The 144179-nt window shown below is 36.3% G+C and overlaps 1 protein-coding gene and 1 long non-coding RNA gene across 3 annotated transcripts; both read right to left on the reverse strand.

Annotated features, from left to right (window-relative positions):
- Positions 1-20374: 20374 nt before the first annotated feature.
- On the reverse strand, positions 20375-78655 carry LOC115348565 (heparan sulfate glucosamine 3-O-sulfotransferase 1-like). 2 transcript variants are annotated; one of them, XM_030031456.2, is made up of 4 exons: positions 78267-78655; positions 77641-78018; positions 51205-51253; positions 20375-21917 (listed from the first exon to the last, which is right to left on the reverse strand). In XM_030031456.2, the coding sequence occupies exon 4, from the start codon at positions 21796-21798 to the stop codon at positions 20869-20871; it is 930 nt and encodes a 309-aa protein (XP_029887316.1). In that variant the 5' UTR covers positions 21799-21917; positions 51205-51253; positions 77641-78018; positions 78267-78655; the 3' UTR covers positions 20375-20868. The 2 variants fall into 2 exon arrangements, with proteins under 2 accessions (XP_029887316.1, XP_029887315.1); XM_030031455.2 differs by lacking the exons at positions 51205-51253; positions 77641-78018.
- A 9867-nt stretch (positions 78656-88522) lies between these two features.
- Positions 88523-105777, reverse strand: LOC115348304. Its single transcript, XR_003925791.1, has 3 exons — positions 105273-105777; positions 99155-99259; positions 88523-88969 (listed from the first exon to the last, which is right to left on the reverse strand). It is a non-coding gene; the product is annotated as an uncharacterized LOC115348304 (long non-coding RNA).
- Positions 105778-144179: the final 38402 nt, after the last annotated feature.

Genomic DNA, 144179 nt, shown 5'->3' on the forward strand with positions numbered 1-144179 from the left:
CAAACATGTTGAGTTATTGTTAAAAAGGAATCCCAGTAGAGATTCTTAAATAGCTATGTTTTTTTGTTGTGAGATTGTTTCCATCATTATAGCTCAAGCCCATGGGAAATGACTTACAGCAGTTTTTGTGCATATATGTGCTCTCTCTCTCTTCTTGTGCTTGCTCATGCTTTCTCTCTGACACTCACATATTATTAGCCTTAATTTATAGAAAAAAAATGAAAGCTTTGAAAAATAAATTATGGAAACTGGAACATGCACAATAAGAACAGGTTTCCTAATTGAGTGTATCTGTCCTTTATTAAGAAATAAGATGTCCTGTCTGTTTTCTAGGTTTTGTGGTGTGACTATTTAATGTTTATAGCTATTTATCAAATATTATTTGAAGTATATACACTTTGTGTATAAAATGCTTTAGATGAGTGCCTCATGTTTCCATTCTCTGGCGATGTTCTACAGCCAATGACTTAATGATATCAGTTGGTTAGTGCTTAACTCTGAATTCTTTATTTTCAGTCTATGACTGCAATAGGGGCATGATTTCTTATCTGTGCATCATGACAATCAAATACACTTTCAAAACTTACAGTTCACTCTCTTGTTTGTCCTAAAAGTGAAAGGCCAAAAATATTCTGAACAAAGAAAAGCAAAGAAGTCATGAACGAACATCCTTTTGATCTTGCAGCAAGGAAAGAAAATTAATTGGTAGAGCTACCAAAGGTGGACATAAAAAGGGAATACCACTAGAAAAAGCCAACTGAACTACTTCAGCTAAACACTTGGCCGGTTACTTGTATGACTAAGCTGCTAGCAATAGTTTGAAGTCTTCAGAGGGATAATGGCCTGAACTTCACAGATGCTTGAATTTGCAGTGTTTTACCAGAAGTAAATATTCTAAAAATCCAAAAACAAAGTATTAAAAATGTTAGGACCACAAGTCTATTCTTGTTAAAACTCATGTATTTTGCCATGACTTTCAGTGAAAACAATCAAGCGTTTGTTGCCTCTGGTGATTATTATGTTGCTACTACTGTAACACTGGTTAAATTAATCCTGATAATGCCTACAACCCTAGTGCTTATGTTGTTCTAAAACTACTTTCAATATGAATAAATGATTGGAGCAAAAAATTGCATAGATATTTAGAGGACAAATACTTTTAAAAATGTGTATTACACTCAGTACCATAAAATCACATTAAATGCAGCAGGTTTTCTGTCTGTCATCTAAAAGAAGTTTATTAGTTCCAGAGTCTGCCATGACTAAGAGCTGTCATTCCTCATCAAGTCAAGCTCTGAAACCCCAAAGCTCAGACAAGACAAGGTGACTGTTGTGTCAGAAAAGTCCCTGGGGGCGTTGGGGTGATTATCAGACTCTGAAGGGCAGCCTAGTTCTTCTAGACAACTAGCTTCCTTAAGGCCTGTTTTTCTAGGAATTAGCACAGATCTGCTTACTGTGGGTTTCATAGCAGATTAAAACATCTTTCCAAGAGTCAATCAGAGCTTTTAAATAAAAACATGACAACATAACTTAGAGGAACTCTTGGCAGAACTCGACAGCTTGGTGTCATTTGAGTATTTGAATGAAGATATTAGTTGACGTGCAAGCAGAGTAAAAACTGCTGCCAAGACAAGGTTTGGACAAAAATCCTGCAGGTACATTTTGCAAGGCATCTTCAGAGTGGGTAATCTTTTCAAGTGCATTTATACTGGGGGGAAAAGGAAAGAACAAAAGGAATGTGGAAGACTTAGCCTTCAGTAAATTCATATAGGACATTGGAAGAGCAAGAGAACAGACACCTTGAAAATTGATATATGTTTAGGGCAATAGTTAGTGGGGGGTTGGGGATTTTAAATTTTTTTAAAATTTTTGTTACTAACTCCTTGAGGAGACAAGGCTTACTTCGTAATGCTGTCTCTGTTTCTTTCCATCTGGTCATTGCACTCATAAGAACATTTGAAATGATAGCTACTTTCAAGCAAATTTGAAATATACTTAAATTCCTATGAGATCTGTGGAAACTGGCACTTAGATGCAGGAGAATTATTCAAAATAACGTCCCACTAAAGGAAAAGCAGGCAGAATACACCTGGTTCTTTGGAATAAGGGTAAGGTTCTTGTAGTGTTAATGCTTGGTAAGGGGACCAAAGGATACAAATTCATAGGAAGGCTCCATTACTTCTGCTATTTATGATTTTTTTTTTTTCTTTGAGAATACTTTCTTAAATTCTGTGCAACAGCTAGGAAGGAAACATGTAAACTTTTAAGATCACATTCTTCATGTTGGAAAAAGATTGTCTTATAAATACTCTTAGATATTTTGTTGTCTGCAAATTCAGTTTTGGACTGTACTCCTTACTGCCATGTTTAAAGATGGACATTTCATGGAATAAAATTTTGAGAAATACAAACTGTAGTGAATCATATTATTAATAAAGTCAAAAGGTGCTTGAAATGTTTATCCATTAACTAGTTCTAAACTGGTGATCATATTTTTATAGCCTTAATACAGGCTTATCAGAAGTTACAGCTGTTATTTGTCTAGAATATAGAATCATAGAACAGCCCAGGTTGGAAGGGACCTTGAAAGATCATCTGGTCCAACCTTTCATGGGAAAGGGAGCCTAGATGAGATTATCTAGCACACTGTCCAACCGCATCTTGAAAACCTCCAGTGATGGGGACTCTATGATGTTGCTGGGGGGGGGTTGTTCCAGTGAATGAAATGGTCTCACTGTATTAAGCTGTGAAATTTCTTTCAACTATTAATAATCTGCCTTATACACCAAGAAGATATTTCAAGGAATTAGATTAATTTCTTTCCCTGTAGTTAAAGTCTGACTAGCTAAGCCTAATTATTCCAGTTATTACAAAGTTTAATAAACCTGTTAAATGCAAAGAAATCTGTATTTCCCATTTCCTGAATTGAAAGGTATTAGATGAAAAAAAGATTTATTTCATGAGTTGGAAGGTTTCTAGGTTTGTTATTTCTGGAGTGAGGCTTGAGGAAAGCACAGAGGACTTGAAATTAAGACATGCAAAAATTGAATTTAAAATAGAGGCAGTTGTTGGTAATACAATTATGTTTACACAGTAGGAATAGCTTATTAAGGAGATGTCATAATGACCGCTTCCAGCAAGTGTGGAGTAATTGGCTTGAGTAGCCACTTGATGTCATCCTGGTGCTACAAAATTTGTCTAAAAACCTTTGATTCAAGGAGAATGATTGTTTCAGTGAACTTGGCTCATCTATATTCCTAAAGTTTTTTTCAGTTCTCTGCAAACCTTTGCTTCCCCCCCCCGCCACGGTCATGCAGAATCTGTTTAAAAGCTTTCTGATGGAATGCTCAGTCTCTTCTTTTTTCTTTGACTTGAAATAGCTGCAAATTTTTCAAGAAAATGTGACTCTCACTTATCCCTCATGTAACTAGGTTGATATCAATAGTTATGTTAATTCGGCCCAAGTAATCTATCAATGCTATATGAAAAATGCGTAGGAAATCTTTCAAGAGTTTGAGTGATGGTTTTACTTCCAAGATCATTCAGCTGTGTTATGCCACCCCTGTCCCTTTTTCTGACCAACAATAGAACTTTACATAGACAGTTAAATTGTCCAAGAAAAGTTGTTCTTTAATGTTTTCTCCTTGGCATCCAACTTGATATAAAGGAGTAAAAGATCTTATTTGATCATTGTGCATTTCTTTGTTAGGGAGGGGAGAGGGCAGAAAGGATGTCTGTCTCTTAGATAAACTTAATAGGATTCAGAACAAAATTTTATATGGGCTTTGTGGGAATTAATTTTCTCTGACACTTTTGCCAGAGTAAAATGTCCCTGATCTCTTGAAGTATCTTTCTCCTACCACTCTTCCTCCTTCTACCTAGGCAGATTCCCTAGATCAAGTAATTTTATACTGGGTTTTTTTTATTTCCTATGACTTGTTCTTTTCTCTTAACTCATTCTGTTCTTTATATTGGTTCTCGGTTCAGTTGCAAAATACTTGCTTTGCGAGACTGCCACTTTGTTTTCATGACTACGTTATATTTACAAGAGATTACAAATTTGTGTTGTCATTTGAAACTTTCACAAATTCTATCTCATTGTGTAATCTAGAAGATCATTTACAGTCTATAAACTGATACAAGAGCATCTTGGTTTTTAAGTTCAAGGAATGAACAAGTGCGTGCACAGGCTTACTGGTAATCTGAGAAAGCCTATGTAAGAAACTGGTACTTGTATTTCTGTACATGTTTGTGATCCCAGTGCCTTCTCTGACAGTTGCCTAAGAAAGATAAAGCTGAGACTGAAGGAGTCCAGATAGGTGTTAAGAAAGTGATTAAAGGTATGGTAGTACTTCTATAGGAACAAAGAGAGACTGAAAATAACCAGGATAATTCAGTGTGAATAAGGTGAATAACAGAGATTTGATTGAGATGAGAAGATTAGTAAGAAATGACTACTGTATTCTTTTTAGCTCTGTCTCAAAGTATGAAGTAGGGAAATAAAGTGAAATTAAAGGACAAAGGCACTTTTTTCCTAGAGTATAATCATTCATTGGCATTCGCTGTTTCAGGAGGTCATTAAGACAAGTCAGGAGCTGATTGTAGCTGCCTTTTAAGGGTTCATTAACAGAAATTAGTAGAAATTTTTTCCTTTGAGTACTTTGCAGAACACTACTGAATAAATTGGATACAGGTTCAAAAACAAGGACCTAGAGCACAATGGCATATAAAAAATAGGAGTTATATGAATTAAAGAGAATACCTCTACTTGAACTCCCACAATTATGGCCACAACAACTGTTTTGGTTGCCGGAGTGGGGATGAATATGGTTCTTTTCATCCAAGTTTATAGAAAAAACTTCATTTGTTCTTCTCATTGACAACAATTTGGGCAAGATTCATCTGTTCAAACTTGAACACTTCCAGTGTAAATATTTGCAAATGTTAACTCTTTTGAAGATTTCAGTGAATGGAAATAGATACTTTTAGGGCATAATTTGTATTATCTTGCATAGATCTCTAAAATAGGTCAGATGAACTGTGTTCTAGAAATGAATGTTTTTTCCCCTGCTGCATATTACTACTTATTGAACAAATCTAGACAATAAACTTATATGCAGGTAGCTACAATGTAAGCATCTAAAGTTAGGTGAGATGAATCTCATATTGATCATTGCTCACAGTTGCTCACACTTGTCTTTTATAGTTGCAGTCTTGCAAAATGTTAAGAGAGATTATCTACAGCCTCTTCTGCTTCTACTTGGTGCCTCCATTCCATAAATTCTTCTATATTCACTCCTGCAAAAGTGCTATTACAAAATCATATAGCTTTTATTATACTTGGTGATGGGTTTCATCAGATGTTTATGGAATCAGTCCTCTGTTTATATTAAAAGTTTTAAAATGGGACTGTTTGGGGTCTGCTAAAACCATTGTGCACAAGAGTTGGCTTTTTTGTGTTTTTCAAAATTCAGACAATAATATGCTTAACTGACATAAAGTCTTAGTGAATTTCCAGTTGTTGCTAATCCACGTGGAGTTCTCATCTATCTAATGATAGTCTGCATACTGTAACTGCATTTTGTAAAATATACCTCTGTTCCTGCAGATCGGGTGTCTTAAGATTGAATCTCATTTTTGCAGTAGCTCTTTTCTGTCATCCTAGCCATCAGGAGAAACTCAGAAAGGTGTAGATGCAATTTGATATGATGTATTTCACCTGAATGTAAGTGCAGATGAGAACCTGGCTTCTAATGGAGGCAGATGGCCAGCCACCAAAAGCATTTTTAGTATCACTTTGATCATATTAGTTCAGACATGCATGGTTACTTCTCTGTCTACTTTAGGTTTTGCGTGTGTCTGATTGCCTTATAATCTTGAATGATTCATCTTCACTATGCTTCCATGAAACAGGAACGCTGCATTTCCTAAGTGGGGGCAACCTGTAGTTGTTCCATAGCGCCTTATATATGCTAGAAGGAGAGTGTTTACTTAGGGCACTATTCCATTCTTCTGATTGATGTCCTACAGAAAACCTCTGGGATTCAGGGAGGCTTAAGTGACTTGTCCAAGACAGCACAGAAAACAGAAGTCTTGCTGTATCAACACCTTAAATAGTGTGAGAGCTAAATGTTCCTAGCTGTGTGTAGATGGTTATTAATCTGTTACTGCAAGATTTTGTCATTACTGATGAATCTTAACCTTTTCTATACTTCAGTAGTTTAGAATATTTTTCATCTATTGAGCAAAAACAGTTTAAAAATTTGGCATATGTAAACTTAGATAATTTAAGCATTTAGATGACTTTAAATAGTTAAAATTTATATGTCCTGGATTAATAGAAATCTGAAATGAGATAAGATTTTCCTAGTTCATACAAAGGAGAATGAAAGCAGAGAAATGACAAATTGATGTATGAGAAGCAATATATAAGATGTGGCTGATAAATTATCTTCTGATATGTTAATGAATTTCAGATAGAGAAGTTGGCAATATGATGATTTATTGAGATTTTAATAAAGTAAATTAAAAATTGAAAGGTGATCTGGGTGAAAGAATCCCCAGGAATCTTTTGAAAAAATAATTAGGAGTTTGAACATTTAAAGAGGCTTTTTATAGACATAGACCCTGATATTCACATATACACACACATTTGCATTTTAAATAGATGCATCTGAAAAATCTACTGAGCCTACAGTCAGTACCAGTTCTCCTTATACTTACATAGAAATTACAAATTTTAAAATACTTATTTAGAAATATGTACTGCAGTCTTGTATGCGGTAAAAAAATCCATATTTAGTGCTAGACTCTTTTCAGCCACGCAGAAAATCCTGCATGCCTGTTTGACACTGATGAGTAAAGATAATACAGAGACACACGCAAAAATACTTGAACAAATTGGATATTTGTGATTAAAACTTAGCTTTAGTAAAAAGGAAACAGGTAGGACTTCTTCAAGGAAAACTAATTGTGAAGTGCTATTTTTTCTGTTTTGCTTTCTGACAAGAAACATAAGCAACTACCTGTAGAAAAAATAAGAAACTATTGCTGTGGCAGGAAAAAAAGTAATTGTAGCTGTCAGCTCAGACTACTAGTCATTCTACTTAACTGGGTGAAACTTGCACAGCTAAGATATATCTTTAAAATCTAAGAACAGCCACCATGGCTTTAGTTTGTCTGAAATATGTTCTTATTGGCTCAGCATCTGATTCAACATATTTCATTGTTAATGTTCATATCGTCATTTTCTATCATTAGAAGCATATTCTGTAATATAAGTTTGAGACATAATTCTTATAATACAAAATATTTCTAAAACCATCAGTATTCTATTTACACTACAGTGAGTATTCAAACAATATGGATTAATCTTGAGGAAAAAATCATCTGATATATCTAAAAATAACAATATAATGGATTAGATTCAATGCACTCAAATAATATATTTACATAAAATACATGAGCAACACTACCCCATTTAATCTATCTAATGTTCTCCTTATATGATACATCAATTTTTTTCTTTACTCTTTACCTCATTATTTCTTTTTTAAAATAAAGATCTATTTAGCATTTGTTGATCCCCACCCCAGCATCTAAGTAAATCTGCATATTAACACAACAAATTTTAACTTTTTCCACAAGAAATATGGGCACTGTTTTATATGCCCCATGTCTGACAGGAATGCTTTTAATGTTGACTTCTGCTGTGGGGTTTGAAATTTGTCTCAGTACAGAAGCTCTGTTGAATGACTGCTTTTGCAGTAAATGAATGTATGTCTTTTCCTCTCTCCCTTCTCTAGATGTTCCCAGTAGTTTGATTCTACCACCCCCACCTCTTATTGAAAGACATGGATCCATTGCATTTAAGAAATTCAGAAGAGAATTTATTTTCTGTTCCATTTTTCTTTGTCAAGGTTTATCAGTAGATCAGACTGATAAAACAGCACTGATATGCCACTTCAGAGAACAGGCTACCTGCCCCTGGGGACGTTTTGCCCATAGCAGAGGTATAGGCACAGTACGGCTGTGTTCTGTCTGCACAGTTCAGGGAGCTGCTTAGGGAATAACACAGTCTTTGTGACTATGTATTGATTGGTGCAGAATTACGTACGTAAAGGATGCTAACAACGGTTCACATCAATAGAGGTATTGTCTGCAAAGGGAGTGTAGCTTTCTTATTTTTACTCAAAATTCTATAGCATCAGGTAAAGAAATTGTTCCAACAGCACTTGCCTTTCTGTTTTGCAAAATTTTCCTGGTTAAACATGCATCCAATTTAACTATTGCTGAAGGAAGTCACAGTAAATTAACAGCTGGCCGGTAAGCCTGGAGCTTTGAAGAGAAAACTGCTCCTTCCTTTTTACAAAAAGCTTTGAAACAATTTAGTTTCTCTTTAGTTATTTGGTCACAGTGATTGAGGTATGGATAAATTGAAATAGATGTGAATTGGATGGAGGAGAGATTACGATCTACCAGCATACACTGCTGGCTTCCAAAGACTAGAAGGAAATTTCACATTGTAATTTTTTACAAAGTGCCAGAGTACAAGTATTTGGTTGAGGATAAACTAAAAGATTATTGTGAAATTGTTGCTTCCCAGAACTTTAAAAAAATTTGATCTTTCATTTGGTAATAGGTTTATAAATGCAAACTCGATGTCATTCCCATCTGTAACAGACTTGCTAACTTCTAGGTGGTATTCATCAAGAAAATACAACCATATTGACTATCAAATCAGACATTTATTAAACTATGTAATTTATACTTCATTCTTGTAGGCAGAATGCCTGACAGTATTGCAGCATGAATATAGCTCTAATCTGATTTAACTCCTTTCTTGCATAAACATAAAAGAAAGCTTCATGACCGAGTAATAGCAAAATCCACATGAAATGTGGATTATCCAAGTAATCTAAAGAATGCTGTAGGGCAGAGATTGAAAATTTGGAATTTCTGTTTAAAACATGTTGCACAAATCTTTTTAAAGAATAGGACGTCTCATTATAAGGGAAAAAAGAATGTAAAGAATATGTATTACTGGTTATTATCAACAAAAGAATATATCCCCTAGATTAAAAAACCTGGGTGTTCATAGAGTTTGATCTAAATGTTCCAAGTTCCTACCATGAGCCAAATTCAAATTAAATTAGCAGGAGACTTTGGCTTTGAATTATGCCATTTAGCATAAAATTAAATGAGGATCTGATGAGTAGAGGTTGGCCCCTGTGATTTATAACTGTTCACCTTACGACCTTTTTGTATCATCTCTCTGATACTGCAGATCCAGATAGTTCTCCAGCTAATTAGCTAGAAAGAGGAAGTGTGTGATGAATCTCTCTCCAACTTTGCCAGCTTCCATGTTTGAAGTTCAAGTGTCAAGGTAATTGTTCTTTTTTCCTCAAAAGTTTCAGCTATTGGAAATTTGGGAATATATTAGTGTAAGTGTCTTGGCTTATTATTTTTTAATTAAAGAAAATGCCTATGTTTTCTGGTTGTAGAGAAAGAAAGCATGGATATATGACACTAGAACACCCTTAAAGCTTAAAAATGGAAAGTAAAAACTGAAGAGTATAAAGAAACCTGTGATTTTTCTTTCCGTCTCCTATTTCTTTGGGACTGGCTTATTTTTCTAAGCCACCTGTGATGGCAGATGGTGGCAGCATACTTTTGAACTCTGTTATCTTCTTGCCTGTTTTTGCCTAGCATCGCACCTCACAAGGGTCTGGTTTGGTTACTATACTTAGGTGTAAAGCACGGTCTGGCTTACCAAGCGTTTGAGAGCAAGATGGCCTGAGTTATCATTAGCATAATCTATATCTAGTTGCAACTAAAGAAGACATGCAATTGTTTTCCATTCATATGACTGAAGTACGTGATAAAAAGACGAGATTAGCTAAGACAGAATCCCTACAGATTTAACTTCTCATGATTGGTTCAGGCAGGAGGTCTGAGGAAAGTGTTATTTCCCTAGGCCTTTTGCATGGTGATGAGGTACCATTCCTGCAGGTCAGCAGGTTATGCAGTCTAGGTGCTGTTATTGACCAGAGGCTGCAATTCAAGGACGTGAAGCCACTGTTAACTTCATTGCAATGAAAATGAGATCAAGCTCTGTTTGAATTCCCTGATGGTAGTCATGATGCATATCTTTGTGAAATGGCAGACAGATTAAAGAAATACATGCAGTACATTGGGCAACTTGCATAAATGATCCACTGCCTGCAGCTGGTTCACTACGTAGTTGTGTGTTATTGTTGCAAGCAGAGATTAGCAGAAGGGAGCATGACTCTTCACAATGTTTTGCTATCTGTCTCAGCTGCCTGGTAGCCCAAGGTTTAAGATTTTTCATGTCAATATTTAAAGTCCCAAGAGGATTGCATCCCAAGTGCATTTTTGAGCTTCTGATGCTCTGTATTCCATTTCAGTCTTGACGGTTAGGAGAGAGAGATTTTGGGCCTGAGGGCTTTCTGAAATGGAATAAGCTGAGAGTGTACAGTATCTTTTCCTCTGGAGTACTGGGTGTGTGGATTGTTTTCCCTCCAGAGCTCAAATGTGTCACAAATTTAGTATATTTAAAAATACGCTTTCCACCTATAACCAGAAAGCTTTGTGCAACAATACTTTTAGTTGTAATTATTTCACTGTTAGTAGTTATGATTTAAAGTAACAGACTAAGGAAGACAGACTGCAGAAATGTTCTAATCTTATTAAAGAGTCATCACTCTTTGCCTTGGACATTGCTTATGAAAAATTATTAATTTGAATTTTTCAGCTTACTTCCTAGTGTTTTTGAGAATTTTTGAGAGGCTATTATGCTTGCTTATTTTAAATCATAAAATATTAAATACTTGAGACAAGATTTTTATGCTCTTCAGTTGTAAAATGCACAAAGGGCAAGCTACTAAAGAGGCTGAGGCTCTTTTGCTAATGGTATCTTTATTACTCTATCTGTATTTCATCTGCCTGTCATGACTACAAGACGAGTAAATCTGAATTCATCCTTGCATCCAGTGAAATTCTGACACGTTTACTTATCTTGAGTAGGATATAACTGTATCTGAGGTCCTGCTGAAGACACAGGTAGTGTGAATAAAATATCAGAATACAGCACATTCAAATCAATGGTCCAGATCTGCAGTCTTAGCTCAAGTGTTGTGTCTGTTACAGGTAGGAGTTCTTTCTGGTCAAAGGCTACAGAATCAGTCTTCCATTTGCTTTGCTTATTTTGATCTTCCTATCAATAAGGTACTGTAAATGCTAAAATGTTTATTCAGACTTTTCTATTGCTCTTACTTTTGGCATTGTATTATGCTATGTATAAATTGGTTAGATATAATCTTATAAAATTTTTCAACCACTACTACACTTAAGTCAATTGTGTAAAGTATGGCAGTTGTTCTTGCCCAGCCTTTTACCACTTAAAAAAAATACTGCTGCACTGTCATTCCTCGATATTCAAAAAGATATAAATGATCACCAGTGAACAACAAAGAAATGGTCAGTGAACACAACTTTTAATCAGCAGCAATAAAAAAAATCTTTTGGTAGTTCAGATAAAATGCTTTCAGAAGTAAAACAAAACTATTTAAAATAGTTGTGTTACTGTTAGTGTTGAAAATACTGTATTTATATTTATTTTATGAACTGGTGGTTTAATCAGCACTGAAGGCATATTGGAAAGTGTTAGAATATATTCTGTCATTTGGCTCAGCTTTAGGCAATTATACATGTAAACATAATTACTATGGTACTCTTTTTTTTTAAGCATATTGGTCTCAAGTTGGTGATGACTGAATCTGCAATGTGTTTTCCTGACATTTTTTTGAATTGAATTAATCCAATATTAATTTATTTTAGATGTGCCAGAAGCATCATCCTATTACTAATAAGTTGAAACAGACAGCAGGAAATGCAGGTCCCTTCCTAGCATTGCCAGAATGCATCTCTGTGTGTATCCAGCAATCTGGGTGATATGTTGACAGAATGAGGCCAGCAATGCAAATAAAGGAATTCCCCCCCCACCTCCTTGCAGTTTATTGCTTGCCATCGACTAACTCACTGACTAGAATTTCTACAGAAAAATCAAATTAAGAGAGAAATAGCTTCTATATTAGCAGTACTATCAAGTGTTCAATTTGTGTATTAAGGGATAAGAGTATTATGTTTCAGAAACTACAGTTATTTCATTTGGCTTAGCCACTTAAGACTAAAGTAGTATTCTTTATGTATATACATTTTGGGCTAGATCCATAGCTACAAATTAGAGTAGTTTTACTGCAGTCACTGTAGCTAACTGAAGTCAGTGCCACTTTACATTAGAGGAGCACATGAATCCGAATGCTTATGTTAAATATCAAATTAGTACTTCTTTTTTAAAATGGAAGGTGATTTTTCTTTTTTCCTATCCTCCAAAAAATATCCTCAATCATTATGCCTGCTATGTGTGTTAGGATTAGCTATTTTGTCTTAATTGCTTGACACTATGTAATCTTATTATCTGACATACTAACACAGCACAGAGACAAAATTTATTTATTTTTGAAAGCCATAGTATATGTTTCAGCTTTTACTTTTCTCAGATCAGGAAAGCTCAATTTAAGATCAAAATTATATGTTCCATGAAAAAGAAAAGCCAGAATTCATTAATAAATGAAAAACACCACAGAGAAGAAATTATAGATAGAGAAGAAAATCAAAGATAGTGGGTGACTGGCAGTGAAGTTGCGTTTATGTGAAATAAATATCCTGGGCTTTAGTATTAACATGAGGTAACATAATCCTGTTCCCTTTGATCATAATACACAGATGATCAGGATAGGGAGTCATACAAGCATATATAACTGTACCCAATACTTATTTGATAAAAAGGAGTCACAGACAAAGGACCCTAACAAGATAACAAGCTTCTGTATTTTCTGGCTCATTGTATCTAGTAGCTATGGAAAGCTGGATTAGTATATTTTATTCATACTTTTCTGGGTGGCTGTTTTTGTCTAGAATAATTACCATCTGTGACAACTTGGTTTTTGGACAAAAATAACGGAGGACCCAGTAGCTAGTGAAAGAAATTAAATGGGGCTTCCAAAATTAGTTTGCTGTTACCAATGGAATACATACTGCAATTTGGCAAAAATCTGTCTTGTGGGTAATTTGAGGGGAAAAAAGGCACCTAACCACTCATTTCTACGCAAGCACCCTAAGAACTGGAAAAAAGATTTTTCTCAGATTGAAGTCTGAATGTCTGTTTGATGGAAGGGGGAAACCACTTTTCCCAAACTCACAAAAGATGTTGCAAGCTGTCATTTGGATAGCTGAAGCAGCCCTGATCTCTCTCTATATAATCTGGGGCGTACAATACTCAGTGTGATTCAGCAGGTACCCATTTTAAGTGACTATAGTTTTATTTCATATGCCATTTTTTCCACTCGTGGAAATGTAAGACTTAGCTATCACCCTACCCAATCTTTGTATTTTTAATGCAAGTGGTTAATATTGTGAACTCTGCCTATATAAAATTGAAATCAGCTGGCAAAAAATGGTATTTGTTATGAAAATACTTTTTCAAGGGAGAGGTGGGAGGGTGCAACACAAGGTATAAAAGAACTAAAAAGAAAGTGAACAGTTTTCTAATGCTGCTAAAAATGTAGTAACTTTTGAATGGTAATTTCTTATTTAAGTCACTGAAACCACAGTATTTTTAACTTCTCAGATGAATTTGAATTTTAAAATTCCAAGTTTCTTATTAAACAACATAGGGGAGGCTTCCTCCCCCGCCTAAATTAAAGGAAGTGAAAACACACAAAAAGTTTATTTTTGGAAAGTATGAAAGGTAGTTTACTTGAACCCTGTTCTGCTGTGCTTACTGTACATAAACTAGGCCCTAAGTATATGACCCATTAGCCATTTTCTTCCCAGAGAATCTGTTAATCTGTTTTATTCATTTTGTTGTATGTACACTTGACAAAAGACTTCAATCACGTAAACATGGGTTGTCTGGCAAACACATAATGGATGAAGCTTACTTTGAATCTGAGAATACAATACCCATTGTCTGCAAGGTGAAAATATTAAGAGCAGTATATAGTGCTAGCTCACAGAAGATGCCTAGTGCATGGCCTAAACAGACTTCAGTTTATTAATACAACAAATAAGAAGTCACAGATAGCTCATACTGGAACGGTTGCCCCTGGTTCAATATGCTTTCAACACAATCACTTTAGTGCACAGCTGTAGATTCTGCTTGGTTTTGGTTTAGACTGAGTGTATTTTGCAAGCTGTCTATGATGCGTGAGTGCGTGTGTAACTATAGCGTATGTTGTTATGAGCCTTTAATCTTCACTCAAGGCAGCAATGCACCCCCTGCAGTTTACAGTGTTCCATCTGTGTTACTTGTCTTGAGTTGGATTTGTGTCTTGGCAGAGTATAGAAAAGGTATCTTCAATCTTCTCATGACAGTTGCGCGGCATTTTTCTAGGCTGACAGTCCTTGTCAAATCAACAACAAAACTGCTGCATCTAGTGCTGGTAATTTTCCATAAGGAATTTAAAAATGCCCAACACTTAGTGTACAGATTTGTTACTTCCCATCCAGTGCTTAGTAGCACTGCAGCATTTCACCCAAGGATAGACATAATATATTCAGACTGTCCTACAGTATTGTAGTATTCTCTAAGATGAAATACAGTGTTTTGAAAATGTATATTCATGTATGTCCCTAATAGCCTAATGATCACAAAATTAATTCAGGCATGTAGAATACTTAGATAAATCCCTGGAGTAGCATGTTACTTAGTCCTGTGCATCATCTTATCAGGCCAGTCATAATTTTCATTTGTAACTGTGCCATATTATGTCAACAAATATTTAGCAGAAAAGAGCCTTCAGCTCAGGTTTTATTGCATTATAGTTGTCCTTGCCTTATTTTTTCCTATTGCAATTTTGGCTGATACATTCCTAATAGAAAGTTTATGATGGAGCAAAGTACTCACATCAAAAGAGTTAAAAAAAAAAAAAAATCTTAGCCAGTCTGAGTGGCAAAGGGAATGGATTCTTAATTACCTGTGCTTTCCTTGTATTACTGCCATCTGATTTAGATCTGTAAGTCAGTGCTTCAGAGTAACAATGTATGAGTTTAGACTAACATCCTTCAGAACAGGAAAAACTATAACATAGTTGTATTATCTAACGAAGAGAGAGAAAATGCAAAGAAATTGTTAAACTATTATCAGTTCCTACATAAAAATGTTATTCACTGAGAACTGTAATAAACAGAAGTAATAGTCTTAATTCTGGTATGATAACTCTCTACTTTTATTGCAGTGTGACTCAAACCACCTTTTTATCTCAAAGGAAACAATACAAAACCAGAGAAATGTCCTTTGAGAGAAGAACTGTACCACTGGTAAAGAGTTTATATTAAGATGTTTTTCTTTAAAGGCTGAGAGGTTTTTGTAATGGAACTAAAAGGACATACAACGTAAAAGTGTAAGACCATTTTGCATCAGAAAGTAGACTTCATAGTGCTTGTTACATGGGCTAATACATGAGATACTGTAAATTTTACATCACATCTATTTTACCAGGGAAGTATGATTTATGTCAGTCTGGTTTTAATCTGTTATATTTTCCCTAAGTAGCAGATTCAACTTCAAGTACTAATTTAGACTTTGCAGTTCTGTTAGTATCTTGGCTTCCAATAATTTTTGAGGAATTGTGGTAAGCTTATGTCACTGTTAATTATCCTTAAAGACATGACAATTCCTTTATATTCCTTTACAATCACAGAATGATACTGCAGAGTCTTTTTATCCACTGTTGGTTCTAACTTTTAAATTTGTTTTATAAAATAGCAAAACAACTTAGTCACATTGAAACTTGAAATAATCAAAATGGAAATTACTTGGCCAGTAACTAAATATTGGCCATTAACTGCTAGTAATGATTAATGTGCTAGGCAAATTATTACCAATTTTAATTCTAATGTATCCGTTCATTTCTATGATAAAATTCAAGCTTTTGAAGGAAATGAGGGATCAAATAGGGATCAAATCCACAAGCATAGAAAATAATGATCTACAGGTGTATAATCTTTTAATTAAATAATTTAAATGTTCCTGTCTCTGCAAGGAAATTGCAAGGAAATGTTATTGTGGGCATTGTCATTGTGCAACTCTTACTATGAATCAAGGTATTGGGGGTGGGGGTGTGTCTTTTTTTTTTTTTTTTTTTTTAAACTGTGCTCCTATAAAGCAAAGTAATAACCTGTATTTTTGGTTTTGACCACACAGATTAAACAAGAAATTATAGGGATTATGACAGTATTAAAATTTTTGTCCAACTCATGAAAGCATCTGAATTGATAAAGGCAATAAGCAGTCAAACTTGCTGGAAGCAACCCAGTTTTTAAATTTCTTTTTGATGTGCTCTTGAAATGTGCATGAAGACTGAAAACTCTGTATGCAGATGCGCTTCCCTGCAGTAGTCAATCTAATCTTTCTTCAATGCATTTTATAGTATTACCTATTGGCTTTGTATCAAAAGGATGCTGAAGGACTTGACGTGTAGCAGCATACAATGATGTGCACCAAGTGTATGCCCTCTGTAAAGTTCTCCACAATATTGCCTATGGATATTAAAAAAATGTCTCTGCTTTAACAGGTATTCTTTAAGAGGAACTGTTGCTCTATCACGGCTGAGTTGTGAAAGAAAAGACCAGAAGTCACCCCAAGGCCTTTGAGGAGCTAGATACAGAGGATACAATGCAAAAACCCAACCCTCTTCTAGTAAAATAATGGGGGTGAGTGCAATAGAGCAACCTCTTTGTTTTCTTCCTATTAGTTAACTACTAGGAGCTTTTTGGGGCAAAACCCTAGCTCTTAAGTTTCCCAATGCTTTTTCTTTATGTACTAGAGGTAACATATATAGCCTGTATATAAAAAAACCCCAAACCTAATATTAGACTCATCTAAGTATTGAGTGTGCTGCTTATTGAGGCAAAGGCTAAACTGATCCAGTTACAGCTGCAGTTGCTTGATACTGCTAATTCCCAGTGATATTAGATCAAAGCAACTATAACTATGGCATTTTAACTAAAAAAGGAAAGCAACAGTATTTAAAGTGAAAGCTTAATGTTTGTGGAATGCAAAACAACATCAAAGAGCTGCTCAAAGCATCATAAATTCTGCAGTAGTCTTACACATGTGACTGTACCGCCTGTTTCAGATGCTCCCAGCAACCTTTGAAAAAAAACCTGCATGATCTCTTTAAACAACCTTCCCACATGAAATTTTTTTTCTGCAAACACCTCTTGAGTATCAGATAATGACATAAAAGTCCTTTGACCAATTTGGAGTAGAATAGTTTATGGTTTGCTATCAATTGCGGAAATTCATAAAAGATATTTGTAATTTCTTAAATTGAGAACTGTCTTGTTAATACATCTTCAAACTGATTCTCAGCCTCCAGTTCTTTCCAAAATTTGAGTAGTTTTGAATTCAAAGTGCCCAAAAATAAGTACTTTTTATTTCAGTGTTACGTGGATCTTCTACTGACCCCCCTCCTGAGGATGATGGAAGGAGTGTTATCTTTTGAATGGAGAAGGTTAGGGCTGCATAAGATACTATTTTTCAGACCACAAAATGAGAAACTGATTGAAACGGTTTGTAATGTTAAAATATAGTCTACTGTATTTATTGAATTCTGTTATGCAGAGGTTAAGTTGCATCGTTGTAGACCATTTACCAAAACAAAACTTCAGATGAGAATCTTGACTTATGTAACACCAAACCAAAACAACCCCTCACCCAAATTATACTATGCATAATATATTTCTTCTGGTATTAGTAAACTCTAAAATGATACATTGAATTAATTTTATCAACTCTGTTCTTCCCAAAAATGCTGAGCAGGAATGAAGAGTGCTAACAAATCAAGTAGATATATGCATCACTAATCCATACAGATCAGCTCTCCTTGAAATGTAAATTCCAGAAAAGGACCTGCATTTTCAAAGATGCATACAGCTTCTGCCAACGGGTGTTCCCACATTCAACTCCTTTAAAGATTAGCTGTAAACTTCAGAGAAGAAAGAGAAAGACTTGATGCCTGCAAGCATATAGAAAGACATTAGATTTTTTTATTTCATTTTTTTTCTTGGAAGCCTGTGAAATTGAATGTGACAAATAGACATGTGAAAAATAGACATGTGAACTCTTAAATTACTGGCGACTACCTGAAACCTTTGTTGAAGTATACATTGCTTTCAAATTAGTTTCTTGCCAAAAAAAAAAAAAAAAAAGAAAAAAGAAAAAAAAAGAAAAGAAAACAATCTTATTGAATACTATTAAACAGAATCATCATTGAAAAGAAGCAAAAGAAGAAGAATATGGAAAGTTTTGGAATGTATAAGAAACAGAAAGCAATGCTGAAAGAAAAACTACAATCTATGGTAAGCTGCTGATAAGTTGCTACCTTCAATACTGTATTTCTGAAATTAGTGGACTGGAATGAGTTTCGTTCATCACTGAGATTGCATTGGTCAGAAAGAACAGGCTATGTTAAATACTATAGGGAATCTGGATTTGGGACTGCTGTTATCAGATAAAAATGTAGTGCCCACAAAATACAAAGTGTTGGTCCAATATGAAATCACCCTGCTGATTCAGAGATCAGAATTTTTCTGGGTTAACTTTTTACTTGACAAATGACAAAGAACGTATTGTTAGGCTACACAACTGTAATTATTACAGTTTGCCTATCCAATGTCCTTGTAAAGATGGTGCGTAGACCAGCATAAACATCCTATTCTTTGGCTAATTTGAAAGAAATGCATTTGTATTTCCATACCTGATACAGATCAACCTTGTACTTCTGAGTAGTGGCCAGATCTAATCAATATTAATGATTAAGAAGACACAATCTCAGAAAATGTGGGAGAAGTAAATAACGATTTGGGCCATCTGTAGAAATCAGAGCTGTAGTAAATAATCATACTTCAGAAAGATAACTTCAGAGGTTATTTATATGCTAATGACAAATAAATATACTTTTCTCTCGTACATATACATACAAGTAGCAGAAGAGATAAAGAGTAAGATTTATTATATTATTTTTAACATTCTACATTTATTGAGGGGAGTATTTGATGAAGGCTATTTCCACCTAATCTGGCTGGGTCTGATTCTGTCCAGCTTCAGTGTTAATACTGCTACCTGTCTAACATCTAAGCAGCCCCCTCATAAAGTATTAGAAGCCTAAAAATTAGTGCTGCAATACATACCTTTTAGCCTGTGAAGTGGAAGACTGAATCCCATGTTAGGAACATAATACTCCTCTAGGCTGCACAGTAGCTTAGACAGGACACAGATTCAGGATTCTCACCAAGGTTAGGTGGAGCTTGACACTGCGATGCTCAGAGTGGGCCCACACAACCATAGCTCACCAGTGTCCCGAGAAGCTTGAAGAGGAATGCACCTAATGAATGCTTCTACTAGGGCATGCACCAGAGTTTCTGGATTGCAAGGTACAATTTCAAACGAGCACATCTGCAGCTGTAGTTGTATCTGGCACCACATTTAACATTTCAAGTTGACTTTCTTCTTTGGTATTGATATATCATAAAATGTTTACATGAAAAAGGAGAACAGACCAGCACAATAGTGTGAAACAAAATAAATATTAAAAATAAAACAATTCCTAATGCAGGGGTAGAGGTGGGTGTGGTTTTTATATATAATCTGAGTATGTCATACTTAGCATATTGAACACTGTGTCTGAGATATACAGTATAACAAAATGTTATTTTAACTTTGAGAACATCCCATGATGTGCATTAGAAATGACAAAATAAAAATTTCATGCTTTGGAGGGCAAGCAAATAATTTTTTTTTTTTTTTTTGGACAAGAATCCATGTGCTATGCCAATGGAGATATGTAAACTAAAGCCAGGAGAGTAGTAGAATAACTAGTCACAGAATACAGACATGATTAATATGGTAGTACTAATGAAGAGCTTTTCCATTCAAGAGGAAAGTGACATAATTTATATAATCAAATAGTTGTACAGTTGCCGATATTAATAATTTTTTTGCATTAATTTTTTTTAAGTGCGTAGAATAACAGTGTAAATTGAGGTTGCCTGCGATATTTTAATGTCTTTACATTCAGAACTCTCACTTAAAGCTTCTTCAAACAGTTCATATTCTTAGTTTGTTTGGAAATAATTTTTTTTTTTTTTTTTTTTTTTGCAAACCCAGGATACTAAGAGTGTGGTTTAATACTAATGATATACAGACAGGGATCTTCTAGTTCACCTATTCAAAATCATAGATGAAATAGATTCCTTTTATTATTAATTGATTAAGCACTTCAGCATATTAACAGAGGATGAATTATTTATTGGAGCCACTATGTATGCCCCTGTTTAACATACAATTTAACTTATTGTATGAAAAATTCTAGAAATCAACACCACTATCATTGTGTGTGATATAAAAAATACTAACAACAAAAAATACAGAACAGTTAGAATAATACCATTTCAAATATTTACATTTTTTACACTGTTAGAAGCAGTCATTTTTTCCAAAACAGCACAAATCTTGTAACAGGTAAGTATCTGAAATAAGTCCGCTGAAGTTAATGTATTTGCATGGTGAGAGAAAGATCAGGATATGACTCACAGTAATCATACAAATACGTGAAACTTATCTTTCCCAACGTAAAGGGTACCATTTCAGTGAGTTAACACATGTGTTATTCCAATGAAGCATATAACCAGTTCTCATAGTACCAATCTCTACAGTTTAGAAAGATATGTTTGAAAGACTTTGTTTCAGGCCCTTTTTAAGAAACATTGATTCCAAATGCATTAATGCCAGTCAAAGGAATGATTAACCATTCTGTAAAATTTTGCATTGTGCTCTCTGAAGTAAGAATACAGTTGCTCTAAAACAGTGTTGTTCACAAGGGGATGGGGGCGGCCTTTGGATTCATGTAAACATCTCTCCCTTCCATCACTTCTAATGCAGTAGAATCCCTTGGTTTGATTAAAATAAAAATTAGAAGACATAATCCGGGAAGGAAGATTTAGAAATCTTTCAACTTTTTGTAATTCAGGAAGAGGGTCCTTGATTAAAGTATTGCCATCCACTATGTGAATCTGATCCAAACTGAAATGCTTAAGCCACTTTTCCATATGAACATCATATAGACTTCTCTGAATAGCTTTGTATTTGGTATTAAGTGCTCCATTCTTAATAACAATATCTTCAAAAAGCTGAACAGGCTTGTGGCTTTCTACTCTGTTGTAATATACTTGGGTATAGTCAGATATAACTCTCTCAGTGGGATCTCTTAGAATGAGCAGCAGTTTAATAGAGCTATTCATGTCATGAATTCTTCCTGGAGCCTGTGGTGATGTAAAATAGCCTGGTGTTTTCTCAATTGTAATTTGATTTCCATAAGAAAATGGCATCAGACTTCTATACCAGTCTATTCCTTTCACATAATTTTCATCCCAGTCAAAGAAATGGACTTCTGTAGCTGCAACCACAATATTAGGATGAATATCCAACATTTCCAGCAAAGCCCTTGTCCCTCCTTTACGAACTCCTATGATGATTGTCTGAGGTATTTGTCGGCTTGTGCCAGGAGGTCTCACCTGTGCTGAATAGTGTTCACTTTTATTGCTGAATAATCCTACTTGTGACTTCAGTGTTTCCAACAGTGCCCCATGTTCAGCAGGAGCACCCTGAGCATGAGTCAGCAGAAGATAAGCTGACACTAGTAGGAAGGCCATGTGGAGAGGAATAATTAGTTCAAGATAATGTTATGCTTGACTAATGAAAGAATAGGGAAGTCCCCTCTCCAGTTGGTTGGCAGAACCCGTGGCAAACACACAGCAAGTTTCTGAAGCATCTACAAAATAAAATAAGACAAGTCAGTATTTCTAAACCCATCACCAATTGGAAATTCAACTCACAATTCAATTCACAAGTCTAATCTGTGATCACGACAGAAAATTTATACTGAAGTTATTCACTTTCCCTGACTTTATTTCAGAAGAACAAAAAACCCCAGTGTTTCTTTTCCTTAGCCATAGGTGACCAATGATGGATACTAACCCTTCAACAGCTTTTATCTCCTCTAAGCAGAACATTAGAATTATTTACCTGATTTTAAATTCGTGGCCATTATTTGCTTGCTTTGATTTCCCTAGTTCTCTTCTATATATACCATATACTTCTCTTGCCATATATACCACACCCAATGTTAATAGCAATACCAAAGCATTTTGGAATGTCAATACCTTTCCCCAAATTCCCTGCTAGAACAGTATACCCTCATCTAAATAATAGCACTTGATGGTGGTGCATCCATTTGGTTTCCAGTGAGCTATGGATCATACAAAAAAGGTTCTGTTTACTTAGACACAGAAAACAAAGCACAGATTACAGGCAAAATTTTGGAATTTGAGCCCTTAGTGCAGAAAACTAACAGTGTGGTAAAACAAGAGTGAAGTGTCTGACTTGGATCGGGGGAGGGGGGAGAGACAGGCTGGATTCTTTGCAACTATCCAGGTATTGTGACATGTAGTCACTTAAGTGTTGGGAAAATCTTACCAAAATCAAATCTTCAGATAATATTCTGCAGTTCTTCCAAAGCTCTGTATAAGAGATACCTAGATGCTTTCTGGGCACCTAAAAACTTTGCAGGGAAGCAAGTCTGGTTGGAGCTGGATACCTTCATTTTCTCAATCCACATAGCATATGATCATTTTAAGGAAGGGGTGAATGTTAAATCTCTTAAAAATATGAAAAAAGCTTTACGCTTGCATGTATGTGGACATGCACGTGTAAGTGAAAGAAAATGTCACTGTAGCTGTGTTACTAACATTTGAAATCTCTTGGGTAACTCTTGTACATGTTATTTGAAACAGATCGCTAATAGATCTGCCATCATAATAGCAGTGATAAAAAATTCAGATCAATGCAACACCAGTACTGGCACCACTATGCTTGGATTGCCTGTTTCTATGTCTGAAAATCTTACAGGACAAATCCTCATGGAGAGGATTCTTGGACTTCATCCCACTTCTGAGCAATTTTAACAATTTAAGATATGTAGGATAGATCTATATCCTTAACTTGTTTTGCTTTCAGTATACACTGTGGAAACAAGCTATTTCATACAGTGAAGCAGCAGTCATTTTAAAAACAATAACTATTTTTGGAATCTATTTGAGTCATGGCTCATATTTTAAAAAGTAGTCTCAGAAATAGTACTACTTCAGCTCCTTCGCAGTTCCACTGTCACTTAGTCTCTTTCTTTTTCTGAATATATTGGTCATGGTACTTCGCCTCTTAGAAGTGACCTTAGAAAACACAGCCAATTCCCGTTTGTCATGGCTCTGAGGAGCACTCAGTATTTCTATTTAAAAATTGTTTACTTTGAGGCTTACTTTACAGACTTAAACATTTAACATAAGAACATTTTTGATAATAACAGTCTAGGTAATGTAGCAGATTCATTAAATCTATTTTCTAAGTCTTATTAAAACCTACTCCAGCTTCTTGGATATCTAGGGAATGACTCCTTAGCCTGAATGAGCTCTAAACACACAGATAGTGAATATTAACCCTAAAATTGCCATTTAAAAAATAAACTATGACCTTTAGTGAGTAAATCCATGGAGACCATTCCCTGTTACATCCAAGCAAATCCTAAAGGGCAACTGCTTCTTCAAGAAGAGCACAGCTTCAACCAGGTAAAGTGTATGTGAGCATACACTTATTAAACACTGGAACAGTCCAAGTACAAATTGGCTTTGTTATCAGAGACTGGAGAAAATACTGTTCTCCTTTACAAACCTGAAAGGAAGTTTCATTTTAAAGGTCACAAGTTTTTTTACTAAGAACTTCACATGGAAGTTCTATGTACAGTTCTCAAGAGCAGGGAATGCAAGCGTTTCTGTGGCAATTACAGGACAGAAGAACGGAATACATTTATACCAAAACCATCCGTAGTTAACGTTTTTCAGAATGACTGCTCTTGGATGGCAAGTTTGGGAAAGGGTAAACATGCTATTTAGTGCTAAGGAATCAAAATGCATTCTGCTATAATGGCCGCTAATGTTGGTTTCGAAAAGCTCTCACAGAATGTACAACACTGACCATGCAATTTGAGGCATCACACCCCAGATGACTCCTGAAATACTGGCCTTCAAGTATTAAGCGTGTTTGTAGGCAGTGACTCTGCTTTAATGATTTCAAGCCAAATTTCTGGTGATTCACAATATTCCTAAACAATCCATTCTGAGTAAGGATAGAGCTATGCGTAAGATGGTTTTGAAAACACTTCCTCTCTTCTCTGAAGTAGGACTATATGGCAGTACAGCGGCTTTCCAGACCTGTGATGCCAGTAGGCTGGGATTTGGGAGATGGGGCAAGGGAGCAGGGAGCAGTTAATCTTTCTTTTAACCTGTTCTGAAATGCTGGTATTAATTTACTTTCTATTAATCTTCTTTTTTAAATTAAAATTCTTTCAGGAAGTTTGAAGAATTGTTTTTGTAAATACCTTACAGTTTTTTTTCAATTTACCGTTACACCTTATAATGTGTATACACCTGTATACATTAGATTACAAGCACTTTGAAACTAAGGCAAGACCAGCCTGACTGTCTGCCAAGCAAGAAATACCTCACAAATACCAAGGTAGAGACATATAGTTCATTATCTAATTTAAATTCCAGAATTATCCCATCTTGAAACAGTTTTATGAACTGATTCTCAACAGATATTTTAGGCAACTTTATTTAACCAGAAAGAAAATTATTTTTAGAGATTTTGAGAAGTGTTCTTGAGACTAACGAGGTTAATATCTTAAAAAATAGATGGGGAGAGAAGAAAGAAGGAATTTCTCTGAAATAAACGAAAACCAGTGTAAAAAAAGATAGAAAAGTATTTGAGACTGGGGACTCTGCAGTAATATAGACAGAGGTATGTTCTTCCTGGATCTTCCTGGATAGATGAATAAATAGATGAAAAAATGCTCAAATTCACTTTTTTATTTTATTTAAACACCCCCCCCCCCCCAACATACTAATATTGTTTTATTCCTAATTAACGGATAGTTATCTGGTTTGATGCACCTCAGAATCAGGTGCAAATACTGTCATACGAAGCCTGGAAACTGAGTGAGAACTTCATACTTATAACTAAGGAAAGATTGGTCTTCCAAAATATTCTCAGGTTCACATGTGATGTAAGTGAGAGTCTGTTTAAATTACCTTCTGAAATCAGCAGTTCTCTATAAAACACACTTAGAAAGCAAGTAACAGAAGAGATTCTGCATGTTCTATGGACCAAAGTATTAGTAGCATTTTTGAAAACGATGTTACTTTAACCAGTTTGCAATTAATTAGTTGTTTTATATAGTGGAAATTTCTTAGAGTCATCGCTAGAACAAAACCTTACCCAGGAAATACTACCAGAAATAATCAAATTCAGAATGTGCTGTAAAACTGGTGCCTAAAGAGATCAAAACTGCCTTTGGGAGCAATTCCATCAGAACAACATTCCAGCTGCAGCCTAAGATATTTGATTGATTTTGATGAAGCTCGAAGATGTTAGATCCTGTGGTTAGGTTATAATTGCTACATAAATGTAAAGGTTTTAAAGATGATTTATCAAATATAATTGGAATGTTATTTGAATAATTTTTGTGTTGCTTTTCTGCCTTTATGCAATTAAATGCACATTTTTAGAAGATATGAACTTCTTTTTATAATGAAAACAATATATTTTACATTGCTGCACTGCACACTCTTTGAATCTCAGAGTATTCCTAAGAAATTAACCCCATGATACATGATCAGAATTATAGTGCCTTATTATATGTTTTTTTTCTTATTATTTGGTAGTGTTGGTGTTGCTTAGTAACATAAGGAACATCAACAGATATGATACATATTAAAACAGAAATGAAGTTCAGAAAGAAATTCATGCTGCAGAGAGGACTAATTAAGTAAATAATACCTTGGGCTTTTGTTTGTTTTACTTTTTTAAAACCTTAGACTAGACTGAAGATGCTAATACGCTGCCTGAAAAATCATTTTAATATTGCAAAAATGTTCTAAAGACCCTTAACTGCTGCACTCTATTGTAAAAAAAAAACCTTCTAAGTGCCTTATGATTTATCTTGCTTCAGGGTGAAGTACAACATCATAGGGTAAACCTAACTACGTTATTATTACTAATTTATAATATTATTAATTCCTAATAATAGTTTCCACTGGCTGTAATGGTTTTCATTGGAGAATTTCACAGCACTTTGTGTTAATGAACTGTCTGCACCCTGTTAAGGCACCATTCTCATGTTACAGGAAACAGCAACTGACCAACCTATAGATCCAGTTCAGGAGTGCAAATGCCTTGGAAAGTCAGGGTTAATGTGACCTGCTCAAGGTCATCTAAGAGGTTTATAGTCCAACCAAGAATAAAAACCCCAGGGCTTCCAATTCCCCTTCCAATTCCAACTTTGTGCCATTTCATGGCAGCCTCTCACACCTCTTATGGTAACTTAGACTTGGGTTACCTGCTGAACTGAAAAGCAAAGATTCTTCAGTGCTTCAGCATAAGATCTGAGTATTTTGTGGAATATGGCAGTTTCTTCCCACTTGCTCCCCCCCCCCCCAGATTGAAACAAAGTACAAACTCGGGATTTCAAGGTATTTGTGCAGAAATACTCGTGGTTGCTACTGAAGACTACAAGAAGAGGAGGTGGTCAGAACAAGTATAACAGAGCACCAATTTTTGTCTTGATTTTTAAAAATATATTTCGATTTTAAAAAGTGTACTGCTTTTCCTGTTTATTCCTATTAGATATCAACTCATCCCAACACAGAGATCAGCCACTGAGAAGAGTAGAATTCAAACATTTTAAGGCGTACTGGCACACGGATTTGTAACAGCTCAATTACATCTCTATAATTAAGAACAATATAAAAAAAGCTATAGCAGCCTAACTGTATTCACAACCAAAGGTCATGTAAGGTCAACTGTTTTAGGAATTTTTTAAAAGAAAACCATACTGTGATGACAGTTATGCCGGTGTAAAGTATCCATATACAGACTGGCTTTTATTCTAAATAACAACAACAATAATACAATTCTAAAAGTTTTCAAGTATCTGAAATTAGGCTGTTTTTTTTCCTTTGGTAAAAGTAGGGCTAGTTAAATAGCAATAATAAATGCAAATCTGCTCTCAGTATGGCTTATACATTTTTGAAAAAACAGGCAAATGAATAATCCAGCGCATATGGGATACATTGCTTAATACAACCCAGTATCAATTTATTCAAATCCAATAAAGCAATGACTAATTCTATTAAATCTAAGCACTAAAAGTTAGACGTAATACAACCATCAAAAGTCCTCTTCATAATACCTTAATTCTGGTTTATAGAATAGTTTGTGAAATAAAAGTACATTTAAAAATACTTCACACATGTCCAATGGTTGAACAAAAAAAGTATCCTCTTTATTATGAAGTGAAAAGAAACAAAATTCAGTTACTTCTATCCACACAGGTCAGATATGCCCAGACTGAGTTCAGGAGACAATGAGAGCACATTTCTGAGTGTGAAAAATATTTAAAATTTTGAAAAAGTTTCCTACGTAGAAACAATTGTGAGCAGACCTTAATTTTATTACAAGCAGTGCAATTACTTTAGGTTTATGTTAGAATGAGATCAATGAGAAATAGTTGCAACTGAACATGTTTAGAGCTGTATCCTCTAAGTTTCAGTGAGATCTGATTCAGAAGAATCCCAATTTAACTATGCCATGAAACTAAAGACTATGTATGAAAGGACACTTATCCCAGTGCATGATAACCCTTTATCTTCAGATAGGGCATGAAACTATTCTGCTACACTTTCACTCTATACTCCGTTGCCAGATTAAGTGTAATAACTAAATAACATTCCCATGATGTCATTACTGGGCTTTATCAAAATCTGTTAGGAGAGGTTAGTCAGTTTCCATGAATATACACCAACTGGACATGAAGAATACCTCCCACCTGTAATCATGGAAAATGTCTGATGCAAACTGGAGAAAGCAAGAAAGGTTGAGCATGAGTAAAATATGACATTGGAGTTTTGTAACAGAGCTTCAAGTTGAGCTCCAGTGGTCTCTGGTTATACAAGGAGTAGAGGACTAAGTACAAAAAGGACCACAGATCCCAGAGTCAAACAAACATTGCAGCAGTTCATATTGATGATAAAGAACGTTAATTCTTGTATGCACTTAAGAATTTTGTTCGCTTTTGTTTTACTCAAACTATGGACACATTTTTAATAGAGAGATGTACTAAGAATTCTTAAATGAGGCACTACCTAAAAAAACGATCCCACAGACTTGTCCCAAAGTGCTGTCAGCTCTCCTAATAACTCTTCTGGAAATGAAAGAGTCTAGAGGTGTCTCTTTAAGCGTCAATATAAAAACTTATGTTATCCCAAAGAAAAACAATGACATTAACATTTTAAAGTCCTAATATCAGCAGTGAATTTATTTGAATGAAACTTTTCTAATGAGATTGCAGTTTTATAACAGCCAACAGTTACTACCTTACAGGAATAAAAAAAGGAATAAAAAAGAAAATAGCTATTTGGTGAGTAAAGATAGGAGCTGCAAAGTAACAGCAATTGGCTGGAGGCTTCCCTTCTACCAGGTACACAGACTATAATGGATAAAAAGGAAAGCTAAGAAAGGTTAGCATAAACTATAAACACATTAAATCATTGGCAGGTGATATTAGCAGATAGGAGTTTTGAAAAAAGTTTGCTTCCCTAAGGCTAGTATTATATTTTCTAATTCCCTTTCCTGATAACTTGAGACAGAAAATTGTCTGACGATAATATGACTGCAAATATATAGCAGTACCTTATATGCGGTAATACATACAGTATAAATACACTAATATATTTCTGAGCTAAATAAACCTTCTACAGCTATAGCCTACATGTTTATATTTTATGGTATCTTTGAAAAATATCATACTCAAACCATCCACATAAAAGTTACTGAATTACAATTTCATAAAGGCCCTTAGTATGTTTAGTCCATAAAGCTAGATACGTTCTAAGCATACCTCTAAAGAGACATAAAAAAAAAAAAAAATCTGTTCCTATTAAAATGTAAACCATAGATAGTGGTCAGATTAATACAGATGACAAGGCCAATTTTATATGTCTAATCACTCTACATATCACATTGGCATATTTCAAATGGACCGCATTATCATTTTCTTGAATTAAACTTACACCTCTAATTGGTAATTATGCATCAGGACTAATATAAATTGAAGTAACAAAGATGCCATGCCAGGTTCTTCAGCCAAATAAGCAGTAACTGTGTAATTATAAAGGTATAAGCTGTAACAATGTATGGCTGATAACTAGCTTTTGTGTTCATTTCTACAGATCTTACTAAGGTAAAACTTCAACTTTTCTACCTCTGGTATAATTAATGAATGTTATTCATTTGCCCACACTCATTGTCACAAAGAACGCCTTAATACTCACCGATGTTTAGGAATTAAAATTAGAATTTGCTGCAGAGGATTTAGGAGAGACCTGTCTTTCAAAGGAAAAAGATTCCTCAGAGGGTCAGAGAGGGCAACAGAAGCATTCAATAGGGATGAGGACAGGTTAGCTCTCTGTTGTACAAACCAGCAAATTCCTACAGGACATCCATGTCACATAGGTGATCCTAGAACCTGTTATGCTCTCTTGTAAAGAGCACAGCTTCCTGGTATTAAAAAAAAACAACAACCAAACCACAAAAATAAACCCCTGCTGATCTGAACTGGTGGGGAATCTAAAGCACTACAACTTCAAGGACTCCAAAAAGGGAAGACTTTTTCTCACAGGAGAGTTTTTCTGGGCAGAACTTGTCAATATTATACCTTAGTTTTCAGCACTGCCCCAATGCAGGGCGAGAGCACTCCAGGCATCATCGCTCATCAGATATTGGCATGGGGAGTGACCTAAGACAGCCACGAGTGACATGTGAGGAGCTGGCCAGGGAGAGAAGCCACAAAGTAAAAGTCTTGCAGGCAAGGAGGCTCCTTTGTCCCCACCTTGAATGCTCTCCTACAGTTAAGCACTTCAGCCAAGTCTGCTGAGCGTAGGTCAGTATCTTACCTTCTATTCATAATACCTTTTCGAAGAACTTTTCCAAGGTTCTGGTATTAGTCTCTGGGAAGTAGTTATATGATGCTGACTGATAAGAATTGCTGTATGGGGTCCTGTATAATTCCCGTATTATCCCCATTATACAAGGCATGAAATAAACTGATCCTTCCCTTGGTAATAAGTGCTACTATCCAACAATCAGCAGATTGGAGACCTTCTAATGTAAAATTCAGACACTAAGAGAAGGAGCCAACTTCTTGGCTCAGGAATATACCGAAAAGCACAGGCATAAAGTGAGCTGAGAATTCACCCATAATAAAACAAAGCAGCTGAAAGACCCGTCAGAGTTGAAATGATTTGGCCTTGTAAAGGATGACTGAACAAAGTTTAAGTAGTAAGTACTTCATTACTGCGTGCAACCAAAGGACATATTTTTTTTTCTGACTACAGCTACTTCTTATGTACTTGATATTTTTAGTAGTTTTTAGTTAACTCTGGATTGTGAAAAATAACGCAGAGAAAAACAAAAAACAGCTCAGCAGCAATTTATTTTTTTTAAAAGAGTGACTATAAAACAGAGGATGTGAGGGAATATAGAGAAGCTGAAAACATAATTCATCTAGACAAGTAATTTAAGGCTGAAAATCTAATTTTGAAATTTTGGGTACTGGCATAGGCCCTGGTAAGAGACAAGATAAAGATAAAGATCAGACACAAAAGGCCTGAGTGAGTATGAATGTTTAATGAAATAATAGGATTTGCAAAACTAAGAAGTATACCCAGTCCACACTGAGTTTACACATGGTGAGAGACTTTGGGTGTCAAAGAATACAAAATTATACAAAAAAAGGCTCAGAGTCTACCTTTGCTCAAAGTAAATAAACATGCAGAACTTATAGTCAGAGACCACAGATAGCAACTGCCTAGCAATTCTTAAAACTGATTAATACAGAAAGTAGTAGAAAGGCAAAACTCTGTCTTGCACTGGTAAGCAAATCCTTGCTAACAAAGAAGGTAAATATAATACTATAATACAGAACAGGCAAACACATTAGAAAAGAAACAAGTAGATAATACTCTTCTTGAATAAAAACTCAATTAATGTCTTCAACACATATCCGTTATTGAGTTACATGCATGTTCAACCCAGCAGGCAGCTGCAGAGACAGAGGAATGAAAGCAATTGAGGAAACATTTGAAAATGCCTAATAACCAGAGTACAATACAGAAAATAGACATTAATAAAATGGAGTTTGATAGTGCTGAATGTAAGACTAGAGAATCTTAATTCCCTGCATAAATGGTGGTGTAATCTTTAAAGATGTTGAGCATCTGAAGCTTTTGTATCTCTAGGATGGCTGAGAACCCCACTGAAGGTTGCCTGTTCTCAGACACTGATACAACCGTTTTCCAACTCAGCAAGATGGAAGAAGCATACTCAAGTATGTGTAATGATTCTCTGGCAAACATTTGCAGACTACCTATTTGCAGGTGATGACATATGTCCAAACCTTGCACCGTTTCAGAAGAACTTTAAATTTTTAAGAAAACTCAAACACACAGTAATTCAGAAAGATTAACATGAAATTTAGTTAGGGAAAGAGGATCTCTGCTGAAATCCCAGAATTACTTATCAAAACCTATCCGTCCTCCTACTCTCAGCTACTCTCATCCTACTCAGGATCTCACTGTTTGGTCATTGATACATAAAGTGGTTTGCAAAGCATAGTCATAGTACTATATCCCTCCAGTCCAGTTTGTGAAAAACGTACACTTCTATTTAAAGCAACATCATGTTTAATTTTGTGGCAATAAAGGATTTTTTCTGCCTTCTGATTATGAATGTTCAGTCCTCTTAACTTAAATATGTGCCCATAGGGGAAAATAAATCTGGATTTTAAATTTAATTTGTAACTATAAAATATGGAATAGTTATTTCTGTTTATAGCATGCTAAAAAAGGTAATGCAAGTAAGCAGTGTAAGCCACTGGTTATTGATGCCAGCTCTGTTTTAAAGCAATTGTAATAGCTTTTCCTCTCAAGGGAGGACAGTATTTCTTCTAGAAACTATAAATTGTATATATTATTTTACATTTTTAATGCTGAATTTTTATCTTACATTTGTAGTTTGACATTTCTTAGCTAAAACATTTTCACACTCATGTCCCACTTATTCTTTACAGCATCTATCAATTTAAATACATTTCAAGTAAAAAGAACATTAATATTAAGAGCAGGTTAAATTTCTTCCAGAACCTTTCTGTCCGGGGGGGAAAGTCTGACATGGATGTACTTGGAAAGCTGTCATACTTACTGATGCCTTAAAGGGAATTATAGTCAAAATAAAAAGTCACTTACTCTGAGCTTATAGATAATAAACAGTTCAGAGTAAAGTTTTGAGATCAGGATCAAGCTGTTACAATCAAACAACACTGAAGTGTCAGTGTGTGAGAAATAAAAGGTTCAATTATTGAATGTGAATGAGTCAATTCCTATACTATGGAGCTTACCAAAATTATATAAGAAATTAGAGAGTAGCACGTCAAAAACATTCATAAAGTGAAGCTATTTTCCCTGACATTAAAAAAAATAAAAAGACTGATATAATTATCATTCACAGACTGAGAATGTTTCAGAAACAAAATTTCAGTCAAATTTAAAAGTAGCAGGAGAAATAAATCAACAAGTCCAACCTATTTCATAAAACATTACGGATCTGCTGTGTTCTTAAGTATGCAAGAGAAATTGAATGTGAAGTATTTTAAATTATAACATGTAACCAACTACTACTAAAAGCACCACAAAGCTGGTAGTGAAAGAGGAAAGGAGTGGAGAAAGCAATGGAAGTTACAAAAAGCAAAAAATTAAGCATCTGTAGGCAAAACCATGTTATTAATCATTTTAATGAACACAGGTTCTGTATTTGTGCAAATACACACACACATATATAGCACACAGAGAAATAAAGAACAGGCAGTAATAGAAAATAATGTAGGCAGATTCAAGAATTTAAATTACTTGGGTTCATGAGCAATGCAGCTTGATGCTGATAAATGTAGATTATAAAAGTTTACTGCAAACAGATAAATGTGTAAACACTGGAAACATGAACAGAGGTTCAAGCACAGAAGAACTTAAATTTGTTACAACATATCTAACCTTAGGAAAATTTAGATTCTACTACAGTGCAGGTATGTAGGAAGGCAAAAGTGGTAAGGATGGTATCATGGTTGTGATTGGAGTGGAGACTGAATGAATCTGAGTTCAATTTCCACATTTTCCTGTGGGGGCTGGAGCACAAATACCTTGGACAGTGATGCCATAACAAAGTGAGACAGGGTTTGAATCTACAGTTGATTACATGCTCTCCAAGTAGAGCAACCTCCTCAAACTCTGAGATTATTCACATGGGGAGTTAGAGCTCAGCAGCTAATGTGTTTTAAAATTTAAACCTCAGCTTTCTTACAAGTAATTTCCCCTTGAAGACAAGCCTTGAGAGTGAGATTTTTCAGAGGCATTTACACTGGTCTAATTTTAGTCTCATGGAAGTCAGCCATAGAATAATTTACTTAGTAGCAAAGTTATGACAGTCATGAAAGTTTTGAAATATTCCCCTCTCTTCCTCACCTTGTGCTCTTCAGAATTGTGTTTCTCAACTTGCAGTCATATTACAAAGGCAAATCCAACTACCTTGAATGTCCAGGTGATAGAAAGGTGAAGGCAACTATAAAATGGATTCCTTAAGATTGTAATGGTGAGTTGGATTGCTACAGCTGAACAGTAAAGGAAATGTTGTCACCATGCATGTTTAGAAATACATCCGGGTGTTCTGGAGGGATTTTTAAATGACAGAGTTGACAAACTATCAAGCAATATCAGCCCCCATGTTGAAAGATAACAATTTTAAAGCTATAAACAACACTAAAAATAAGTCATGGTCGTTGATATAAATTGGGAGAAATGACATTGAAAAAATTAAGAAAAAGGAAGGGAACCATAATATCTAAAATTAAATTCTCCCATATAATTCAACACATATCCCTTTTTGCTGAGAAAAATTTTTACATGGCTTTTAGATTCCATTGACCATGCAAACTACATAGCATGGGGAAAAGAACAGGTTGACGTAGTTTTCTTGACTTTTTGACAAAGTACTTGACTATTAGTTTCCGGGTAAAAGGCAAAGATTCAATGTGGATTAAAAAAATAGCTCAGAAACCAAAGTGTAGGAATGCACAGGAAATCTTCAGCATCCGGTTAATTCAGAACCTCGCACCATGCATCTCTTTAGAAAAAGATACAGGCTGAGAGTTTCAAAGGAGCCTAAGGGAGCTTCAGTTACTAATTCATTTGAAATTTGAATTTCAAATTAGAGATGGACACCTAGATCCCTCAGACTTGCTATAAAGCCCTACCCTTAGGATTCTTTGTGAAACACTCAAAAATCTCAATGAAAACTTCAGCTTGATGCACAGTAGTGGACAAAGGCAAGCACACTATTAGTATGCAAAGCAGCGAGAGAAAATGCCAATACAATTTTAATGCATTTTGGTAAACTAATGGTTCAGAGTGACTAGAACAGTGTGTTTCGTTCTGGTCAATCTCTCTCAAAAGAGAAAGGGAGTTCAGAAGTGGTTGTCAACAGAGGATTGCAAGCATAAATAATTTGTTAATATAAGGAGAAAAATACACACATCTTTTGACTTTCTTTCTCAGGAGTTTGTACTTTGACTGCTACATTAGATAAATGAACTAGGATAACCCTTGCTCATCCCCTTGCAAGTTCAGGAAAAACATGTTTCAGTGAAACAAAAAGGCAACAAAATTAAAACTGACAAAGCTATATGCTCTGAACAATGGACAATTAATCTAGGAGTGTCATTGCCACTAAATATTACTGAAGACCTACGTAATGCAAACAAAAAAAAAGAAACACCAGCCTACAAAGAAAAAGGACATTTTAAAGCTGTATTTAAAAATACAGTGTTTAGTGTCTTAAATAAGCAATCTATTATAAAATAGATTTTACAAGAGCTCAAGGGGAAACAGAATTCAGTTTGAGAAATCTGCACTTCTAGGATCATAATGACTAGGGCATAGATCATATAAAATATATAACTACTTACGTATTTTAATATATTTTCCAAAGAAATTTCATATAAATAAAGACTAAATAATTTTTAATAGGTTTGGATGCATCTGTTTACTTTATTGACTTCTGTGGAAAGAGGGGCAGAGAAAAATCTCTCTTTCTGACTAAATAACCATAGTTTCCACTGTCATAGCTCAAAGCACAGCTTTTTATGTTTCACTAACTTTAGTGAAGACCAGGAACTATACAATTAGAGCATACAGTTCAACATTGATATTGGAAATACAAGCAAAGTTGGATGACTTACAGAAGACAAGAAAAAGGACAGCAGCATGACAGACTAGAGTCACATGCCAGAGAAGAGGCTGTAAATATAAAAAATGAAATAAGCTAACAGAGAAAGTTAGGAACTCCTTTTACATATTACAGATGTCAGGGCACAAAGTAACATGATTAAGTGATGAATCCTAAACAATTGTCTTGTAACAGTCTTTAATGAATTTGACGATGTTACACTCTGCAAAGAAAAAACCTAAAAGGGTACGTGGTAACAGTCAGTTCATTTAATTGTGGCTTGTGAGTCATGTTTTCTAGACTTCTGACCATTCTCACTGATCTCTGGACTCTGTTGCTTCATATCCACATCGATCATAACACTGAATCCTAGGCCTGTTTCCTCAGGTAAGACCTCACTCACACAGAGAACAACCAACCACCCCACTTGGCTTCCAGACTATGGCCCACGTAAATAATCCTTACATTCTTTTTTGCTTGGATGGCATTAATTCTTGGGCAGTTTCTAATCCATCAAATCACATGAAATTCTTCAGTGCAGCACTCTTAGCTAGTCAATAACTCCACACCTGGGGTTTGTACAGTTAAACATTTCTGTTTGTTTCTACTTGTGCTTGTCCCTATTAAACTGCAGCCTATTTTATTCAAACCCTTTCTTCAATGTAGCAACAACATTTTGACACCCAGTCCTCTCCTCCAGTGTGCTTCCGCCCTTCCTCGCTTAGTGTCACCTATGTCTCCTCCATCATCCAGGTCATTAATAAAAGATGCTGCATATTGTTTTTCTGATGCTTAAAAATTGTGTAGTCCAATGTAGCTTTCTGCCAATAAACACTGAACTCTAGAGCGCAACTCTCATTCAAGATGTATCGAAAAGAAAGTATAGGAATTAGATACAAGGCAACAGTTGATATGTGATTAAATGCAGAAAAAAAGATATGAATATATGCAGTGAGTAAATTAAAATATAATTAGCCATGAAAGGAACATACTTTCATGTAACAATAACAACAAAGACCTAGAAATGCTATGCCATTCATCTCAATGGAGATGTTAATTTCAGATTAAGTCAAATTAAAACAAACACACAAAAGAAACAAAGCCAGCTCTCCATCTCTGAAGCTACATGCAAATTGAAGCATGCTTGCATCTTGGCAGCTGTTTTAACTGAAACATTTTTAATCTTAATCTAAGAAAGGCTATACTGGATTGGACCAAGCATTTCACTTGACCTGTATCCCCGCTCTAGCAGTGACCCGTCATGGACATGTAAGGGAGTGTACAAACCCAACGCAGACATACAGTGATTTTTTCCAAGCATAATTCCCAGCCTCCAGTGAGTCTGAGTTTCAGTGGCTCTCTGAGACAGAGTTATTAGCTTTATAGTCCTTAACAGATAATAGTAGTAACCAGTCTTATTACTTTTCAAATCAATGTAAACTCGGCTTGCGGCAAAGAGTTCCACAGCATAAGTATATGAAACATGAAAAAATACTTCCTTTTGTTTAACTTAAACATACCACCTACTAGTTTCATCTAATGCCCAATGTCCTTGCAGTAGAACAGTCAGTGAACAATCACTCATAGTCTATTTACTTGCCACTCATGAGTTGATAAACTTGTCATAGCCTCCTTCAATTTTCTTCTTCCCAGACTGAAAACTTGTAGTTCTGCTTGTTCCTTGTTTGAAAGATTTAATCATCCTTTACTCATCCTACTCATTCTTCTCTTTACCTTTTCAAGGTGTAGGTGCACCACTGTGACACTGCTTGTAACCATGATGTTCTCTACTTTGTTCTATTTCTTTCTAAAAATTTCTAGTATTAAGTTTGCTTTTTTTTGACTGCTACTATTTTCATAGCTCACAGTGAATACACATCTCTGAATATATAATCTCACAGTGAAGTTCTCGAACAGTAATTGTCAGTCTGAAGTCCATTCTTGGGCACAAAAAGGTTTTTTGGTTTGTTTGGGTTTTTTTTTACCCTTTGAGAACTACTTTACATTTATTTACCATGAATTTTACTTGTCACTTTATCACTCAGTATCACTGAGGTGCTTCTTTGCAGTTGGCTTTTATTTATCCTATTCTGAATAACTTAATATCACCTGCAAATTTTGCTGTATAAAGACAGGCTTCCTGTTCCTGGTGCATTTGAAATAATGCTAGTCTTATGTCTTTAACAAATTGTTTTGTAAGCTCTTTTTTAGTCTACATTATTGTGGGTTTTATGTTTCCATTATCCTTGAATAATGGAATAACAGGCATGTCTTCATTTCTTACTGATTTGTTGGTGTGTCCTTGTAAGAAGGTTTAGCCAAAATCTCAATTTTCAAACAGTCTAAACATACACCTGTTAGAGATGTATCAAAAGTAGCTGAATAGAGCCATTTAAGATATAGTCAAATGAATTAGAATAATTCAATGGAACCTTTTTGCATTGTAGAGGATTTTAATTTGGTACTTAAGTCCAAGAGCAAAGACAAGCAGATGGTTCAAGATGCCAATACACTGCTTTGGAAGTGGTCTAGATGAAATCATTCTGCAGTTCACTCATTGAGATTTGATGATGTTTTTGCAGTAAACATCCTCTACAATAAGTGTAGGATACAAATCCCACCTGCCAGTAAGAATTATTTGCATTGAATTCAATAGCTTTGGAACAGTTCATAAGAATGGGTAAAATAATGTTAATAAACCCATAATATCTTTACTCCTGGCATTTTATTGTTTGGTTAAGACTATGCAACTTCTCTGAAATCAAGCTATGACTCTACCCACTGTTCATTCCAAAACACTTAAGCACACACCTGTTTACAGTAAAATGACACCCATCATCTACCTTTATCCAACTATTGTATGCTCTCCATGATCTTTATCTCTCCTATTTAACTTGTTCTGCACTCTCAGCATTTACCTTCATGGCTTCACCTTTCTCCTTTTGTTCCTGCACTTTATTCCTCCCACCTTCTTTTTCAGTTCTCCCCTTCCCTAGTCCCACCTATCTTTGCCTTTTTAATTACTGTTAGAATGACTTACACCAATGCTGCTCAACACAGTTTATTAGCAAATACAGTTTTCAGTTGCATGCAAATTTGCCAAAAAACTGTCAGCTAAAATTCTCCACACTTGGATGCCTGCCCAAGGTGATTTTTTTTTTTTTTCTTGAAAATGGCAACTTATTGAGCTGAGCTGCTTCCAAGAATAAAGCTGGGGAAAAATCACATTATTTGTTCAAGTTATAAAAAAAAAATATACAGCAGCTTGCTCTTTGAGAAGCTTTAGTGTTGTTTTGTTAAACAGGGCTTTGTAATATAACAATTGTCAGCATTTTACTGAGCCCATGAAAATTTCCCTCAAATTTAGCCAAGTTACAGAGTTTCTATTAATTTCTGTTTATACACATACAACATCTTTTTTAAAACCTGGTTGCCAAAACTCTCTGAATCACCCACTGCACACAGCCTGCTCCACCTTCCCATGGCTTTTTTTACCCCAGACCTGCCCCACCACTCTGCACAGCAGCTGCCAGGCCCAGCAGGAAACCCCCGTCATGGGCTCCGTGCTCCCTGCCTGGCATCCAGGCTGTGAGCCAGCAGGCACACTCAAGTGCACTGCAATGAAAGACTGCGCAGCACAAGGGAGCATAAAAGCCACAAGGGTGCTGAAGAAGCCAAAAGGAACAGACAGAAAGGGACGAGACACTTGGAAAGGAAGACCAGATGTGTTTCAATACTACCAGGACCAAACAGGAGCTGGAGGCTTAGGTGTTTGTAACCACCAACAGCGCACTCCCTACAGACTCCAAAAAGTGAACCCAAGAGAGGGAAAACCCTTTCTACAACTAAGAGAGGTTTCAAGCTTTTTAATTTTAAGAGGTTATACCCACATTTCCCCCTATTTTATTTTTAAACAATTCTTAGATATAGTTGAAATAGGTTAATTTTGAGAAACATTCAGCTTGAGCCAGATGATTCACCTGGAACAGTTTCGTCTAATAGCTGATAATTGGAGCATTATGAAAAACTGGAAATACGATGCTATTAATATGTGGAATGAAATACAGGCACAATTTCTAGCTTCCTCTATAGGACAGGCAATTGCATATAAACATTTACAGACCTGTCCGTGCTAACACCTTGTTTGATCACTTCTCTGAGTCTTCTATAGGCTTTTGAGTGAATCTACAACCTTGACCAGTCCACTGATGTCTGCAAATCCTGAATCAACAGCTTCCTCTGCTGTGCATGAAGAAAACAATTATCATGAGCATGAGCAATAATTCATATACACATCTAAATTCACTGCACATAGGATGCCCACACACTGTGTTGTTGGAAAATCCCTAACAATAATGTGTGAACTTCTGAATTTTGCATTCCAAATATTGACCAATGTCTTGCTATTTAGAGGCATTATTAAGACACAGCTAAGATGTCTAAATTGTATCCTGATTTATTTTTGTCATCCTGAGCTTTCCTTCTCTATCTCTACTTCCACTGGTTGCCTCCATCATATATGGCATTGTGGTTATATTTTAGACTGCCAGGTTTGTGGCTGTATCATCACATTTAAAGCTTCACCCCCCCCCCCCCAACAATTTGCATCAAACAAGTACTACTAAGCACAACAGAAGAACTGAAAGAGAGCAAAAGGACTAATAGTCTGAGGTATTCCTACATCATTCAACAAAACAAAATAACAAATGACAAAATGCAATTTAGTCTTTCATTTCTGCTAACCAACTGTGAGATTTTAAGATTGCACCCAAATTATAGGTAACTGCTGCATTTATGGGTTTAGCATTTCTTTAAATGATTGCATAGACAGCGGCATCCCCACATTCCCTTAACTACCTGTGTAAAAGTAATATACATGTACTTAAAGGTTATTAGCAGTCTGTAGAAAAAAAGTACATTACTGTCCAAAACAGTTCTGTTTTACAGAAGAATCAAGAAAGGAAGAAACTATGCTTCAGAGAATTAGTTAATATATGTCACAAGAACTCAATTGAGGGTGGAGCACACCTATATGAGAGAGATATATACCCCCAACAATGGTGAGAAAACTAACAAAATGCTTGTTGTATCTGCCCATGCAACAAAATTCATACTGTATGAATTTAGAACATAAGTATATCCTAAAAAGAGAAAAGTTGAACAATTATTTCTTGGTGGTAGTCTTGTGTAGCAAGAGTAGTTCCAAGATCTCTCTTATCCATAAGCTACTTCAAAGATATGACTACATGGAAACTCCATTTTAAACATAAAAAGTCTTCAGCTGTCTCTTTAGGATCTGATGCCCAGTGAACCTTTTCATTTTCTCACAGTCCTTCTGCAGTTCTGAAGAAAGAAGACATTTAATCCAACTTTGAATATTCTTAAACCTGCTCAACTTTACTGCCATTTCTACCTTGAAATGCAAGATTTCAAGGATTTGTTTCTATTCCCATTCTAACAAAACCTGCCCAAACCAAATTTGTGTAAACTGATTCTTCTTTATATTGCAAATAAAATTACACCTGCACTGAACCTTTCTTCCCCAAAACCCCTGAAGCTTGTTTGCCATAACTAAGGACTTTACTATTTCTTTAACAAAGCTCTTATTTTTTTCTATGCAATGTAACTTCTTTTTTTTTTTAAATCTAATTGGTGGTACATTAGTAATTTGCTCCACTAGCAAATTTCACTGAATATTCCAAATAAAATATATGAACTAGAACAACTGCAATCAGTGAAATAAGCTGATTGGTATACTGGTCATATGTAAAGTTTGCTTAAAATGGTCACGTATAAAATTTAAGTAGATTAATGCATACAGATTCAAGGTTCTTCAGAAAGTAAGGAAGTTAATAAAAATCACTGACTTTTTGTTTCTCATTTCTTAAACCAGAAGAAAATAGTTTTTGATGCTATTAAAATGTTAGCAGTTTATGCCTTTGTCAAGAGTATTGCAATGTATTTAGGGTTCCAGAGTGTTTAAAAAAGCATTAACATAATACTGACTTTAAAAAAAGAAAGAGTGCTTACCTGTTGACACATAACATTTTAAATGTGTACAGCTGTAACCCTTTTCAGCATGAGAAGGTAAACATGAAAAGTCTCTAATGTAATACACATCTGAAGCAGAATCCACAAAAGACCATTTGGTAATTCACAACTTAGTTCTTGAAGATCAGTTGTCAATACCTCAACTAACTTTTAGAACTACATTTTCACTTTTTCTCTCTATTCAAGACGTGACTGAAGAGAGATATCCAATAAAGCTCTTTCTTAGCCATGTTCTTGAATTTAAGCACACATTAGAATTCCTTGAGGTAAAAAAGTCATACTTAAGTTTGCTTACATTATTTTGTTGTCCAAAGTTTCACCCCCTAACAAAGACAACCAAGCAGAATATGTATATAATTATTTCCATATCACGCTGCGATTTCAGCAACATCTTCTTCAGTTGACATATCTTCCACATCAAGTACTGGAATATTTTAACTAGATTGTTGTATCTGGCACTTGGACTTCACTTCAGCAAGTATAAACCTTTAGGCACATGTTAATAGCTCACTTTCAAAACCCATCAGAATTGCTCACACATTCTTATTCAATACTTGATTAACTGTGACGAATGAACACCCAGAACCAAAAAGGCTCAAACTAGTCATGTTCTATAAAAATTAGATTCAGAAATATATACACAACAACATTTCAGGACTCCATAGAGATGGAAACATAGGGCAACTTTTTCAGAAACTTCCAGTATATTTTAATGTTTCAGTTCTAAATAGACAACCTTTAATATGAAAATCCAAGTTTTCACAAATGCAAGACTTCTACAAATACAGCCCATATTAACAAGAGCAGCCAGGTACACATCACCTGATAATAACTATGCCAAACAGCTAAGAACAGAGGCATATAAAATGAGTAAGTACTTTTAACAATATGTGTTTAATATTTTTCAAGGCAATAGAAAATATTTTCTCATATTATTTTCTTTGAAAGTGAATATTTGCTTACGTGCTTACCATTATCAGCACTTATTATTTTAATATGTCTATCAGAATAAGGAAGTTAATCATGCATGTAGATCTGAGGTAACAAACAGCTTATGTTACCTACATGTTACCAGTTTTTAGATCTGAGGTAACAAACAGCTTATGTTACCTACATGTTACCAGTTTTTAATCTTACTGATGGTATGTAGTATGACAAATAAAAGGAAATGCTTTAGTCCCATGCTGCAGGGACTTTCACTGACCTCTTAACTATTCCTGTACTAAATTGCTACTTCCTTTTTAATGAGCGTTCTATAAATGTAGTTGTTTGTATTCTGAATCTGCAAATATTGCAAAAATTTTGAACAATGGGTCAGTTGCAAAAACTAAATACTTTCAGTCCATTGTTATACAGTAGTATTTAAAGAGCATTCTCAACAACTAATGTTTAATAGTAGACATGTATTTTCATGACAGAAATATTAAATAATAATATCAAATACTATTAACTTAAAAAAATCAGAACTCAGTAATATTCTGGGGGAGTCCCATCACCCAAAATAATAGATGTCTTCAACTGACCAAAACCCAACAAACACTGACATGCATATGCACAGATACAAACTGTTAGTAGGCTTGAAAGATGACTTACGGTTAAGGCACACTTCAAGAGTCAAGACAGCAGAATTCTGTTCTACCAGTGAAAATACTGCTGTACTTTCATAAGAGGTTTAATTTCAGTTAACTCTAGCAAGCTTAGCCTAGTTTGGATGAAAGAAGCCACACTGTGTTTCTCATACCAACTAAGTTATGTTAATTGTAGTGACAACATATACTGGAGATCACTACTGCAAAGCCATATAAATGCCAAAGTTTTCAAATTGATGTTCCTTCTGCAGAAAACCAAAATGGAAACATTTCAATGTTTAACAAAAATGGTATTTCATTAAAATATGTTTGATAGGCCTCAGTTAGGACACTAATATGGGCTCTGAGAGAACAGTCAAGTATCTGATTTGTCTGATTGAGAACTAATTTTCCATCATTAGATGTCACGTCCCAATTTCTCAGGACGATGACTCAGGTTTGCTGATTCCCAGGTCAGGATTAAGGTGAAATGACACCATGGATCCTTTGACTCACAAAACTCAATTTTTATTTGCTCACAAGAATTGATTGGTATGCTCACAACAGAAACTGGCATGAAACCATCGTCAGTAAACTGTAATGTGCTAACAATGCATCACCAAACATATACTACAGGCCTTGCTTATCTGGGAATCAGTTCAGGGCAGACAGTAAGGTGAGCCCTGCCGTTGGGTCAGGAGGTTCAGAGCAGACCCCCTTGCTTTCTAGACTCCTTCTCAGAGAGGAGCCTGGGGGCGGCTGAATCCACTCTTAGTCCCAGACTTGGTCAACGGTTTATGTCTAAAGGGATGGGGTGTAGGGATTATGGAAAAGGAAAAGGGAGAGAGAGAGAGAGAAGAGAAAAGAAAGATTTTGCCGGTCCTGGGTCCAGCGTTGGTTCAGTCAGCCGAGGGGTCCGGTTCCGGTGGGCTTGCGCGCCCGGGACTTCAGTTTGTGTCCTTTTATCATCCTTGCCCCTCCTTCGGGCGGGCATTTGGCTAATTGGGTGTCATGAGCGGTTTGTGAGCCTTTGGGCTTGGGGGTCGTTTGGGGAGTAACTTCCCCTTCCCTGCATGGTGAGCTGTCCCGCTCAGCACATCAGAACTGGACATCAGAGCAGGGAGCTGTGCACCCTCCAGCACACCCTCCCCCTCCTGTTGCTGATGGGTGCTGATCGGCTTCTCTTCATCTGTGGTTCCTTGCTAGGCAGAGTTCCTTGTTATGCAGAGCTTGTCGTTAAGCAGAACTTGCCCCACCACAATGTTTGAGACATTAACTCCTTCAGTCTCTCACATTAGACCACAACACTTCAGGAATAATGCTTATATTTTCTCCTCCTTATCCACCAGCTTTTCTGTCCTTTTCTCAAAGAGAAACATCTTAAAGAACAGCATACCTTTTCAACTCCGGTTTAATTACCACCTGCATTGGGTTTTCAGTTTTTGAGCTTGGGAAGTTGATAATAAACTGCAGACATAGCTGCATAGGCATAAATATTGTTGCTGCCATCTGCTGCCATCTATAGTTTTGAAGAGTCCTAAAGGTAACTGCACCACTCACTCCATCAACAGGACAAGGCATACAGTAACAGGCTGCAAACATACGTTTTTAGGAACTTCAGAGAAGAAGTCTGAACAAGCATGTTACTTTTATCACCAATTAGTAAAGGCTAACAACTCTGCCAAATGTACCATCATTGTCTGGAAGAAATAAAAGCAATGATGTTCTTCAATAAATGTTATTCCTTTAAGCAGCGTACCTTTAGAATTCTAGCTCTTTCATCCACAGTTATAAATGCACAAATGGAAAATCTGCAGCACAAGACAATCCACTGTGTAAAGCAGTACTTGTCATTGCAACTCTTTTACACTCCTTAAGATCATGCTGAACTTAATAGGACTTGTGAATCCTCAGCACCCTGCATAGTTAGGAATTCGCACTAATCTCACCTCTCCACGGTCAGTTCTAACATTCAAGTCTCCTCTCGGGCAATGCCACTCTTTCCTCCTCATAAATTTGTCATAAGAATACTTTGTCCTGTCTTTACGGATGCATTCTATTTAAAGCATATTTTAATAAGAAAGGTTGATTTGGCAAACTTTCAAGTCTTGATCTATGCTGCCTTGCTTTTGTCTCTTCCTTGCACTCTGTTCTTTATCAGTCTCAAGGTAGATCTTAAAATGCAGCATCCAATTAAATGGTATTTCAAGTTTCTGTAATTAGTTAGGAACCATTCTCCTTTCCTTCCTACTTATACACATAAATCCCCCAAGCTTAAGAAACAGAGTGGGATAAAATAGTACAAATAAATTTTCATAACTGAGTAACATTTATATGCATATATACAATATGTGGCATCACAATGCCACAGAATCACAGAAAACTGAGGTGGAAGGCACCTCAAAAGGTCACTTAGTCTGCCTGTCTGCCCCAAGGCAAGATCAACTATACTGAATCTATTCTTGACAGATGTTTGTATAACCTGATCTTAAAAAATTTCCAGTGATGGAAATTCCACAGCTTTCTTAGGCAATCTACAAAAATACAGTTACAAATTGCACCTATATTCAATGTAGCAAAATGTTCTTACTGACACTGGTCTGCAGGGTTAATCTTTTGCCAGTTTTAATGCACAATATGGCACTCTTGAATTCATACACATAGTAAGAATGCACACATATCTCTGTGACTAGGCATACAAAATATATGTTGGTTTTCAGTTTTATAAAAAGAGAAATTCTGCATAACTGATCATGAGTGCTCTTAAATTAGTAAGACTTCATAATTAATCAAGGTACAAATACACTGCATTCTCCAATACAGTGTAATCTGTATGCTAAATAAAATTATGTATCTCACTTTCATATTATTTTTGTACAGAAGGATTGAGATGCATTCATGTACACACATATATGTATACACACAAACCCCCCATGGGTGGGCTGTGATTTAATACAAATGTATAATGAAAGTATTCCCAGGGGCCTACGTCCCTTGAAGCCAAAGGATCCAATGATAAACAAATTAGCACCTTCACAAATGAGAATTCTATGGTCAAGCCAGCTGGCTCTTGACACTTGTCTGCATTCTGACTTGCACTGAAGGGTCAATATAGCAGTTTATTCACGAGCATGATCTGGGAATCCCAGTTGCTCGTAATTAGGATGTAAACTTAATTCTCTACTAACAACATAACAAACAGCAGGATTATATTTGCAAAGGCATCAGTTCTTTCCAGAATTTAATACAGATTAACTAAGGCTTCTAACTTTTTTCCTTTTTTTTTTTTTCTGCTTTATGAGAATAATTTTACTAGACTGATTAAAATTTTCATGGTGGTAGAGAGTGAAAGATCTTGCTGTTAGAAGAAAAGGACTGCTTTAAGGCTTTAGTCCTGATACCTGGAAGAAAAAGGTACCAAAATTAGATCCAAAACTATTTTGAAAAGTGGAAAAATGAACAATCTCTTTTTTGCTTTTATATCCCCTAGAAAAAAGTTTTGAACTTGCTGAGTTAAATATTGACAACACTCTACCAATAAGTGTGTGTGGGCTTTTTCAAACAGCTGGAACATTACCTATAGATTTTTGCAGGTTCACAAGCCCTGGGCTCACATTTCCAGTAAAAGCTGCTGTCTAATATACAAAGCTAAATGCCCCAGGGACATTGAAGTGAACATATTTTTCTGCTGTTTTAAGCACACCAGCAGTCATTTGTAGAGTTTACATGACTTTCTTGTCAATACCTGCTGGTCACAGTTGGTGAAGAAGCAGTCTCTCTTATGATCTGCTTGCTAATTAAGCATGGCAGTAGCCATTCAGAGTGAAATTTTCAACAACCTGACACACAAAAGGAAAGAATCACATGTATTCTCAGAAGGCCTCAATCTTTAAATCATTTGGATTCTGTAGTTACTGCAACTTAAAGATAACAGAAAATACTATGCCAGATTAGCATGCAATTTTTCTGCTAAACTATAACATACTGCATATAGGACAGATGCTTTAACCCTAATGTTGCACAACATAATTCTTTAAAAGAAGAAAAGTTAAATGGATTTGAAGCTATCACAATATAGGCCAAAAACCTGCATTGTCTACTGCTTCTCCTCATTTTCTTCTGTGCTTCATAATCTACCCTTGTCTGTTGCCATCTTTCATTTCTCTTCAACCAACTGTACCTTATTTCTGTTGTTAGATCCTCTACTTGCAGGAGGATTGCAGTTTTCTCTTTTGATGCTTTTCTGCACACATAACATCCTAGAAAGTATCAGCAAAGCTATTTCATTGCCCTATTTTAAATTCTTTTTGTTTTCTTGGCCTTCAAAAGCCAGTTGCTCCTTTGCTGAATGACTACCTTCTAACATCTCCTTGTTTCCTCATGTTACTCCTCCTTCTTGGTTTGTATCCATGTTGTCTCTTAGTTCATGCTTAGATTATAAACTCTTGTAGGCAGAAGTCTTTGGCATTTGTACAGCCCCACCCAGTGGTCGTAGGCTTGAATTCCAAGACACATTGTAATACAGTAAAAAAATAAACCCACTACTTTTCCTCCAACAGTTGAGATTTCACTATTTTGTTAAGCCCTTTCTGTGCAGGGAGGACAAACCTGGAGTGGCTGTTAACCAAATCATATTACTAATTAAGAACAGGGTGTTTAATCTGAGTAGGTAATTAAATAGAATACATCAGTAAAGTGAATCTTTTTTGAGAGAAATCTTCAGATGGCAAAGGCATTAGTAGAACTACCAGAGGTGACTAAAAGGCCTCTTCCCCCTCAGAGCAAAAACCCACTCCACAAGGAACAGTATCACATCCAAGCATGTTTTTGATCATTTACAAGCCCAAATTCTTTAAATAAAATATAATAAATGTTTCTTTGTATCTAGTTTGTGGTTGCAACTTTTAAGTTCTTGTCCACCTATGCCTTATATTCATCTTCTCCTCTGAAAATGGACATTTGACATAATTGTAAAAAAAATGTACCTTTTGCAATTTTGGACAAGAAATATAGCAATGAAATACAATTTTCAAAATACCCTAAGGACAAGAATGCAATAGAAGATGCTGCTTGTAAAGGCAACTGGCACTAAAAAAGCTTAGAGAGTCTAGTACTTTAAAAAATCTGAAAAGTGGAGGACTTTCCCACATGTCTGGTAATAGAAATTAGACCTGAAACAGTAAGCTTCTAGTAGGTACTGAATTGCCTTATCTACCTTAGTAAGGTAATAAAAGGATCCACAGTTGCTATTGGCAACAATGGGTCATGTTCCAAAAGGAGAGTGTTAGTGGGTGACAAGTCAAGGCACACAGAGAAGACCTCAGTCCACCACAGCAGACTGTTTTTAAGAAATAACTGGTGTGCCCCTTCCCACTATAAATAGTCTTGATTTTACTTTGGATATCGCAGGAGGTGAGGCAGCTCTCCTGCCCAGACACTGCCTAGTGCTATTAATGCATAAGTTCTATAATATACTTCTGCTGGGAAAATGATCTGATATTGATATTGTAAATCTGATTTTGAAGAAAATAATACTTTAAAAACTACATAGACTTTATTTTGAAGCCTAAGTAATTTTTTTTTTCCCCATTAGTGACAAACTAAAGATCCCCTAACAGATAATAGAATAAAAAGACTTCAGGAAAAAATATTTAAGACTTCATTTTAAAGACTGGTATTCTTTCCCTACCCTTTGGCCATTTTTTTTAGTTTCTTAATAGTAAATGAGGTTGAGCTACTAAGCTGCCTGGAGAGAATACACAGTAGAGTTAAATAAAGAATCAAAATCCAGATACAGTGAAAAATACAATTAAAAAAAAAATCTAGGAAAACTTTTTAATTAAAGTCTTCCAAAGAGTTAGAAAGCCTTTAAATTTCAATTTGATGAAGTTGTACTAAATGAGATCTCCCCCTGGTTCTGATAATTTTATTTCGCTTTTCCACTGTAAACTTTTTTCTTTTTTTTTTAAATACCTTGTCATTTCATTGTTATTTATTCTTTGAAATAAGAATTTCCTCTTGCACCTCTTGACTGAAATTTTTGTTGCACCTATAATGAAATATTTTCTGCTGTGGAATACTTGCAGCATGCTGCCAGTGATCACCCACGCTGAGAGCCAATCTTCCAAGTTTTCACCTGCCTGCAAGTAAAATGACTTGAAATGTCCACAGACAAGTTTCCTTGCTACTCCTTTCCCCCAAATATTTGCCACCTCAAAGGAAAACATGAGCAGAGAAATGAATGTTGGGGTAGGTGATCCAGAAGAGATCCAGAAATTGTCTTTTAAGATTAAAGAAATCGAAATCAAATTCAAATAAACTGTCAGAGGGTAAATGGTCCTTTAAGAGGCTTACTTGAGGAGAATTACTTTTCAGAACTCGTCTGATACAAATTAATTTGTGTTAGAAGCCTGATATTCATCTCCATGAAATTTCTTCCTCTCTGTTCAAATCAGACTCTTATTAAACCCACTGAATAGCACAGTAAATGCAATAGTCTAATGAAATCTCTGGGACTTTCCTTATCCTGTAGCCCAGCTCTCAGAAATCAGAAGAATTTTATCTGGCCAGATGAGAACAGTAAAGGCCATGGTCCCTTTTAAGACATGTGTCATTCAGCTCCCCTCCTCCCATTGAGCATTTCCTCCTCTTGTGATCTTGGGATTCCACAGCAATTATCAAGAGATGAAGCTGAAGAAAATCTATTGCCTCCATGCATTTAAGACAGTGAGTCTCTCTGCCAGGACATGTGAGAGGGAAGGAGTAAGCTGCACAACAAAAGCAAGGGGATTATCAGCTTCGTCCCCTTGTGTTTAAAGCGCTGTCTGCTCTCTGTTTGAATGGTAGCAAGACTGCCACAAAGACCCTATCAACTTGTAGTATTTATATGTGTATTTTTAATAAGCATTTGTAATAAATGGAAAATGGTTAAGTTCGACTAACAATTGCATTACAAGAGTTTCTAGTATAATGTGATTTCTGTTGTGATTATAAAGCTGGTACATATAGCACGTCACATATGGTCAGTTAATTAGTTTCTGAAGTAAAGCATGACTAACCAACATCAAATGGCATGTAAAATTATAACTATGCCATTTACTCTCCAAGAAGTATTTAGCTAATTTTATGCCCCATTTTTGGCTTAAAAATTTTTCTTAAATTAGGGTACTTTGTTGATTGTAACTGTTGTCCTCTGTGAAATATATGTTGAAACAGGTAAACATAAAATGACACAAAAATAAGCCAATTTCCATAAACCAAAGTATTCTGGCTGCATCCTGCTGAAAGGTTTAAAGATCCACCTAAACTACACCACAGACAAAAGTAAGATAGGAAATGTTACAGCAAGCAGTGCTGTCAAACAGTAGCCTCACACATGAAATCCTCCATCAGAGAACAAAGAACAAAAAAGCCTTTGAGCTCCTTGCAACATCAACTGCCACTTACTAAATATCAGTATATTACTAACCATGTTTTTAAAAAATATGTAAATAAAAAAAGGTCACAAGAAAGCCACCAGGTAAATTTAACTTTTTTTTTTTCTGTCTGAGACTGTTGCACAAAGGAATGTTGTCTCTGTGCAAAAATCCAACACCTTTTTATGAGGATGTAAGAAGCACACAGTGTTTTGCGTAAAGCTAGTTTTGCCCTGAGTAAGAACTTTCTGGCATAAAACTAAATTAAAAAGAACAGATGGTTGCAGGAACATAGTAAAAAAAAAAAAAAAAAAAGAAGAAAAAAGAAACAGATATCAAAGCATCACCTTCTCTTTCCCTAAATTTTCCCTGAAAGAAGTAGAACAGGAAGCTTTAAGAAGTTTAGATCATCTAATCCCCGTAAGATTCAATCAAAAAAATAATATACCAAACACTTTATTTATAAAGAAGTGCCAGATGCTCAACATGGGCTAATCTGGACACTGCTAAATGGTCTAAAAAGTCTTTACTGGAAGTTATTACTTAACATAGAATTCATCAAACACAGTTTGGTTGTAAGTCTTACCTTGTTCTCTACCTGCCCTGAAGACATGGCATTACTGGTTTTCATTTACCTATGGAACATTTCCAAAAAAATGGAAAAAAATACTGGTAGGTAAACACCAAGAAGTATTAATAGTGTGCATAAAAGGAAATGTATTTTTAAAAAAATATAAAATTCCTCACTTTCAGTCATTTCAGTTGTTTTTGTATAGCTCTCAGACATCATTATCTCTGGAGAGAGCATGGGATTACACTTCCAGTCTGCATCTGGGCTTGTTGAAAACTGACATCTTCTACTAGCATAAAATATAGTTTATAAACAAAACAGCCCCCTAAGACTTAATGTAAGAGATACAATCATAGCAACATTAGCAGATATACATGAAGTTGCCATGTATGCTCACATCAAGCTGCAAAGTGCACCAACAACAGCTTTAATGCACCCTACATTAGAGCTACTACACATGTGAACTCATTATTGCACGCACAGGAAGTCTGCTCCCTTGGGGGAGCGAAATGTATTTACATCTTTATAATCTATATTAAAGCTTAATGACTTCTGTAGCCTACGTTTGGACACAGGGATTTACTTGATTTGACCTCAGTCCAGGATGAGATGAGGTATACCTATCCATGGATACTGTGAATATTTCCCATTAAAACTGACACATTTGGAAATATAGCATGGAAAAGTCATCAAATGTCAAGACATTTGAGCAAACAGATAAGCTTAAGGAAAGAAGTTAGGTCTGGCTTGAATCTTTTATGTGTATTTAAATGTGTGCAGATTCTTTTCTGCAGTTAAATAATGATTTTTTTCATATGCACAGTCTGATCATGAAAGTTATGCTTAGTATTCTGCAGTAAAACAACATTTTAAGGAAGTTACAAGAATATCAATTTCATTCTAGTCTTTGATGCTCTTAGAAACAATTATAAAGCAGCAAGAATTTTAGAAAACAACTGTTAGTATTTAATTTTAATCAGAGATCAAAGTTACGAGAAGTGTTGAAAGCATCAGAAGTTTCTCAGAACAGCTCAAAACCCTTTTCATCTGACTAATTAAAAGTACAGTTACCTATAATTTTAACAATGTAAAATATGGATAACTCCAGTAATAATGACTATAACATATAATCTATTCTGTGGCACATCTTCAGGGCTTCAAAATAACAAACGAGTTACAGCTGTGAGTTAGGATGCTATTAAAAATATTGACCCGTGTTAATTTTAGAATCTATAGTAACTATTAAGAGCTTTTTTGTGCTACAGCAGTATCTGTACAGGTCACCATAGATGGGAGGAAACTAAAAAAAAAAGAAAACTTGAAGATTGGGATTGAAGAATGTGCAATTAAAGCATACTCGGTATAATTTCATGTCTCAAATATGTAATCTTCTAGCTAGCCCTGCACTCAGCCATTGCAAAATACTTGAGTCTGTAGTAAAAGTGATATATTCATCACGATTCATCAACTATATTTTAATTTGAAAGTTGGTAAGTGAAGGTATATATATATAAATACAAATAAAAGATTATTGTGGCGTATCTGGAGGGTAGCCTTGTTTATTGAAACAATAAGCACTGTTCTTTACCACTGCTGATACTACTAAATCACTTTAGCAGTAAAGTTTCTATTCAGAATTAGTTACTTGCCTGAAGTTATAAACCATTGCCTTTGTGTATGTATCATGTTTCAAAACAAATCACTAAGTGAAGCAGCTCAGAATACTCTGATGTGCTTGTAACACCTTTAATGTAGCTCATTTTTCTGAATGTGTTAAGGAAGAAAAATAAAAATTTCAATAACATCACATCATTTTTTATCTATATTTATTAGACAAGGAAAAAGAGCCTAACTACATTACATTTAGGCTATTAAAAGGTGCATAACAGGAAGTTTATGTATTTATTTACTTGTAGAACTGGTAGGGATCACTGTCTGTCACAATTACAGCCACAGCACTTCATTCCCAACTAGACTTTACCAGTGTCTGTTAACCCACAGCATGGACTGTGGGATTCATTCTTATCAAACTGATGAATCTCATTGTGCCATGTCAGTTTTCAGTACCACCAACTGCTCAAGCACATAAACATCAGCAACTAGCAGGGGCTCTGTAATACTGTATGCTATAATGCAGATCTGTGCCCTACACTGTCCTTCCTGATTTTCATTTTATGAAATGCATTTTCAGTTTCATTGCTGTGTTACCTATTAGCGAATGCTAAAAAGGTGCTGCCTGAAGCCGTATCCAGTGTCCCAAAAGGATAAGCTGAGGAAAAGAGGGGCAAACTAAAACCAAGTCAATATAAAATGTAAAAACAATTTTTTTACAACCTATTAGAAACAGAAGGCAATCTGGTAAAATTTTAGACAATGACAACAGGAAGTAGCATATATTGTAATATTATTGTATATTTTGCTCCAATTTTCCTGAAAACAAATCCTAAAATTTAAAAATAAATTATGACATCTGGAGAGAGTTTAAATGGGTTATTTTTAAAGTGATAGATGAGATAGGATTAAAGCGTTCTTTAAAACAGAGTTGCAGGTATAATAGTAATTAATCAGGATAGTAAGAGACAGGGAAAACTGTGAATTAATGATTTTTCAACTCGGGAAATTTTTGTTGTTGTTTCTAAAAATATTTTTACAAAACAAAATTGAAAGATGTGAATGGTGCTTCTATGACAGTGGCTTTGAGGGCAGAGACAGTATCTTTTTCTCCTCTCTTTGAAGAAACAATTAGAATAATCACATTCCAAAAAACACTTTAGAAACCTAAAAATTCAAGTTTAGGTTAAAGACTTTTCCTCAAGAACATCTACCTCTCTATACACCTATCTCTAAACCTCAGTACATGGGTTTGCATTTGCAGTTAATTTTCTGGGAAATGCATCAAAACCAAAAAGCCTGAATAAAACCTCATTTACATTTACATTTAATGGCCAGGATATCAAAGCTTTAAAACTTAATAAATGAAATGGTCAGCAAGTGATTTCCTAGAAAAGCTTATCAATACAGGAAAACACCTTACCTAACACAGAGTCATCATAGATAAATAATAAGAGAACAACAATGAAAATTCACTTTCACCTAAAAATACGTTTCTAAAATCCAAAGGCAATCTTCTTCTATCTCAGAGCACTATTATCTCTTTCATGGCTAAAAGAGGAAACTTGACAGTACCAGAAATGCTTCTGAGCCAGATTTGTTCTTATTCAAAGATGGTTTATACTTTTTTTTTTTTGCAAAAACACCTTATCAAATCACTCCACTACAGATACAGATTCTGATGCCTCTGTAAGTGACTAAACCCCCAAAGTTAGACCCTTCTAACCATGAGTTTCATACCTGAAATATAATCTAGGCTGTTGATACGTATAACATCTCATTTTGAGAAGTTCCAGTAAAACTGAAGGGTATTATTACAGAGATAGTTTCTCTAAGCAGTTGACTTAGCTTTGTGCACAATTGTAAAAAAAATTGATTTTGGAAGATGTCGCTTACTCCCAGTCAAGACAATGTGAAGTTGACCCAGATATCCTTGGGTACTAAACATATACAGGAGTTCATCTCAAAAAACCCCACACCAAAAAAACCTAAAGAATATTATGGCTACTGAGAGGTTTTGAATCTATGTAAAAGATTCGGCAAAACAGTCTACTGCCATGGGAGCTGTCAACATTACTACTTTGGCAGGGGAGGGATATATGACAAGCATACTAAATTATTTGGGTTTTGTTACCCAAGGAGAAAATGAAAACCATAACAGAGATACAATTCTTAATGGTACCAGTAGATTAACTGTCACTTTTCTAGCCAAGTAATCAAGGATTAGAGGTTTAGCTTCTGAAGGAAAGTTTTTGTTTCTAGTTTTCACTATTCCCACAAAATAAATTCCTCATAAAACCCTGCCATCCAATCTACTGGAGACATATTTCCTAATGTGAAAGCAGAAGCCTGACAATCTTTGTGTGAAAACTTACATGGCAGACATGCTATGATAGGAAAATCTCAGTGTAAGGTTTTCTCTCTGCTGACTCTGCATTTATATTGATTTGCTTAGTTTCCCTAGGATTACTTCACAGGTGGGGAAGTGATCTCCAGGCAGAGAAAGGCTGGTCTCAAAAAGTATTTCTTACACAGAGCTTTGCCTTAGGACGTGTCACTAGTGACATGCAACATATTTTTTATATATGGTTAAAAAAAAAAGAAGAATAAAAAAAGTATTCACACTGATTCTCTCCTTCCATTTTCATCCGTTAAAACATTTTAGACTTGTTAGATGATAATAGCTAAGATCACCTCTTTGGGTGGCACAGGGTTGAAAAATTTTCAATCTCATACTCAAAAGTTCTATCTACTAGGATAAGAGGCAGGAACACTTGACCCGTCTTCAACCAAGTCTGTGAGAGGGAAAAAAAAGACATTTAAAAAAAAAAAAACAAAACCCAAACACCAAAACCAGAAGCACCATCTATTGAAAACTGCTTTCCTTCCCAGGTTCTGGGAGGGCAGAGAGCTTCTTTGTAAGGAGGAGACAGGTATAGATGGGGATAGAAGGAATGTTCTCTTCTCCCTAGTTCCATAATTTAATTGAAGAGTTGTTCTTTAGGTATTTAAGTTTGCATGAAATGAGGATCTTCTGTGTAATCAATGCAGATGGTGTTCCTATCTTATTTGAATCAGTCTCTGAAGCCACCACTGCCTATGGAGAGCCTAGACCCCTAATTTCAGCTTTATTAGGTGCCAAAGTTGTAGGGCACAAAGAGGGATGTTTGTGTAATCACATGATGGAACAAATTATCTCTGACTAGTTGGCTTCGGCATTCTGAATTCTAATGGATCAGCATTACCTAAATATGGCCCTTTGCATCATCAGCTCCAAATGATTCTAGCATGAGATACAACTCCCCAAGATTACTTTCCCAAATAAGCTTTGAGACATACAGAAACAACCCATACCTAAACAGTCGTCAGTTCACCTCTGAGGTACTGAAGGATTTCTAGGAGCCCAGAAAGTGAACTGTACCAGCAGGCTAAGGAAGGTGATTCCCCCCTCTACTCTGCTCTGGTGAGACCCCACCTGGAGTATTGTGACCTGCTCTGGAGTCCTCAGTACAGGAGAGACATGGACCTGTTGGAGCGGGTCCAGAGGAGGGCCACAAAAATGATCAGAGGGATGGAACACCTCTTCTGTGAGGAAAGGCTGAAAGATTTGGGGTTGCTCAGCCTGGAGAAAAGAAGGCTCTGCAGAGACCTTATTGCAGCCTTTCAGTACTTAAAGGGGGCTTATAAGAAAGATGGGGACAGACTGTTTAGTAGGGCCTGTTGCGGTAGGACAAGGGGTAATGGTTTTAAACGAAAAGAGGGTAGATTTAGACTAGATATAAGGAAGAAATTTTTTACAATGAGGGTGGTGAAACACTGGAACAGGTTGCCCAGGTGGTAGAAGTCCCATCCCTGGAAACATTCAAGGTCAGTCTGGACAGGGCTCTAATCAACATGAACTAGTTGAAGATGTCCCTGCTCATTGCAGGGGGGTTGGACTAAATGACCTTTAAAGGTTCCTTCCAACCCAAACTACTCTATGATTCTATGATTTAAGATACCAGTCCTATTTCATTAAGGCAGCAAAAAGTTGATTATTCTTCTGAATCCTACCTTGGGCCCAGAAATCCCAGCCTACTGTGGTTGCTGCCAAGACTTCCTAGTGTTGCCTGCATCTCAGGCAACTATTTGTGTCTCTTGCAACATCACTGTGTTTCCCACTCTGAAAAGCACTACTTCATTTTCATCAATTATTATCACTCTCCTGTATCACAGGACATTTTCTTCCTAAGCTTCTGAGTGAGTTCCTTAGGTTGACAAGATCATTAGGATTTGTGCCAATGGTGAATTTTGGGTCTGCTAGTAATGTCAGGATTTTGCCCAAGACCCTAATCTCAATCTATGATCTGACCAAAGACTCTCTTAGCAATGGCAAAATAGGCTTTTCCAATTGACGTAAGCAACAAACTCTTCTTTTTTGAGTGCAAGCAACACTGGACATGAATAATAAAGCACAAGTTGATTAAATTTCTGTATAAGATGTCCACAATGAATTCTGATGATCGAGTGAATTAAGAAACAACTAAAATCAGCAAATGCAGTAGAAACAATTTTTTGGGAAAAAAAGACTAATATCTGTACACCTTACTTCCTGCAGGCATCTACTGCTTGTGTAGAGTGAAACAGTACAAACATCTTCCCTGTGGTCAGAAGTTTTAATTCTGATACTTACTTTTACACTGTAGTTTATTTCCTTTACATCTCATGCTTTGTGTTGTGCAGGAATCTAACACAGGTGACAGATTCTGTGCTTGAGTTCTGGCTGATCAAGGTAGCATGGAAGGATGGTGTATGCACAACAAAAGCACTGGCTCCAGTCAGACCATCTTCCAGAAATTTTCCTTCTAGATGAATTAGTGCATTAGTGCTGAATCACAGTAGTAATAGCAGCACAGAATGTTGATACTTCAGGATACACACTTGTCTGCAAATAAAGGACTTAAAACACCATCTTAGAAATGTTTGGCAATCCCTCAATATATACTACTTTTGCAATTTTTTAAATTAATCTGTAATTCTGAATATCTTCAGTTACAAGCCTTAAATCTTAGAACACTTCTAAAAATCTGAATGCATTTTCAAATTACTTTATTCTGTGGAAAATTTAGCTCAGGCTGAAATTGAATAGTTATCTTAAAAAAAGAAAAGTCTGTTTTGATTTGTACACCTAACAGAATAAACTTCTACTTGCCTTATTTTCCTTATAAAATCTGACAGACATGTAATCAAAAAACAAGAATAATTTTTGGTTATATGATGACTCAGAATACTTTACCTTTTTTCCTATTGGAACAATAGGAACTCATTGGAGACATAACCCACAGGTTTTACTGAAATGCTTAACTTTACTGAAGTAATTAGACCTAGTGCATTCACCGAAGGAAACAAGAATATCAAGATCTTTTACTCTCATTTCAACAGATACATGCTTCAAAATAAAAGGCAATTAATTAAGAACATATGGTTTAAAAAATTTTCTTCCAACAGTATTTTAGCTATTGTTCAGTTGGCTTCCATTAACTTGCTTCTCATCTCTATCATCATGTAAAACCTACTTATCTATATGAGATTTGAGATATTTCCAAATAATAAAAAAACCAAACCCAACCCCAAAACCTCCCACTCTAGACCTCCCTCACAGTAAAAAACTGTTTTCTTTTGTTCAGATGGAATTCATGTGTTTCAGTTTATGCCCATTGTCTCTTATTCTGCCACTGGGCACCACTGAGAAGAGTATGGGTTCATCTTTGCACTCTCCAATGAGGTATTTATGAATACTGATAAGGTCTCCCTGAGCCTTCTGTTCAAGCACCCACATCTATGACAGAGAAGATTAGACACACAGGATGAATTGCCTCCAGTACCTTTTTGGTATCAGAACCACAAAAAAGGAAGCCAATCTTCTAAGTGAGACAGAGTACTTAAACATCTATAATGTTACTATTAACAACAAAGGAGCTTGCCTACAAGGAGGTCATCACAACAGTGGAGCCAGGCTCTTCATAGCGTTGCATGGTGGGAGGACACAAGACAACAGATGTAAGCTGAAACATGAGAGATTCTGACTGCATATAAGGAAAAGTCTTTTTACAATGAGGACAGTCAGACATTGGAACAGGTTGCCCCAAGAGGTAGTACAGTCTCTATCCTCAGACATTTTCAAGACCAGACTGGGAAAACCCTGAGTACCCTGGCCTGACTTCAACACTGACCCTGTTTTGAGCAGAGGGCTGGACCAAGATAACCTCCTGAGGTCTCTTCCAACCTGAATTATTGTACGAGCCTATAATCTATGACAGAAGTATTCACAATTTATTTTTAAGGAACTGAATAAGATCTGAGCTAGCTCTACTGCTATTAAACCAAAAAAAATCCAACCAGAACACCCAGTATCTATGTTATGGAAATACACACAATATGACCACAACACACTCCTGTAAGAACTGTATGGGAATAGGAAAAAGGGTCTTACAGTAGAGGTAAGTAAGATAAATAGATGTTAAATGCTAATTCTGTAATAAGTTCCAAGTGCCCACACATACAGTAAGAGTCAAAATGGTACAGGAAACAACATTTTTAGTAGATGCACATTGTTATCTTGCACATTACCTATGCTGTAGATTACAGACTTTAATATTTTTAAGCCAGCCTAGATAAAAGATCATATTACCCACAGCTTCAAAATTATCTATGTTTATAGAACAACATAAAAAAACAAACATCCCATTCTGGAAGAATTAATCTCTTCCCAGTTTCAACATGACTAAGATTTTTTTTTTTTTTGACAACATAGTTCTTGTTACTGAGCAGTTGTGTAACAAGTCATATGCAAGAGGCACATTCAGTCCTTTCCCATCCAATACCTAGGCTGGCTTCTCTGACATTTCAATGGAAGCAGGTGCAAGTCTTTCAAAAGTGAGTTAGAGTGCACTCTGCAGATTTAATAACTGCTTCCCCAATGGACTAAAGTGCTCCTGGTGCTCTAAAAAAATAAATGAGAAAACTGAAGTTCTCTAGAGATCCCTTGGGACAATTACTCAGATCAGAGATGGAATGCTTCAAAGCATGATGAACTTGTTTTTACCATTCTTATCTTGATTATTTCAGCAGGAAAAGAGTTGGTTCTTGCTAAAAGTGGGATCAGCTCGACTACAGCTGACCTAAACAGCTACATAAAATTACAGTGTTCTCAAGGTTTCTTCTGATTAAGGAAAGAAACAGATGATAGAACTTGGTGTCTGATGCAATCTTGCTTATTTACAGAGAGTGTTTAAGTTCCACTTTTCTTAGCATGACAAATCACAAGTAGGCAATTGTTTTCTCTTCCTTACTACTCATCTTCATCTACCATTCCATCTAAAGAGCTCTCACAAAGCAGTGTCTGAATTCACACTTTTCGTTTACGCCAAGTCATTTATGCAAGGTCATGAGCATTTGGCTCATTTTCACCTTTGTGTCATTTCCTCATTTCTCCTAAGAATTATTCAGCAAAACCCCTCAGCAAAACCCCTCAGCTACATCTACTGTTACTTTACTGAGTGACATACCTTTGGTTTTGTGCTTCTTAAATGAAAGGCAGTGGCTCACCAGCCTCAGTTAGCATTGTTACAAATAGAGTTTAAATTAGTCTGTCATCCTACCTAAGTGTGAAAAATAGTGACCCCATGCTTCTTCAGGGAAGAATTCAAACAGTATACACCCTTAAATACTAAAGTGCTTTTACTATTTTCCTGATTGTCCACTTATGCAGCTACTCTCAACTACTGTGATTGTAGTACCCAAGAATTGCACTAAATTACTGGATCCGTTTCTGCTTTTTACTCTAAAGGTGCAAGCAACGAAAACTATAACCACTCTTCTGTGACACTTCTGTTATATGGAATTGTTCCTTTGTTAGCTTTCCAAAGAGATAATTTTTTCCTTCAGTGGGAGCCTACTCTTACTGTCAACAAATTCAAACAAAACATACAATAAAGGAATAGGGGTCCTTTCTAGAGAGACAAGAACTAGCTAATACAATCCTGTGCTGTGCTATGCTAATACTCTACTCTCACATTAATCTTTCTGACAAATAGAGAGGAAAGACAGCATATACACCAAGATGATATATAAAAACCTAAAAAACCAAAGGTTTCAATTTAAGACTTAGAATGTCAGGGTGACGTTTAGGGTGTGCAGTCTGTCTTCCATGAAAAAAACATTCACCATTGTTGTCACCAAGAAAAAAACAAAAAGAGGGGGAGGGATAAAAGGGAAATGGCTATTTTATTTAAAAGCAAATAGCAAGAATTTCAAGCTGAACAGATGTTACTTCCTTATACTAGCCTCAGAAATGACTGAACACAGAATTCATTTAAGATGACCACAAATGAAGAGCAGGGAAAAAGATGAGCATCTGCCACAGCCACCCCCCCCCCCCCCCCCCACTTTCTAATGTGAAAGAACTGACTATGGGGGGCACGCAAGATTAACTTCACAAAGTTAATTTTGGGTGTCTCGGATTTTATAATGCCAGAGTTAAAATTGCTCCTTTGCACCATGGACATTTTACAATTTCTTTTTTTCACCCTACACTATCCTCAAAGTAAGACAGTCAGGGTAGGCAGACAGCATATATTTAAACTAGAATTTGACCAAGGTTCTGGGACTAAAACCTTGGCTTAAGGCTCTGTCCTTCCTCCTGACTTCTAACACTGGTTCAACATCAGCACTATAGCATTATCACATTCTTACAGCATCTATGTTTTTCTCCAGGAATTGGCTATCACTGCTAGAGACTGTTAATTTCTAACCTCAGCTATCTGTCGACACATGGCTGCAGATGGATTTCAGACACCAATTATATGGATGATAAAACACTAGCTTTCCACAACAAGACTCTACAGTTGAGCCCTTCCACACACAGCTGCTGGCCAACTGTTGATTATTCACTGCAGAAAGCTCAGCTTTTTCACTGACAGCAAATCTGAGCCCCATCTTTTTGATTCACGAATAATATCAAGCCCAGTAGATGCAAAACAGACTCTCAGTTCTTGTGTTTTGGGCGCCAAATACGGAATCTGGTGAAGGGCAAAGGCGGCCATACTTAGAAATGGAGTGCAATGTACAATCACTTTTTGGTCTGTAAGAAAGAGAGGCGGGCAGGAAAATGGATGCTACTGGGCTCTGTAGGCAAAGACAGTCTTCTTTTATATTGGTGTCATATGGAGAAACTGGATTACCACATAATAACAAGTCCAATGAGCACAGTCTATGAGAGTAGGATAGAACCTAATTCATCACTGGATTAATCCCAGACATTTCTCTTACCTAGACTCCATTAAAACATGGACATCTATCTTTCCACCCTATTGTTCAACATGTTTCATACTTTTTGCTCCCCCCAGAAAGAACAGTACATCAAATTTTTTATTGTATTCCATTTACTCTCTACTATTCTCTTCAAAATACCAGTTTCACATGCAGCAGGGTAAGTCTGCTATTTGGCAAGAAGGTACAACAGTATTTTTAACCTGTCTGCATTTTCACTGGGAGATAATGTGAATCTATGACGAGCACACAAAGTAACTATTCTCAGACAAATGCACACAGATAGGATCTGAGGTCACATCAATATAAGAAAACTCAGGAATATTAAACCAAATGAAATGCAAAATATATTGATCCATGTGTACACATATTTCTTAAGAAATAAAATGGCCATTCAGTGAATACACTGAATGGAGACAAGGAAGAAGTGTTATGTACCTATTGACTTAATATGATTTAAATAAAAATGTTTAGTTCAGTTTAACTTTGAATGCTCCCATGTATATACGAGTTAACAAACTTCTATGACTTCAACTTATTTATGCATATAACTCTCACTTTTCTTTTTCCCCAGCTACAGTACAGCTGTACTGAAACAGTGCTTTATACAGCAGGTATTCTTCTAACAGGTCCTTCTATCCCTCTGCTGATCAGCACACTCCAAGATTTTTCCATTCAGTAGATACCCTCCATTTTAATCTTGCCCCAGAGTAATATTACATATCTGCATTTAACTACATCTGACAGTCATTTGCCTGAATACTTTTAACTAATCTAAGTTCTTTTGTACAAAATGTGACTGTATTGTTTCTCCCAATTTAGCATAATTTGCAAAGTAGGAAGCTTTTCTTTCAATACCACAATCCAAATATCACCTAAAAGTAATTAACAGTTTTCCCTATGCCAGCTCCCTAAAACATTCTTAAACTGAAAAAAATACATTTCAATATATCGCCTTTCTTCTGCTGAGGTCCTTTTCAAAATTTGATATGCCATGGGCTTTTTTTAAAAAAATGTTTGTCTCACTTAACTATTAATTGAATATACGGAATGTACTCCAATATTAAACAAACACCACTCTCAAAAGTACACAATGCAAGCTCAACTTAAGCAACTGTAACTTCACCCACATACAGCTCTATGGATTTCAGCAGAACTAATGTTATGTCTGCAAGTACTCGTGTTAAGGTATCTGGTGAAATCTGACAAAAACCACTGTGTTTCAATTACTAATGTAAAGAAGGTCTATTACCTGACTTTGGTGAAAAACAAGAGGAAAAACATCATTAAAGTAATTTATTCTGTTTACTTATAAGCAAGTCTATGAAAAAGCATTGTGAACATATATTAAAGTACATTAATATATAGGACTAGATTCTTTAAGCATGAAGTCAGAATTTGAAAAATTGACTCCTTTAAAATCAATGTAACTTTCAGAAACATTAAATATCAGTTCTCCATAAATAGTTTTTTTTTAAATATATCATTTGGTAGAACAAAACTGAGAGCATCCAAAATTACTAGCCAGTTCTGAGACTGTGCTGGTAGTAGCACTATTGGACATTCAAATCTGTTCTTTACTTCACTCAAGTGTACTCTACTAAATAGATAGCTTTGTTGCCATCTAAATACTTTCCAGGTCTTTTCCCCAAATAGCACGTTACAGCAAATCAGGTGATTTCCAGCTCTTGCATTGCAACCCCATTTGTCCAAGGAACTTAAGTAACCAGACACCACACAGCCTTCTTTCTCTCTTGGATGCTTTTGGCATACATTAGCACAGCTCTCCTAGCTTCTTGGGTAATGCCAATGACACCATTCTTCTCCAACTGCCACAGGAGGCATTCAGGAGACAATGGGAAACCAAGAACAATTGTATTGCCTGGAGGGATCTGAACATAAACCTTCCACTATACCTGCCCATCCATTTTCAGATGCTGGAGGAACATCAGGGAAACAAGGTCCATTCCTCACTTATTTTGGGAAAATATTTCACTTTGCAGGCATTAACTAACTAACCCAAGATCAAAGGTGAAATTGTCTCTGAGGCAACTGCCCTTAAAGACAGCAAGATCTGTGGTGCAGTCCACTTCTTCAGGGGAGGGATATGGGCACTATGGCTGTATTCTCCATCTCGTTAATATTTAAAATAATAAGTTTCAGCGTAAAGGTCCAAATCCAACATTCGACCACAAAACATTCTATGAACTAACTGCGTGGATACTCTCCCAGCAGGTAGAAGATGTGGATTCAAAAGCACATAGGAGACAATCCAGGTTTCAAATCTTGAATGAGTCCTGTGCTTGCATATGCTGTGCTACTAAATTATATACCACTGTCATAGCCAGTAGCTACTGCACAGAAGTGAATGATAATATACTGAACATAGTTTCAGAAAAAAATGAACTACAGGCATCTATATCTTTTGGCACCCAGTTACTTCCAAAATTGTTTACTTTAAGATGTGACAAAAATGTCCCAAATTCAAAGTTCATTTACATCTAAAGCTGGTCAGCCAAAGATTTGTTCACCAGGAAATACCATGCTATACTCTACAGTTTCTCAACATTAAATGAAAAAAAAAAAAATTTTACCCAGTGCAACGTATAAGCAAATTGTGGCAAGACAAAGCCCTGATTCTACCTAATTTACTGCAATACAAATACCAGGTGAGCACCCAAACCACTGAATTATTGATTTTGTCAAAATACAGGTGAACAGGCAGAGTTTTGACAAAGTGGTGTCATCTACTGAGAAACATTTCAGAAGAAATTTCCATCCCAAGCAGCACTAATCAAAACCTGCAATTCAACAGGGTTTGAGGTTTCATTTCAGAACTCATAAAACCAGATCTGGGAGACTTGAAGATGGTGAAGAATGACAAGCAGAGAGCAAAAACAGAACTGGAAAGCAAGTGTGAGGAAAATAAAATTTAAAAAAATTAAAACAAAAAACCCACCAAGGCCCCCCGCCAAACCCACAAAAAACCCCAGAGAAGCCAGAAAAATAAAGCAGAAATATGCATCAAGGAAACCACAAAGGACTTAAAATCTGAAAAAATAGACTGTATAAAAAGAAGTCTGCACTAGATATTGATTACACTTAACAACAAACAACAGGAAACAGGCAAATGAACAAGAAATCAGAACTCATAAGAAACGTAAAAACTGTAACTAAAATGTGACTAAATTACACTGAATGTTCCTCCCTCTTCAGCACAGAATAAAGCATCTTCTAAAAAAAAGACCTGCATTATATATTAAAGTGAGGAAGAAAAACCTTATCATTAGCAAAGAAGTGGGTGGGACCTTCTGCTGTACCTGTCTGAATAATGCTGAATGGGCCTTAGAAAGGATTGTCTAGTTATTTGGGGGGAAAAACACTTATAGCCCTTCCCATCTCACTCAGACTTCCTAAACTTATTCCCTTGACATAAAATAAAAGGGTACCAATTCATAAAATTTCAAATAGGCAAAATGTTTTCCTTATGACCTTACAAATTAGATTGCAATATTCAATATTCACTTTTCAGAGCCACCCCACATTAAACAGCTAAGTATTAAAGCTAAGTATTAAAGCTAAGTAGGTATTTACTCAGCATCAAAATTAGAGTAAGTTAGACATTAAGAGGTCAAGATGGAGGTATTTTATACTTGGATACTTAGCTAACTGGAAGGTAGAATTTGTGTTCTGAGGAATTCTGAAGCTTCAGTAGTAGAAGAAATTATTCCACTTCTTAAGAAGCAAAATTTCTTAGATAATTTGGAGAAGGGGAAAGCAGTTTTCCCCAAGCTCTTTGTTAAAAGAAAAAAGAGATTTTCCATCAAGTTAGGTGAAACAAACTCCCCTAGCTATACACATTTCCTGCTGCCAGCATGGTAAGCGTTGCCTTACAACTGGGATTCCTGGGACCTGTAGTTCCCTTAAAGTCAGTTAGGAGTAGGAAAGACAGTAATTCTATTAGACAGAATTAATACTTTCTCAGGAAATAGTAAGCTGAAGTAGTGTGTCAATAGATACATTCCCTCCAAAAGTTTCTGACCAACCCTACACTGACACCTAAGATTCCTTCATGCCTCATGTAAGTACATTTTTAAGTGGTAAAAACAAGCTCAGCTAAATTACACACTGCAGTAGGTTTAAACCACTGTACATGAGGCATACTATTCAGTGAAGACCCATATGGAACATCTCTCATTCAGTACGTACAAAACCAAAACTTAATTCTAAGTCTTACCCAAAGCTTCGTATATAACAACTCACTGCATATGCTTTGGTTGCTCCATCTGTTTAAAAAAATAAGATTATAATAAGATTGTAAAAATAAACATTGTTATAATCTTATTATCCTCATTAAAATCTAGAAATGAAAAATTATAAAGTATCGGGCTATTATTAACTGTACACAATGAACACATTTCATGGGACCAGGACCAACAGCACATGACTGCACAATCAGAGACTGGGTCAAAATACTAATGCACATATAATAAGCTATATGCAGCGACAATTGGTATTTTTTGATTCATAATTTTTAAAAATTACTCAGCAATCCTAAAATTCTTCTTTCTCTGAACCTTTTTACCAAGGAATCTTTTATAGATAAATGCAAAATCACCTCCATCAAAACAAGTACTTGCAATTTAAGACCTAGACAGTTATTTCCTTCCTCACATATATATACACAAATGATTATTTCCATTTAATAAATGAGAATACCTTAGGATCACAAAAGAAAATTAGAAACAGCAGAGCAGCCCATATTTCTTTATCTACAGTATAAAGTAATGATCAGCTTGTACAGGAGTAACATGTTAAAACATGTATAGTACTATCCTATAATTGGCCAAACAGTTAATTACCTTAATCAGTATATATGATACTATTTGATTTTTTTTTAATGGAAATTTTACACTCTGAATATTAGAGTTTTTGCAGAAACAAAACAAAATGCTTTAACAGCATTTCCTTCCAGTGCAAGCTAGCACAAATTTAAGTATCTCCCAGCGGGCAATATAGAGCTATGTTCGATGCCTGTGTATTTGTATTGGCTTCCATTTGATTAAAGGAAACTGCTTCATTATAGAAGCAAAGTAGAGCAACTCCTTGGAGTATTAAAGCACAATATTCTGTGCATATGACCACACAAGGATTAAAAAGAAAAGAGACATAATGCTCTTTTCTGAATACCTGATTACCTGCCTTTGAAGAACGACTCTTTAGTGAAGATTTATATTATTTCCATTTTCTAAAACACCATATGTAACTATCATAACAGTCCTCTTTTCAAGATGAATTTAGTTTTGAAATTCCTGTTTTCTATCACTGCCACTATTTATGTTATCAGGATACAGGAGAAAGTACAAGCATAAAAAGCCAGCCATCAAGTATTTAAATAAATGTCTTAAACTTCCATACTTTTGCTGAGGGGAGATTAAAAAAAGGGTGAAAACAACAAAAACATTCAGCACTCTAACCTGCTAAAGAGGCCTAATCTCTCAGGATTTTTTGCGGTGTACAGGCATGGATGTTACTTTAGGATCCAGAAACTTGGAGCTAACATAAGAATGCAGTAGAGTATGAAAATAACAAGCCTTTTCTTTTTCTTCATTCTCCAGTGCACATGTCAGATTTTGAATTTAGAAAACCCTAGAAGCACAAAAAAGTCTACGCACTGTAAGGATATTTCATTAGTCTACTACAGGAGGGGAGGAAAAAATATCACGGCCAGAAAATCAGTGATGCACAGATTACCAAAACTACTGGAAGACTCAACATTTAATAGGATAGAAATCAAAGCTGTAAAATTAAGTTCTGTACATTAAGTAAACAGATTTTAAAAACCCCAACAAAATACCATCTAACTAAACTGAGCTATTTATTTACAGAATAAACTAAAGGTAGCATGTGTTACAAAGGAAGCAGAGTCGGATCTTTCCGAGACTGACGGAACCTAATGTTTGGGGATTAGGTCTAAAAGATGTCCAACTGTTGCAACCTAGAAAAAAAAATCTTAAGTGCTTATTTTCATACTGCATCTTAGGAATCTATCACTAGAAAGTGTCCAAGTTGACAACTGCAAATGATTTTCCATCTTAAAACTTGACAGTACTTTCCTTCATAAATGGTACAATGGGAAACATGGTGGTGTGGGAATTAATGTGAGGCAAGTCTGGAAGATACTTGAGAATCTGGCTGTTATAAGACATGAACTTTTTTATCCTGAGAATTATCTACGTTTCCTTCATATACGACAAGGTCACAAGATACAATATTTCATTACAATATCTGTGTAAGGCTTATTTTAAAGAATTAGTTTATCTAGAAACAATAAATAACAAATTCTGAAGTTCCAGTCAAAATTTAATTTTTTGTATTTTGTGTTACAAACTGTTGTTTGCAAGGCTTGACCACCTTTAATTTAATGCTTCCTGTATAAAATGCACAGAACAGCTTAGTTGAGTAATATGGCATTTTTATGGCTATGATTTGAACTAGTTAAGCCACAGAAATAGATGACAGCTACTTTCTTTTTAATCTTACTGTTGAAGTAAAGCTGTAAACCTTTTCCTTCCAGAAATAATCCTCAAACTGATTGCTGTCAACTGATTGCTGGAGGGAAAGTCTGTCAACCAAGGAGGGTGGAGACAGGAAAGACAAGCTCCCCCTTTCCATGTGTAACCACCTTTCCACAAAAATGGAAGCTAAACCTGACATAATCTTTGTAAATTAAAGATCTGTTCTGTATGAACCTTTAAAAAATTGTTCTGTATAATAGCCAACACATTAATTCAGGAAAAACTACATCTGACTAGACTCCATTATCAGAGACATGGTGTTATTCAAGTGTTCAGAATGAAACCCTGTATTTTTGTTCCTTAAAAATGAAAGTGTATCTTCTAGGAGCTGATTTTGGATACTGAGGGATATAGTCTGCCCTTTACACACTTCAAACAAATGTATATCAATATTCAAACTCCTATCAGATTTCTAGGTCTAAAATATATTGGCCCTATACTGTTCATTTGTGGAAGATCACCTACCTGCTTCAGAGGGTGCAATGATCATCATTAATATCTATAAAGAGTTTTGTACCTAGTAAGCACTATATAAATGCTAAGTTATGACAAGGACAGAAGTAGCCCAGTTTCTCTCCAACCAGAAACGAAAAAATTAAGCTCGGTATTTGGATTACTTTATTCACTCATGTCTCTACTAACTGATATTTTGCCATTTATCAACACAATCTATCTCCCTATTACCTTGCTTCAATTTTTTTTCAGATATCCACTAAGATCCCATTGTAAATAAATACAATCTTAGAACACATTTTGTACAGTTGATCCCTGCAAAAAAGGAAAGTCTTCTGTTTACAGTTTATACAAAGTTTAATTAGGCATCTTTTTTTCCCTTTAAACAAAAAGGTAAGACTTTACTTGCAGAGGCTTAAATGTAATACACAAAATGGTTGGTTAGCACTGTGAAGAATCATAGTAGGGAAAAATATTAAATAATTTTCTCCATTGTTCTGCAGGTAATGTGTAACATTTTACCTAATAACTGTATCTGCATCTTTTATAGCACCAGTTGAAAAGGATTTGCTTTGCCTTTCCAAGTTAAACAGGTGTACAGTGTTAACAGGAAATTTTAGACAACAACAAAAAGAAGAAACCCCAATTATTTTTCTGAAATTCAGATGATGAGCGTACACATTTATATTGATTTTGGAAATAAAGGCTAGAGCTGCATACTTGCACAGGTGGCCATTAGCACTTTTTTGATTCCTACCTGTTCACTGCAGCTTAGATGCCCAGAGCCATTTCTCTCCAAATTCTGGAGGCACCCTGAGATGCCGCAGCATCACACAGAGAAGTAAAATTCTTCCATTTTTCTAATGGAGTTCCTACAGGATGTGAATTCAGAATCAAACTGCAAAGACTAGATTGCTTCTCAAAATCAGTGTCAAGGAATTAGTTGAAAGTATAGTTAGCTCATCACTGTGTCCCTAGGACACTGTACCTTCATTTCAAGGAGAAAAAAGAGAATCAGCAGTTTCAGTATTTTAAGTACTACCTTTTGCAGTATTCTGTAAATGGAAAGCTTTCATTTTGATGAAAAGGTTCCTTCTCCTCATTCTTCTATGCACACACACACAAAGAAAACACAGCTTTTTAGCTAAAAGCAAATGCACCAGTGACTTGATAAGCCAACAGAAAACTCCTTCTGTTCAAGCAATATTGAATATTTTCCTGAGACAAAGCTTGACGCTAGACCAAGCTTAAACAGAGGACTGAGTATCACCCTGGAAATCTTAAGCTTTGCTTACAATGAGGGCAGTCCAGTATCTCTTCTGTTTGCTGCTGCTGGCAAAGGAAGTGAGTGTGGCATAGCAAGAGCAAATGTGGAATACAGATGCAATTTTTCTCAAGCTTTTTTCGCCATCTGAAGCAAGCATGTATTTAAAAGCCCTTGCATTTTTCTAACATAAGTTGCACAATAGCTTCAGCTGAATGAAAGGCCATTCAGGCTTCATGAACTTCAGCCATAGCCTGATTAATTCACCCCCATTTCATAATCAATTTCAAGACATTTCAAAATTTTCATAACTGTATCAAGCCCAGAGGGTCCTTCTCCCTTAAAAATGAGGAGGTGAAATAAATTTAATGCAAAAAAATGCAGTGTCTGCATGACATATAAAATAATACTATCTTTCCTGTGTCAAACATGGTATGAGTAATTCACGCTCATACACTAAAACATAGACAAAAGGACAACTGTCAATTAGTGTGTGTGTACACAGATGTGCCACTGCTATTAAATCAGAACAAAGAAGGATGGTGAAAAGACATTTTTATCTGTTAATTATCCTGGCCACACTGCAGTAGTAATCTACATTATTACTGATGAAGTATGGAAGCGAGGTGAAATGAAAACTGGTGGAACTGCTGGGCTCAGAGGATTGTGATCAGTGCCACAAAACTCAGCTGGAGTTACTAATTCAGTTACTAACTCAGTTAGTAACTGGGCCAGTTACTAATGGTGTACCCCAAGGGTTGATACTGGGGCCAATGCTGTTTAACATTTTCATTAATGACATAAATAATGGGATTAAGCACACCCTCAGCAAGTTGGCAGACCATACGAAATTGGGAGTAGTTGTCCTGCCATTCAGAGGGACCTCAACAGGCTGGAGAAATGAAGTTCAGCAAAAGGAAATGCACATTCCTCACCCAGAGAAGAATAACCCCGTGCACTAGTAGAAGGCTAGGGACCCACCAGATGTAAAGCAACTGGGCAGAAAAGGATGTGGGAGGTCCTGGTGGACAAGAAGTTGAACATGAGCCAGCGAAGTGCCCTTGCGGCAATGAAGGCCAACACCCTCCTGAGCTGCATTAGGAAAAGCACTGCCAGCAGCCTGAGAGAGGTGATCCTTCCCCTCAGCACCAGTAAGGTCACATCTGGAGTACTGTGTCCAGTTCTGGGCTCCCCAGTACAAGAAGGACATGGACACACTGGTGTGCATCCATTAAAAGGCCACAGAGACAATAAGGAGATTGGAATATCTGTCATATGAAGAGAGGCTGGGACTCTCTAGCCTGGAGAAGGCTCAGGAGGGATCTAATCAGTATGTATAAGAAGACACAGACAGACTCTTCTCAGTACCATCCAGTGAAAGGAAAAGAGGTAGAAGGTGTAAACAAAAATACAAGAAATTCCATTTGAACACAAGAAAAAACATTTTTCATATGAGGGTTGTCTAACACTTAAACAGCTTGCCTAATGAGCCTGTAAAGTATCCATCCCTGAAGATACTCAAAACCCAACTGGAGATAGCTATTGGCAACATGCTCTAGGTGACCCTGTTTTGAGCAGGCGGATTGGACCAGATGATCTCCAGAGATCCCCTCTACCTTCTCCAGTTCTGTGATTCTGTGGCTATATATCCATGTGATCTTTTGTGTAAGCAGCTGCATTACATATATAAAGGCAAACTACTGCTATTTAGCATGATAATGGTAACATCCTATCCTGAATTTTCAATGTATCACTTATATGACATACTCTGCTTTCTTATCTACAATTAAAAATTTTAAGTATGAAGTAAGTGTAATACTACACCATCATATTTCCATGGAAATCTTGTTACACTTTGGGGATTAAGCAAAATCAACACTAGTGAAAGGTTTAAAAAAAAGGTTGCAATGTCAAAAAGCAATAAAAGTAAGATTAATGCAAAATACTATTTATAGGTTAAAAAAGGAAACATTTTAAAAATACAGTTGTTTCAAAACCACACTTTAACTTAATTAATGAAATGTACCCATATTCTTATTCCAGGTCAAGTTATTCAAGCCAATGCAGCACATATGTCCCATTAGTAGCTTTTCCACTTACTTCATATTTCAGTTAGAAACATCTATTTTATTAATACAAAGGGCTTACCTTTCTTCTCTAGGCTTAAAAACTTCCTAATCTATTTGTTAGTTTAGCCAAAGGGGCTTAACTGATTTTTTTTCCCTATAGAAATTTCTTCAATATTTGAACAGAATAGATTCTTACATTAATAATTGGAAACTTCTAAATATGCCTAAAAGGGTAATGGCTTTTTGTGGCTACAGACAGAGGTGCAGTCCTGCAGCAACATTAGCAAGAGATTCTGGTCAATTCCACAGTTTCCATTCAAAACTTTGTATGCAGCAGGAAGACTGATAAAGCTCTGGTAACTGTCACTTGTTTCACAGATACCAGTAGAAATAAGGACTGGATTGAAAATAGGAACCCGCTTTAACAGACAAGAAAAGTCTACAAAAAATAGACAGACAACCCAGCAAAAAACAGAATCCTGGAGAGATTCTTCACTTTTGAGGTCAAGGAAACTTGGACATACAACTGAGAAAAGGGTTTCAAGGTCCTTTCAAAAGCAAGACATAATTTTCTTCTGTGGAGCCACATGAACTAGCTGTCTTCCCAAAGTGATATCTAGGGAATTAGAATATCTTTATATAATTTCAACAGATTTACTGATCACAAACATAGGTCAGTCTGTTATTTAACAGAATAACCTAAGTAAATTTGAATTATACAGTCACAATTACTACTTTCCACTTCTATAGTACATTTTCAGTAGTAATTCAATGACTTAATTTTCAAGTGTTGCCCATGTCATGAAAATCCCACTATATTCCACCTCTCTCCTGTTTTTTTGTTAAGTCTCAAGAGAACACCATCTGAGTAGCTGAACAGAATGGACAGTAATTGTAAGGGGGGAATGGGTAAAGAAAGAAGCAATAGGGACACAAAGCTGACCTTGGAAATTAAACCAAGTATTAAAAAAAAAAGTGTTTGGATCAGTCCCCTGATCTCAATCACAATGGCTTTTGAGCTATTAAATTATGCTTCCTCCCTGGATTATTAATTGATTGCCCACAGGGCAGGGAATTTACACAGGACCTAGTATCATCAGCAGAAATCTGTAGGGTACTACTCCTTTTGAACAGTAAGTAGCAAAAAAAAGCTAGATCAAAGTGGAGAGTAAATTGGAGAGTAGCAAACGTGGTGCTTAGGTGTAAGAAGAAAGCAGCAAGTGACCTAGGCAATTGTTATCCTGACTTCAATGTATGAAAAGTTGGGGTTTTCTTTTTTTCAATTACAAGGTAATTAACAATATGGAGGACAATTAAAAAAAAATCAGGATAATTTCAACATAACTTTGAAAAGATATGTTAGTCTGGAGCAAGTAAGTTAACTATGAAAAGCAAATATTAAGGCAAAGGAAATCCAGACTCCAATCTCGCCAGATTTCAGTAAAGAATTTGATATGGTTTCACCCAGCAATTATTTACTGAGTTGGAAAAGATAGGGTGTAACACAAAAATGAAGTGAATATAAAACTGACTAACAGTGACATATTGAATGGACTTATTTAAAATCTTTCTTCAGACTCACCTTATTTCCTGTCTATGAATCTGAAAAAAAATAGAAGTGTTTTGATAAAAACTGGTTACAGGAAGCACTCTTGATCCAGGGCAGGCTCTCGCTAACTTACAGAATAAATTGGAGAACCATTGGGACAGGCGTATCAGAAATGGGAAAACATTTAGCAACTCTTCAAAGCCACATGATTACAAATAGCAGAATTTCTGTGTAATGTCTTATCATTTGAGAGCAACAGGAAAAGAGAAATCATACACCTATGTCTAGTTTACTGCAAGAAGATTAAGCCAACCTGGCATACCTGTAAATCAAACTCGATCTTCACCAACATCTGATAAGGTATTTTCAGTAGACCAAGTGGAGCATTAGCACTATTATTCAGGAATTTGAGGAAACACTTCAGGTACAAGGTATTTGATGCAGGGGAGGTATGTTCAGAATTCAGGACAATCAAGTTACTAGGCTCTGTCTCTTCCTATTTATTCTGTTTTATGAGACAGACTAAAAGGTGCTTGCTCTGCTTGTTTGATCCTAGCACACAAAAGCTGAGGAAGGCACATGATCAATGTTTATAATTTACTGAGGGCTACACACCAAGGAAAGAGTTGGTTTTAAATAACAATATTGAGATACTAAAAATCAGGAATCAAAGCATATATTTAGGCTGGAAGTTCAAAGAAAGTCAGTAAGCATTAGGAGAGAGATTTTGAAACATCTTTCCAGAAAGAGCAACAGGGCAAAGTACTTAACCGGCTTTAAGGTAGACTGTGGTGACTTTATGGCTGAGATTAGATAAGATTGTTGCCTAACTCAGAAAGGCCTTTTCTTCAGCCCTGAATTACTACGATGAAGAACTGCTCCCTATTCTGCTCTCCCTCTTCCCAGTCTTTTTGTTCCCTCTATTCCCACTAAAGTTCAACTGGGGCTATGAGAGGACTACATGCAATTTTTTATCTTTAAGAGAAAACAGTCTTAAGACTTAAACCCCTACCCCTCTAGCTTACATATTTTTATAGAATGTTGCACCAAAGCAGATGACTAGAAGCTCTCCTTGCGATCAAAAGATTTAATCAGCAACTAAACAGAGCAGTGCATTGCGAACATACTGAAATTATATTACCTCTTTAGGTCTTCATTAAATATTTGTCCTCCTTGCCAGTTTAATGGATTCCTGCTTACTATAACCAGCCAAAAAAGAAATTTGATTGTACTCTGCGCACACATGCCTCAAATGCTGGCCCTATCCTTTCTACATTGATGTTGCTGTCCAAAAACTTCACATAAGCTTCTGTTAGGACATACAGCTACCCGCGCCCCTTGTAACATACTACTTTTTATGTTAATCATTGAACAACCCATTCAAAAGTTTTCTTATGGCAGTGTGTAGTTAAAAAACAGCTACAGAAAATAGAGAGGGCATATTCACATGACTACAGGTATGGACCAATTGCCACATAGTTATTTGTATAGCATTAAGAGAACATTAAGCAATGTTGCAGACAGCTAACTCTTCTCCATTCAGCTCCTTTCAAAGCTATGTCCATCAAGAAACATGCAGCACTATGGTTTCGTGATACAAAAAGCATGCTCAACCTGTTGCAGATGTTGAAAAGGTAGGTGGGTCTGTCATTCATTGAAGTCACCAACCCCATAATCCATTGTATCAAACACAGTCAAGTCATTACTGTATGCACAATAAAGTCAGGTGACTGTAAACACATTTCCCTACATCCTTCTGGCTGACAAATGATTTTTTGATTTTAGATTAGAAAAGAAGCAAATGCTTTTCCAATGTAACTTGATCCACACTTTGGCAGCCAAACATAAATTTCATTTAAAAATGTAGACTGGAGTGAAACTTAAGCAATGACAGAAATTGTTCAAACCCCTAATTTTTCAGAACTTCTATGTTGTCCATGTATGATCTACGTAGCCAAAGCACTGGCCAGAACAATGCTGGTTACACAGAAGAAGTATTTCTATTACAGTGCTATCTCAGACCAATAACTGTCCACCACTTAATATACTTTGGCCACTTTGGGGACTGTTGTTCCTGATAGCATTTCCAGTTAGAGATAGAAGAATCAGAGAAGAAAACAAATTGCTATCCTGTCCAAGTTCAAAGATAAAGCTAACAAAGTCCACCTTTATTGACTGTCATTTCACCTCTACCATCTCTTTTTCTGTGATAAACCAAATCCTCAACAGAATCTCTTTTAATTGGTTTGTTATAGACTAAACCAAGGCTTTCACCTTAAATGTCATAAACTGCTGTATATGTGAGTATGACTTAGTTCAACAATGACATGCAGTCTTGGATTTGACAGAAAGACTCCATTTCAAAATTTTTCTTCCCCTCTGACTAGTCTCCTTTCAAATTTTTGTCTTTTTATTTCTGGCTTGTGCTTATTTTTGGCTCCCTGATTTTGTTGCTGTAGAACAGTGATACGAAAACTACTGCATATATGCTTGGTTTCAAAGTAAGCATATTGAGTGGTTAGCCTAGCTTGTATGTTCTTGCTTACCTCATAGATTTCTGGGTTATTATGAGTTTATTTTACTAGTATAGCCCTCTATTGCCACACACATACACACAGTTTTACAATAAGCTCACAACTTATGAAACTTGCAAATCACATGTGCTGTTGAAGAACACAAGCTCCTTAAATCCCTCATTCTGATGACATGGCTTAATGCGATGTACAGTCTCCATCTATAACACACAACATCTTTTTAATCAGAAGGCAGTATTTTTACATAATTGGAACAAAAGAACTTAATAATATTTGCCACTTAATAATATTATCAAAAATATGTTAGGCTACTAAAGCAATTAACCCCAATCTCAATTAGTTCTATCTGAAATGACAAAACCTCGTCTAGTTTTGCCAGCAACAAAACTAATCAGATATATGAAAATTCACTGATGTCATAAAACTAAAGTATTAATAACTTCCACAATATGAAACCACGACCTTATGAGCCTAAAACCCCCATTTCCTAATTTATGGAGAAATACCTGCCACAGGAATAAATAGCCCTAAACACAAACATCTTACTGAAGAGTAGTTCTCCCCCGTTTAGCTCATTTAACAGGCAAGTGTCAAGAACTATTACAGTACTGTCTTAGGAGGAGTAAGCTAAATTCTTGGAAGTAGCTTATCACATTTTAAAAGTTTTTTTCAAAGGATGGAAATAATCAAAGCAGACATCACACAGATTTTAGTTGCCGCAGTTGAGAAAGTCAACCTTTTCAGTGGAAGTTGTGGTCTCCCTAGTCCAAGTTTCCTCCATTCTATATCTCAGAAAATATGGTTTTGCACAGACTAAAACTGAAAGTAAAATTCAACAGCCTGGTTATTCTCAATCCTTCCGTGTGTAGCAAAAATAAGAGGACATACGTGATTCTGAAGCATCATCCTTATACTGTCAACCACTTCCAACTCTGCAAGAGATTTCAGGCTATAATGTGTAAATCATTACTACATGCTCTAATGGTACTTTCTATTTAATCAGGAGAGAAGAAAAACCCCCTCTAGAATTACAATAAATAACTACAGTTTAGTTTTAAATGAAATGATGTAGTTTATATCTGACCTGAGTTTCAGTCTTTTCCTAGTGGGAAATATAAATTCAGCATTTGGATACATAATCCTACAGCTCTCAGAAGCCGACTCCACCGCGAACACTTTACATGATTTATAGCTCTCCTCCAGATTCAGATGACAAGTCTCGGCGGAGCAGGTGCAACGGGGTATTTTTTCCTTCCTTCAGAGATCATTCCCTCGTATGTAAATTAATTAGCAAGTCTTCATCACTCTCGCGTAAGCGGGGAAGATGAAGCTAATGGATTATCAGCGTTTAATTTCTCACACGGAGCGGGTGACCCGGCAGCCCGGCGGAGGGAGTGGGCTCGCTGTTGTTACTGCTGAAGCCACAACGTTTTTGACAGCGTCAGCGGCGATGAAAGTGAGCCTGGCTCCCGCGGAGTTATGCCAAGAGAGCAATTTTTAAACCACGGGCAGAATTTGGGGGGGAACCTCCGCGACGAGAGGCGAACACCCCCGCCCCGCCGCCCCCGCCAACACGCGCATTTCTCCCCCCCCCCCTCCCGGCAAGTTAAAGCTGCCCTGCCAGCGCCGCCGTGCCCCCTCCACACCCGCCAGCCCTGCCCTCTTCCCTGACTGCCGGGGAAACGGGGAGCGAGTCCCGACTCCCTTTACCTCCTCCGGAGCCATGGAGAGCGGTGCGGCCGGGGCCTCGGCTCCGCGCGGCTGGCGGCGGCGGCTCCCCGCCGGAGCGGAGCGGAGCGGAGGGGCCGGCGCTCTCCTCACTCCCTCACCCCGCCGCGCTACGCCTCGAGCCGGTGGCACAGCCCGCTCCACATAAATGCATTAACAGCAGCCACATCATGATTAATTCATCAGTCCCAGTGACCAGAGGAGGAGGCACGCGGAGGGGAGCGGGGGCTGGGGAGAGGCAGAGTGCACGGGAGCGTCCCTTCGCCCGGAGTTCACCCCCGCCACACACACACCTTCCCCCACCGGCGCAGGGCTCCGCCAGAGCGGAGGGAGGAGAGGAGAGGGGAGGGGAGGCTGCGCCGAGCGCCCGGCTCGCCGCGGCTGCCCGTGCCCTGCCAGGTCTGAGGGAGAGGGAGGGGGACTCCTCAGGGCAGGTGACCGGGCGATCTCTAACCCCCTCCCGCGCCGCCGGCACCCCTGGCAGCCCGGCCGGCGCGAGCCGCCCCCACGCGCCGCCCGCGCGGGGAACCGTTAGGGCTTCAACGGGCGCGACACGCGCGGCCTCAGCCCGCTGGCGGAGCGACCTCGCCCCGAGACCCGGGCGGGCAGCGGTCGGGGAAGGGTGAAGTAACCGTGGGAAGTTGCGAAGGCTCCACGCCGCGAAGGGGCTTTCTAGTCGCCGCTCAGCTGAGCGCCGGGGGGGATTCCCCGGTTCAGCGGGGAACAGGCCGCGGTCGGGAGGTGCACCCCTCGGCTCGTCTTCTCGCTGCCAGCGGCCCGCCAGGTGCCTTGGCCGTGAAGGAGGGCCGCAGGGCCCCGAGCTGCCTGCCGCCAAGCACGGAGGGGATGAGCCGGGCAGTGCAGGAATCCCTGCCGGCAGAAAGGCCACTGAGCATCCATGTGGCCGTCACCACATTAGCAGGACAGGGCTCATTTGCACAAAAGTAGCCAACCCCTCGCCAGCCTCGGTAAAAATGACTGTTCGGCCGCTTGCCAGTTGCTAGAGCCAGGTTTCTCCATGCAGCAGACCACTGGTGGGTACGTGAGCTTGCTTTGGTCTGCTGAAGCAGCAACGCCGACTCTTTCCCCAGTCCTCCAGCGCCGATCTTGGCACGGGGCTTTACTGGCCTCTCTTCTGAGGGGCAGTGCTGATTTCTTCAAGTACCATTTGTTTAAACTTGTGGTATGCTGGACTTGGAGTTTCTTCACAGCAGGGGTAAGGAACCACTCAGATTTTAAGGGTTGCAGAACAGCTGTTAAAGGCAGGAGCTCCTTTGCATTTCTCTGCCTTTATTTTCCACTCCAAATATAGGTAGAAGTCCTGCAAGTCCACCATCCCCCTCCAATACTTACTACCAGATGTACTTAGTCTGCAACACCAAGCAAGAGACACTTGCTCTTCTAGCCACCTTTTCTTCTTAGTCAGGTAGCTCCCTTATCGGGTGATGAAATTTGTGTAGAACAGATGATTTATCACCTATTTATTACCTCCTCACCTCATCTATAAAACCAGGTTTGCGTACCTGGTAGCATCATCATGCTTCAAGGAACTGTAGTTGAATAGGATATTATAAAGGTTTAACAATTCTTTATTGATTGTGTGCCAGGAGCAAAAATTTCTCCTGTCACCTCTTGTGGATTTTAGATTAGCAAGGAATTTTGAACCTGACACAGCTATATATAGAGATTCCCAAGTTTCAAACAGAATTCATAAGCTTTACATAGAGAGATCCCCCAAATTGTCACAAACTGTTAGTTAGATAGTCATAGGCAATGAGGATTAAAGCTGTGTAAGGAGGAAGAAGAAAATGAAATGAAAAGGTAGAGTGCTTTTGTGGGAAAATTTCATTTACATGACACTTGATTGTTATTTTTCCTTTCGCATTATGCTGTAGATTTTGCGTTACTTGTATACAAAAGAGTAATTACTTGCAAATCCACAGCAGAGGTTGCATTGTGGTTTGCACTTATAGCAGGACTAAAGTCTCTCTATTTAATACTTGAATGCTTGCATTTAGACTACACATTTGGCACAATTACACTTGAGAATTACAGCTGAATTTTCTTTTTTAAATAATATTTGCCTTCTGCAGAGAAAAATCTTGTCATCTTTTTCAAAATTTTCACATTTTCTTCACATTTGTGAATTCTGACGTTTCCCATGTATATTGCAAGCCATTCTTACTGTAAGATAAGAATACAGGTAAAGACAATTTTAAGCTTTTAAAATACAGCATATGACATCATCCCATTATTTGTCACAGCCCAATTGAATTTGACAGAGATATGTCAGAGAGCTGTTTCTGATTTTAAAACTGTGTGTCCTGGATTAATATTCTCATGAAATGAAGTTTTTTCATTCTGGTGTCTGTTTTTCAGGCGGATTTCATTTTCTTCATTGTTTTCTGACTGATTCTGGCTATATCCACCATATTACTTCATTGCACTTAGTACTGGTCTTCCAACACAATCACATAACATTAGTCGGAACTGTTCTATCTAGTTTTTATTGAGAAAAATATCAGTTTGTCAGAATCAAAAATTTCAGATGAGTACATCAGTTTTAGCAGTAAAAAGTAAAAAAATGTGGCACTTGAGCAAAACTTGTGAATCACCAATCAAAACTCTTTGCTTTTCAGCAGACTACCTTATCTAATATCTTCTGTAATCCAGTGGTTCATCTTAAAACCAGTTTGTTTCACTGTTCCTACTGAAGGCAGTGCCTGAACATCACTCTTCTGATTAGAAATTGTCTCAGTTGTTTCTCTTTCAATAATGTTCTTAAGTGTCAGTTTCTTCTGTTCACCATTTGATGTATTAATCAAAAACAACAGTCAGTTTTTATTTAATTGAACCAGATCCCTTTTTAATCTCTTTTCATAAAACAAGTTCTGTATTTCCCCGATAACATCTATGACCTAGTTTGAATTAGCGTGTCTTAAACACTGATGGACAGAGTTCTATGGCATTCTAGTAAACTCTTACTAGTAATGTGCATAATAGCATTAAGTCTCTCCATCTCCATTTAAACACTGATAAAGCTGGCATTGGCCTTACTTTCTTTCATGACTTTCCTATGTTGATAGGTTATAGTTTGTCCTGTTCTCAGTACAAACAACAAATTTTTCTCATGCTGTACAACTTTTGCCTCTCAAACTACCAGATTATACCAAAAGTTTTTCTTAGGCTCTAGTGTGTAATCTGGAATTTTGTTACCCTGTAACATAACACCATTTCTTGGCTCCAATATCATGTGTGTGCTGTTGACAAGTTGGGAATCAACAGTAAATTTCATATTTTCTTTTTTTCTAAGATTACTAGTGAAATTATTAAGAGATACTGAAATAAGATGACTGATTCTTAAAGAATCTAGCAAATTCCATGTTATGCATTGATCTCTTTTCAACATAAGCCCTCTTCCTTTTGCATGTCCTTACCCGCTTCACAATTTGTTTACTAGTTTTCATCTCTTCCATTTAAATAGTTGCCCATATATAGATGCCTGCTTCCAGGTGGCTAGCATTAAACTCTGGAAAAAGCAAAGCTGTTAAATGAGATGGTGGATGAGGTGTCATATGGTTTTGAGAGAAGGATAAAGGTACCGTATAATTAAAAGCATAGAGGAGAAAAACATGTACGGCTAGCCTGGTGAAAGTCCAGTCTATCTGCTGTGCTAGATTTCCTACTTACAAATGGCCTAGGACTATGCCTTAAAGAAAAATCACCATGGCTAGAGAGGGGGGAGAAAGGACCTATTTTCAGTGGTTTTCACTTGTTTCTTCTATTTTTGGAAATTCTTCAGATTCCTTATCACAGAACTTAATTGCATGGGCAATTTCATTCATGAGTCATCTCAGTGACTTTTGTAGAGCTATGTACCTATAAAAATATTCAAAATTTCAAACCCTGGATATCTTACATTGTTTTTATTTATTGAAGTACAACTTTATGTTTCTATTAAATGATTAACATCCTTGCTGATGCCTTAGTGGTATTAAAAGATGGATGGATTTATTACATATGGATGCATAGTTCTACTGCAACATCTGAATTTATATGGACACAGATTCATTGGAAATATTTCAAGTAATATGTGTGTTCATATTGTGGATCACTTCAAGTTTCAGTGCTGTCACATCTAAACATTTAGTCTTGGTGCATCTCTGTCAAAGACTGGATGAAATCTTGATCACAGAAAAATCAAAGAAATTCTGCTAGTTCCTTTGTCAGGGCCAGGATTTCATTCACTGAATTTTCTCTGAGGGTTCACTGTATTTGACATGAAATTCCTAATTACAGTAGCTTATATAAAATATAAACATGGAAGTTTTCTATATTTTTTTCCCTAGAAAATGAATTGTATTTAAGGAAAAATATTTTATGATAGGATCAATCCTGATTTAGTAAAACTAAAAGCAGATGATAGTAGTACAGCTATGTGAAATATCCCTGGCCTGAAGGCCATATGACATTTTCTTGATTCAAGGCTTAATACTCAAAGTTTGGTCACAGTTATTCATCCACTAAGGTTCATGAAGTTGGTCTGATTTACAACTAATTCTGGCCACTACACAGCAACTGTGGTTTCAGTTGAATTGTGATTGAGTATTTGTTTCAGTCTGAAGCACAGACTAAAACTCAAGGCATAAAGGGTGTCTTTTGCCTTAATTTTCAATTAATTTTTAAGTGAATTAAACATCTGACAAATAACAGGGCAGATCTACCTTTCTGTACTCAAGTCACTAGAGTTCATTAAGAGGGAATTTGACTAAACATTTCCTCATTCTCCAAAGACCTTTTCTTTGCAGCTTTATAACAAAGTGAGATTATCTAGACAAATGTGGATTTCAATCTGCATAAAACTTACAGGAACTTTATCATATGAAACCTCAGGGCTTGACATAAGTGGCATCTGGTATTCAATACAGTACCAACCTTTGAAATACTCCAGAGAAGTGCATCTTCTTTCATGTTTGTTTAGTAATTGACTATTGTAATTCCTGACATCTTAATTATTATTAAATTACTTTTTCTCACTGAAGCCATAAAGACTGTTAGAAAACCTTATTAATAGTAAAGCAACAGACACAAGTTACTGAGAGGACATCAATGGTGTTGAAAGACGACAAATTTATTTTCCAAAAATGGGGCAATTCTGTCATTCGTGAAGGGTTAACTGAGGGCATTGCAAACAAGTGTAGATAATTTTTGATGCTGAAACACTTTGCCATATAGTCTATTTCTGATTTTTAAAATTGCCCTTGATCTTAAATACCCTCACTCATATGTCCATTGCATTGCTCTAAATTGTGTCACCAGAGGCAGCGAACTGAAGAAAGAAAAGAGAGAAAATAGGAAAGGTGAATGAATAGTCACAGCAAGGAATAAGATGATCCAAAAAAAAACATTACTCCAAATTGCTAGTCCAGCTGAGTTGTACCTTCTGCAGACTAAGAGCAGACTGTAACTAAAAGTAAAATTGCTTTTGTAGTTCTCTCACCCCGAAAACAGTTCAAAATTATCTGTACACAGCTAGGTAGGGTAAGTTGCAGACAGGGCTGATGTTTACAGTACACCATCTCTGAACATCCTCCTGAAGCTGTGCAATTACCCAAAGAGTAAAGTGTGTTACAGACTTGCCCTTCAGAACCTCGATGCATTTCCTGCTTCTGGTGGAACAGACATGAGATCACGGGAAGGAAAACTCACCACACCACAATGCTGAACTAAAACCTTTATTGTTTTGCTAGCCCTGAAGTTTCAGCTGAAATGTAGTTTATAATGCTGTAAAATTATAGGTCAGGTAAACCTCATTGCAGCTCTTGGGTATAGCTGTCCCTCTTCATTTAAGATAGATGTAAGAAGTCATTATGCTCCTTTGCAGAAACAAGTAGCTGGAATGACTGTAGTCTCTAAACCCCAAACACAATTACATGTCTCTGTACAAAACAAAAGCTTGAAAGAGCCAGCTCAGAATGTGAATGAAGTGGGTGGAGTGATTTTGCTGTTTTAAGCAGGAAATAAATACAAGTGAAACAAATAGGGGCTATGTATGTAGGACATACGTAAACATGCAGAAACAGCCAATATGTAGAAGGAGCTAATGTCAAACTACTGCCAAAGAACAGGTACCCAGGAGAAAACAGACAGGTTTTGGGCTGCTGCCATAGACTGACATGGGTTGAATCTCTGAAGAAAATAAGCTCTTTCACTATGTGTAATTTCTGCTAGGCTCAAGGAAACAGGATTTTTTTAATGTTGCTTTTTAGAAACAGGACTGCACTGAAAAAAGATCAATCTCTATTAACGGTTCCTCTTTCTAGTGGGAATAGTCTACAAACCCCCAAATTTTGACCAGCCGTTGGGCACAATAACAAAGCTGTGTGACAGAGTGATAAATCTCAGGTGTAAATATACATGCTGTTATTAAAGTGATAAATCTCAAATATAAATATCGTTATTAATTGATTTACAGAATTCTCATCTCATATTTTCAGAGGTACACCTTCCTTTAAGGTGTTCATAAGAATTATTTTTGCTTTGGGAGCTGAAACTGGTATATCTAGCTATCATTAAAATACCCCAAAGACCTGCTAAATCAAAAAGACTTTCCTATACAGGAGAAAAAGTTTTTAATTCTCAACTTTTTTCTGAAGATCTGGGTGTCTGTAACCTCCCTAACAACCCTACATCCCCTCTCCAGCAAGTCTAGGAAAAAATAAGAGAGAATGTAGGCAGGTATCTTTTGAATTTGCTCCCCAGAGCCTTGAAAAAAGCTTAGAAAAGGAGAGAGCCTGCAGGGTAGTGGGCTGAGAGGGGCTTGGAGCAAGCAGTGAAGGAATACTCCATTGCCTTGTTCAGGGAAATAGGATTTTGTAGTTTCTTGTAAACAAACAGGATCAGCTCAAAGAAACAGCCATACAAGAGGACAACCCGTCACGCTTTGACCCACTGTTCAACTAAGTATGAGTACATTCCTGACTGATACAGACCAGGAAACATTTATCTCAAATTCTTTTTCCCAAAGCAAACCTTGAGGATAATGCAGATAGTGCAAGTGATTAATTTTCTCAGTGCATACGTAACTGGTGACTTCATTATTAATCAGTGGGTTTTTTTCTATACCTGTAAATAAATGAAACAACTTATGTAGAAGATGCAACACACTTATGAATGAAACGTTCCCAGTGTGAAAGAATGAAACATAAATATTTAAAATGGACACCTCTGACCTTTCATAAATCTCACAGTATCAGCAAGGACTCACAAACTCTTTAAGGTTAACACCAAAGTATGGAATGCGTTCTTTTTTACTTTGGTATATAAATGTACAGCATATTGTATAATGGTCACATTAGGGCAGTTGATCATTACTGTAAATAAGGTAAGTATAGATGTTTAAAATAAACACACACATACGAATTTTATTCAAGAGCAAAAAGAGTGATCTTGAAGAAGACAACAGTGATTGCTCAAGTGCTCAATACAGAAAAAAATTCTGGCTATTAAAAAAGCCTATGAATGCCACGCTGGAACTGCTCAAAGGTCCAGTACTCTGTCTCCAATGTATAGTTCATCTCGTTTCCTGTCCTTGGCCACTAGCAGATGGTTAAAGAATAGAAAGAGTGTGTGTACCAAATGGTCCTTTCAGAAGAACATCATCCTACCTTCTGGCAATAAACAGTGTAAAGGTTTTCTGAAACAGAGGTTCTGTACCGACTTGTCATGTTTAATAGCGACTGATGGATGAATGAAGAAAGAACAACATAAGCAATGATTTAACACTTACTGAAAAGGAACAGTGGCAGCTACTGAATCTTCACTGCCACTACATACAGCACCCTGGGTTTCCCTCAGAGGTCTCCTATCTAATTACTCACCAAGTTCGACCTGCATAGCTCGTGAGATCTGACAAAATCACAGCCTGAGGTGGAGCAGCTGGGATTTAACTTTTATTTATAAAACTTAATTAGGAGGTTTTTTTCTTTCCATTTTTTTCCAGCTCTTCACTGTTAAAGTCACATAGCACCGTACATATGCACATACAAACACGTAAAACAAAGAGTAAAAGCAAACCACAACAGTCAGTGAAGTTACTTGCTATAGAAATAGCAGTGCTGGCATTAGCACTTCAAAGGGAAAAGCTATTTTAAAATTTAACTGCCTGGCAGATGCAGCAGATACAGAACAGGAACCAAAAAGAGGTAAGGAGGGAGGGAGAGTAGGAAGAGGAGAAAATGAGTGGGGAGGGATAGGAAAGCAGATGAACTGTACATTAATTCAAGGTAAAAATAGCCAAACTCTGTGTACTGGCAGTGAAATGTTGGCAACGCGGAACCCAGTAGCAAAATTCCCATTGACTTCAGGGAAATCTATCTTTCACTCTGCATCAACAGTTTTACTCTTATGTACTACAGTGTGTCAACACAATTCCTCAATGTATTTATTTCCTTTTAGTTCATAGTTGCCAATCATTTATTCTATAGTAATTCTAGAAATACTGTGAAGTCAAGAAGAAAACTGACGGTCCCTACTATTTTCAGTACCAGATGGGCAAATCAGCCCAGAAACCTCTCAGTTTTTATGGCATAAATTGCTATTCACACCAATGGTATTATACAAACCATAAATAGCCATTCATGATATATTAAACTCCTGTATTTTGAAGCAACTGGTATAGAGTTTCAGCCCCCTGATTCCTGGGATTTGTTATCATCTACTACACTGCTGAACTCCAGATGCAATAATGATTTCAAAGGGAGAGATTTAAAACAGTATGTTCAGTCTGTAATGCAAGATATATGGAATGGTTAGCCAGTCTACATAGATGCATAACTGATTATTCTTCAGGCTGAAAAAATATTCATGGAAAATTATTTTATATACAGTCAGTCTGATTGCTGTGGTAACACTGAATAACCTTAGCTGGCTCATTAAATCCATCTATGATAGAATTTTTTTTTGTTGTTCTTTGCCAATAGTAGTAATAATCATGTAGATAAGTCATTAGACTATTACAACTTTGTAATTTACTCTTAGATCTGTTCTGAACAGAGTTCAGATAGCATGGTTAAAAAGTTACTATCCTTGCCACTGTTGTTCCAGACGATTGTTCAGGTAAAGTGCATTACAGCAAATATGAGGAAAAATCACCCATGTCAAAATAATTTATGGGGCAACCTTTGCCTTGATATCAACAGTCCATTTTGTAAGGACTGCATGACATCATTTCACATGAAGCTTTGAAGTAAGGGAGATGTATTCTTCTCAGTGCTCCTAAAACAACTATGGCAGATGCATGCACTTTTACAGTGGGGAATCAAACTCCATGAACCAGGTAAAGTTTTCTGGGTGGCATACGGGAAGTGGATTCAAGCTCCTAGCTCCAAATGCATCTACCTTGTGGAGAAGCTTGGAATGCAGGAAATGGCAAAGGGTGATCCATGAACTTATGGGATCATAGTTGAAGGACTGTACTTGGCCCTTTATAAGGACTGTAAAAAGATGATGGAACTTTGCAACTTAACTGAAGAGGGCACAATTCCAGTTTAGGCTTTTTTGGCAAATTATTTTCTCTCTTTTTATAAGCAGGAAAATGAGAACAAAGTACTCTGTTAAGAATTAAGAAATACCTTACCAGTTTTGTTTGTTTGTTTGCTTTCCTGAAAGTTGCTTTGTTCACATAGGTGCTCAGAAAATGTTAGAGGGGGATTTTATTTATCCAGACATTATGGAATGGTCATTATCCTCTTATCAGGATGAAAACTCACTATGATATAAAAGATGACAGTAAAAGATACAGAAGAGACTAATGCAAAGAACAGGGTAAATCCACTGTTTTCAAAGGAAACTGTGAAGTCTTATCAATCAGCCAAGTGAAACAGAGACTGATAGATGATTATGTTAACAATAATCATATCCCATACCTTTATCTTATTCACTCCATCTTTTACGTGTTTTCTCCTGCTTACTTCTCCAAATCTGTAAAGTTCAGGCCATTTAAAGTTCCTTTATCTCTATGGTTGGGTTGACAGTTATTTAATTAAATTTTAAAAAATCAGCGGTTTTGCTCCATGGCCTCAAATGTTGAAGTCCTTGGCTGAAAAAAAGGCTTGGTAGCAGATAAGTCTCAAGGAAAAAAACATTTAAAGGAAATGCCCAGGGTTAAAAATAAAGAACTGTATCTAAAATGCAAATTATTTAATTCAATGTATAAAATAATTTGGCCTTTGTTTTCACATGTGTAGCTATAATTATTCTGGGTTAAATGAATCTGAGGAAATGTGGAAGGTTCTAAACATAAAATTACAAAAAAAATAGTACTTGTATTACTTCTAAGTGAGCTAGTTACACTTTGTTCAGCTCCCAAACTACTTTATAGGCTGACTCCATTTTATCGTTGCCTGGATACTGAATCTGCTACAGCTCCCTTAATATGTTGCAGATTTCAAAATTAAGAGTCTCAGCTCCTTGAAGTCCCGCTTTCCAGTTGAAAACATTTTCAGCTGTTTACACATGCATCATGAAATGGACCTCTCACATCTGTGCCTACATTTGTAGAAGTCAATTGAGACTTTGCCATTGACCCATGACAGAGGAAGTTGAAAACATTCGACTGAATTGTTCAAGATTTGCATCACAAAATCAAGATCGATATCTCTTAGTTTGAGGCAAACTGTCCTTGCCTGAAACAGCCTAACTACAAGATATCAGAAAAGAGGTGAACAAGGAAATACACTGCTTTTTATAGGTGGGGAATTGTGGAAATTACAGTAATTAAAACAAAAAAGAGTGGCCCTTGACTTCATTTATTTTTTGATATTTGGTCTCTTGGCGATAGTTTTTGATATTTCACTTAGATTTTTTCCTTGATAAATGTATATATATTAATTGGGTCATTTTAACACATCAGAGCACTATGGGATATTTTAACTAAATAAAATCCGCTTCTCTTGGGGTCTAACTCATCAAAGAAGCTTACTCAGTAACGATTTTAGTCTTTAAAATAACAGGTTGACGTTAAAAGAATGACTTACCATACTTGTCAAAAAAAGAAATCACCTAAACCAAGAAAATAATGGTATCTGTATTTTGATGTTAATTATCTCTTTTGTTGTGGATTGTGCTCTCAAACAATAAACCTAATCTTCTATTTAGCAACCTTGCCTTCAGTTTGGGATACATAACTCATGTCACAGTCAATTCTTTCACAGCTGTGCCTATAACAGTGGAGACCTGCTTAATTAGACCTCCCTCTCAAAAACCCGAAGAATAATTGCATTCCTGTGGTTTTAGGTACCACATAATGTTCTAAAAACAAAACAAAAGGCATATAAGCAAAATAAACTCTCTGCTATTAAGACATAATGCTTCATAGGCAAAGGCTACCATGCAGGTTAACACAGAAAATAATGGATCTGTCTGCCTCAGAAATTTTTGTAGACAGACTTAATTGCTTATTAACTCTACAAGTAGAGATAATAAGAAAGATTTAAAAATATGCCCTCAATTTTGACATGTCCAACCTATACAAAACTGGGGCCCGATTCTTCAGAGTCCTTTCAAAATCTAGCTGATGTTGATGTGGAAACTGTAGGTACTCATGCCCTAAAAATATTCTTACACTAAGTATAAGCATATACTAAATATAAGTACAATATTCTAATATTAAGTATCTAGTATTTGAGACACCAAAACCAGAGGCACCTTGTCAAAATTTTGTTTGGTACAGCAGACCTCTTCTCGTGAACTCTCTTTACATAATCTGGGTCTTCTGGTGCCATTATACAAGCAAGATATAACAAGCACAAAAAAACCCAAACCTCCTGAAAATTGTCTTCAGTCATTCCCTAGCTCAATTTTGCTGGTTTTAAATAAAATGTTCTTTTTTAACTTTTTTGAGTTCGCTTCCAAGAAACGGTTCCCACACTCTTACTCAGATCAATCCTCCATAGAAAGCATTCTGGAGATTCCAAAATGTATGTGCAGTTGTTATTGGGGATCCAAGATTGTCACTGGGGATCAAAGCTGGTTTGGGGAGCAGAATGGTGGTGCATCCTCAGGAACTGTAGTGAAGGTTTATGTTATAGCAGTCTTTTAAACAGTAACTGTTCTAAAATAATTTCAAAGCAAGCCAACAAAAATCTACAAGTGTTCTGTGCTGTATCATTTATTCATCACATCTGCCACTAATGGCAATGGTAGCTTTGCATGTATGGCATTTGTTAACTATTTGTTAATATAGACGTTTTAACTTTATTAAACATACTTAAAAACCATACATACAAGAAGTAAAGTTTTAATTTTAGTTTTTTTTTTTTTTTTTCCTCTGGATGCTTGAGAGTTTTGGAATGCAGCATTGTCCTATGTATCCGGAGGACTCTGTATGAAAAACCTCCAACAAGGGAAGTAGAAATCTTCTGATTAGAACTAACTAAAAGACTTGAGTCCAGGCCTATTGAATGACACACTAAATCAGATGATATTGACAGAGGTTATACCTACACCATATTTTACCACCAGATGCAACTTCAGCCTACCTATATTTTGAGCTGATTAGAGGAAATCATCTTCAAAACGGAAGCCATGGATTGCTGTGATATAGGGTGTTGTAGCTATACTTAGTGTTGTGCTACTGAAGCTACATAGCTGCTGGATGGCTCATATTTAGTGAGAACTGGCTCATATTGCTTCAGAGAATGGGCAGGCAGAAATCATGTTTGCCTTTAAAAGCTCATATGAATATACCTAACAGTGGAAGAAGAACTAACCTCAGAATTTTTGCTGAATGTGACCAAGGCTTATTTTTCTTATTATGTTTTTTAAAATTATTATTATATACCTTATTTTTCTATCTGCTGTGGAAGCAGGCATCAAAGTTGAAAGTAAATATATTCACATGGCATTTTGGTCAAGTTCTAATTTGGGTCATTTTGCTCAATTTATTCACAGATGTTAATTTCATGATGTATGCAAAGCCATGATGTAAAGCAATACTTAGATACTTAAAATAGAATTTAAAAAAAAATAGATTCTGCTACCTCCCCCCACCCCCCCAATTAGCCAAGGATAAAGTGATACTTTTCTTTGATATAGTACATAATTTATGATGCCAAGCACATATGCCATCTGTTGACTGTTGACAATGACTAGAAATATGACATTTTCAGGAACGTAATAGCAATTAGAATATTACTAAAATGAATTGAATACAATGGGCAATTATGGTAATTATGTAGATAATCACAGAAAACAAGGTATACTGAAGATGTATTGGTTATTTGGTTTACGTCTTTAAAACCTGCATAATTTGCAAGAACTATTTTGTCTATTTAGAGAATGTGTAGGAACACTTTATCACTGTGATTCTCAACACATATTTTATAACCGTGTTTCAAATGTGTTTGAGCATGAAAGAAAAAGGGAGGTACTTCCAAATATCTGCACCCCAGGTCTTTCTTATAAATGAATGTCTCTAAGTTTTCATTGCTTCCTCGTAAGTGCAGTATCTTTCAATAGCACAGAATACGATCTATGGGACTGCAATTCATACACATATGACAAAGGGAACTAAGATACAGGATGCTGGAGTGAACCATCTAAGCTACATGCACAAGGCCGCTGAAGTCATGACAAAAATTTCTTCTTGTTAGTGGGAGCACCATGGCTACTTCTGGACCAAGTGGCCTGTCAATAATAGATTAATGGTCATGAGCTTCCGCATCCTACTAGCAGCTGTATTGTATAGCATGCTTGAATCCACAAGAAAACAAGATCTGATTCTGGGTAGAGTTACTGTGTGGGTGTAGAGACATTTGGATCCAAGGTACTAGGGCAGCTACATAGCTAACAAGGTTGTATCTCAAACCCTGAACAATCAGTGAAGTTCTACACTGGAAAACCTTTCATTTCTTTTCAAAGATTAACACATTAATAACACCTGTGGTGAACTAAATGGCTGAAATCCTATTCTTGTTTCAGAGAATGATAAAGCTCCCCTTGACTATGCCAGGAAACATTGGGTACAAGTACTGAGCTGTACATTCTGCTGAAGAATACTGACACCTCTTACCTGTTGTTAAGGCTTTGAGTGATTTTTATTGAGTAAACAACTGAAGTGACTCAACATTTATAGAAGACAGCACGTGAACGAGGTTTATTTCTTATTTTGGCTAGAAAGCCATGTGGCCTTACAAAGGACATTTATTCTATCTGGCCCTCACTTAATCTATAATCCCTAAATAAGATTTTCTTCATCACTCTTGTCTCCCTAAAGTATCAGCTCGTCATGGCATGCAGCATCTCATACTGTGCAATTGCACAGCCTCCAGCACAACAGAAATGGGCCTCCCAGGCACTGAGGTCCTGAAAATTTACATTCAGCTTCAAGCAGGTGGAGGTATGGATTAAAGAAAAAAAAATTAAAATGTAGGCTTAAACAGTTATGCACATGTACTCCACATATTTTTCATAGCATTGTTGCTTTCTAAATTTTTAATAACCTTACAGTAACTCTCTCTTATGCATATTTGATGTGAAACAATACCTCTAATAGAATAGTTGAAATGAACCATGGTAAGTCCCTTTTAGGTATTTTTCCATTTTGCAAAGTGACCAGAAGTTGCAAACTACCGATTAGGTTCATTTAGATGAGAAGAGTTTACATCTCAAGGCAAAAATAAACAGTCCTAAAGTTTAGGGGAAAGAAGGAGAGATTTTAAATTTATTTATTTCCATTTCTATCTTTGTGATTCAGCTAACTAAAGCATTCAAGTTCCAAGGCTGTACTTTAATCTGGGGTTTTGTTTTAAGAGTCCTGGGATCTCTGGGAGGGATCTCTACAAAGAAACCTTGCTGATTCTTCAATGACAGCTTCAAGAAGTCAGAGTTCTCAAATATTGGCCACACTATTCTGTGGTCAAGAACCACAAGGAAGAGCCCTGCTTATGAGCTAAGTTCCTCTTTATGATGGTCTACCCCTGTAGCAAGACCTCATTGTCAGTCCCCTTCTCTGGAACTGCTGGCGTCAGGAGACACTTTCCCTGTCTTCCCTTTTTTCCTGGCTTGAGTATCTTGTCAAACTCTAGTTTTTACAGCTACGTTGGCAAGGTGGCACCTTGGGCCTGATAATGATGAAGGAAGTGAGATAAAGGTTCACGAAGAAGTCCAAGAAAATCCCAAGTAACTTTTATGATGTATCATGTCAAAGCTCTGTTCATATGAAGTTTCAGGAATCTGTCACAAAGCACTCAACCTCAGCAGGCTTTGATGTACGTTCAGACATCATCTTGGCACAAAAACTTACAGTGAAATAGAACTTCCTTGCAGCAATTATTTTCTGCTTTGTAGAAACAACACCTCAAAAAGACTCCCGAGAGTGAGCTGATGATTGTGTGGCCTTTTTCTTGTTAGAGTCAGAGTCTTAACATTTTAAAGTTTTTAATAAGCATTTTAGTATAGTTTGCTAGCATAGAAGCTGCTCATTATGAGCTAATTGTTTCAAAGAGTTGCTGAAAGTGCTTAAATGTTAAATACATGCTACTGTAAGCAAATATTCACAAGTCTTTCAAAACAGATGTTTCAGAAATGGTAGGCTGTCTGCTCATGGTAGCAGTACACAAAGGACATGAAGAAGTGGGATTTAATAATAAATATGCTCACAACTACATGGATGCTAATCCACAATGTTTCTCTTTTTTTTGATTTTCAGTTAAATGCATAAGGCAGCAATAACCCTAATAGTTTTTATAAGGCCAAGTTCACTGCAGACACCAGTAATTCCTGGCTTTCATCTGTTCTCCCATTCACCTCTCTGCAGCTTTCTTACCCGCTCTCTCTCATGCCTCAGCAGGGCCTTCCCAGTATCAACACCCACTCACACCCCTTGTTTTCTTCTGTCAGCTAGCACTCTGCATATTGTCAGTCTTTGTGCACACACCCTTTTTTTTTTTTTTTCCCCTTTCTGTTATTATTCGTTTGGGAGATAATAATTTTGGTGTCAAGATATCTTAAACTCTATAAGGCAGAGTAGCAAGGTTGGATTGGAAGACATTAAGGGTACCATCCGTTACAGACAACTGCAGAAATACTAAAGCTGAGATTCTGCCAAACACATGGCAAAAGCTCCATTGTCCTCTCTTTCGCCTTTTGTTGTTGTTTTTCCTGATACATCCCCAAATCAATAGCATTCTGTTGATTGATTCCTAGAATATTGCCTGGTATTGACTGGCTAGGACATTCAGCAGATACTGCATTACAGACAGACAGATGTTATCACATTGTTAATCTGGCCTTACAAACTTTAAGAACTGGTATTTTTTACTTTCCTATTTTTACTTTTTATTCTTCTAGTTTTCAGGTTTTGGGGTTTTTTTGTGCTACCTTGTTTACAGCCAGTTTTCTTTGGCAATCTGATATCTGAATACCATATGGTTTTATTTATGGTGGATACATTTGCTAGTATTTAAATATTGAACACAAGATTGAAACAGAACTAATTGCTGTAGTTCAAATCTACTGTTAATTTATATCACAAAGTTCCAAGAGAGTACATACAGTACTACAGCATTATATTTAGCCTGAGCTTATTTTTCTACTTGCTGAACCTGGAGTGGTTTTTGGGGTGGGGTGGGGAGGTTTTGGTTGGTTTTTTTTTTTTTTTTTACAGATGATTTCTTATCCATCTCTCTTCCCTCAGAAAGTCTCTCAGCCTTTTACTATACTGGAGCTAAAAAGATTCTTCTGATCTGGTTCCAAGAGTGAATTAGAAGAGCAGCTCTGCACGGACAAGCAAAACCTGACATCCAGTCTCTCTTAGCTACGTTTTCCTGTACTTCTACATTTTAACCATTACCACTCATTTATTGTAAACTGCTCTGGCTTTTGATATACCCAGAGCTTCTTAGCTTGTCTCCAGAAATTTCTCATGACCCTCTACTTCTGTTCAGCTGTGCCCGTCCCCTCTTTCTATTATTATACCTTTTCTTTTCATGGTGAGCCACCCACAAACTATGTGAGAAGCTCAAAATAAGAAACGGAGTTTGCTGAATCAGCAAGTGCCTTGAAAAATGTCATTGAAAAATACTTTGCCGCTATGGCAACAAAGAAGGAAAAAGTTTCTTGCCCAAATGTCCCAATTACACTCCAGGCTCCTTGTAATATGAGTACATTCATGCACTAGTTTTCTTTGTTTAACATTTGTATTGAAGTATACCTTGATTAAATATCCCTTCAGTTAACTCTCTCTGGTATCTCTAGAAGATGGGACTGAACTGTTACAGCTTATTCCTGTATTTGATGATTTGTCTGCTGTAAACAGGGTATGCCAGCATATTTACAATGACTAACCTGCTTGGTTAGAGTCAGTAGAGAAGTTGCAGAATGTCTGAGCACTCTTTTGCAAGCAGAACTTTATGCATCACCATGGCACAGGGACTCCTTTTTTTTAAAATTTGAAAATACCTGTGTTCAAAGCAGAGTTTGAATGGCAGAGCTGAATCAGAAAGGCCAGTCATTTTCTCCCCATGGGCCTTGCTCCATTAGGAAGCTGTGGGAGTAGGCAAAGATTTCAGTGCCTGAAGAACTGAACTCTTAAAACTTTTTATCATTTTATAGAAACACTTTTGAAGTTAAAGAAAATATTCTCTAATAGTTAGCTTACTTCACCAACCTGATCTGCCACAAGAGGGCAGAGGCTTATGTCACTCAGCTTCATTTACTGTCATATAAGAATGTCAGGGATCTTTAATGGGGAAATTTATCATGGTTTTAATACCAGGGAGCAAAATGAAATTCCATTAACTATTTTTAAATGGCTTTAGGCTAAAAAGCCAAACGCAGCAACATAACTCTGTCATCTCTACTGCAATGAATACAGCTGCTGAAGTTTGTTTATAAGGCTTTAATTACTATGCAATTATGCAAAATGGGGGCTATATAGAAAAATAATGTGTATGGAGCAAGGCTTTGTTAGTTCGAAACACGTGTCAAGCCAACATACCGAAAATTTTATGTAAATATGGTCAATTGTTTCATTGCAATAAATGGAGTAGGAAGGTATTAGGAATCCAAAACTATTACGCCAATTTTATGGCAACTCATGCTTTGGGTGTAAACTACTTCATACCCCCTTTCTCTTTGTTCTAGTTTTTTTTTTTTTTTTTTTAATCTAAAGATAGACGTAGAATAGTTTAAATTGTCTGCATTTGATTAGCAAATGCCTCACAGTGAAATAAACTTATCAAGACATTTAGCAAGCTGTACTCAGTACTTCACACATGTATGCTCCTCGTAATTAACTCTTGCACTTTACTGGAAAAAGAACAATGACTGGAGTTCATATCCCTAAATCAGCAAAAAAGATGAGAAAATATTTATCTGAAATTTGATCTAGTCTTAAATAACATTCCAGATTTTTTGTCAGTAAGGAGTTTGAAAAATGCTAGTTTAACAATACAGTTTAGCTGGCAAAAATGAGTGAATCTGCTGCTATAGGCATAAATAGGCCTTCTTTTAGAAGAGACAGTATTAGAAACAATGGATACATGATGCTCTGACTTGCTGTCATTACAACACACTGCTGTGACTTGTGGCTGATTGGGCAGTAGCGAAACTCAAATCAATACAATAACATGTTATACTTACATTCTGCACTGGTACAATGGTTTTGATGAAAAATGAGGAAATGAAAAAATCAAGCTCACTGTTTCCACACTGGGGTAATTTCCATTGCCTACACTGGCTTTGACTGCATCAGAACTTGTTATAAATGGAAGTTGATGGAACTATGACTTAATGATTTGTGGGTTTAGATTCCCCCACCTCCCTTTTCTGCCGTTGCTTCATGAAAGAACAAAGTAACGCAGAATATTTTCTCAACATAGCAGCTTGTATACCTTTCTTATAATTATATTCAGATTTAAAAAAAATATTTCCATAGTTTATCAGCTGATTTAACTACTGAAATGAAACCTTCGATATCGATAAGTGATGCATTGTCATTAGCACACATTGCTTAAAAAGAGCAGGAATTTCCCTTTCCTCTTACAGATATTGCAGCTGTAAAGCAAGAGCAGTTCTTGCCTGTCTCAGTTTTTTTACTAAATATAAGCTTAGTAAAAGTCTATGCCACAGAAGCAAGCAAGAGAGGAAAAGTTAATGCCCTTTGCAATTTAATTAAAGTATATTCTAACAAAGTACAGATTTCTGTATAGTAAGATTGCTACCACACCCTTTCTCCGATGCCTTCTTAAAGATACTGTTAGACACAATTGGTGGGAGGAGATACAGCACAAGTCCTTGCACATTTACAAGCTCACAAACCTGATGGTGATGATTGTAATTATCAAGGACAGCATGAAGGAGGTAGTTACAAAGTTCCATTAAGATAACTGAGTTAGCACATTGCTCTTTCAAAAATGAAAATCTACCCATAAGAGGGGAAAAAACCCCACAACAGCCTTTTCTTTACCTTAAAGAATTTGGAAAAAAATTAGAAATACCCCACATTTTTCTTCTTAGGTAAGGAGATTTCATATTCCAGAAGCTGGATTGTATTCATTTCAAAAGATTTTAGGTGAGAATTCTGTTGCACAATTCCATGGCCACTTACTACTCACCACGGCCTTTAGATTATACCTTGGAATCTCTTGTCCTAGACCATTGATAAAATGGCTCAAAAAAGTACTCTCTTTAATAAGCTGCTGGGGACTTTAAAAAGTGGGGGTTTGTGCTTTTGCAACTGGAAAAACAGACTAGTCAGCCATCTGGGAACCTGGATAACCCACAGTCCCTGGCTCTGCAACTGCCCATAGGCTACTAAGGAGCTGGTGAGGTCAGGTGAGCTGTTGAGAAACTAAACAGGATTTTGTCAGAAACTTGTCTGGTTTCATTCAAAAGATTGATCACAATTAGCACATTTCCATTTTCCCCTCACAAACCAATACTGCCTGATGGAAATGTTCCACCAGAAATTTTCCAACCAGGCCTAGTCTCTGTTATAAATTAACCTGTGACAGCACTAACATGGTTAATGCGGCAGGGACAACAATCAAAAGACTGATTCCAGCTTATTCTCCCATTCTTAGACTAGGCCTTGGACAACTGTTACTACCACATCAGCTGTATTATCACAGCCGATCTGACTTATTCCTAGCACTTGCAAGAATACTAGTACCTGAAGGGCCATTTTGGGGGGAACAACAAATGTAGTAATAAACAGTGACCAAACAGCTTCCTTAAACTTAGGATGAAAAGAAAGGGACAAAGTATTTCCACATTAGGCAGCAGCAAAAACTTAGGTGGCTGATTCCAAGAGGATGATCCAGGGAGTAAAAGTTAGGTACCCAGGTTCACTCAGTAGTAAATACAGACAAACAAGAAACTCAGTAGGCTGGCCCACAAAAACCCTTCTGTGCACAGGGGGGATACCCAATTCCAGCCAATAAACCACTGTGAGCATAGCAATGAGCCTAAAACCCCACCAAATGTACCACTGACAGCATGGCATATTAAGGACCTCTATGCATGTGGGCTCTAAAGACTGGAATAATTTTCTGAAGACAGGCACTTAATTAGTCAGGACTCACTTTTTCTGGGACTTAGCTGGCTGGTGATACCTGCCTTTTTCAAAACAACTCAGCAATTAGGCTGATCTGTTCAAAAGCATAAACACTGTGGTTTTATTCTCCTTAGCCTGTGCAAATTCAAGTCTACGGCTCCCACTTCCCAAGTGTACATCCCAGCCACCAGAGTGTGGGAAAGCTACTTAAAGCAATCACAAAAATCAGGCCCAGTATATGTTAGTTTTGGATTAGAATACATCAGGAACTCTATTTGCATAGTTTCCAAAAATAAAACCGTACAATAGACACCTTAAGCTCTTCAGTCAGTCGTTTTCCAATGTCAGGAGATGGTACATTTTGCTGAGTTAAAATCAATTGTAAATTCCCACAGATTTCAACAGAGACAGGTTATCACTGCAAAACAGTAATACCAAAGACAAAGAAATGATATAATGTATTTTCCTTTTATAACTGGATTAATTTGTACTTTATTCATATTTTTAAATGTCATTTTTATATCCAGAAGGTCAGCTATCATTCCTGTACCCTTTGAATAAGACAGCTGTGAAGGGGACTGATCAAAAAAAACCCGCTGTCATTTTAATGAAGTTTCTATTCTCGATTGGTTTTCTCCAAGAATCTTGCACATGCATAATACCTTACAGCCAGGCCTGACTCCTAGCCATTATAGAAATATAGAAGACATCCATAACCCTTCACAACAATGTAAAAGACATCCTTCTGCTGAATAAAGTCTGCCAGTTTTATGAATCTTTTTGCCACTTAATATGCCTTTATATTAGATATCTACTCCTCACACTACTCTCTTCAGACATTCTAATTTCTCTGAACCATTTTCAAAAACCTAAACTGGAAAATTCCTTCCCCAAAGATTTAGTATCAGTGAAGCTGTAAACAGCAAAGAAGGATCTGAAAGGACTCACCTGTTGCAAATTTAGGACAGTACCACAGCAATTAGAATATCACAGTGAACTATGAAAGAAAGCTGAAAAAAAATTAAATTGTTCTGAACCAGTGATTTAAATGAGAGTCAAATTAAATTCACAAGACGGAGTTGGCCAAAATCATTGTTAGGAAAGGACAAAAATGTGATTAGTAGAAGTATATCTGTGATTAGCTTACATTCACATTTTCAAAAATATTTAAGTGACGTTGGCAATTAATGGTATGATAAGAAAATCACGAGTGGCTCAGTTAAAGAAACTAAGGAAGCTATTACCCTTTCTCAGGTAAGACGCAGGAAATAACAGGGTGACCACTCCTCATTGGTTTCACTGCAAAGTGAAATGGGTTCACTTAAACTTTAAGCAAACCTGTTCAAATTTCCATTGAAAGGATATGGAAAACACAGACTTCATTGCTGAATCTTAGCTGAGCCACCAATAATTCCCACCAAAGGGAGTGAGAAGTTTTAAAACTGCAACACTTGTACTGTTTCTGTTCATCAAGGAATGCCCTAAACTCCTGTTTAAAAAAAGACCTTGAGATATCTATAGCACACAGTGAAAAATTATGTAAAGACGTCTGAAGTAGCTCTTAACAGCTCACTTTTTTACTGGAAGCTGCATGTTACCACAGTGCCGTGCTGGCTACGGTCGTACGGTTACACTGATCTTCCACGACATGTAGGCTCTGAAATCTCACAGATAACCTGCGTCTACAATGGCTGCGATCTTCCTTTTGCAGGTGGGTCTACAATTGACCAGTATGAGCTAAAGAGTGGTCAGAGTTGACTGAGGCTGGAAATGTCAGAGAACATTCTCCCCCAGTACTTCTGGATAGCTCTCTCCATTTGCTGCTTCTTCTGCAGTCCTGGACTGCGATAGAAAAATCCTCCCCTTTAGGATCCAACCTGAAAAACCAAAACATGCAGACACCAGTTGCGTCTTTGTAAGTGTGCCATGGGTTTTGGACCTGACAGGTGATATTCCTTCAATCTTAGAACTATCTGATTCCAAACCGATATCAAAGATGTGCAATTAACAGATACTGCTGTGAGCAAACATATTCTGTCTCTGTCTCACTAAAACTAACTATGCCAGTATTACAATTTAGTTTGTTTGAAAATATGTAACTCAAGTAGTGTTAGAGAACTCAAATCAGTATTCTTATACACATAAATGTAAGAATTTTCAGTAATAAATTGAATTCATAAAGTGTAAAATATTATCCACTGCAGAGCTTCTCTTTAAGGGAAGTGGTGATTTTAGACATTGTTTGCTATATCACAGTAAACTGAAACAGTTAAAATTATTTAATTTTGAGAAGATCCTTTCAAAGCTGCTAGGTCAGTGCACTTGCAAGTTCTGACCTGATATAATTTTCACCCTTTCTCATCATGCTGTTAGTTCCACTGAGAGGACCATATTTTTACTCTTCTATGTTGAATAAATTTTAACAATGAATTTCAGGGTTGTTGTCTTAACTCTTTCATGGATTCATAACACAAACATTTCAACCTGTTGTACTAAACAATTTTTTTTTTATCTGATGCACTGAACTATTTCAATAATTGCTCCTTTGTGAGGCACTATGAAAACTATATATTAATTAGCACAGCTCATACATTTCACCAAGGACATTGTTTTTTCCATTTGTGGTAGTATGATCAATGTCCTCAAGTAAACAACATTTCAATGCAGACTAAAATTAAGGCAAAATAAGCTATATAAACCCATGCTGTTTCATGTAATAGCATAGAAACCTATACAACTAGAACAATCATTGAGAAACCTTCTAAAGATTTTTCAGACTTGATCTTACCTAACTTAAGGGAACAGTTTCAAAAGAAAATATATCTGATGTGTTAATTAAAGTTCAATACAGGCAAAAGAAGTTACTCTTTGTAGCTGGAATAGATTTCATTTCAAAAGATACCAATAGAAATAACACAAGAATGAGGTATCAATGGCTAGCACACCGAGCATTTCAGAGAGCGTTGAGAGGATTCAAAGGACTTTCCACTTTCAAGAACTTTTAGAACTAAAAATTAATCAGAAATATAATTTGATCAATATTCTTCAAACTTACATAAGCAAAGGTTCTTGCCTGAGAATAATAAAAAATCGTTGATGTTCAGAATACTGCTGTTTTTAAACATCTGATCAAGTGAGTAATTTGAGATTGCAATACAACTCCAGTTATAAATCCTTAATTTACAAGACTCCCTTGGCAACCTGGGAAATGCTGATCTATTACAGCTTTGAGTTTTGGGCATTAGGAGTCTGTGCTGCAATACTATGATCTAATTGTTTTAAAGAATCAATCATAATGCTATAGACCAACAGTGAAAATAATTTTACTGAGAACAGAAGGCAGTTGGGAGATCCTATGAAACATTAAAAGATGATAATTATGTGGCAAATGTCACAAAGACACAATAAAAGCAAGACATAAGAGATTTCACCCATCACTGAATTAATTAAAAAACCCCACAAAACCAATGAATCATTACTACAATTTCTATGCAGTACAGTTCAGAGGGTTATGTTTCAGCAGCATGTGTACTTGTCACCCTCATTATAAATCTTCTTGTAAGGATATGACCTTCATTTAAGGTTACTATGCTTGTGTTCCTAATTACAGAAATTCACATTTTTGTTTGCAGTGTAATATGAGCTTTTAGCTTTCTAGAGTTATTCCAAGCAAAGAGAAAAATTTGTTGATAGTGCCTGAACTCTGATGGTAGTTGAGGGCACAGTATCTCTAATTTTACAAATAAAGATATACAGGAGTGATTTTATCAAAGCAAATTCACCATGAATGAATAAACTTGGACCAAATCTATATTGTCCTGCAAGATTTAATAATAGTTTACTTCTGTGCAAAGTCAGTGTAATGCATGATCAAAAGACAAGTTTTAATATTCCACAGGGCATCTGTGATTTTAGACTATGCCTGACAATAGAGACTCAGGCTCAGTGAACTATGTTACTGCATTTAGCATATACTTAAGTATACACATAGTAGCCTGTGTTTTAAAAACAGCATAATCATGACTGTGAGCTGCTTCACTCAGCGTACTTAGCTTGGCTGAGGACAGTAATAATGCTGCCTTCTTCCTGGAATATAAATGGTATTTAAGGGACTTCTACCACCTATGATTACTGGTTCAGAACAAGCACAGATATATTTACACAGCCTTGCTTTGTGTTGTGTGGCTCATCCAAAATTACTCAGTCATTTATACATTGCCAAGAAAGCAGTTTTCAGCGGACCACCATAAACCCCAATGTGGAATGCTGCTTTATAGAATTAAAATAAAACACAATTTAATAGAAACCATAAGAACACTTCAGGGACACCCCACCCCACCCCCCCACCCCACCTCCCAACAACCCGCAAAAAAAACCCCAAACCAAAAAAACCCCTAAAAAACCCAAAACCACCACAACAAAGCCCAAACCACAACAGGGCATCATATTTTAGAGGAGAAAGCAATGGGAACAAAAGCTGGCTAATATATTACCTCACACTTGGGCTTTCTGCACATTCTCTTAACAACTGTGATTTCTGCTATATTATTATATATATTATAGGATCTGTGATATCCTGACAACTCAGTCTTCAAAACTCTCTGTGCCTCTTGCTCTAAGAATTCTAGCCGATTCTTCTTATAAAGTTCAGTTTTCTTACAGAAAACAAAAGTTACTGAATTATCCCAGCTACTTTGACAGTGCTTTGTCAGCCCAGCTTCATTATCAAAAGTCCACAGACCTGCTGCGAATGCCTGTGAAGGAGTTGGGGCAAGGATCCGAGGTCTGCCTAAACTCCACATAGGAAAAGACCCCAAATCATCTAAGTCATCCTATTCTCCTGATCTTTGACTAGACCAGCCTCTAGCACAAAGCTGCTTGAAAATTTATTCCCTAATCTCACCACCAGCTGGGGATTGCCAGAACAGTTATATTCAAGCACCCCATGGCAGGGGGATTGGAACTAGATGATCTTTAAGATCCCTTCTAACGCAAACCATTCTATGATTCTGTGATCTCCGACACCTCTTAGCAAAATTTTGGTCAACCAAAGATATGACCTGTTAGTTCAGCTCTCCATTTCTTTGCTGCTGCCAGAACAATGCAAAAGGTACAGAATCAATCCTGTTCTTTTCTTGGAGCTGGTTTCTTCTAGGAATGCTTCCAGGAATGATCAGAAAACTGATCATTCAGGAGATTCTGTTAAACCAACGGGAGATGGGTGGAAAGCAAATGGTTAGTCCTGTAACTTCCAAATTACCTGTAGCCTGTTTTGGAACAGTGAGTGGCCAGAGGCTTCCTCCAGCATCTCAACTTCCTATTTAATCTTCTTTGATTCAGTTAAAAGTGATCAGGGAAGAAAACATAACTGAACTCTGTTCTCTCCCTCCAGCATCTTTTTTCTCCCTTCGCAGGCTGAAGACCCAGCTCCAGCAACTGAGTGGAATTGATCACTGTTTTGCTCCCCAAAAGGCTCCCCAATGAAAGTGCAAATGGGATTAAAAAAATTAGTTCAGATTAAATATAACATTAATAAATAATCCAAACCCAGTTCTATATAAAATATTAAGTTGCATTACTTTTACCATTCATATAAGATAGTCATTGGTGTTTTCATTCAGAAAGGTTAACAGCATATATAAGATGAAAGTTAAGTCTCAAAATAGTGACAAATGCTATCATCATGCTTGTAAATGAATATGGTAGACAATGCTGAGATAAGAGTGCTCTTGCCGCTTTGCATTTCCCCACTTTACCCAGAGCATTTACAATCACAAATTCTACTTTTCCACTCATCTTGTTTAGGCTTCTTCTATAATTATATTTGTATAGAAGAAGGTAAGCTTTCAGCGTGAAAACATTTTTACAGCAGTTACAGCATTGCATTCATTAGAAACATGGGCTCATATTAGAAAATAAAAACAAAATAAATTTATTTGCATTTTCCTTATGGAAAAGCAAGCGTTTATCAATTTCTATAATAAAGTTCTTGTCGTTTTCTCAGTTGGGTTAGATACCTAATTGCCATTTCTACCTTTGAAAATCTTCCTGTAAAGCCTTAAGTAATCCACCTAGAGACAAGGTATCATATGTAAACAGGTGGAAAAAGTAATTTAGTTATCATCTCTCTGTCTCTGTATGAAAAGCAAAGCACATTGGCATCTCTAGAGAAGGAAAGAAGATAAGGACGCTGGAATCAAATTTGGCTTAGTTTCCTTTGTGGACACAAAAGTATAGCATGCTTCATAAAATATAAACAAGTCTCTGGAAAAAATAAGTGCCTGTTTTTGTAGGAATTTAATGTAACAAAACTGAGCACAAAACCTTATGGAAGGGGAAAGTGATATTTATTTTAAATAAAATTGGTTCTAGTCATTCACACTCATTCTTTTGGATTTCACTCACTCGCATTCTTGTATTTTCGTACTCACAGGCACCAGGATGTGTGTATCTCTGGTCTGGCAAAGATCTCTGTGGTCTGGTCAAGATCCCTTGTATGAGCATGGAGGACAAGTGATGGCTGGTATCAAGACCTTGCTACATCTCCTAGGTTCCTCTTGATTGCTGACAATGAACTCGTTTTTGGACTGGCTTTTTAACCCTTTTACAAGTCAAACAATTATAGCACAGTCTTTTGCCTCGGAATCTTGCTTACTTCAACCTCTATCATTTTGAGGTCAGGTTATGGTCCACTGTTACTGTTTCCTCATTTTGGGTATCTGTATGGGTACAGTCTGTCCTCCTGTTGGGATAACAAGGGAGAACTGCTTATGCAATGGGCTGTAACTATATCGCCATCTTTCTGTTCTCAGGGTGAAGGTTACCTGCGGACAATTCATCCATGCTGTGACCCTATTGAAACATAACCCTTCTAGTCTTGCCGCAAAAAATCAAATTCCTTAGTGTCTACTGGTTTTAATGCTATCAGTCAGCTCCTCCTTTATTGACACAGGCCTTTTTTTTTTCTTTTAACCTTTACTCTGTATTCTTTCTTGTGATGCTTTCAAACTCAGACATTTTAATTCATACTAAATGCTTAAGTTCTAGTATTTTTGTTACAACTCTTTCTACTTGGCTGCTTTAATTAAACAGGTGATAATAATTTTCAAAAACTTGAATCTTATTCTATGTAGTTTTCAAACACAGGTAAGTATTTAGATAAAAAAGGAGTAATCTTCATCTTAACAGACACCTTCACAGCACGTGTGCAGTAGTTACCTTTGTCCAAGTGCACATCAAAACCCAAATCTCACTGCCTTTAGAATCAAATAGACAAAAAGACACATCTCTCTGACTCAACCTCATGCAGCCACATTAAACATCACATGGTTCCCACATGCCTCTTCTCAGAATGTGGAAGAAAAGAGCAAACAAGGGAAAAGGAACAACATACAGAAGCACTCTTCAGGACAGAATAACAGAATATTCTGCTCTGTGTAAAATTTGAACTGCCGCTAACTGATAAGAGGTATGACTATTGTTTTATTAACAATTTCAATTTTAAAATTTAGATTTCTCCAAACTGGTTTAATAGTGTAGACTAGAGCTCTTTATCTCTGATGTATCATTTAGGAATCTTGGGGACTGATGTTAAATTTCTTCTAGCTATATCAATTGTCCATATGCACATTTGATTGATTATACAAAGAAAAAACATTAAAAGACAGCATATCAGGTCAAACATTTTGTATGAATCTATACCAAGGTATTAGCCGGTGATTACTTATTGGGGATTTCCTGTTCTCTACCACAGAACAAATGAAACAGAAACCGTTATTTCTCACATTTCATACAAGACTATATATATGCACACAGGAGATACCTATCTATCTATCCTGTGCAAAGAAAATCTCAGTAATGAAATAACCAAACAGCAATATTATATGCATCATGTGATCCTGCACCTAAGTTCCTCTTTGGAAGGGTGCTTGGGGAGAAAGGGAATGAGGGAGGCATGGTTTCTCTTCATTTCCTGTTGCTGTAAGGTCTAATACACAGTGCTGTGGATGGCAGAGATTGCTGCAGGATGCTTCATTCTTTATGTTGCTTATGCTTTTTCATAATAGTCAAGGATGCCTAGGGCTCAGCATAGGCACCTCTTCATCTGTTTGTATGAATCTAAATAAATACATAGATCTCACAAGTGTGAGACTTTCCACTCTCCTGAGACTTTCTCCCTATTGTTCTTTATGAAATGTGCATTTTTGCAAGCTGTAATTTAGAACTATTTTGCCTGTGTGCACTTGTTTGCATTCTGCAGCAGTATGTCAATTTAGCTTAGTTCTGAAGATGTCTCCATTTTAGCAAACATGGGATATTATAAAGAGTATTATTTAAACAATGTCTCCATGGCCTATTTTGGCCTACATCCTCTGAGGTAAATGGAGAATCTATGAGGGACATTAAAGAGAATGGAATGAGAAGATAGTACCTCTGGTTTTCTCTATATACATATCATTTCCTATGGTGAAACTATTGAAAACAGGTTCCTCCAAAGCTTCTTATGGCCCTACAGAAATGCAGAAAACCCAAGGATGTGATATTTTCCTGAGCAAAACACATATTTTTTCTTTTGATCTATTTTAAAATAGACACACAGATGTTAAATTATAAAAGGGATCCTGACAACCTGCTGTGCAGTGCTCAGAGAAGCAAAGTCTTGTTGCAAAGCATATTTGATCACAGCCCAGAAGATAATTCTCTATCCTGTGAACCTATCCAATATGACACGGTAAACAAAACTCTGAAACGAATATTGTAGAAGAGAGGGTTATTGTTAGGCTATCTCTTTCACTACCAGGAAGTTCTACTTTACTCAAAGGTGCTGAAGGATTGGTCATGGGAGAAAATCCAAGACGTACCGTTCCTTAGTGCTTCTGTAATACAGTGGACACTGTGTTCCTGCTGGGTCAGCCACACAGAATGGCTCCTCTGAGTTAACTGCACTGAAACAAGGCATTGCACCCAGAAGACTTAATGGTGGCTCAGCGTTGAAACTGAGAGTGGTTGGGAAATTTGTACACATTTCCTTCTTTTTCACTGACATTTCATTTTTTTCAATTATCAGTCTCCCACAAGCCTTATTGGTACATTTACTGGTTCCAAAGTTTCGGACTAGTTCAGTGCAATGAATTTGTTGCACGTCTAACGTGTTTATAGAAAAGGAAAATAATATAGAGCAGACCTCCACCAAGACAGTAAACACTGAATGAAGAATCAGAACAAATCACTTTCTGTAGAAATATAGAGCGTAAAAACAACTATAAAAAAGCTTAGAACATCATTCAATAGAAATGAATATCTATTATCAGCCTAGATAATAAAATTTTGTTTCTGTTTAATTTTAATATAGGTCAAGTCAATGAGCTAGCAAAGATAATTAAATAGTGTGGCAGTTTACTTAAAGGAAAAAAAAACAACAAAAATTAAAATTCAGGCAGCCTGTGGTTTTGAAGTTGGGTATTTCATAATGATTGCCTTTCTTTTGGGGGTATATGCCCACGAGTATCACCTTAGTGTTGTGAAGTAAGGCCTAGAGCAATAAATGAAAAGAAAAATCAGTGTAGTAGGAGACTGCAGCTAATAAATATTTGATCAGATACACAAATTCACACAGTTTGATAATGCCTTGAGGAATTTGCCATCATTTATTAGCTCCTGCAATGTAAATGTATGATATTATGTTTCTTAAGAAACAGCAAGCCAATAAACAGCTATTAATCTTTTCAATCAATTATCTTCTAGAAGTATATACATCTGAAATACTACTAGACTTATATTTGTGTGAATAAAAAAAAAAAAAAAAAATAGAGAGAGGTGCTCCTGCAACATAGAAGCTGTAGAGTCGTTCACGCTTTTCTAAATAATTATACATTTTTCATATGGGAATAAAAGACATTTTTAACAATTAATTTACTTTGGAAAAAAAAAAAAATCAGTCCTAAAGTAGAAAATACCAGCTTCCTGGAACAGAAACACCTCTGGTCACTGTTATCTTCATTATTTAGATGTTAAGTACTACTTTAACAAAACACACATGGGACAGCACCCACTGAACTCAGGAGTAGCTGGAAGAGTAACATCATTCAGAATCAGACTGTACACCACAAAATATGTTTTTCATAGTTATCTTCACAACACTGTGGAGTACTAAGATATTCCTGAGGTGACGGAATCTTTTTACAGTTTCTGTGTTACTGTAGGTCAGATAGTGCTCCTGCATATCTTACCTTGCTGCAAAGTAGTGATCACACTGAAATGTATGGGCCTGCTATGAGACAAAAGTACTACTTAGATTGGTCTTAAGAGAAAGAACAACTCAGTGTTTGTGATACAGCACACATCGTTACAGTGCTACAGAAAGATGGTGAAAAAACCTGCAGGTGTTAGGCAGCAAGGTGAGCTTAAAGAAAGAATTTTCTATTACTGTTGTATTGGAAATAGAAGGAAAAGACTTTACCTGTTCATTAGTTCTTAGAATGGATTAAAACTCCAGACATGTCATTACCAATACAGCAATTGGGGAAATCTAGGGCGTCTTGATGTTTAATGTGGATTTTTCTGTATGTCTTTAAAGATGTTCAGTAGTCACACATACGGTGATGTTTATGATCCATATCATGTCACCGTTTACCATTGTAGTTATTCCTTTATGGGGGGTTTTAAAGAGGAAAATCTTTCTTTTTAGTCATTCTAAAATGTAATCAAGAATTTAAATGCATTCCAGTCTGAATAAACTTACCTTAAAATGAGCACAAACAGCACATAAAAAACATTCTTCATCTTCACATTTCTGAACGGTACACTTTTCTGCCTATGAACCCTGTATAGTCCATGTCTGCAGGAAGCAACATGGCAAACGCTCCACTTTTGCAAAACTAAAATTGATGTGCATGGCTGGACTTCTTACAAATCAGGTAACACTGGGAAATCCTAAATGGTGTTAGGAAGAACTTACTGTATGAATTGGTGTATGTACTAGAGAGTTTTCATATGTTTCAAATTATAGTTTGTGCTATTCAATCATAGTTAGCCACATGACATTTTTTAGGAAAAAGAACGGTTAAGGTTTTCTCCACAGTGTCTTAGTCACTGAAGCTGTGGGCAGAGCATTGTAATTTGTTAATTTATAGTCTATGAAATTACATGAATACATTAAGTCCCACACTGAATTACATGCATTTTTTTCTCCAAATTGCACCTCTATCAAAACAGGTATTAGCACAGGGGACCTCAAAGTTATTTTGTTTCATTGTATGGAGTGCAAGTATTTTAGGGATTAATATTAACAAAAACAAACTGCAAACACTTTGAAATATTTCTACTCCTGTTAAACTTGCACTAAAAAAAAATCTGTCTATCCATGACAGAAGAAAAACCCACAGATCTGGTTCCATTGATTGTCATGCACAAAGGTAAGGAAGAATTAATGTAGATGAAACATTCTTAATTGAGCTGTGCAAGCTTCTTAGACTCTAATTCTCACAGATTCCTGCAGATATTTATGTTGGTCTGTTTGGGGTGCAGGTAACAAATGATACATTTAAAACCATTTTTCCTTTGTTTTAAATACAAAGTCTTCATGTTGTGTCTGGGATCAAAATTTTTGCAATCATATTCCATGTAAACTTTGCATGGCTTCACAAATTTGGATGAGTCCACTGGTTTTGGTAGGCAAGTATAATGTTAAGGAATCTGTCTTGATCAGTAACCTCAAGCATGAAGAGGAACGATTCGATGTTTGAAATGCACAGCAATTTTAGTTTTGCAGAAGCCGGGTAAAAAGGGAGTCAATTTAAACTGCTTAGAAAAACAGTAGTTTATCAACTGCCTGTGAATATTTTATACAAATAAAAAATATATGCACATTTGATTTTCCTAAAAGTATAAATTGCAGTAATAAATAGCTTGCCACAAGCTGAAGTTTAATTCCTAAATTTCTCAAAAGCACAGGAAAGGTACTGGCAGAGACTTTTACAGATAATTCTGTGAGTGAAGAACTCAGCTGCCATTGAAATTCAATATCTACTATGTACTCCTTTTAATCCCAGTGAAGATTCCTTCAGAACTAAATGTATATTTCAGCACTTTTTACACAGAGACAAAATCGATATGATAGTTTGAATACGCACACAAAACATGGTCCTACAAGTTAATATTTAGCAGTACAAGAACCCACTGAGGCCATGCAAGAGAATCTTTAAAGGAAATATACACAAAGGGGCTAATAGCTTTGAACTTCATGTAAAAGATGGCATTGTAATTAAGCCATAGGTGTGTCTTGTATGAGCCATAACAACATGATTGTTTAGAGAGGAGATCCTTTCAGCTGAATACGGATGGTACAGATTTTTCTGTGCTTATACACAAAGAAATCAGTAAGGCTGGTTTTTGGGGGTTTTGGGTTTTTTTTTTGGCGGGGGAGTGGTTTGGGTTTTTCTTTAACTTAACAGTCATACAAGACAAAAATTAAACAGGTGAGAGGAGGTGGCACAACAAATGGATTGAGCATTTTTTAAAGGTTAGTAACAGTCTCGGGGCCTAAAAATATTCTTTAAAAGTCACTGTACATGATGTGCAATTAGATGGGTGAGATTCTGCATAATGTGGCATATGTCAGAGATAAGATTCCCTGCAGAGCTGCTTTGACTGCAGAATATAATAGATGTGACCTTTTAGGGTCGTAAAGATAGTAGTACAGTTAAAAATCATACATTTCCAAGTATTTAAAAAAAGCTCTAACCACTTCAAAATAAAAAAAAATGTGTTGTCCCAATCAAGTTTAGTCCAGAAAAAATCCAGAACTAAACTCACCTTGGTGAGCTTGGTCTTGCAAGGTCCCTAGGGCCCTGGATCTAGCTTTTAAATAGGACAGGGCAAGACAATCCAATACTTTCTTGTGACTGAGTTTTATTTCAATAATGTCTTTCACTGTGGTTGCTGGAACTCAAAAAAGCGACAGATAATACAAGAAAGGAGTAATTGCTATCCTGCAAAATTATTTATCTCTTCTCTGAACTTGAGCAAAGGGCACCAATAATGTGGCTTTAAATTAACATTAACTATTGTACAAACATTAAGCTCACTGCCTTTATTTGCCTGTCTGGTAAACTGGTAGGTCTTCAGAGTGAAAATAGTTTTTTGATTGAGAATACTCAGTACAAACTGGTCAAATAAGTTTTCATAGAATTTGATCACAAACCTTTCTCTGGTTTGTTTCCAAGGAATTTCTTCATATTAGTAACAACAGCGCTCACATAACTTGGTGAAAAACTTGTAGTGACAGGAGAGACTGACTATGGACAATGAAAGCCCACTGAAGCTGATTACAGCCCTTCCACTGATTTTAACAGGCTTTGAATCAGACATCTAGGGAGGGAAAAACATGATGGCACTGACTGCAAATACGATAGTGAACATGGACTGCCTTAGAACTGGACACTGCAGACAATGCAAGAGCAATTGCAGCTGAGACTCTCAACTCTACCTGAAGATAAGCTGTAAGACTTACTGTGTAAGGCTGGAGGGTTGATAGGAAGATACTGAAGTTTTCAAAACTATGTAGTATTAATGAAATAGTGACATGTGTGGAGAATATCAAGTTCTGTTTGAAATCAGTTTTCATTTGCTATCCTGTATGGTCTTAATTGCATAATGAAGTAAACAGAACATCTCAAATGTGATTTTTACAGCTACTGTCAGACTATGAGAGTTCCTTTGGCATTGTTTCACTTATTCTTGGCATCAGAGTGGGTTGATAATTATTTGAACTACACTAGCAAATAAAATTCACTGCCTTTCCCACCTTACTAATGAGATGTGAACAAACAGTGAAAAGGATTGCCATGAGATGGACACACTGATCATCTGTTTACCCAATGTGGCACTCAGTAAAGGTAGTGGAAAGCAAAGGGTAAATTATAGGATCTGAGAAGCTTTGAAAAATGCATTAACATCTTCTCTGCTGCAGCTTCTGCAACGGTATCATTCTCTCAAAAAGCACATTAAACCAAAAGAAGTGTCAAGACATGGAAGGTATGTTTGGCCTGAGGGCAAGTGCCATCTGGCACTCATGTTTAGAATGAGCGTGAAGCAGTTAGAGAGTTTTGTAAGTAAATGTTGTAACAGGAAAAAATATGATGCATTTCAAAAGAAAGTCTAAGAGTGACAGCCTTTAGACTTTTTTTTTGTTTTAAACACTGTGTACATTTTTTAAAAGGTTAGTGCATGATTTTCAAATATCACTGCACATCTGTGCATCAGTGCATTGTTTCATAAGCCCTGGTCTCTTTCAGTGTCTTAGTGACCTATCATTGCTGGAATCTCCTTCATCTTTAGAGGTTTCTGAACTGTTCTGAACTACCAGTAATTGAAATGTCTTTGAAGAAGACATCATGATGGGGAAAGGATATGTGTTCCATGTTGTGAAAGATTGCCTAGCAGTGGAAATATGGGAACTTTACTGTTGATAGTGGAACTGGTGTGAAGCAGAAAGCTTAAGTTTGTGGGTCACATTCATGTGAGATACCATACAAACAGTTGGAGAATGGTTCAAGCAGCTGGGAGGGCACTAAATAATCAATGCTATGAAGTAAGGAGGCAAACAGAATACAATCCCAATTTCAGGTGACCTCTCAAATAGTACCGGAGTATATTAGCCTAAGCTGAATTTTATGCTGTTGCAACTTGACAGTTTCTGATAACTAAACTAGCTCATTTACAGCTAGCTTGGTTATCATTGTACTAGATTTAAATCTGCACCCTCATAAATAAACTGAACTGATATGACAAAAAAATACAAAGAAAAAGAGGACATTTTTCAGTTGCTTATATGCAAGTCTTATGAGACTCCATAACAACCAAAAGAAATTGGAAATTCTCATTGTGGAAAAGGAATTGGACATAACTGGCATTCCTGAGACTTGATGTGATGATTCATGATGTGAATGCTAATATAACTGGTTATTGCATATTCAAAAAAGATAGACTATGTAAAAGAAGAGTAGATAGGAGAAACATTGTACATATTCAGCATTCTACATCCATCTCTCTTAGAATTACTAGTAGATCAGAAGCATAGGCTTTAAAGGCATCTAAAGGAATATGATAACAATGCCAAGGTAGAAATCTATTACAGACTATCAGATGAGAGTGAGATGAGTTCCTTTCAAAATGCCTGTCAATAATGTGTGCAAAAAAAAAAAAAGAAACCTATTTTTACATAAACTGGGAGCTATACATTGAAAGTTTTGTGTATATGGCAAAAGAAATATTTACTGAATGAAAAAAAAACCAAACAACTTTACCTAATTCAAATTAACTCTTTTGGCCCTCAAAATCGTGGATTAAAATGGATTACTCTCAAGATAAGAGGTTGGTGGTTGCCTGGGAAACAGTGATCAGCACCTGATTTCTTTAAAAGCAAGAGAAAGAACAGGATGAATCTTCTCCCCCATCATGTGACAGAAGAACCATGCTGGTTGGGCAGGGTTAACGTAGGAAAGAAGGCTGCCTGGTCCATGCCTTTACATCCTTGGTCTTTACTGGTGGCAACTTTCCTAAGATGCTGAAAGTTATGCACGAAGTGACTACAACGAAAAAGTCAATGAAAAATGATTCAATTGTAAGATCCATAAAATGAGATAGTGGAAGGCCAAAATGATCAGTATGACACAAAAATAGTTGCTTTACCTATGGGTTCAGCATTGATTAAAGCCTATCCTGGCCAAAGGCAGCAATTTTTAATACAAGTCAATATATTAAAAATAGGAAAAGAAAACTATCAACAGCAGTAGAAACCAATTTGGAGTTTACTGATAAGACATTAGGAAAATGGATGGCTGACAACTTAAAAGGGAGGATCTTTTAATCTGTAGTAGGAGGAAAAAGAAAGACACCTTTTCAGACAGAAAATGTGGAAATGTTAGAGATGAGATAGAAAATGTATGAACATTCAATAAACACGTTTGTACTGTATTTTGGAAGAAGTTTGATAATATGCTTAAATCATCTAAGCAGGATGTAGGAAGAGATGTTAGACAACATTTACTTAGAACTGATATTTTATAATCAAGATGCCCAGAGTATCCCTGCCCAAAGGACTTGCATGAATACACAAGATCGCTGCGTTCCTAGTGCTGCCAGAAAATTTCAGATGCCTGGAAGAATCCTAATGCTGTATCAGTATGGAGGAAAAAAAAAAAAAAAAAAAAAAAAAAAAAAAAAAAAAAAAAAAAGAAAAAAAAAGAAAAATTAGAGGGGATGACTATAGGGTTTTTTTTCAGGTTGGTTAGCCTGGCATGAAACCCATGGAAAATATGGCAACACTAATTTGGGTGTCAACTGATAAAAATTACAGGTGGAAAACAATGTCAGCCATATTTACAAAAATGGCAGGACTGAATTTGCACATATTCTGTCTTGTCAAACTACCTGATTTCATTCTTAAACAAAATTTCTGACTTAGTTGATAAACGTAACTGAACAGACGCAATAGCCTTTGTACAGCATTTGAATCAATACTGGAAGATAATGTGATAGTAAATTAGTGCAATATAATATCTATAGATTGTACACTAAACATAACAAAAACTTACTAATTGAAGGACTAGAAAAAGCATTTCTGATGGAGTTCTTCACATGTCACTATAAATCCTGAAGCTATACAGTACTTTCACCAACGAGGTAAAAGTGAATAAAAAACTTCTGATAAAATCTGTGGATGATGGAAAGGCTAGAGAAAGTAACTAATGATAAAGGCACAGCAATCATATATATCAATGCCCAAATATTCTGTATATGATAACACTATAACCTCCAAAGCTGAGCTGGTCACGTAAACACATAAGACTGGAATAAGACTGGGACTATGCAGATATAACAAATCAATTTTCTATCGATTCTGGAAAAAAATGATGAAAATGTTTGCATTTTTATCCTGCCCCAAGTGTGCTCTTTTCAGACAAAAATGTCAGTTTCATTTGGACATGCATAGCATTTCAAATACTAAGCTGTTTTGATTTTACATGGTTTTGTTGAATTGAAAATTCAAAATATAAAATGCAAAAGTGTGGATATAAAATCTGAAGTATTTTGAATGAGAACAATCCAGTGTTATAATTTTTTAAAAGGTTATGGAACAGCTATATTATTTTCCGCAAAATGCTCTAGAATTTCCCAATACTATACAGTTAAAAGACTGCAAATTTCAAAGTTCAAGATTCTTTCTTACAGCATTTCTGTTTCACATAAGACTATTTGAGGACCATTAGTGCTGCTTGGGATTTTTATCTTCTCTTGGTATTCATTAGTTGCCAGCAAACTCTCTTGCACTGGTTGCTGAGTAGCAGCATGTTTATATTGTTAGATATGTTGACTTCATTTAGTTGACTTCAGAGTGAAGGATGGAAGCTCAAGTAAATATGCAACTTTGAAGTTTCTAACATCTTTTCCACTGGGGGCAGAAGCATAATTTATCTTTAAATTTATGTGCATAACATACAAACCAGCTTCCCCATCCAATAAATCTCTCAAAAACTAAACACCTTGTATTTCAATAGTGCCATGGATAACTACACTAAACCTCACCCTGGATGTGGCATCCACAGATGCCACATTTCCACTCTCCTCTTTCCCCTTTTAGGAACTGTCAAACAGAAAAGATACAGGAGTCCCATACTTAGAGGGGAGAAGCATGTGCCTTTCTGCTTGTAGTTACCTGCCAACTACCTAGTAAACCGTGGGGATACCTGAGAAAACTACAGACAATATCTACTTGCAACTCCAACTTTTGTGGCCTGTACCCTTGTTCTTGGTATGCATCACATCTATCTCTGTGGTATGATATAAAGGCATACCTGGTAAGGAAATGCTTCCTTTTGAGATTCTTCACCTGAGTTCACATCATTTGAGGTATTCTACCACCTGGAGCTGCAGAATCAGTAGTACAGATCGTCCTCATTCTTTTTTTTCCTTCTACACATGATTTTCTTTGCTACTGCATATAAAGATATACAGATTTAATCATCATCCTTAAGCAAAGAGAGTTCTGTACTTCCTATCATGAAAATAAACATAGGTCTTGCACTTGTATTTTATATGAAGCAGAGCGTTCAGAAGAACTAAGATTAATTATTTCAAAAAAAGTCACAAAAACCTTAAGCAGAAAGGATTACCTGTGTACAAGGACTGATGTGGAAATAAATTAAACAGACATTTTTCTCTCCTGTTTACAAGAACTATCAGAATTGTATTCCTAAAGACACTGACAAAACCCAGAAACTTGCTTTGATATCCTGACAGCTTCTTTCTATTACTTTGGTCTTACTTTCCCAGAAGTCTGCTGGGAAAAATCCCTCATCTACCATGCCTCTTCAGCTTCTCTGCCTCATCTCCCTTTAGTATCCTGAGTGCTGCTAAGTGATGACAAAAATGCAGTGAAGGTGCTAGTCATCTGCCTAATGGTCCCTACTGCCAAAAGTTGACTGACAGCTTTGGAACAGAAAAACAAATTAAAGTGGCCATATGTATTTATTCCTGGCTACAAAAGAAATCCAAAGGGAATAATAACTAAAACACTTTAGTCTCAGAAAATATTTGGGTCCAATTTTCATCAACATTCTTTATAGAAAACTATTAAGAGAAGTGGTTTTCTTAGTCTTCTAAATTACTCTGCCTCCATAATACCATTGTTTAGATTAATTTAAATGAATATGAACTGTTGATGCCCCAATTGCCTCACAAGTTAAGTGTCTTTGGTTTAAATTGTCCAAGTAAAAACCAATATTAAGTGTCTAAGTACTATCAGTGTCTCTAGTGTCCTGACAGAAACAATAACAAAATAAGCTGCTGTCAGGTCAACAGCTTACTCTTTAAGGATGCCCTATTTATTTTTGTTCATCATGTAATAATTTGCAGTTAGTTACATAGAACAGATACTATTTAAATGCTATATATATGTATATATGGGTGCAAAACATCTGCATAATATCTTTGGGGTATATTTTGTTCATCTATAACACCATGCTTTCAAAATCCTACTTCCCTGTGACATTGCTTTCCAGGTTTTAAAGGTTAAAAAAAACCCTCAACAGTTTATGACAAATGCCTCATAATGGTGAAATACCTGCCCCTCAGGGGCTTGGTTATTTGCCAATTACTTTATAGCCAAAAGCAATGGAAATTGCTCAGTACTGCAGATTCAGCACCTGAAATACACCACCTCCAAGAAAGGGCAGGAACAACCCTAACCAAAGAGTTAGCTACCTGGTGCAAAATGTAATTTTTCACTGTCTTTTTGACAGATCAAAGGTCAAAGTAAGGAGAGGGATCATATGTACCTTTCACTGTATTTTGCAGTGTACAGGTCTCTGTACAACTCCATAAGTGAACTGTAAAAACATATTACATAATGTGGCTGTGTGGTGTCTAAGGTCTTCTTCACAGTTCTTTTTTTTCCCAACAAATCACCAGATAACCTCTCATGTTAACAAATAAAGTCTTGCATACAAGTTTCATCATATAAGATCTTATAATTTTATCTGCCTGTACAGAATTCTGACTTATGTTGCATTCTTCCTTGATCTTCTCATATATTTCTGTCTTCAGTCCTTCTTTTATCCAGCTCTATGGAAAATACTGGGAATAAAAAAAATATACATTGATTATTTTGAACCAAAGTCCTGAATATTTATTATGTATTTGAAGATAATGGACTGTCCATGGTTGAGCATGACAATACTGGCATGCTTGACTTGCATACCTGAAAGTAATTTTATGGGGAATAATAGCCAGTCTGAGTTAGCAGTGGGTGGTACCTACAAGCAATATTGCACTAATAGCTACTAATGGCCACTGTTAACCCTTGTCATCAATGTGAGCTACACAGGAAAAAAGACCTACTAAAGGGCAACGAACCTGAAGTCCAAACAACAAGAATGCAATCTATATTACAAGCATCATCTCCTTTAATTTTTGGTTATTGAGCTAAATTATGCTTTCACTTTATACCAATGCAGCCTGAGTTGACCAATATTAAGTGACAGGAGAACTTGGCTGATTAAATTACTTTAAGGTGATTCATGTGGTGCTAATAGTGTAGGTATCAACAACAAATTATAGTGAATAATGAAATGGAAAGAGACAAATAACATTCAGTTAGCTGAGGCTAATTTTGCTAGCAAGTGCTGAATACAGTCCATAGCTATTACAGTGCTGAATGAAATGCATACAGTAAATGTCTCTGATGCTATAAGTTACAGTCTGCATATTACTTAAATTGTATGCAGGTATCCTGTATTCTGAGATGTCAGCAGCAACCTAATTGCCATCCATTTGCTCTAATAATGTTTACTTTGAGAGACATTTCTGGAAAAAAAAAAAAAGTAGAAGGAATAATGCTTGGATGCACAACAGAGAGGTCACAGGTAGTTGAGAGTATTTACCATCTGCTGACTTTAGTTTCCATCTGTGTGTTTTACTGGCATTAAAATTCTTGAACCACCATGATCAAATTGAATCAAAATTGATGAAACTAACACCGCTATAAAATTGTGACATCATCTGATGGTAGCTAAACTCTACACACGGGTGACTGGCATTTTGACTCTGGGTGTATTGCAGGACTAGCTCAGTCTCTGAGAATACAGGGTTTGAATCCCCTCAGGCAGAGGAGGACCTTGATTTTAGGTCTTAAACATTGAGTAGTGTTCTGCTTTCTAGGCATCATATTTACAGAAGTAATTAGGTCCATAATTCTCCTGGGTTGCAGTAGGAGCTAAGTTCCCAAAAGATGACTGAAGAATTACACCAAAACTTGTTAAATAAAAGGGGCATTGTCACTACCATGTTATCTTCTTTTTGTCCTACTCCAGCAGTTAAATTTTAAACAAAGAGTAAGCCTATCTGAAATTTTCAAAAGAAAGATTAAATGGCTATATACTGGAGAGGGATACTGGTTGTTGGTCCTTAGCGAACAGTTATGAAAAGTTAGAAATTGTATTCACCTTCTCAGCATTTCCTTCTCAGATAGTTTACTCACCACATTGGGATTCCAATTGGAGACTTATGGCTTACCTTTTAACTATTGCAGATATCCATAGCATTTCACTTATATTTCTGGATTCCACTCTGGAGTCCAGGCATCTGAATGCCTGCATCAAAATTGCAACTATAAGTATTTATGCTCTGTTGTACCTAGTCTGTGATTTGTTGGAGTGAGGTTGTTTTACAGTAAATAGATCTTTTTTACCTCATTTTCTTTCTTCACCTTATTACCTTCTGTTCTTTCTTTGATAGAAAGAAAAATATTTTTCCTTGTTTTATGGGTGTAATACCAAATGTTGATTATGCTACTCAGTCAAACCCCAGTGAAATTGCCTAAAATACATGTCTATCACCTGATCATATTTCATATGATAATTAGTGTGTTAATACCCAAATACATAGGCATTTTAATTTGTATCTGTAGATACTATATTTCTTTCTGCCTTATAAATAAATGTGATATTTTCTACAGAGGCCTATTCTCAACATTCTGTATATTTTCTGATACCATTATTGTTTTGTAAGATTTTGGGTAATAATGCCAGTTCACTGTTGATGGTGGCAACAAAGTTTATCAATTATGAATTCACCATTTCAACTGTCATGGGTAATCCAGTGAAAAAAATTCACTGCTTTAAAGGCAATTCTGTATTCTCATTGCAATTAATTGAAAACTAGGTCAACAGCCACTCCAGACAGACAGTGGTATTAAATGTGGGGGGGAAATGTTATACAGAAATAATTAAGCACTTGCTATATTAAGTCATGATAACATTCTTTCAACTGTACCCACTGCAATATAAGTTTTAAAGCAAATTCTTTTGCTTCATGTTACATCCAGTTTCAGGACTGCAACACAATGAAAACATCAGTTTTCTTTGGAGCCTCAGTAATTGCTATGTAATAAACATGCAGCCATACTGCATGATAATGAGTAGACTTATATACAGAAACTAGTAATTAAATTTTTTTTTTTAAACTATCTTAATTGGTAGTTAATTTATGCACCTGATTTTTCAGGTGCTTGTACATACTCATTAAAAATGACCTCCAAGAATAGCAGGAATGCTGAAAAAGGAGGCAGAATGACAGGTTGGCTGCTACAAAGTTTAGCCTTTTTGTGTGTTGGGAAATGCTTTTGTAAGTACTGTAATTATATATGATGGAAACTCGCAGAAACTTTTCATATTCAACAGTATTGCAATGCTAGTAACAGACCTGTCAGTATTTCTCTTCCAAATCCCTGTTTACCACTTTGTTACAAAATTCTCTACAGGCTGAAATCTGGTGTGTACCATATTAGCCTGGAAAAGAACAATATTGTACTGTTTTGTTATATGAAATCTGCCCTTTTTCTCTCAGAATATTAAGAAATCGTTTATTATATTCTAATTTGAAGAAGAAAGCAGGGAAATGAAAGAGTAAATTTGTTTTAGTCAATGCAGAATAAATGGACTAAAAATTTGGTTTTTACGTAGAACTGTGAGGCTACATAAAATTAGTTGCAGCACATGTACAATGACGTCAACTCATTACTTTAATACAAACATCCTTAAAGCTTCACACATACTGGGAAGTTGTGAAGCATTGGCTGCCTCCTTCAGCTAATAAATACCTTACAGCGGGAAGCAACGCATAAATGTATGTCTTCATTTTATGCAATAAATGCATTGATAATAATTGAGATTTAAAAATACCAATGCACACAGTAGCCACAATGGCTTTACAGAGGAACCCAAAGCCTACATTTATTGTCTTCTGGGAATAAGCCTGCCTCACAATACTTTCACAGACACATTAAAACTTCTGTGTACACCTGGTGTCAGGGACAATCACTTTCCTTACCGGTAACCCCACTAAAGTTACGTAAATGCACTAACAGAACTCTCACCTGTGCTCTTTAGTCAAGCCAAAACGTGTCCAGGATTTTCAGTCTTAAATTACCTTCTCCAATCATTGATCCATTCTTGCTTTGCCTGTTATACACTTTGGAATACACTTTCCATGTCAAGGACATCTATAGGGGCAGATTCTATGCTTGATAAAAGGCAAACACACCCACTAATACTTTTTTAGTTTTCATCTAGCTGTGACTGAATTCCTCACTGCTAAAGTAAGGGGCTGAACTCTGCAGAGTATTATGAAGACAATCTTCTTAAGCTATGTAAAGTCCAATACTCTATTCTGCAGTGTCAAAGGTCTTTAGATTTACTTAAAAAACATTAATTCCAATAGAATGATTTCTTAGGTGTCCTGCTATATGAACTGATACAAGAATGCCAAGACGGTGGAGTGATCTCAATCTCTGAGTGTTCAGGGGTAACATAGGAAGAACAAATAACCACCAGGACACTCTACTGTGATTTCCCTATCTTTTTCTAAGCTTACCAAAGCTTCATAATTCAAACAGAGATGCTGAACTTTTAGATTATGGGCCACATTTTCTAAGTACTTATATGGTAACTAGTACAATGGACCATAATTGAGACTCTATTGAAAACTAAATATTAAATAGCAATAGCAATTCAAATAATACCACCATCTCTCTAGAGCACAGTACATTGATTGCCTTGTACTTTTCATAGCATAATTTTAAAAGCAAAATAAAATGTGGATTGATTGTCCATCAAATATGGAATGGCATTACGTATAGTACAAGTGTGGCAAAATGTCCTCTAAAGGAAAATGCATACTAATACCTAAAGCCCACTCTGTTCTGCTTCCTTTTTCATTATAGCTGATGTTTCATTTTAACATATACATTTGAAACTCACTTTATGTTTTAATGGAATGCTCTGGGCCAAATTGATCCCCAGTGTAATGTTGCATGTGCATGTTAGACAATTATTACAATTTTTAATGGCATGAGTTTGGCGTGGCTGCATTATTCATGTGGGGCATATTGATAAGAAGGTCATACAGGTCACTGCAAGAATTTAAAATACTTCTGCAGTTCAGAAATGTACTTTTTACATATGTACTTTTAAAATGCGTGCTTACTGGTTTTGCTTTTCTAATTGATGAGTACTAATATTATTTATTTCACCTTCTGTCTATAAGGTCAAATTTCATTAGCTACTATTTGCAGGCTCAGAGTGAAATAAAGACTACAATAAGCTTTAAATTAGAAAATCCCAAATGAAAATTCCAGTGTTGTAGCAGGTTCTTGCTCTCCTAGAAGATTAATAGAGTAGACTTGTAGAATATTTCCTGTATCCTATGGCTATTCATTTAACATATTCATTATGCTGGACATCATGTTATGTTTGAGCATTTGCAAGAACCTGCTCTATTTTTTAGCAACAAAGCTCCTGTATTTTCTTCATTATGAAAATATTGCTAGGTTCTGCAGGGCTGTCTATAAGAAATACTTGGAAGAGTTCATTATATTTCTGACATCATTATAACAATATCCTAGAGGTATGTTTTATCTGTTGTGACGACTCTATGCCTCTTCTTGCAGCTCCTGCAATAGGGGATGCAGCCAAGGGAAAAACAGCATCATATCTATATTGCTTATACATTATTCCTGTTCCCTGTGGAGCTATAATTTTCAGCCGTAAACTGGAGGAACCCAAAAAGGTCTTGCAACTTACATCATAGACTAGACAATCCACAGGCAGCTCTAGTATTTGGGATGCAGAAACATGATAGAGAAAACCATCCCAGAGTTTCATAAACTATCATCTGACAGGAATAAATGCTTACTTTGAGTGGAAGTATATAGAAAATATCCTTCATTTGACATGGTAGCATCATTTGACATGGTAGCATCATGGCTTTGCCTTGACCGAGGGCTGAGTGACTGAGTGTAACGAGCCATGGCCAAGAGGACACTGCAAACAAGGCCTGAGCATAATGAGCCTTGGCTGACATGCAAAGAGGATCCGAGTGTAATGAGCCTTGGCATGGGCTGTGGATCAACAGCTGACAGGAGAATGGTACCTGAAACTGCTGAAAGGGTGTACCGAGATCGCATTGGCAGCTTCTGTCAACATCTGGCTGTAAAGACACTTGGCAGTAGAGGGTGGGGTTAGGGGGGAACACTGTTATGCGGACACCCAACACAGTGTAGAAGCAGAGTACCTGAGGTGGAACTGCTATGTGTTGGTGCTGAGCCTCTGCCCAAGAGTTTGACAGAGAGACTGGGCAGAAGGAGTGTCACGTTCCCCTGGGCTTCACTGTGCTGCCTCACTGGGCTGGTAATTGGGGTGGGGCTCAGTTAATTGTCTGTATGACTGTGAAAAGCTTTTCCTGACACAGCCTATTTGTTGCTCGATCCACTTACATTGAACTTAACTGTGTCACAACGTTTAGTATTCCATTTCCCTTGGTGACATCATTCCATTTCTTTTTGCAGTATTCAAGGATAGAACATATAATTTAGGTTTCAATCACTTTTTAGAAGCATTGACTGTCACTTGCCTTCAATCTCTCAAATCACATTTAAGAAAACTACCATGGCCTACAGAGAGTAGGTACAAACACCCCAAGAAGAGCTGGAGAAACCTGAGTGATTTCTATGTGTCAGGAGCATTTTGTGACATTTACATACAACAGTGTTTGGAAAATATAACATCAGTCAGAAACAAAGTTTTAAAAAATCCTAGTAACAGATATGAGGCTATGGTTTAGAGGACTAGAGCAACTAGTAGTAAAACTATTGCCAAAGAGCAAACGTCACTTAGATACTGCTTTGAAAATTCTCCTTGTTTTGAGAGTATCCAGAGGTAGCTAACCAAATCCTTTGCAATCAGAAAAAAAGCCCCTGCTGATCTTGCTTTTCAAGAAATTATCCTGTGTAAATTATTGAAAAGATGAGTCACTATTTCCACAATTTCCTGTAAACACACACATATTTCATGAGATCCTGTGGGAGAGGAATATTTTAGAAGCACAAAACCATAAACTCATAATTAACTTCTGTACTTTGGAAACGTCTGACACATGGGCCAAACTTTCATTTTTTTTAACTCAAGGTTTATATTCTTACTAGAAAGATCAACTAATTTCATAGTACTGTGTTTTAACCATCACTTCTTTAGCTGTGCTTCCTGTCATCAGATTAGTGTATGCCTGCAAACAGAATAGGGTATACAGAGACCAGTTTGTTAATCAAATCCCTTCTCACTCCTTTACTCTTTCCTCTTCAATCCCTACGTGTTCTTTGTATCAGTCATGAAAAAAACTTAAGTGTGGTTCTTGTTAAAAATGTAATTCAAGAATTCAGCATGACCTTTTACATCTAGACCCTGATTTAAGAGCCAACACAGCTAAAAGCATAAGATAGTATGCTGCTGTAGCACATTAAAAGGTCAAATTTAAATGAGTTCAGGTTGAGATACTGTTCTTTATCTTAGGGAGGAATCAATTATGAACTCCAGTTAAATAAATAACTCTCATGACTTTTTCTCAAATAGCATATATTGATGAATTTAAGGCATAATTATGCTAGTGTTAACAAATACTTGACGTCTGACTCCTAATCAGTCATACCAGAATCAAGAGGTATTTAATGTTTGCAAAATGAAGTATATGTACCGGTGTTTGGAGGACTGATGTCTTCTACAGTAAAGATCTAATATGTGTGCAACAGTATTTCCCAAACTATTTAGTCCAAAGGGAGATTCCTGTCCTCAGCAAACAGAGTAACTTTTACTTTACACTGATCACTTAAGATGTTTTTAACAGTTAAGATACTGAAGGGTAGACTGGTAATTACCTTCAATGATTCTGTTGTGGACAAGGGCTGACTCTGAATGCTGGGTTCAGAAACTCTTTCCTTTTTCTCCATTTCTTCGTATGAGGTATCTGTGTTAGCTGTGAGGTGGCTAGAGTACAGGAGCCAGGTGGAGCCTTTTCAAGAGCTTTTTTTCCCCCACTGTTGCTAAGATAATTCATCTGTTCTGTTCAGATCTTGTAATGGGATTCATTTTGCCTGTGGAGGTCCCCAGCAAGATCAGTGTGTCTCTCTAGAAGTGGCTCTTTATGAAGGAATGAGTGCCATATACCTAAAGTCCCAAATTAAAAAACACATCGTACTTGTCTGCAAACCACCATCTGAGTGTGTGTACATATATATAAACATGTATATAAACATATATAGACACACACACACACACATATATACACACTAAGTAAGAGAAAATGTAAATAATGTGGATAGGGGCTCTAACCATTGTTTCAACTTGTTTATTCTGAATAGCTACATCATGCTTCAGTGGAGTCTGTTGGACTTTTGCCATTGACTTCAAAGGAATCAGATTCAGGCCACTAAAAAAGCAAATTTTTGAAACCAATAATATTTTAAAAGCCTGGCTTTAAAAGTCATGATATGAAGCTCAGAGTTTACTCTCCCCTATGTAGAAATAACCTGTAGGGGGGAGAATGGGACCTTTAGATAATTAACTATACAGTAAGTCTTAAGCAGCTCAATAATGCTTTTTATCTTCAAAGTGCTTTTTAAACATTAATTAAGTAATCCTCTCAATCCTCTGAAGTAAATAATTTGGTATTTATTATCCTGGTGAAGAACTGCTATAAATTAAAAGGAAATGCTGAAAATAGTACTTTACATTTTTTTTAATAGGAAAAGGAAAAAAATGCAAAAAACTCAGGCTGTGAATCTGCATTCCCTTGGTACTTACTCCATTTCAAGAGTTACTGTTCCAAAGGAAAAATATAATCTGTATGACTGCCTGTTGCCAGAGATGGAAAACCTACTGCAGAAAGTAGCTGCCTCTGAACTCTACTTGTCTCCCAGACAATTGTACTATTAAATGAATTTTTCTGGCACATGCTTCAGACAGCCTTCACTGTCATGAATTGCTCTGATTTGTGGAAAGATGCTTTGACTTCAAACTCTCATAGTGGATGAAATTTAGTATAGATAAATGTAAAGGAGTGCACCTCAGAAAAAAAAACCACAAAGGATAGCTAGAAGAAAAATGTTACCAAACAGGAGTAAGACCCTGTGGTTGTGACACATAGTTCTATAAAAACATCAGCATGATACCCAACATAATTAAAAAAATAAATTAAATGCTAAGAATTATTAGGAAATGTTCAGTGGGGTTTCCTTTTAAGTATATATTTTAGTGGATAATCTTGCCCTTCCTGTATATTTCAATTACATACACAAATGGACTGGAGAATAAGTGTCTTATACAGGATTTCAGGTTTTGGTGTAATTTCTTAGTGGTGGGATTAAGCACATTTCCCACAATGTTTTTCAAGCAAATGGTGTTTCTCTAACAATTATTTGACACAGAACCTTGAACCTCTCAGATTTACAACCGTACTAAAAAGACTGAGAAAGAAGGTAAGCCTACAGGTCTGTAGGCTTATCATCCAACAGGTATGTTTGCATTAGAGAACATCAGCATCACTTTAACTTAACTAAGTTTAAACTCACTTACAAAATGCTAGCTAATGGACTTGTGATTGGTATTAGTGGTCACGTTAGTATTGCTGTTCTCTGTTTATGACTTTAACTTAACTAAGTTTAAACTCACTTACAAAATGCTAGCTAATGGACTTGTGATTGGTATTAGTGGTCACGTTAGTATTGCTGTTCTCTGTTTATGAGGAAATGAAATACAAAAAGTGATATGGAATATTAAAGAATTAATTTGTATCATATTTTTATCAACACATCCCTAATATTAATGTATGCACTAAATCTGAATATTAGCTTTACACCCATATGCATGGTAAAAAAAAAGCAGGCACTTCATCTTTTTCCATTATAATCTTTTATTCTTGCAAAATCATACTTTTCCACATCTATACTGAAATTGGAAAAAAAATTACTCAAGAGAACTTCTTTCTTTGAGTTTGCAGTTGAGTTTATGAGTGAGCTGAGCATCAGGTTTATGCTTCTGTTCTATGCCCTTACCTGTTCTCCTGAATGATGGCAAATAACACAGTAGAATGTTAGGATGAAGAAATGAAAGTCTGAATGAGATACTAGAAACACTTCTGATAATCGCATCAGGAAATTATGAATTTACTTCATTCCAGGAATCCAATTTTTACATAGTGTAAATTATGTGTTAATTCTGATAAGGAGATGGTTCGTTTTTCCCTTCTGCTGATTGCTGAGAAAAAATATGTCAAAGAATACCTTTTCCCATGATAATATGGCTGATTATCTGGTTCAGGATTTTTCCCTGTTTTGAAAAAAAAAAAAAGCATCTTGATCAGAAATAATCTAAAAGAAAGCGGATGGATAGGAATGTCACAGTCTCAGCCCAATCCCTGCTCTTCAGGGACTCAGAATCTTTCCCATCTTTGTTTCACCACATTTCAGTAAGAGCTTTAGGCAGCAGCAGAATCTATACTCTAGGTATAGATGAATGAGCGTGCCATAAAGATGGTTATAGGAACCTTCTACACAAAGTAGAACAGTGTCATGTAACACAATAATGTGAAGCATCCTCACAAGCAGATCCAGCCTTTATGTAACTTGGGGGGACGCCCTTCACTTTGTGTTCATGTTGTTGGGGCAGCATTCCCTGCATACTCATAGCTCTCAACTCCCTACCTGAGATAATATTTGGACAAGTATCAGTACTGGTTCTGTTTAAGTTCTTGAGGTGCTCTAGCCATTACTGTCAAATCTTTTTTTTAATTGAAGGATAATATTAAACTTCAAAAAGATTTAAGAATTATATAATCTTTTTGGAAAAAGATGTTAATAATTTTTCATGGATTATAATGGTTCTTGTTTATGAACTTGTAAAAAAGGTGAACTTTGAATATTTCAAACTTGTAATTTTTCTTTCTATCTCTATTGCCACTATGTATGTAAGGGGTTTCAGGGTCTACATTCTAATACTTTTTTTTCCCCACTGAAAAGTAGTTAAACCTGTCCTTTTTTCCAGTATTTTCTGTTATGTATACAGTTTTCCTTAACATTGTCATTTTTAATTCAACATTTATTGCTATTTCCACAAAGACTTTCTCACCAACACCCGTTCTCCCTAACATTTGAGCAAATGAAGTTATTTTGATTAAAATGTCAAAAACCTGTAGACATTTTAGTAATATTGAAAACACCCCACTATCTATAATCTTGCAAAATGAAAGTAGTTTAAATTTTAATGGTAGGAAAATTATGTCTTTTCCCCCACAGACTGAAGTGTTAGCAATTGTAACTGATAACAAGCAAGATTCTAATTAAGTGTTAGCCATTAAAAGGAAACCACAATGGTTTCAGCTCACATCTGAAGTTTATCTACAGTTTATTTTTTACTCCACTGTTAGTTTACAAACTAAAATTTCCTTCAATTCCAAACATTCTAAAAGAAGGACCAGAATAAAGAATTTCTTAGAGACTGTCAATCCTCTCAGTCTGCTGGTCCAAATCTTACTCCAGAACCAAACTGTCATGCTGTTAAAGGTTTTACTATTTGAAAGCTTTAGCTATTAAATTTTTCTTTCCAAATACACATTTAGGAATAAGTTTGCCAATTGATAGAAGTGTTAAAAGAATATATAACCTAAAACTTTAGAGAACCAAGGCTTTGAAATCATTCAGCTGCAGAGAAGAGAATAAATAGAATTAATTCTTTTACAATTTTAAAGAATTGAGTTTTGCAGCAAGAAGAAATCAGTGACAAACTGAACACGCCTCATGTCATGGAGAATAATTTGATGTTGGGAGAGACGTATACCTCCTAAACTGTTGGAGACAGGAAATAATTTTAATATACTTGGGTTTGGGATATGCATGTCAGTTCACACTTTCCACACACACTTCAAAGATAAATACAACTAATGAAATATTCTTTTCTAAAAGGCATCAGGAGAAGCTAGAGAGTGGTACAAAAATAAAAAAGAAAAATATTAATGTATAAATAGTAGATATACTTCATATCAAAAAGTAAGCCAGTTAGTGCTTAACATGTTTAAAAAAACCCCAAACCACCACAAAAACCAACTTTCCCTTTGAACAACTGTTTCACTATCCAATCAAACATCTGACACTGCCTGCCATTAAAGTTATGATGCTGAATTAAAAGGACTCATTAGTTTAGTCAGTTACTGAAATTTCCACTGCCCAAAGCTAGAATTCCTGCTGTCCTTTAGAAAGTTCATATCCTGACAAAACACTGACAATAAGGCCCGTTTTCTAGAGATACTCTCACAAGAAGAAAAAGAGTGTATAATTATTTATACTGGAGCAATGAGAGCTGAGGCTTAGAACTAATAGAACCAGTGACAAAGGTTAAAAAGAACTTGCTCAACAATGGGACAATTGATTCACCATGAAACTAAGCTATAAAAGACACTTTAGGAGAATCTTCCATGAGCAGAGTTATAAAATATTCATGGGGTGCCTCTACATCCAGAGTGTAACTAGGATACTGTTTCTGGAGATGCCATTACAGAAATATGATATTCAAAATATGAACATCTGGTAATCAAATGCATGGCAGTGTAGTACTTACATGAGAAACATGATTTATTCCCAAGGAAGGATATTAATTCTAAACACAGGGCTTCCAGACTTTCTGGAAGACGAAAACATGAAAGAGACGGGGGGAAGTAGAGCTGTGTGCATCAGGAGAAAAATCAGAACTGAAAAATTGCTATAGTGAGCCTCGGAGAAATATAATGAATCAATCTGGGATTAAGCTGCTAGATAGGAAAAAGAATAAGGATAGCACTAGGGAGGTTGTACAGACCTCCAGGGCAAGAAGAGACATGAGAATAAAATTCTGCTTAAAGATGAGGTGAGAAAAAGAAGGTAAAAAACCCCCACAAGACTATAAGAATTCATAATTCCAACCCTCTAATTACCAAAAAACCTCAGAGACATGGAGGAGGAGAAATACGGGAATGAAGATGTAGTGAATGATTACATCTGAATTAATTAGGTACACAAACATGTGAGTGCAAAGACCCTATTGCCAAGCATATTTGTTTGGCATTAGCTAGTGATGAGGACGGCATTAATACTTTTAAAAAATTGAAATAATTTTGCAAAACAAATTTAATGTGAGGAATTGATAGGCCTTCTGTATCTCAGTAGAGTAATACGTGGAATAAAACCTTCAAAGGAAAGCCAGTTCTACATTGTCCTGGGTTCAGCTGGGATAGAGTTAATTTTTACAGGAACCTGGGAGGTGGGGGGGCATAGCCGGGGCAGCTGACCTGAACTAGCCAAGGAGCTATTCCATACCATGTGACATCATGCTCAGTATATACATGGGGAGTGGGCCGGGGGGAGGGCGCTCTCGACTTTCGTTGGGGGAAGTGGTGGAGCGTAAGGTTCCAGGTGGTGAGCAGTTGCACTGTGCATCACTCTTTTTGGTATACTCTTTCATTAGTACCGTTGTTGTTGTTGTAACTTTTGTTGTGTTGTCCCACTAAACTGCCCTTATCTCAACCCTCGAGGTTCCAGGTTTTTTTTTCTTTTCTCTCCTCCGTCTCCTCCCTATCCCACCGGAGAGGGGCGGGAGGAGTGAGTGAGCGGCTGCATGGTCCTTTGTTACCGGCTGGGCTGAAACCACAACATACATGAATTTACACAAGCCAGCTGAAAAAAAAAAAAATAGGAAAAAAGTGCTGAGTAATGGACATGAAAGACAAATTCTTTGTAAAATGGTGCAGCTCCATTAACTTTTTCATACAGTTCAAGACAGGAAGGATCCATTAGATCATCTATTCTGACCCTGTATATCATAGGTCATTAAATCTCATTTTCGATTGTACTCAGCTCAGTAGTTTATGTTTAATGTATTACAGAAAAACATCTAGTCTTGATGTGAAGGCAGAGAGATGGAGAATCAAACACTGCCCTTGGCTTTTTGCTCTGAAGGTTAAATACCATTGCTGCTGTGAAACTGTGCCTTATTTCTCGTTTGAATTTTTTTGGCTCCAGCTTCCAGCCAGGAGTTCTTATTACAAGATTTTTTTTTCCTCCTAGTTTAAACAGTCTTTTAACACTTAGTTTCATTTTTTCTTGTACTTCTAGGTCATAAGCAAGTCACTTCTTTGCGAAGCCATACAGAACAAGTTCCTTTTTGTCATGCCTCTCTGTAAGGCAGCTTTCTCCAGTTTTAATAACTTTTCACTTTTTTAACCCTCCCATTTTTTAGCAATCAGCACCCACAATTCTTGTACTGGTCAAAGTAAAGTTACCTCTCTACCCACATTTGTTCATCCTTTGTGTATACCTTGCAGTAGTCATTTTTGCGGACCATCATACTGAAGTTCAGTTTGAGTTACGCATTTTTTGTGTCTTTTGAGGCACTGAAGCTCAGTTAAGTCATCTATATTTCCTATATAATCAAAATACAAAGATAGGTTCCTTTAGAGGATGACCCATACTTCAGGTGAGTAATCTCCATTTACTTCAGAGAGAAGACAGAGTGACAGCTCCTCATTTGGAAAATCTTTGGTATTAATAAAACACTGTAGGAGTAGGAAATATAAACAAAGACAATTCAGCTCTCTACAATGTACCTGGAATTTTATTATCTTTCCTGGTAATTTCTACAGCCAGTAGGATGAAAGCAAATTCTTCTAAACTCGTTACCCATTTCTCCTCTGGCTCTGCCCACTCTACACCATTTCCTCTGTATTTGATACAGGGCTGTGTGCAAATTCTGGGAAACAAGATCTCTGTACTGTTTGAGGAGGAATTTACCAAAAATTACAAACAATTTGTTAATCTCCTCCTTCTTGTCTATCTGTAATTATTTCTTCTTTGCCTGTGTTAGTAATAGTTTCAGGAGCAGGGGCAAAAAACACAACACAACCCTTTACATGCATGCTTATTACTTACTTCCAAACCACTGGCAATACCACCAGGCACTCGCACTTCAACCAAGGCACTAATGTTGCTTCAGCACTTAATATAAAATATTATAGTCCATCAATGCACAGTCTACAATGAAAATTGGTGTTCCATAAAGAGAACTTGTAGAACAGGCTGATTCTGTATACACTATTTATTTCTACTGATAATTTTTCCTAACTCACTTCCAGCTCTGTTTTGCTCCATCACTCATGAGTTATGAGGTCATCTATAACTCATGGAAATAAATGATATATCATGAGTTATCCTTTTGTAAAATGTTGTGTTAAATATATTTAACTTGTATCAGTTGGATTTTTCCTCAGGAGAGGACATAAATTTGTTTATGACATATCAACACATTTAATTCTTGTACTACATGTTAAAGTAACAATAAGGCAGCTCCACTCGTACCTATTTCTATCACCAAACATGACTATGTAAATAAACTGATTCTTTTTTTCCCAACATTAAACTCCAAAACAACGTGCATCAAGAAATCTCCCATCGAGCTGGAAAAATTGCTACCCTAGGCATTTCCCCAATGACCTTCCCTTTATTCTTTGAGTCTTACATTCTGATTTTGTCATCTAGAATATTTTCATTCTTAAAAAATTCCCTTCTCTTATGAACTGAACTAAATGGTGCCTGGAAATGAATAAAGGGAAAGTCAATGCCGCATTTTGTGATGTTTTTCTGTGTTGGTTTTTGGTTTTTTTTTCCTTGGCTGATCAGAAGCTATTTATTTATTTATTTACTTAGAGACCTTACTAAATCTGCCAAACACTATTAAGTTGCCATCTCATAAATCAAACAATATGGTGTTTACATGCCCTGCGACCGGCCTTTGGTCCTACCCAGGCAAAAACTTGAGTTTTCTAATAAATCAGTTACAGCCAATATAGCACTGATAAGACTGGTTAGAGTAAGAAGGATAGGTAAGCACTGGGCCTATCTAGTGGGTGTTACTTTAGCTTCTTCCCATTGCAGGATCCCTGTCCCCTGGCCTGCCCACAATTCACAAAGGGTGCAGAGCAATGTAGGTAATGGGGAAATAATCTGTCTCAGAGTTTTAAAATCTTGTTTTGTGATAATGATTGACCTCCAAACCCCCATAACTCTATCTATCAAACCCTATGTAGCTGATCTCAGCTGGTGTGATAGTGAAAGGAAAATAGGAAAATAGGATGTTGCTGGGCTGGTTTCTGTCCAAAGCAGATTTTGCAAATACAATTTATTGAGGAATATTCTCTGCAAATCTCTCCAGTGAAGACGAGAGAAAGTAGTTGCACCTCCATCCTTATAAAAATGGAAAGTCCCCTTATTTGATAAGCTGGTGTATTTATCTGAGTGTTTAGGCCAACTATGGAATAAAACATCAAGAACAAGAATAAAAACTAAAATTGTTGATAATTAAAATATAAAATGAACTTGTCTATTCTCAAATTTGTGAATAAATTGAAAATATTAAAGTTACTTTTTTTCCTTAAAATGGTGATCAGAATAAATTAAGTAGGTTTATTACCACAATTGATATTGCATCAACTTATATAAACTCACACATTTTAGTGTAGTGACATAATTAATTTTTAAATTCTTTACAAATACTAAGTATTACTTAAAGATTGTTTTTCAAAGACTCATTAATAATGGCACAGAGCAACATTATATATTGGTAAGGCTCTGACTTCAATTTCTTGTCCTTGATCACACAGTAGATTTTTGAAGAGTGCTTAGAGACTGTTGATTTCTTTTCATCGGAGACAAGCATCATTTCAAAAACAACAAAACACTATTCACTGGCATTCTACACAAAGCCAGTTAAGATCTGCAAGATGTAAACCATGAGTTCTGGTTAAATTTTTTTTCTACATAACTTTCTTGATCAACATTGCCTAGAGCACTTAGTGAGTCATCTGCAGAACTCTGAAGGCAAAGTAATAGAAATATGAAGTTGCTGAAATAGAAAAGTGTCGTTTTCATACTGACAGTATTCTTCCTCTCAAGAGAGGGATGGGGAATAGTGTACTTCTGTGTTTCAACAAAGAAGTGTTTGCTATTGCGGCTCTGGACAGAGTAGAGGCTTTCACTCATGGGACAAAAGTCTATTTTTGCCATGTATGCTTGGAGCCAAATTTCATCCCACACTCTAACCAATTTGTAAACAGAAAAGGAATTGGGCTTACAGGAAGAACTGGAGGAAGAGGATTTTTGAGTAATGTTTCTGTTGGAGTGACTGGGCTTTCTGTTACCTGTTTACCTCTGACATGTAAGGAACATCTCTGGATGAACTTGGTCTGGGGAGTACAAAGTGGATTATACTACACTTCAGTGATTCACAACCATGCAAACTGTCTTGTTAGCTATTCTAAGTTGTGTGGGCTGTTTCAGACACCGGACAAATTGTAGACAAAAAGGCAAGTAGTTGACTTTTTAAATTCATTCTTTGTCCTTTCTCTTCCTCCCAATTTGAACTGTAAAGAGTCTGAGAAGATCTGATCTACGGTTCATGTATGTTTTGGGCTATCTCATCATACAAACCAAAAAACTTCATGTCAATCGAAGAAAGCCACAAGCTTATTTTAAAGCTCGAAATACACTTTTTTTACTCTTAAGATTTGGGTCAGATGTCACCTACATCTTTCCAGGTAATTAGCAATGAGAAATAGCATTGAAAAAATAAGTAGGTAGGAAGCATTTCAGAACATGCCTCTAAGGGACAGCAATAATTTAATAAGGGATAACTAGCATAGTGCAGCTTAGGGAAAATTCTACCCACCTAACTTTTTGGATATTACAGTGGAACTTACAAATTTTAACAGCAGATGACATTACTTATTTATATTTTTAGAATGCCTTTGATGAAGTTCCTAATGACAAACTTCTATTAACTATAGAGTTCTACAGTCGGATAGTGAGAATCAGTTAGTATCTAATTAAAACATACTAAAAAACCCAGTCCAGTAGTCTAGCTCACTGGACACAGTTCTCATTCCATTGAAGTCAATCTGCAAGCCTTTTTTTTTTTTAGCAAACATACACTAGCAGAGGAAGCGTTTTTTCTTCACCTAAATTTAGTCATCTTTAAAACAGGCTGACTGAGCTTGTTGCCTAGGATTCCTCTGTAGGTATTAAAGATGGAAGCGATGACCCTTCTAGCAGCTCCTCTTTCTCTCTAATAGTTACCAAAGGAGTTTTGGTGACTAACAGAGTGACAAATAACTTTTAGATGGCCGATTTAAATCAGCTAATGAATCCAGGCTTGCAAACCCTTTTAAGTCTTCAGTTAATGAGCAGTCACTAAGTCAAATGAGTATCAATAATAGAATCAGAAATCACTAAGACTAGTTATTTATCTGTATAACCATCTTCAAAGCAGTAGATACACAGTGATACAAACGAGTTAGTGTACTGCAAGATGCAATTGAATTTAAATGGCATTATTTAGCGGAACAAACAGTATACTCTACGTTTATCAAAGCAGAACTTATTCCACTAGTATTTGGGTATATCTGAATCTAAAGGAAGGAAGAGCACCAACTCTTTTGTTACACAAAGAAGTAAATTTACTTTCAAGGAAATGGTGCTTCTAGGAAGAAAATGTGCGATCAGTAGGCGAGAGTGATTTGATTACAAAAAATTCAAGGCTGTCGCTTTCTTTCTGAAGAAACAAAGACCATCCTCAGAAGAAACAAGTTCATTGTATCACAGTTTTAAGAAACAACTTTGCAATGTTTTCAGTAAGCACATTCAACAGGCATAAGGAAACGCAGAAGAAAACTAACTTGGGCCACAGTTTTCATAATGCTTTACAGATGACCCTGAGCAGTGTCATTTAAATAAACAGATTCTGTTTCTAGAACATTTTGGTCTTGAATCCAAAATTTGAATTTAAAAAAAAAAATAGATTGCAAAAAAAAGAAAAAACATATGGAACTAAGATCAAAAAAGTATACGTACTCTAAAAAATCTGAACATGTTATGAGAGGCACTAACATGGCTACTACGTCTGAGTTGTGCAAATTACTGGTTTTCATTACAAGCAGAGAAAGTGATCTATGGCATCCTGGTGCAAAAGTAATTACCGATACTGTCCATTTTGGCTTTAAATTGAATGTGGAAAAAAAAAAGAAATGGTAAGTACCACAATACGGAGAACAATAGTTCACAGAGCAACCTGTAACAAGTTCTTTTTTCAGTTGTCCATAGTCACTGATAGATGAGATCTATATCATCTTGGGAAATTGGTTGGATTCTACTTATAACTTCACTAATCATTGATGATGATAGTATTTTTAAATTTGACAGAAGGGGAAAAATGATGAAATTCCTTAAAGTGACTGCTGAAAACTTGCAATTTCATACAGAATCACAAGAAATTGAAATAAACTCAATGAAACTGTATTTAGAATGAAAAGATGATCCAAAGGCCTTCTGAATTACCAGTAGAAGATTCAGCTATTTTCAAATTTCTAATTGATTTATTTCAAATTTCTGAAAATCCAGAATTACCCAGAAGCTCTGTAGGGGAAATACAAGCAAAGGAAATTTCCAGATATATGAACCAATCTAATGTCTAGGCAGTGATCTGACAAAACTCTCAGAACATCAACATGCTGATAATTTCTAACTAGTCTTCCCATCTGCAGTTAAGCAAATAAATCATCAGAATTTTGTGAGATTTCTCATTCACCTTTATCACTGGGTGCAGTTTCAAAATATATTGAAAAACACCTCATGGCAGGATGATACTGCTAGTTTCCACTTTTTCCATCCTTCACCTAATATTCAGATCCAGTCTATTCAGTTCATGATCACACATGGATTCACTCTGTAACCAATTTAACAGGAAAAAACAGTAATTACAAAAGCCCCCAAAACATTTGTTTTCCATGAGATCACCAAACTGAGGGGGGAGGAAGGAGAAAGCACAACTGCCCGTTTTGAGGACAGCCTACTGATAGGCAGGTATAAGGATAAAGTGCCTCCTGCCACTCCCGAGATAGGATTACTCTTTCTCAGTGTTAATATTTAGATACTCAAAGTGATCCGGGCATTTAAATTTCTATTGGTACCTGCCATCACCTGCTGAGCACATTTCAACTCTCACTGAAGTCAATGAGAGATGAAGAAACTCAGTACCACACAAGGTAAAACTCCCACTGAGCCAACAGCTGAGATCTGAGACTTTAGAAACAGCAGGCATTCATGGACATACAGGCTGTAGCTGCTCTGATTCCATCGTAAGTTTTGCCTGTGTTGGGGATAAGCAAGCTGAATTGTTGAGAACGTCGTTTGAGATACTGAGCACCTGTGTCTCCTTGTAAACTTGAGCCATACTGAAATAAAAAAAAGAAATATTGTCCATTTGAACTCTGAACCTATACTGTTTTGACAGATATGCAGGACTGAGGTCCTACAAGAGGAATTTGCGTGAATGTCTGTGTGCACACAGGTTTACACAGAAACAGAAGAGGGTAACAAGAAATAATGGGAAAAAACCCTGATTTTCACTAACCTTGCTAGCAAACTAAACGCATGCTGTTATTTGTATCAAAATATATCTGCAAACTGATGAGATCCAGCACCCCAAGACTGCTGGCAGTTTGCAAAATAAATTAGAGACACAAAACTTGCCCCCAAGGAATTTGCAGTGTAATTTTAGATATGACACTGGGTAACACAATGACAGAGAAGAAAATTAGGGACAAGAATGATAAGTGTTAGATGGTGTCATGGTGTGCATGTTTTAATGATTGCTTCAGATACTTTAAATATCATTATTTCCTTTCTCCTCTAGCTCTTTTAATGCTGCCCCTTTTCCTTGACTGACACTGGTTGGTGTGCAAACAACTGAAGTAGAAGGTTTTTTGCTGTACATGCTCAAACAGGTGAGCCAATTGTTTTCAGCCTCATTATTTTTTGATGTACAGTTGTTTTTCCTTCAAAATTAGAGCTCTAACACAGCTGTTTCTGTTACTGTGATTGCAATCCCATTCACCTTATTGTCAACATAGAATGGAAAATCATATGAAAACTGTAACTGCACTTAGGTGCAAAACATGGAACTGTTCCAGGAAAATAACCAACAAAATGTTTGTAATATGATATCTGCTTATGAGGCACCAGAAATTTTTATTTTCCTTTCACATATTTCCCTCTTTTAAAATATCTGTAACTTTTTCCGTACAGAATCACTCTTTATTCACATACAATAATATTTTTGCCTTTTAAACATTTTAGTAAAGCAAATCTGGTATGTTATTTTTGTTCAGTTTCTAAATCATGCATACAACCATTGTGTTTTAAATGCAGTATTCAAAAAATATGACAGAAGTTACATGCAGAAGTCTCATTGTATTTATAGTCTTGTCCTAGAGTGTATAAGGCTAAAGACTACTCATCCTCATTCTGTTTTTTCTAGTCCAACTTTTTATTTCTAGCTGTGTTTGAAATTGGTGGGATGACTGACAGATCAAATAAGCAATTCCACGCAAAAAATGGCATCAATTGTGCTTATTTTGGAGAACAATTTTCTCATTGTTGTCCAACCAGTAAAAGAAAGGGATAGATATTCCTTGTGATAGTTTAAAAGTGGAAGGCAGACAAAGAAGATAGTAGATCAATAAAGAAATCAGTAATGTTAGCCAGCAGATGAGACCTCTGAGTGCTGAAAAGCTTCCAAAAATTCTATTTTCAGGCAATGTACAGAAAGAGCTAGATAAGGTAAAAAGAAGAGATAGGAAAATATAAAATTGGAGATATCGTTAATTATATATACAATAAAAAGGGAAAGACACAGAAGACAATTCAAGCCAAGCCTACAAACAAACTTATGTAAGAAAGGGAAAAGGGAGGGAAGTATCTAAGTGAGAACCCTTGTTAGTGAACTCAGGTGTTATAATCTTAGACTTCAGCCAGGGTCATTGTAAACCCCTGTTCTTAAGAATTAAATTGCTGACCTTAACTGAGCTGCAATCAGTTTGGAATCCAAAGCAAGCAAGACAGGATAATGACAGCAGGTCTGTTCACTCCTCTGCTCTCTTGACTGTTTTCCCTCTGAATACATGGATTCAGCAAATACAAATTCAGGAACTGGTTGGTCACCTTCAAAGCACTCTCTATAGATTTGGATCACATTATCTCAATAAATCATCTATTTTTGCAAGCATATCTACATAGTAAAATAAAGAGTGGTGCTTCAAAGATCCTTTAGATGGTAAAAAGCCAAGTTATAAAATGAAATAGTGTAGCACAGTGTGGATTCACCATCTCTGGTTTGGAAGCAGGAGATAATTAATCACTTAACCCTATGCGAGTAACCATGAAAAATCCTATATCCTCCTGAAAATAATTTCTTAGACTACATTTCAATAGTACAACAGGTCCACAGCCATACCAATGGGTCTATACTGCCAACCATTCAAGAAAGGAATCGCCTGGAGTGTACCAGAGCTGCTTTCTGGCCCTTTTATGCAGGTTAGGTTCCCACAGAAAGTAGAGTGCATGAAAAATGGATGGTATGCCCTGAACTTACCTAAACAAGCAGGTGAGCTATAATGGATGTCTGCATTTGCAGTGAAGTGCTACCAAAACCAGCAGTTTAGATGTTAACCAGGACACCTGGATGTAGCACATATTATACACTCTGTTATGAAGAAAATGTGTAGTCACAATGAATGATTACTTTTGGAGGAAACTTTTATATGAATTTAAAATTGTGCACATGACTAACTAGCTGGTCTTCTTCAATAGAAGAAAGCCCTGTGAACAGGGATTATAAAGCTTAGCCAAAGTTACTGAGTGAAAAAGTGATTACAAAGTAATAAAAATTGCCTACAGATTTTTTTTAAAAGAGTAAAAGCCTTTATTTTTATGGCAAAAGTAGTTCCTCCAAAATATTGATCCAGTACAACACCAAAAGCCTACTTAAACATTGCACTATGAATAGCAGGTAGGTAATTCACAATAAAATTCAGGCAATTAACACACCTTTGAAATGAGAATATGGACAGAAGGTACACCATACAAAAATAAGTCTTTGGTGTATCATTCAAAACATGCCTGGAATATCATTTTAAAATGCCTGATTTAATTCACAAATGAAACTAGGAAAGAATACTTAGCAGAAAATAGACAACTTGTCTGTATCTGTATATTCATGGACAAATAAATGCTAAAGGTGTGCAACATCTTGTAGCATAAATTTATAAAGCATGGAGTCAAATGTACTTTGCACATAACAGAGAACACTGGTGATTTCACAGTCTTCTAACTTCTACTAAATCAAATGTTTCTTTTAAATGCTGTATTGGGAAAAGCTTGAATCATATGTGGCAAATGTAGTCCATTTTGGGGGCTTCTCTTTGCAGTTGTAAGCTAGTCTTTTTATGTCCTCAAGAATTTAAACATTGCAGTATAGACTAATTCTTTTATCTTGGCTATTCTTTTGCCGTATTTTTCTTAGGTGATATTAATTCTCACAGGTTATGAATTGAAAAGAGTGAGATTTATGTGGCTCTGCTGCGAGACTAACTGAGAGAAGTATGTGTGTGTACTCTAGATCCTTGGCTAACAAGCTAATTGTTCAAAAGTTGTTAGGTGGAATCTGATGACATGGAACACATGGCCACAAAGTATTTGAATCCTACAGGACTTTTTGGGGGGGATAACAGTTCTATTGAATGATGCCAATTGAAGCGAGACCATGATTTTGATTATACAAAGGGATAATGATGGAAGTTCAGGATAGCACATGCCATTATTATTCCTTCCAATTAACTTGAATAATTTTTCCCACCATAAAATTGAATACTATTACATAAGTGTTACATACAATATAGCATAGAGTTAATTTCATATAGAAATCAAATCTGAATTATTTAATTATTGATATAGTAGTCAGTGGAGCAGCAATACAGTCTATATGCTAAAGCTCAATCAATAGAATTAAAAACCAGAGGTGGGTGAGCTGGGAATATATTTCACCTACTACTCTCATAACACTTCCTGTCATTTCAAGTTGCAAATAACCAAATGAATTTTCACAGGCAATTAGCTGTTAGAAATACCTGTGAAAGCAAGTATACTCCCAGTGTCTCCAAGTAATTTAGACCAGCAGGTGTTGAGGAAGTGGTACATCTTCAATAGCACACAAAAAATCTCCACAGTACCATTGGTAAGACTAGAAGAAATTAATTTTAGGAGGATAAGATAGCCTATTGTTTGTCTTACATTTAGTGAAGAAACAACCAACTACAAAAGCTACTCGCACAAAAGCCATACCACTCTTTGGAGCTTAGTAAGGCCTTCTCAATCAGAAATTTCACAATGCAGCACTGTGAGTGTTAATTACACCATGAGAGTAACCCAGTAACACACACAACTTTACTGCAAGATCCATAAATCATTGAAATATGATTCTGCTTGGTTTCTTTTAAGTGTAGAAAAGTAAAAAGCATAGAATTTTTATCTGAAAATAGCAAGGTGGTATGGCAGTGTCATAAAAAAAACAAAACAGTGAAAAAATGATGAAAAGTACACTTTTCAACGTATGCTTACACTTAAATATATGTATATGTGTGTTTGCATACAGAACACTTAGATAAGGACTGTTGTGATCTTGTGGTTTGCACGGTATCAGATTCATGACAGCACTGTTAAGTCAAGCTGTCATCCTGCTTTCTTCATCCTGCACTTCAGTGTGCATCTACAAGATATCTGTAATTTGGGGATGACTGAAGTCAATCAAAGTTCAGAACTGTGCCCAGACACCTTTCCATCCTTCATATATAAGTATAGAGATTTTTTAGAATCAGGCTTATCTCCAGGTAAAAAGTTGATTTTCTAAAATCAGCCACTGTCCAAAGATGACAGTGATTTACTGAGAGAACGTGGAGCTATCTGGATCTAGCTGAATAATACACATCTGATAACTTATGACAAAATGGTTGGTATATTATTTGACAAATGATATAAACATTATTCAGTTGAGGAGTCTTCTGTTAAAAATAGTTGATAGTCACAAAAATCATATTTCTAATTATTTCAATTTAAAAAAATGTTTAAAACCATTGTGTTTCCTTTGGAAAGTTTTATGGGTGTATCCTCTGAAAATTTAATTGAAATACATTCAAAAGTGTTTTACTTGTAAGAAAAAAAAGCCTTAAATTTTTATGTAGATTCTGTAGATTTCATTTGCTTTGAGATACAAATAATAGATATGGACTGGATGAGTAATCTTTTTCATTGACTAAAGAGTCAAATAAAATTTTGATATAGCACAGATGATCTCAGGAGAAATTATGATCACTGCTTCGCTACATGACTCTGAAGTTCCCATGTGATTTCATTATGGATTATGGCCCTGGTATAATGTAAATAAAGCATCAACTATATTTTTGTATTATGCAAATGGTTTGAGATATATGTCTATATAAACACTAGGAGTTTGCTCAGTTATTCTAACATTCATAATCTGTACAATTAGTCCTTCAAGAAAAAAGCAGCTTATCTATTGAAAAATGGAAAGAACATAGGAAAGAAAGAGTAGAAAGAATTGAGGTATTCTTACTTGATTTAAGGATTTAGCTGAGACATCAATATTAGAAGGCTAGTAAACCTAGGCTTCCACTGTAGCTGGAAAGAGAGAGAGAAGGCTCCATAAGTTTGTAAGTCTGCTTACCTGTGAGATGACTACCTGCTGGTAGTGCCTGTGCTGGCAAGCATCAACAAGGATTTCAGTTTAAGGGGGTTTTAATTTAATGTCTATAAGTAGGTAGAATGAATTTGGGTACAGGTGCAAAGTCACCCTCTTGCTGAAGGCCTGGTATGCCTATATGGAGACAGCAGAAGCAACCTCAGCTGCTGAGGTTGTGCAGAGAGGTTTCCACAGAAACTGTATGCATGGTAAGGCCACAATTTACCAGCCAGTAATAGAAACTTCTATTACACTGTTCTTTTCTACCCGGTGAAGTGTCATATAGGATCTAAGACAAATTTACCAGCTGACAGGGTGCTGGAATATCCTTAACAGCTTTCTTTAAAGTCACAAACTAGTACTAGCTCCATAACTATATTTCCTGTATTTCTGAAGAGGCAAGTTTAAGAAATTGATGGAATTAATTAGTGAAGTGTTCTGAAATGAAAAGCTCAAGAATTTAAGTGTAGCGAAGCTTTACTTAAAAACTGAAAAAAGCAACCTGAAACTTGTACTATAAATAGTGTTACAAGGCTTCAGCTCTAATTGAAAAACCTCTTCCAAATACTGAGAAGTAAGCAAATAGCCCACAAAAAAGAATGAAAGGAAATTATTACCGAAGAGGACTGTACCCTGGAATTCAAAAAATGTAGAGGAAAAATTTAAAATTTTCAGAAATCACACTGAATTTGAGTTTGCACCAAAAATTAAAGCACATCATTAGGAGGTTCTTCAGCCAGAAACCTAAAAATACAAGGAAGTAAGAAGGATTTTGATAGAAGATGAAAA

This window comes from Aquila chrysaetos, chromosome 11 (assembly GCF_900496995.4).
Source record: "Aquila chrysaetos chrysaetos chromosome 11, bAquChr1.4, whole genome shotgun sequence".
Taxonomy (NCBI): Eukaryota; Metazoa; Chordata; class Aves; order Accipitriformes; family Accipitridae; genus Aquila; species Aquila chrysaetos.

Coding starts and splice junctions, on each gene's coding strand:
- LOC115348565 (XM_030031455.2), bottom strand. CDS start 21,798: ATGGCCTTCCTACTAGTGTCAGCTTATCTTCTGCTGACTCATGCTCAG.